At 45.6% G+C, this 115,199-nt stretch overlaps 11 protein-coding genes across 19 annotated transcripts in view; 8 read left to right on the top strand and 3 right to left on the bottom strand.

Moving 5' to 3' along the window:
- nkiras2 (NFKB inhibitor interacting Ras-like 2) overlaps window positions 1-1,904 on the bottom strand; it is a 3,726-nt gene extending 1,822 nt beyond the window's left edge. Inside the window, exons 1-3 of one of the 3 annotated variants that reach the window (XM_086176271.1) lie at window positions 1,874-1,904; window positions 1,284-1,394; window positions 382-623 (exon numbers count right to left, since the gene is read on the bottom strand). In XM_086176271.1, the coding sequence (XP_086032397.1) occupies window positions 382-623; window positions 1,284-1,377 (336 nt within the window). In that variant the 5' untranslated portion in view covers window positions 1,378-1,394; window positions 1,874-1,904. The other 2 variants (XM_086176273.1, XM_086176274.1) reach the window with 2 other exon arrangements.
- A 27-nt stretch (window positions 1,905-1,931) lies between these two features.
- Window positions 1,932-10,179, top strand: dnajc7 (DnaJ (Hsp40) homolog, subfamily C, member 7). Its single transcript, XM_086176275.1, has 14 exons — window positions 1,932-2,029; window positions 3,355-3,443; window positions 3,573-3,697; window positions 5,364-5,477; window positions 6,160-6,234; window positions 6,682-6,800; window positions 6,948-7,101; window positions 7,224-7,388; window positions 7,765-7,856; window positions 7,976-8,049; window positions 8,158-8,304; window positions 8,405-8,557; window positions 8,658-8,720; window positions 8,801-10,179. The coding sequence occupies exons 1-14, from the start codon at window positions 1,956-1,958 to the stop codon at window positions 8,836-8,838; spliced, it is 1,482 nt and encodes a 493-aa protein (XP_086032401.1). The 5' UTR covers window positions 1,932-1,955; the 3' UTR covers window positions 8,839-10,179.
- A 214-nt stretch (window positions 10,180-10,393) lies between these two features.
- odad4 (outer dynein arm docking complex subunit 4) lies at window positions 10,394-16,090 on the top strand. Its single transcript, XM_086176276.1, has 11 exons — window positions 10,394-10,679; window positions 11,865-11,996; window positions 12,112-12,262; window positions 12,364-12,425; window positions 12,781-12,931; window positions 13,061-13,285; window positions 14,052-14,259; window positions 14,336-14,422; window positions 14,503-14,699; window positions 15,530-15,630; window positions 15,707-16,090. The coding sequence occupies exons 1-11, from the start codon at window positions 10,554-10,556 to the stop codon at window positions 15,740-15,742; spliced, it is 1,476 nt and encodes a 491-aa protein (XP_086032402.1). The 5' UTR covers window positions 10,394-10,553; the 3' UTR covers window positions 15,743-16,090.
- Window positions 16,091-17,571: 1,481 nt separating this feature from the next.
- On the top strand, window positions 17,572-23,862 carry cnp (2'',3''-cyclic nucleotide 3'' phosphodiesterase). The gene is made up of 4 exons (XM_086175503.1): window positions 17,572-17,704; window positions 19,821-22,103; window positions 22,221-22,348; window positions 22,539-23,862. The coding sequence occupies exons 2-4, from the start codon at window positions 19,859-19,861 to the stop codon at window positions 22,992-22,994; spliced, it is 2,829 nt and encodes a 942-aa protein (XP_086031629.1). The 5' UTR covers window positions 17,572-17,704; window positions 19,821-19,858; the 3' UTR covers window positions 22,995-23,862.
- A 1,086-nt stretch (window positions 23,863-24,948) lies between these two features.
- aclya (ATP citrate lyase a) lies at window positions 24,949-43,657 on the top strand. The gene is made up of 28 exons (XM_086175673.1): window positions 24,949-25,056; window positions 27,454-27,634; window positions 28,823-28,945; window positions 30,138-30,200; window positions 30,326-30,516; window positions 32,935-33,014; window positions 33,543-33,673; window positions 34,341-34,459; window positions 34,930-35,066; window positions 35,140-35,201; window positions 35,288-35,405; window positions 36,194-36,348; window positions 36,896-36,989; window positions 37,472-37,613; window positions 37,736-37,904; window positions 37,994-38,098; window positions 38,185-38,381; window positions 38,450-38,531; window positions 38,615-38,725; window positions 38,816-38,943; window positions 39,064-39,157; window positions 39,937-40,091; window positions 40,190-40,340; window positions 40,424-40,567; window positions 41,310-41,423; window positions 41,518-41,600; window positions 41,942-42,018; window positions 42,100-43,657. The coding sequence occupies exons 2-28, from the start codon at window positions 27,476-27,478 to the stop codon at window positions 42,192-42,194; spliced, it is 3,279 nt and encodes a 1,092-aa protein (XP_086031799.1). The 5' UTR covers window positions 24,949-25,056; window positions 27,454-27,475; the 3' UTR covers window positions 42,195-43,657.
- A 2,293-nt stretch (window positions 43,658-45,950) lies between these two features.
- Window positions 45,951-49,709, top strand: LOC147217402 (kelch-like protein 11). The gene is made up of 2 exons (XM_086176290.1): window positions 45,951-46,519; window positions 46,664-49,709. Exons 1-2 carry the CDS (start codon window positions 46,044-46,046, stop codon window positions 48,246-48,248), a joined length of 2,061 nt encoding a protein of 686 aa, XP_086032416.1. The 5' UTR covers window positions 45,951-46,043; the 3' UTR covers window positions 48,249-49,709.
- A 401-nt stretch (window positions 49,710-50,110) lies between these two features.
- Window positions 50,111-55,529, top strand: LOC147217403 (cytosolic 5'-nucleotidase 3-like). 2 transcript variants are annotated; one of them, XM_086175941.1, is made up of 9 exons: window positions 50,111-50,269; window positions 50,717-50,815; window positions 50,897-50,966; window positions 51,060-51,106; window positions 51,556-51,641; window positions 52,703-52,792; window positions 52,878-53,040; window positions 53,121-53,321; window positions 54,749-55,529. In XM_086175941.1, exons 1-9 carry the CDS (start codon window positions 50,267-50,269, stop codon window positions 54,794-54,796), a joined length of 807 nt encoding a protein of 268 aa, XP_086032067.1. In that variant the 5' UTR covers window positions 50,111-50,266; the 3' UTR covers window positions 54,797-55,529. The 2 variants fall into 2 exon arrangements, with proteins under 2 accessions (XP_086032067.1, XP_086032066.1); XM_086175940.1 differs by having other exon boundaries at window positions 50,119-50,269; window positions 54,745-55,527.
- A 188-nt stretch (window positions 55,530-55,717) lies between these two features.
- On the bottom strand, window positions 55,718-62,151 carry LOC147217404 (peptidyl-prolyl cis-trans isomerase FKBP10-like). The gene is made up of 10 exons (XM_086175939.1): window positions 61,839-62,151; window positions 60,582-60,727; window positions 60,305-60,494; window positions 60,073-60,218; window positions 58,511-58,700; window positions 58,297-58,442; window positions 58,021-58,210; window positions 57,659-57,801; window positions 57,402-57,565; window positions 55,718-56,407 (listed from the first exon to the last, which is right to left on the bottom strand). Exons 1-10 carry the CDS (start codon window positions 62,021-62,023, stop codon window positions 56,219-56,221), a joined length of 1,689 nt encoding a protein of 562 aa, XP_086032065.1. The 5' UTR covers window positions 62,024-62,151; the 3' UTR covers window positions 55,718-56,218.
- Window positions 62,152-64,797: 2,646 nt separating this feature from the next.
- p3h4 (prolyl 3-hydroxylase family member 4 (inactive)) lies at window positions 64,798-70,245 on the top strand. Of its 3 annotated transcripts, none has more exons than XR_015108954.1 (7): window positions 64,798-65,500; window positions 66,615-66,764; window positions 66,838-67,009; window positions 67,094-67,222; window positions 67,297-67,563; window positions 67,815-67,898; window positions 69,661-69,704. XR_015108954.1 is itself a non-coding variant. In XM_086175947.1 (7 exons), the coding sequence occupies exons 1-7, from the start codon at window positions 65,036-65,038 to the stop codon at window positions 69,814-69,816; spliced, it is 1,302 nt and encodes a 433-aa protein (XP_086032073.1). In that variant the 5' UTR covers window positions 64,798-65,035; the 3' UTR covers window positions 69,817-70,245. The 3 variants fall into 3 exon arrangements, 2 of the variants coding, with proteins under 2 accessions (XP_086032073.1, XP_086032072.1); XM_086175947.1 differs by having other exon boundaries at window positions 67,297-67,442; window positions 69,661-70,245; XM_086175946.1 differs by having other exon boundaries at window positions 66,838-67,222; window positions 67,297-67,442; window positions 69,661-70,245.
- A 1,812-nt stretch (window positions 70,246-72,057) lies between these two features.
- LOC147217406 (disintegrin and metalloproteinase domain-containing protein 11-like) lies at window positions 72,058-92,099 on the bottom strand. Of its 4 annotated transcripts, none has more exons than XM_086175752.1 (26): window positions 91,740-92,099; window positions 90,988-91,166; window positions 87,526-87,602; window positions 87,227-87,293; window positions 84,416-84,498; window positions 84,243-84,306; window positions 84,090-84,150; window positions 83,325-83,479; window positions 81,539-81,610; window positions 81,207-81,373; window positions 81,031-81,115; window positions 80,476-80,566; window positions 79,993-80,044; window positions 79,366-79,465; window positions 78,922-78,993; window positions 78,729-78,821; window positions 77,584-77,664; window positions 77,439-77,489; window positions 76,582-76,645; window positions 76,393-76,498; window positions 76,163-76,282; window positions 75,886-76,054; window positions 75,438-75,549; window positions 74,433-74,523; window positions 72,638-72,655; window positions 72,058-72,507 (listed from the first exon to the last, which is right to left on the bottom strand). In XM_086175752.1, the coding sequence occupies exons 1-26, from the start codon at window positions 91,798-91,800 to the stop codon at window positions 72,492-72,494; spliced, it is 2,307 nt and encodes a 768-aa protein (XP_086031878.1). In that variant the 5' UTR covers window positions 91,801-92,099; the 3' UTR covers window positions 72,058-72,491. The 4 variants fall into 4 exon arrangements, 1 of the variants encoding a protein (XP_086031878.1); XR_015108942.1 differs by lacking the exon at window positions 74,433-74,523 and adding an exon at window positions 74,882-74,996 and having other exon boundaries at window positions 72,409-72,507; XR_015108944.1 differs by lacking the exon at window positions 72,058-72,507 and adding an exon at window positions 74,882-74,996 and having other exon boundaries at window positions 72,641-72,655.
- Window positions 92,100-96,832: 4,733 nt separating this feature from the next.
- 42sp43 (P43 5S RNA-binding protein) lies at window positions 96,833-99,314 on the top strand. The gene is made up of 9 exons (XM_086176442.1): window positions 96,833-96,967; window positions 97,044-97,144; window positions 97,220-97,316; window positions 97,428-97,516; window positions 97,684-97,757; window positions 98,411-98,491; window positions 98,572-98,801; window positions 98,890-98,943; window positions 99,075-99,314. Exons 1-9 carry the CDS (start codon window positions 96,833-96,835, stop codon window positions 99,312-99,314), a joined length of 1,101 nt encoding a protein of 366 aa, XP_086032568.1.
- Window positions 99,315-115,199: the final 15,885 nt, after the last annotated feature.

Consider the following 115,199-nt stretch of genomic DNA (forward strand, 5'->3'; position numbering starts at 1 on the left):
ATACTACTTTTGTTTGCAGCTGAGAGGAAACACTGTGCTTGGAAAAAAAATATTTATTATTTATTAAGGTGAGTCAGATTTGGAATCTACAAACTCCAACACGGTCGGAAAGGGTTTAAGTTATTAATTTATAAAATCCAGCCTTCTCCTTCAAAATGATGGCAACCTTGTTCGAAGGATATATTTGCATTACATTTGTAGCAGCATTGTAGTTTGATGCATGACATTCCCTTCTCTCTCTCTGTCTCTGTTTCTCTCTCTCTCTCTAGAGACAGAAACATAGACTCTAGAGAGAGAGAGAGAGAGAGATTTTTTTTCTTTCCTAAAAAAAGTGTGGGGACATGGTAATATGCAGGGAGCAGCTCAGGTTGAAACCCTCACCTCTTTCTTGTCTCTGTGACGATCAATGTCCTTCTTGAGGGCTTCCATTCGCTTAAATGACTCCTTATTGTCAATGCTGTAGACAAGCACAAAGCCGTCCGCAAAGCTGTAATAATGTCGAGGAAACTCCATCCCATCCCTGAGGCCACGGGTGTCGTAGAAGCGCACCTGCTCTCGTGTGCCACGGTCAGTTTCTATGGAGCCGATGTAGATATCCTCCAGGGTCTCCATGGGCTCTGAGCCTGGCAAGACACCAAAATCACACAAGACAGATGTGTGTATTAATTGGAAGGAATAATGCAAGTGATTCAATTTAATTGGGCAGAAGGAAACATGTAGCACCGGTAACAGTGCAGTTCCAGAACCAACCCAGTGGAGAGAAGCTGAACGCTTAATTAACAGTTAACTTAATCAAAATAGCAATGGCAAGCATAGGTAATATTGGCTTAAAGGGAAATGTGGTATTATTTTAAATTGAGACTTAACTACACTTTTGTCTTATATAGATCCCTGTAAAAATCACATCATGGTCAAATGTATAGTATCGGGAACCATCCAATTCGAGTACACATTTTAAAATATGACCAAAACGTCATATTATTCCCCTCATTCATGCCAAGAGTATACCCACAGAGAAGTTGGGAAAATAATTATAAACTCTTTTCCCCGAAAGTTTAAATGGATTACTACTACTTCGTAACTTTTCTGTTTACAATGAAAACTATGCCTACAGGCACATTTGAAAGGACAAAACAATCCAAAATATGAACCTTGAAAACTTTGAAAAATGTTGATGAGATGATTCATCTATTGATTCCATATAACATAGCTATAAAAAATGTTGGTCGCGTTAATAAACGTGTAATTTAATGAAGAAACTGTAAACATAGCAGTGGGAATACCTGCAACATGGTTGGCATACAGGAGCTGCTCCAGCACTGCCGTTTTACCGACTGCAGCCTGGCCGCAAACCACCACTTTACAGCTTTTCCCCATAACGATCTGTCACTGTCCTGTAAAAAAACAGAATTAAATGTATCTGTTTGTTGTAGAAGATGATGCGCACAGATTTAAAATGCATTTGTATAAGCAAGTATCGATTATCAATGCATTAGTCGACGCTGCCGGGGGGAGCACAAGCTAGCATCAGGTTAAGACACCGGACGTCTCTTACTTCCATTTCATATCGTGATTTGAATAAATTACACGACATATGACGTGAATTACGTTCTGCTATCAAAATGAAGACGGCTTTTCCAGCTAGTTCTCGCCGTACCTACGTTGAAACTGTGACATTAGCATTGGCATTAGCCTTTGCTGAGCTAAGTCATAATAAAACAGCAAAACTGCTCATGTCAGCTTAAAAAAGACAAATCCCGACATGACTTTGGTCTTCATAATAATACGCGGTGTCATAATTCATGATCCATCGCGTGGATTTGGACCTAGAATCTCCTAGGATCATACTTCCAGAAGCAAGCTGCTCACCCACCTTTCCACAGAAGACTACTTCCTGTTTACAGTGTACGTAACGACTGTAGTAGGTAGCCCCGCCCCTTCTCGTTTATGGCAAAATGGCGACGGACCACGGCGATGGTGTGAACATGGACCCTGACATGGAAATGCTCAGTGACGAAGAATTAGAAAGGTACGGGGAATCAGGGCCACGTTGTCAGCCCCGGGAACACGGCTGCAAGCCACTGTTCCACTATTGCGTCTCATTAATTGTCCCTGTCGCGCTCATTTTCTCGTCCCACGCATGAAGGCTAGCTAGCATGCTGCCGTGGTTTAGCTAAATTTGGACCCGGCCTTAACAGCGAAAGCTTGGTTGCCCTCCACTAGCTAGCTCATGTGCCGGTCTCTTTTATACTATCTAGGTACCTATTAAAAACATGTATATTTGTCTCAACTCGAAACCTTTGTGTTTTGTATGACAATAGATCTGGAGGAGCTGTGTGCTCCGTTCAGGCATTGAGTTGTGGTGTAATTTGCCATGAAATGAATTGTTGGCTTCCAAAAAAAGTCATGGCAGTTGCCCACAGCATGGTGTCATATATTCCTGGCTCGACTTTCCCCGGCTGCTTCACTAAAGAGCTATGTGTCTGATTGTTACAGACACTTTGCCCTGCTGTCTTTCGCTCAGTCTATGTTTAGCTAATGCTGGTCAGCAGGCTCTCCAATGCAAACTCATTCACAATTTTACACGATTGATTCAAACCTTCTTCCCCAGTGCTGTCGATGCGAATCATCTTCACGGTTTTGAGATTGTCATTTCACCCTTCAATTTGTGATGCAAGTCGACCATCAAATGTAGAGTTGTACCAAGGATAGATGGTTGAAGAAAATCCCTGTTTGTCGGGGGAGTGAAAACATTCAGTATCATTATAGTATTTGAATCGATACCTCATCTATAGTTTTAGCATAATGTATAACTTTGTTATGTAAAATCGTGCAGTGTGTGTTCTGCTAATCATACATGTATATATTTAACTTCACTGACATTTGAGCAATAGTCACACTCTGTCTCAGAGGTAAGTTGTACACGATCCTGCTGAATATTCTGGAACAACTGATCAGATATTGGAATTGCTTTCGGGACAGAGGATAGATTTTTTTTGTTGGCAGTGGACTGGAAGTCAAAAAGTAAAGTTTAATACTATCCTTGCATGAGTCTGTTATAAAACCAATTGTCAGCATTTGACTGACATTGAGCTCAGGTGACCAAATGTCACAGTCTCCATTTAAATAGCTGACTGCCTGCTGAGTGTCTGCTGAAAATGTGTTAATGAGAGCAAGATACGCATTATATGTTTTAACAAAGTGTTAGTTTTGCTTGTATACCTCAGCCAAAGTACATGTCAGTATTCCATATATCAGGGGAGTCTAAAGTTCCACGCCAACACTTTCTCCTTAAATTCCTCAAATCCTCTTCAAATTAAGAATTTCTGTTTCCTTCCTATTACTTTTCCTTAGGGAAGCAGAAGGCTTCAAAGAGCAAGGCAATGCCTTCTATATCAAGAAGGATTACGCTGAGGCATTCAACTATTATACAAAGGCCATCGGTGAGTACTTCCAGATACAGCTCATATCAGTTTATCTGTAAACTATGTTGATTTCCTATATGTGTACATAAGAAATAAAAGTTTGGTATCAACTGTGTTGTGATCTGAAAAAGTGTTTTCTTCATATAGACATGTGCCCCAAAAATGCAAGTTACTATGGAAACAGAGCAGCCACACTAATGATGTTGTGCCGATACAGAGAGGCTTTAGAGGATTCCCAGCAAGCAGTTCGACTAGACAACTCTTTCATGAAGGTATGTCGCTGGAAATGTGGCACTCCTTAATCCTAAAGCACGAATGTAACTTCTGTATGTTATCCCTTACATAAATGCACTGATTCTGGATCTGAGCATGAACTGGTACCCATGTTTAATATGACATATTAGCTAATCTTACCATAATAATTTATCAAAGCAAAAGATTGTTTGGCTTCAAATCGCCTTTGTGTCTGTGAAACCAGTTACTATTCATTAAAAGGCAATGTGACAATGTCAACTCTTACTGCTCCTTATCAGTCATAAACCATATAAAGTCACTCATCAGATAAGTCCTCTACCAATTGCATGGATTGCATATTATTTGCATGTCCGCTGTCAAAGATGATATATTGACTAGTACTGGAAATTGTTTTCTGTTTGACAATACTCACATTTACCTGTTAAGATTGAATATAAAACTTACATTTATTACCCTCTAGTTTACAAATACATTATGGACAAGCATGTTTTTGTGTGTGTTTTCCATTGACCAGCATAGTGACAAGTTAAGTTGTTTATTAATGTACTGGTGACTGCTAACATAGCCAAAAAAAAGAGCATTCATACTTTGTAAGCTTGTTTATGTGGCTTTCATTATGTCGCTGTCATAGCCCATACAGATCGCAGAAATAACGGGCCATTCCGCTACGTCGCAGAGATTTTGGACACAACTAGAGTTAATTCATTTTAACATAATCTAGTTAACTCCTTGAAATTGAGCCTCGAATCAGTTTTGAGCCACTGTGAGTGTAGTTGTTTACTATGCTGCAGAGCTATGCTGCGGTCCAATTAGTGGGAATGACTAGATTTATGTATGCACACATTGCTGCAATAGTAGTGCCTTGTTGCATAAGCCATAGCACCCTTATGTAATCGCAAGGGAGATAGTCAGTCATCATAGCAAGAGAACTCCCATTATGATTTAACACAAGGTGTCAACAGATGAATCACATCAGCCGGTGCATCAGGGTCAATCTTTGAACATCATCTCCAAGGTCCAAACGATGAAATGGATGTGGGTAAACAGTTGGGGTGAAAGAATCAAAAACAGAATCCGCGTATGGGCTTTTAAAAAAAAGAATATGTAGTTAAATTGCTGTCAATATTTCCACGTCTGCAAAGAGTGAAAGGGTTAGCATTACACAGCACACTTAGAAGAATCTTGGGAAAGTTCTGTATTAGTGATGGCACTTTAAACGGAACAACGTTCCTACATATACTTGTGAATGAACCCCCCCTAAAATGATATTGTGTAATGTCTGGGAAATATATTTAGAAATCACCACCATAATGTCAGAGGGTGCAGTGCCTTATTTTGGGTGGCCAGTTTAAAAATTATTTGACATCAAAAAGGCGAGTCATTTTGCCTTCAGTCCCAAATTTACCACATAACTCTCTGACCCGGTTATTTGTGGTTCTGAAAGCAGGTGCTTGATCAGACATGATTTTCTTCTTTTTTTTATCCTAAAAAGAAAGTGGAAAATGTGAAGATTACGAAAAATAACTCAGAAAAAACACACATAATTAACAAATTCTTGTGTTTTGGATGTAATCTGTTCATCTGTTTTTCTGACCCAAATAAACCAAAAATGACATTTGTGCAGTTCTGGGATGCAGCAGCATTACCACAGGAGTGTACTAACTGCAGGTCTTTCCCTCACAGGGTCATTTGCGAGAGGGCAAGTGCCACTTGTTGCTCGGCAATGCGATGGCAGCCAGTCGGTGTTTCCAGATGGTTCTTGAGCTGGAGCCAGACAACAGCCAGGCCCAGCAGGAGGTCAGTTTGTTCCGCCATCTGAAACTCTTGCGTGACTATCCAGCGACAGAACCCACTGTAGTACAGACAGCTCTGAAATCAGGTCACACCTGGAATGAAAGCACACCGTCACATGTGCGATAGTCACACTTCCTCACTTCCAATGTAAATAATCCCCCACTGAGATTAGATACACTGCTTACAGTTGGCAGGAAGCAGCTGTGTTTGACTTACCAAAACAACATAGGCTGGTTCTGTCATGTGTATGTTAAATAAACCCAATCATTTAATCCCAATAATGCATTTTCAAGAAATTTCTTACCAGATTAAATAATGCTGCTAAAATGATGCTACTGGTAAACAATGCTGAACATTCCGTCCAATTTGGCCACAGATGACGAACGTCTGGGCCATCCGTGGGGGTGGCCCAGGTTTACATCTGCCTCCACAGTGTGGAGGATCAGTAAGGAGCCATGTGTTCGGCTGAGGTTGCAAGAATAAAATGCAAAAGTCCTGAGTTTTAAGGGGATTTTAGTAGAGCTGCTGTGCTAATAGGCAAAAATCAGTCGGTGCATATAGGCGGCTGATTTAATTTTACAAGCGGTACGTGTGACAGACAGCAGGCCTATCGTGGAAGCCGTCGAGTTTTCCGACTACTGTGACTCTTTCACATTGTCACTGAGCGCCATTGATTGCTTTCCAGCTGAAGAATGCAGAATCCATCCTTGAATATGAGAGAATGGCAGAGATTGGATTTGAGAAGAGGGACTTTCGAATGGTAAGATACCCGAGTCCGTCTCACACATGACCAACACAGAAAACCAGAACATATCACTTATGTAGAGTATCCCGGGTGTTCCTCAGTAAGATGTTTCGTGTGTCTTCGTTGTACTTCCCTTGTAAAATGAAATTTTCAATAAGCTTGGTGATATTTCCCGTCACCCAATAAAAGACATTAAGACACAAACTCACCGTGAATCCTCTGGGCAAAGTGCAGTCATAGCGCAGCGAGCGATGGTAGCAGAGTTTACACCAAGGAGCTGGTTGTTTGAGGACTTTAATATCCAATTTAACCTACTCTACCATTTGCTCTCACCTTTTTTGGTTGAAACTAGGGGCTTTCAGTTTGGAAGTGCATGTTTGTAACAGGGGTTAAAGTGCTGCACTCTAATTCAGAGATGCATAGATCATCAGGGGCTGCATGTACTTCTTTGCTTTTCTCCAGGTTGTCTTCTGCATGGACCGAGCCTTGGAGTCGGCCGCAGCCTGTCACCGCTTCAAGATACTGAAGGCAGAGTGCTTAGCCCTGTTAGGCCGCTACCCAGAGGCTCAGTCTGTGGCCAGGTAGCGCAGAATTGGTCAAATACACTATGAGATAATTTAAACATTTCATGGCATTATTCAAGTCTTGGATGTAGATAATATCACAGTGTGACGCGTTTTTGGTTTTGTGTCTCATTTTCCTCATCATTAACCCCCTTTCCCATTCAGTGACATACTGCGAATGGACTCCACCAATGCGGATGCGCTGTACGTCCGCGGGCTTTGCCTATACTATGAGGACTGCATCGACAAGGCAGTCCAGTTCTTTGTCCAGGCGCTGCGTATGGCTCCTGACCACGACAAAGCTCGGCTTGCATGCAGAGTGAGTCTCGAGAAACTTTTTTTTTTTTCTTGTGAATCATAATAAATGTAGTGTATTATTAACTTGGTCTCTGATGTTACCCGGAGTGTCTCGTAACAGTTCATCTGTACGTTGTTTCCCAGAATGCTAAAGCACTAAAAGCCAAAAAGGAGGAGGGAAACAAGGCCTTCAAAGAGGGAAACTATGAGGCGGCCTATGAGCTCTACTCCGAGGCACTAACAATAGACCCCAACAACATCAAGACTAACGCCAAGCTGTACTGTAATAGGGCCACTGTTGGATCCAAGGTAAGCTGAATGCCACTGGTGCCACTGTTTGCTGAACATCTGGCTCGTTGTCAATGATTAACAGCAAAATAGACCCCAGCTCAAGCGCTGTGTTTCTGCTCCGGGAAGCTGGTGAAAAGGTTTGCCAAAAGAGGAGCAACTCTATATGTACATGGTTTTTTTTAGAAAAAACGCACCGTTAACTCCTGAATCCGTGCATGGCAGCATCACGGCACAAGACCAGCATAGGCTAATATTGGAAGGAATCAAAACTTTGAGGCAGCAGGTCCTCTTTCTGGACAGTCAGTGAGCACTGGAAAAAAAGATGTAGACGGGAGCCGACCCAGCTCACTCTGAATCTCTCCATGGCCTTGTTGCCTTTTTTCTTTTCTTTCAGCTGAAGAAACTAGAGCAGGCCATTGAAGACTGCACAAAGGCCATCAAACTGGATGAGACATACATAAAGGCCTATTTGAGGAGAGCGCAGTGGTACGTGAAGGATGTTGTTGGGGTTGTTTAACAGGACAGGTCATATCACAATCATGCCATCGAAATACTGTGCTGTCATTGTTCAGACGTGAACATTAAAGAATTTTTACCTCTTGCAGCTATATGGATACAGAGCAATATGAAGAAGCAGTTCGTGACTATGAGAAGGTTTACCAGACAGAGAAGACAAAAGGTGACAATCTTCAGCCCCAACAAGGCCCTTTGGTAGAGCCCTGCTAAAGAAAGTCCCCCCCTTTCCCTGGTTCCGACCCTGTTGTTAATTGACACTTTGGTCCCGCAGAACACAAACACCTCCTAAAAAATGCCCAGCTGGAGTTGAAAAAGAGCAAGCGAAAAGATTATTACAAAGTGCTCGGGGTGGATAAGAACGCCACAGAAGAAGAGATCAAGAAGGCTTATCGCAAGCGGGCCCTTTTACATCACCCAGGTGACCGGAGACGAGCACAGTGCATTTGTTTTCTAAAATGAGTCGTTATCCAAGGTCCAGATGACTAAAGTGCTCCGTATTTTCCTTCCTCTCCCTTCAGACCGTCACAGTAGCGCCAGTCCAGAGGTGCAGAAGGAAGAGGAGAAGAAGTTCAAGGAGGTGGGCGAGGCCTTCAGTGTGCTTTCGGACCCGAAGAAGAAATCTCGCTATGACAGCGGCCAGGATCTGGAGGATGATGGCATGAACATGGGAGGTAAGGCCGTTAGCGAGATTTATTTTTTGTTTTTGTTTCTCTTGGGTAATATAGCATGCAATCTGAAGTCCCCTCTGCTGATGCCTTTTGTCTTCGCCAGATTTCGATGCCAATAATATTTTCAAAGCGTTTTTCGGAGGCCCAGGAGGTTTTAGTTTTGAAGGTAACGTCTTAGTACTGCACATACAAACATCTAAAATAACCCAGACCCGCCTCAGTGACTCACTTCTGCTCCTCTTTCAGCATCTGGACCAGGAAATTTCTTCTTCCAGTTTGGCTAATTGGAGGACCCGTCTTCTGCAAACCTTAACAGTGTCAGGACTTTTCAACAATGTCTCACCCCCCTCAAACCACCATCCGTATCTGATGACTGACCGCTAGTCAGAATATTGTCTATGCCATTGACTGAATGTATGCAACCTAATGACCACATACAGCAAACAAGTTTTAAAGGCCTGTACAGCGAGGACGCCGGGTTGGCTCAGACCAAGTCGATAAAATAGCGATTCTAGCTTTTGGGGTTTTCCTCTCCCAAAATAAAAAAAAAAAAAAACAAAACTTGAAAGTCCGCAAATGGCTTGCGACACTGGTCCAAATATTCTCACCGTATTTGAGATGGGAGAGATTGCGCAGCTACCGTAGGCAGCTTTTAGGGATCCACGCAGGAAGCGACATCCTGGGTGGGAGCCCTCGAAGCTGTAAACCCTGCTCGTCTGCTGGAGGGGTACTCCCTGCATGACAGTTAGCAACTTGCTAAGTGATTTCTGGAGGAAATCGCTCAGCAAGCAACCCCACCACCACCTCGACACCAACCCCAGCCCTCAATTTTCATTTAAAGTTCTGTCACAGACAGTCGGCTGCTACAAATTCACACTGAAAACTGCCTCCTCGTCATGAGCCAGTGGATCACGCATAGCTTTTTTCCTTTTTTTTTTTTTTTTTTTTATAAATTCATGAGCTGGAGTATAGACCTGCAGAAGCACATTAGAGAGACTGCGATGGCGACCGCTGCGCTGGCTTTGTCACCAGCAACGTCCCCCCTCATCCTATTGTCGTCACAGGTTTTATGTTTGATGTTGCCATTCACAGGTTGCTGCATTGCACATTTTACTGGAATGTAAAGTGTTGATTTGTGATTTTTTTTTTTCTTTTCCATTTTCTTATGGTGATATATCTATTTATTGTAAATTTTGCTGTCTGGTAGAACCGACATAAATAAGATGAGGACGCACTTCTGACGTGTTTGAGAAAAAAAAAAAAAGACACCCCAGGAATTGACCATTTGCATCATAAATGCTTCTGCTTGGTCTGCATGAGTTACTGCGCAGATGATGCTCTTTATGTTTCCGGACTGCAATGCGAGCGGCCTTGCTAAAGCCCCAACCCGAGAGGCTCGGGGGATCTGGCTGTGACCGGGGGTCGGCCATCGGGCCAGAAAGTCAGGCCTCCTGGAGCGCACGAGGAAGGAATCCAGACTGTCCGTCTGCGTCTTCATTAGTTCTCTGGTGTGTTCTCGGTGAAGAAAGGGAAGGCGTCCTCACCTTTTGCTTTCAAAGTTTCGGTCCTTATGTTGAAACCTCCCCGCCTTTACCAGCCATGTCAATAAAGTTGACCTCCCCTGGGTTTTCCCCTCAATGCCTTTTTTTTTAAAAATAATTTAGTAACACACACACGATGCCTCCTAATGTTATCAACTGACAGATATCAGCTAGTATAACAGCATTTCCAGCTCTCTTAAGGAAAGAAAAGCTTATTGTTCAAAAGATATTTTTTTAAGTAGTAAAGTCTATTATTGTTTGTATAATATATAGTGTTGATATATATATATAAACACACACATCTCTTATTTCTTAATTGGACTGTTATTGAGCAGAAGGGGGCACTGATTCCCCACTTTTTCCTCCAGTTTTGTTGTCAGTTGCCTGGTTACCTGATGACCGGAAAGCAGCATTAAGTTTGGAGGAAACCAGGTCTGCCCAAAAGAAGAAGGAAAAAAATGTCAGATGCGGGGTCAGACCATGACAACCAAAAACCCAAGGGGGTTTTCTCCACGCTGACGGCCGACGGGGACTGGCTGTTTCTGAAGGGGGAGTATAAGAAGGCCATCGACCACTACACGAAGGTAAGCTTACCGTAAACACACACACACACCAGGTATTAAACTCAAGCTGGTCATGCTCAGTTGAGGAAATTACTCAGACTCTTCATTTAAAGCAGAGCAAGGAGTAAGACTAAAAGATCAAACACAGGAGGAGGAAGCCCTGCAAGAATAATAACCTGAGAGTTAATAAGAAAATACTAAAGAAACTTGTTTGGCTCCGCCTCTGATTGTTATGACATTTATTAAATTATCTATCCTGGGGCATCAGAGCAAGTTCATGCAAGTTGTTGTTCTTTGTTTCTTTTTTACATAAACTTTAAGCCATGGTCTAGGATTTATTAATGTTGTTATTTTTAATTACAGAAAAACCAACAAAAATGTTTTCGTTTTTTTTCTTAATTGAAAAGTTTTCCAGCATTCATGCCAAATTTAAAAAATTCAGGAGGAGGCAACATTTTAACAGTAGTTTTGGATAACAAAAAAGTAAAATAATCAAAATCTTACTTCTATGGGGTAACTCATTTAAAATAAATGCTCTTGAAATGCTGATCATACATAGCATTAAAAAAAAGCCTGAATGAAAGGAAAGGTGTACAAGACAGTGGTGAGACCAATGACCAATGCTGTATGGTCTAGAAACGGTAACAGTGACGCAAAGACAGGAGGCAGAGCTGGAGGTTGCAGAGATGAAGATGCTAAGGTTCTCTTTGGGAGTGACCAGGATGGATAGGATCAGGAATGAGTCTATCAGAGGAACAGCACATGTTAGACGTTTTGGAGAGAAGGTCATAGAAGCCACGCTGAGATGGTTCGGTCATGTACAGAGGAGGGATAGTGAATATATTGGTAGACGGATGCTGGAATTGGAGCTGCCATGCAGGAGGTCTCGAGGAAGACCGAAGAAAAGATTTATAGATGTAGTGAGAGAGGATATGAAGGTAGTTGGTGGAGAGAGGGATACAGAAAATAGGGTTAGATGGAAAGGGTTGATTCGCTGTGACGACCCCTGAAGGTAAAAGCATTAAAAAATCTTTCTCTCCACATTAAATATAATGATTATATAGATATATATAAATATATGTAAAGCTTCAACCAACTATCGTTTTTAGAGAGAATTTCCGCCTTATTGTTAGAAGAAACTGGATTTGAGAAACATTCACTAATTTCGTCGTGACATTCCAATTCATGTGGCTGCTGTTTGTTGAGGCTCTGGATCTCAAGCCCGATGACAAAAACTGCCTCGTGGGTCGATCCAAATGCTACCTGAGGATCGGCCAGACGGACGAAGCGCTGAGAGATGCCGAGGACTCGCTCAAAGGGGACAAGTCGTTTTGCGAGGTGAAAAGCAAGGCTTGCTGCTGGCGGCACTGAAATTGCGTTAAATTACAGGCTTGCAGTCAGAACACAAAATGAGAGGCTATTCTGATTCTGTTTTGTTTTGTTTTTTTTGAAGGGATTGCACCAGAAGGCAGAGGCTTTGTACTACAAGGGTGAATTTGAATTTGCTCTGGTGATGTACCACCGAGGACAGAAGCTGCGTCCTCAAATCCAGGAGTTCAGACTTGGTATCCAGAAGGCCCAGGAAGCCATCAGAAATGCTGTTGGTACTAAGGCACTCGCTGCGATCTTTAATATTTATTGTAAATTTAAGTCACAGTGCATCTGGTAAATCCCCAAATCAGACATATATGTTCTCCTTGTCGAGGCCCTTCCTCCGTAAAGCTGCAGGTCAAAGGAGACCTTTCGGTCCACCAGAAAGATGAGGAGGTGAGTATTCTCACGCGCGTTTCCAATATCTGATAAAAAAAAAAAACATCTGAAAAACAGACCTGCTTTCCAGATAAACCAACTGTAGTCCACTGAGCACTTCATCGCCTCAAAAATCCTACTTGATAAGATAGTTTCCAGGAAATGAAGCCCTATTGAAGGTTGGATCAGTTTTCAAATTAGACACTTGGATTTGACAGTTTCAAAACTACCTCCGGACGCTAACTATTATTATTATTATTATTACTATGAAACCGTTTCCTTCCTCTGCTGCTATTCTGGTCAGTCTTGTTTTTCCAGGTGAGTTTTTATTACCTGCATTATTATACACCACGTAACACATGTACTCGCACAGGGGCCCGTCCCGAGCACGTCTGTTGAGCACCCGATGACAGCTAAGAAGAACCCGACCCAGAAGAGTCCGAAGAGCGACCGAACGACCAAACACCTCCTGGGGGAGTTTTATCACGACAAGAAATACCTGGAAAAACTGCTCAAAGACCCAGGTAGTGTCTTGCTGGTTTAAAAAGTTCTGATTCATCGGGAGCGAAGACGTGAACTGCATCTTCTAGGTGAGGATATTCATTGCAAACCTTGTTCAGCTTTTGAATGTCTCGGTCTGTCACGATTCGCAGACCTGATCAAGGGTAAGACAAAGAGAGGGGAGCGAGTGCACGATGTCATCCAGGACGGCCTCAGGTACCTCGATACCTGCCACGAGTTCAGGAACCAGGAGAAGCCCATCTGCTCTCAGGAAGGAGACGCCAAAGTCAGGAGGAAGAAACTGAGCAAAACCCGCCACAGTGCTCCCGCTGACAGTGCTCGTTTTTTACTGAGAAGCCTCGAGGAGATAGATGACGGTAAGGCAGTTTCACCTGGAGCTTAGGAAGCTGCTCCACACTTTCCATGGAGAGAGGGTTCGGAGCACACTTTTTAAAACGATTTGACGACGTTTGATGACAGCAGTGAAGAAAAACGGCAGAAACTTTTGACAGATAAGAGCTCAATAAGGGCGTCCTTCTGTCTCGCCCGGTTTGGAGGGAAAGAGGCAGAGCGAGAGAAGGAAAGAGAGATAGAAGGCAAGAGTTTGATGGTGACAGGGGAACAGCTGATCTCTCACTAATATTAGCATTAATGGTTACATGGTTCTGGTAACATGATACACTAATGGCTTTAACATTCATAAAAGAAATAACGGCAGGACTGCTGCAGTAGATCAAGCAACTCCCCCTAGGAACCTGGGAAATAAGGAGCCCGGAGACCTGCATCCAGCAATGAAGGGACAGGAGTGGAAACAAGACAGGAAGAAGGGGAGGAATGAGAGGACAATGTGCAAAACTCACCCAAGGATTGGCTTTTCAGGAGTCACACACACACATACACACACACACACACACACACACAACAACTTGACTGAATGTTGTTTTGACCACCTGGTAAGGGCACGGTAGCCTTGTTGTCATCACAGTGTAAGCACAGGTTCGAATATGCACACACGCAATCCCTGTCAAGACTTGAGTGAAATTCCCAAAGCCCGCCACACTGTAGTGAACAGCAGCTTTGTTTGTGAACGCTATCTTTTTCTTGTTAGTGCCTAGTTAGTGCCTCCTGTCGTTGCGGTTCCAGAGCTAACCAACGGAAATGCCAAAGCTGGCCTGCAGAAGGCCAAAGAGGTGATGAAGACAGCTTGCGGTTGGTCGGAGAAAGAAGTGCCCAATAAAAAGGAGGTGCTGGGGACCCTGCACAGCTGCATCGGCAACGCTCTGATGGACCTGGGAGACATGGACAAAGCGCTGGATCACCACCAGAAAGACCTGGAGCTGGCAAAAGAGTGGTGAGAGCATGAAAGGCCTTTAGACCAGGAATCATTGTGGTGTTTTTAATGGTTTATTTATGTTTCTCATTTTCAGCAAAATCCCTGAAGCAATAGCTCGGTCCCTGGAAAATATCGGTCGGGTCTACGTCAGAACCGGAGAGTTCTCCAAGGCCATTGAGTTGTGAGTTAAAGGAACTTACCAGTGGAGAACTTCTCCAACGGCAGAGCAAACTCATTTCTTGTTCCTTTCAATGAACCCAGCTGGGAGCAGAAGATCCCCATGGTCCAGGATGGTGTGGAGAAAACCTGGTTGTTTCACGAGATCGGCTGGTGTTACCTGGAGCTGAGTTGCTACGGTGACGCCAGGGACTATGGCATCCGTTCAGTTGCTGCGGCGGATGAAAGCGGCGATGAGAAGTGGCAGATGAACGCCAATGTTTTGGCAGCACAGTCAGAACGTAATTTATGAGTGACCCCGCCCTTTCTTCTCAACTTTATTGATGTCTATGAAAATTTGCATGAATTTAAAACTCCCTGTTGTTTGTTTTTCATTGATTTATTAACCATGAGGACGACTGTGGCTCAGTTACCAAGGTCACCTGTTTGATCCTCCCTTCTGCATGCTTATGTGTCCTTGGGCAAGACACTGACCCCCCCCAGCTGCCCCAAATAGTCCGGTGAACACCTTGCGTGGCAGTTCTACCGCCATTGTTGAATGTAAACCAGTGTGAAGTGCTTTAAAACCACAAGGTGAAGAAGGAGATATATAATAAGGGACAATTTACCATATATCCGGCAATACGGGCTGACCTCATGTCAATCAGCCAGCTAACAAGGTCAAAATCTGATTTAAAACCTTCATTCATTATCAATATTGCTTATCCTGCACTGAGGGTTGCCCAACCCTGCTTTAATCGGGTCGCCAGTCGATCACAGGGCCGCATAAAGAGACATACAACCATTCACTCCCTCATTCTCACGTCTGGACAATAAGGCTCTCCATTGAACCCACCGCATGTTTTTCGGGTATGAGAGAAAACTGGAGAACCCAGAGGAAAGCCTCGCAGATAAGGGAAGGACATAATAACCCCTGTCAAAATGCAGCCAGGGACCCTCTTGCTGTGAGGCAGAGCTAACCACTGTGCCACCACGCCGCCCGATTTTGAACATTTTCAAGAATTCCACATCGAGCACATCCTTTTTTCCTGAATGTAATGTGCGTGAGACGGCAGTTGTGATGTAAACATTGTCTCGAGATTTAATATGCTACTTTCGATACTTGTTTCAGGGAAACTCGGAAACCCTGACGCAGCTGTCTCCTACTTTAAGAAGGCTCTCATTCTGGCCAAGCAGCAGGGGGACGACTGCATCATGGCCGCCATTCAGAAGGTTCCCCTCTCATCTTTCCACTTCTACACAGAAACACTCAGGAAACAGTGTTGACACCCATCTTTCTCCCCCCCAGGCTATTGATGAAACGGTGCCGAGCCAGTCACGGTGAGGATGTCGCCAGTCGAGGCCCGTGGCGCTTCGGGCTGCAAAACGAAGGAAATTAGAAAAGCGGTTCAACTTGAACATTTTCCCAGAGGTTTTCCTTGAAAGGCCCCTGGAATTTCCAGAAGCTTCAAAGAAACTTATTAACAGTACTCAGTATCTGCTTCGGTTACTTGCAGCTTTCTGAGGTACTCGATTGAAGATTAAATGACAATTCTGAGTATGAAACCAGTGACAGCGTCTGAACTGCGACGGCGGTTCCCAGCGAGACACAACTGTGACCATTCTACTGGGCTCTGTTGCATTATAAACAGAAAATGTCAATTTTTTAGCTAATAAAAATACTGTACATCCACTGATGCTACCAAGAGCTCAATTTATCGCCTGCCGCTATGCAAATCATGCGGCTAATCGAACCCACCAGGAATCTGTTTTCAAGGGTGTTTCATTTACCGTGGACATTGAATTTTACAGAGCTGCTTCTGGTGAATGAAGGCAATCAGAGCCGCTCATAGTTCTGGTAGGTTCCCCGATCTTTTTTGGTGAAGGTTCCAGTTTCACAAGTGTTAAGTAAAAAAAACCTGTCGCTTAATATATCAAACTGCATTCATCAAACTCTCGTACCATGAAACATCCGAACCTGAAGGGCCTTTTCTGATGGTAAACATCCATAAAAGCAGCCTGAGAGGCGTTCCAGAGACAAACCCGAGGAAAACTGAATAATATTCTTGAACTATTTTGACTACGCGGGTGATTCGGTTCACTTAATGAAAAAAGGAAAAGTAACAGGTGCATCTAGTCATTGAAGACTGAACAGTACAAATCTGGCCACGCAAACACACACAATGTGTGTGTGTGTGGGTTGTTTTACCATCTGAATATTTTCCAGATGCCGTCAGTCAGCTGGGTAATAGATGGTTCCCATTTGAGGGGAAAAAACATACAGCGGAAAACAAGACATTGATGGTCTTAAGTGAGGTGTCAATTATATCTGCTTTCTTTAAAAAATGACTTGAATGCATTAAGTCACAAGACCATGTCACTCACTAAGTCACACGCATGCTCACACACACAGACATACACACATAGGAGGTGCACGTGCATAAGCACACACCAAATCTGCAAAAAAATAAAAAATTAACATCACATGGGCTAAATGGAATTTTAAAAATAGGGAGTAAAATCACATCAAAGACACTGATTCGCCAAAAAAGTGTAATATAACCAAGCTCAAGATTTTTGGGTTCCATTTCAGTGGGAAATGGAAGGATTTCTAGGGGGCACCTCTGAGGTAACAAAGGTAATCACACTGTGCAGAGGGTGTTATGGACTCTTTAGGGGCGACGAGGTTGGAATCCAGCTTAAAATATGAGGTGATTAAAGATGCATCCCCTTTAAAAGTATGTGTCAGTAGCACGAATACAGACAAAACAGCAAAAGCAGAAGGAAACAGAAAAGGAACACACGGAAGACGAGCTGAACACTGAGTGCCTGTTCTTGTATCACTGGAAATACCTGGGCTCATTCAATGGTTGGAATCATTAAACCTACCTAAATGTGCTCCCTTTATGCCAAAAATTTTTTGTTTGAGTTTAATCCTTGAAATCTGTAAACAGTGTGGATAAATATGATTACAAAACAACAGATAATGATTTTGCAATTGCATTGATTATTTCTCTATTTTTTTAAAACAATTTATATCAATGCAAACGAACTCTCACAAGCCTCGATCTTCATACTCAATTTTCTGCTTGTCTTCCGGTCCGGTGTGTGTGTGTGTGTGTAGGGGGGGAGGCGTCGCCGCCCAGGCCGTGGCTCCGCCTCTTTGCGCGCTCCCGGAAACGTTCGGGGCTTTTTCTTGGTGCGGAGCGAAGCCGTGCGCCTGTCTGTGCCAAGGATTGCCTTGTCATTGTACCCAGAGAGAGACGCGTGGTCAGCGGCTCCGCTCAGCTCCTCCGCAGCCTCACTGGTAAGCCGGCGTCCCCCAGCGGACCCCCCCGCCTCCCCTTCACGCCTTTCTGTTTCCTCTTTTTTTTTTGTTAAAACAACAAAAAAACAACTAAAACCCGCTGGATAAGAGTAAATCTGTTTAAGTGAGGAGGGTTTTTTTTGTTTTTTGTTTTATTTTGGGGGGGGGGTGCTGGTTGTGGGTGTGTGAGTGTGTGGGGGGTCAACAAACCAAACGTGGCGCAGGAGATGGCACTGCCCACGCATGGTTACTGTTTTTGTGCTGGTGTGTGTGTGCGTGCGTGGAGGGGTGCGGGGCGCACGCCACTCCCCGCCTTGGCCACATCGTGCTGCTCCCTCAACAGCGGCCACCCTCCTGATGCTCAGTCAGCTTTATTTTTTTTTGTTTATTTCAATTGTGTGCAACCTTCAAGACCCCCCTCCCCCCCTGGGTCTGCGCTAAGTGTCACCAGCCGTTGCGCCTCCGCTGTTTGCGGTGCGGGAGAGAGACGTGCGTGGATTGAACCAGAACACCTCCCCTTCCCCCCGCCTCTCCACCCTTCCACGCACTTGTGCACCCCCTCTCCCCCTTCCGTTGTTTCTTAGTAGCCGTTGTTTGTGTGCGCACCTCGGGTTGTCGCTCCTTGAACCCCCCCCCTCCCGTGCACAAGACGTGGTTTCACGTCGTTTTAAAATCCAGCTGTCCACGCTGACCCACCCACGCCGATAGGGGGCGCTGTGCCCGGAACTGACCTCAACCTCCCCGCCCTCATTGTCTGTGTCGGTGTTTTTTTTTTTTCTTTTTCCTCCCCTGTCCCGAAAGATCCATCTGTGCTCTCGGGGTTTCCACAGTCTCTCCCTCGTCTTGCGTGACGGGAAACCATCTGACCGACCGCGACAGGAATGAGCGTGTCACGCGGATTTTTTTTTTTTAAAAGAAATCCGTGTGCGTGAGGACACGCGGTCTGGAGGAATCCTCTCTGACCGGTCTCCCCTTTTCAGACTAAACCAGGTTACACTCCAACCTTCCAGGATTTTTAACTCTTGAATTCCAGCAGTGGTTCATGCGTGTCAGTCAGCCATGATTTCTACCTGTGCAGGTGAAACACTTGTTGTCCGGCAAAGTTTTAAAAGAAAAAGAAAAAGTATTCAAATTCAAGTCATTTAGAAATAGTTGTTTTTATCCTCACCTATTTAATCGTGTCACTGTCTGCATCCAGACATCTCCTCCTCAGCAGTAGCAGTTTACAGTGGAGAGGACGAATCAACGGCGCTGTTTGTTTATACACACGCTGTGGCAAAATAATCGAAAACAGGCCGGGCCTTTGTTATGACGGATATCTCGAGTATTCAAGCAGCTGACGCCGAAGTGATGCAGCTGAATAAATGTTTTGGACAGGACAGATCTCTGTGTTTCGTGGGATCCCGGTTGAATCTTTGTGAATCGGTTATTCAATGTCAAGCACGAACTTTGAGGTTTTGTGGTGGACACAGTGTAGACCCTGAGAATCAACAGGTCAGAATTGAGAAATCCGTTATTAGCGTTTTGTCCCAGTGAGCACCTAGTTATTCCATCCACTTGTTATCTATATCTCTTATCCTGCCGTCAGGGTCGCGGGGGGGGGTTGCTGGAGTCTATCCCAGCTGTCCACAGGGCGAGAGGCAGGGTTCACTCTGAACCGGTCGCCAGTCAATCCCAGGGCTACAACCATTCCCTCTCTTTTATACATCTTGGCAGATTACGGCCTCAACTTGGCAGGCTGCATGTTTTTAGACTGTGGACGTAAAACCGGAGAACCCAGAGAAAACCCACGCAGGCATCTAGACCTCATACGGAAAGGTCTCTCGTGGGAGCTTTATTGTATTATCAATCTTAAAACACCTAAAATACAGCCAACAAAAGTCGGTTCCATGGTCAAGTGTCTCCAGGTTACACCTGCCGCTTCCGAAAGATGACAAGGTCTGTGTTTTGTTTAGTTTTTTTGGAAGATATCTTCAGTTGAAGCACTGAGAATGATATGAATTGCAATAATATAATAATATCTCATCATGATTTAGTGACTGGATGGCGATGCTTTCTCCAGAAGCTGTTGAATTTTGATCACTCATCTGAGTGCACCATTTCTTTGTTTCCAAAGGTACATGTTTGTGTGTAGAGTCGAACTAGAAGCAAGACATGGATACTGAAAAGAGCACCGAGTTTATAGAGGGGTCAGAGGTTCCACCGCAGGACGCTGTCCTGGAAAAAGAGGCTGTGTCCAAACTGGAGGCGCCAGAGGAATCCGCGGCCTCCGAGGAGCCGCCGGCCGCCATGAACGGCGTTGACACCAAACTAACAAAGTCGATCCAAACGGAGGAGCTGATGGTAAAAGAAGATGCAGCGCTGCCTGTCGAAAGCGCAAAACCAGAGGTGGAGGAAAGTTTGCCCAAAGAAGAATCTGACGTGGTGGCAGAGCAGGGTGAGTCATCTGGAAATGTCCCTGAGCCAGTAGAGGCAGTGGATTCAGAACCAGAGGTAAACCAGCCCGTTGCAGAGAACGTCCTGGAAGATTCGCCCGTGGAGATGCTTCAGGCGGAAGCTCCTGTACCCGAACTGGACGACTCGCCAAATTTCGTCCCAGAGGCGGAGCAGACGCCAGCCGACACGCAGGGTCCCGACCAAGAAGAGGCAGTGGAAGCCGTGGCAGAGCTGAAGGCCACAGGGGATGCTGAGGTAGAAGAGCTGCCTAAAGAGGAGCTGGCTGAGACGGAAGAAACTCTCCTCGAGGCTGCGGAAGCTGCGCCCACAGAGGCACAGGAGTCAAATGAGGATGCCGCTGAGGTGATGGAGGAGCCTGTGGTGGCTGCGGCAGAGGAAGCTGTGACAGAGCAGGCAGCGGTGGAAGAGGCCGTGGCAGAGGAGCCCATAGTGGCTGCTGTGGAGGAGGCCGTGGCAGAGGAGCCCATAGTGGCCGCAGTGATGGAGGAGGCTGCAGCAGAGGAGCCTGTGGTGGCCGTTGAGGAGGAGGCCGTTGTCGAGGAGCCTGTGGTGGCCGCAGAGGAGGAGGCCGTTGCCGAGGAGCCTGTGGTGGCCACGGAGGAGGAGGCCATTGCAGAGGAGCCTGTGGTGGCCACAGAGGAGGAGGCCATTGCAGAGGAGCCTGTGGTGGCCACAGAGGAGGAGGCCATTGCAGAGGAGCCTGTGGTGGCCGCAGAGGAGGAGGCCGTTGCAGAGGAGCCAGTGGTAGCCGCAGAGGAGGAGGCCGTTGCAGAGGAGCCTGTGGTAGCCGCAGAGGAGGAGGCCGTTGCAGGGGAGCCAGTGGTAGCCACAGAGGAGGAGGCTGTTGCAGAGGAGCCTGTGGTGGCTGCAGAGGAGGAGGAGGCCTTCGCAGAGGAGCCTGTGGTGGCCACAGAGGAGGAAGCCGTCGCAGAGGAGCCTGTGGTGGCCACAGAGGAACAGGTTTCATCTGAAGGGGCAGAGGTTGTGGCAGCAGTTGAGGTAGCAATGGAGGAGGCCATGGTGGCCGCGACGGAGGATGTGGTGATGGAGGAAGCTGTGGCTGCTGTGACGGAGGAGGCCATTGTGGCTACGACCGTAGAGGCTGTGATGGAGGAGGCCGTGGTTGCTGCGACGGAGGAGGCAGCTGTGGAGGAGGCTGTAGTGGTTGCAACAGAGGAGGCAGCAGCGGAGGAGACCGCTGTGACCGTCACAGAGGAGGCCACAGCGGAGGAGGCTGAAAAACCAGTTGTAACTGAAGAGGTGAAACCCACAGAGGAAGAGAAAGTGGCCCAACCAGCCGATGAAGGTGCGAATGATGCCGAACCCGCAAAGGAAGAGGACCCAGCTCCCGCCCCTGGCTCACTGTCCTTTGCCCTCCTGGAACAAGAGCAGACCAGAGATACCTTGCGAACATCTCGCACGCTTGTTGTCCTCCGAGGCCTTCCGGGAAGTGGTAAGAGCTTCTTAGCCCGCGCCATCGCAGAAGCCTACAAAGACCACTGCTCTGTCATCTGCGCTGATGACTATGAAATCAAACCCGAGAACACAGAGGCTTCCTCGGATGGATACAAGGCTCTGGATGAGGCCGTGGTGGCCTCCTGCAATACATCCACCGCACTGATAGTTGTGGACGACACCAACCACAGTCAGGACCGACTGGCCCGCTTGGGGGAGATCGCAGAGGAGCACCACCTTATTATGATCTTCTTGGAGCCACGCACAGAATGGTGCGGCGATGTGGCGCAGCTGAAAGAGAAGACCAAACGCGAGCTGGAAGAGGGCAAGTTGGAAGCCATGAAGACACAGTATGAAGAAATGTCCCTCCCTCTTTTCTTCGGTTGGTTCCTTCTTCCATCCGTCCAGGAGAAGGTCAGATGTTCGTCAATGGACTTCCTTAAAACACTGGACACCTTGGAGGCCTTTAAGAAACACACTAGTGACTGTGAGTGTATTTAACTTCATACGTTTCCCTGCATTTTGCATGTCTTGTACAACAGGCTTCAGACTGTCTCAAAACTTTGGCCCGACTACGAGGAAACCAATCTTGTGTTGTGTTCAGTTACAGGGAAAGCTGAAAAGGAAGTGGATCTGGAACAGTACTTTAAATCCAAAGGAAACCTCCATTGCACCACCAAGTTCTGCAACTACGGAAAGGCAGAGGGCGCCAAAGAGTATGCACAGAATCCAGTAAGTATCCAGCTGTCAAACAGCTATCTTGGGTAAAATTTTATTTTTGGAAAATCGCATGACCATAACTTTTGAGTTCCACCTAATTGTAAGGGCGGGGTATTTAATTAATTTTGAGTTTTGTCTCTTGCTGTGAAAATCTAATCTTGTGACATTTCCTCACTATTCCTCATTCCCCTCTGCTCTGTAGGCAGTCAATGAGTTCTATGGTTCCTCCTTTGAGCTGTCGCTGAGCGCTTTCTTTGTCACGCCACGCACCGTGGGTGCCAGAGTGTCTCTCACTGAGGAGCAGCTCGCCCTGTGGCCCGCGGATCCTGAGAAGGAGGCAGAGTCGTCCGCCCCCGCAGCTGTCTCCCCGCCTCTGGGAAGCCGTGCCCATGTTACTCTAGGCTGTGCGGAGGATGTAGAGCCGGTTCAAACAGGTCTGGATCTACTTGAAATCCTGGCTCTGCAGGAGGGAGGCCAGCAGGGGGAGCTGGCGGAGGAGATGGAGCTCGGCACACTGACCTATTATGGTGAAGGAAGGTGGCTGCTCAGTCTCAGGGAGCCCATCTGCGCTCCGGCCGTCTTCTCCAGCTTCTACAGCAGCAAACATGCCGGCAAGAAAGAGCCTGAGAAGAAAAAGAAAAAGTGTACCATATTGTAAACGGCACACCTGAGGATGTGTGGCTTGGGATGAGCGGCGAATGACGATGCGGTCTTATTCTGTGGAGGGTTTGTGTGTTTGTTCAGTATTTAGGGTTTCAGTAATAGCCACCCTAAATCCACAAGCTGTGTGCCTTTTTTCCAAAGTTGATTTGCACCACAACCCCAAATGCCTTCAGTCCCGTTACATCAGATGTCGGTGATCTTACACATCGGAGCCAGAGTTGCAGTATCTGGCTATCAGCTGAGCTGCAAGTAACCGTTTTAGATAATTGTAGTGTAGCCTCCTTCCCATACCTCCAGTTATCTATCTTAGATTCCATGTCCTTTTCAGTGTTTCTCTGCATTCAAATGTGAATGATCAAGTATGTATTTTCATTGCATGCATCTCAGGCTAATGGTTTCAATGCATTTGTCACCTGTCTCTGACAGAATTTTTATGGTTGGTGTGCAGGCTTATGTGTAAAAGATAAGCTGTCATTTCTGTGCAAGTGAAGTGTTTAAATGGCAGGAGGGCCAAATTTATCTATTTGATTTAAATGTATTCCATTGAATGTCATTTATAGAGATCTCTCTTTATAAATCTTTGCACAGTGCAAATGGATCACAGTTTAAGCATTTGTCTGAGCAGCTTGCACTTAGTACTTATCAAATGCTGTGAATCCAAATGTCCATGTTTGGCAATCTTTTCTACTGTGCAAGACTACCATTAATCCCTTTTAACAGCACTTCCCTGTATTGGATTTCAATTTGTATCCTTTGTGACTACTTTTTTGAAGGGCAACTCCTATTTTGTGTAGCTCTTATGGATCACTATTTTTGCACTTGTACACTTAATAATAAAAAAATAACCTGCTTTGCTTCAGTAATGCACTTTCCTGTCTGTTCAGTGCCGACGCCGGCGGCGTATGGTAGTTTTCCCACCGTTTGCGCTTGTAATCCAAATTATTTGCCAGCAGGAGGCGCTGGGTGCCTTAATACTGCTGCAGACAACTAATGGGGAAAATTGGATACCTCCGAAAACACCCAACACCGAATAACTCACGAAAGTTAAAAAAAAACAAAGTTTTTTCTGTTAATCCGTCTAATATGTTGTAAGGTTGATAGGTACATTTTATATCTGTTCAAATGTGACATCGAAGGAATTAGTGTTTTTTTTTCTACAGTATAAGTGACCTTGATATTTTGAGGGCAAGCGCTAATCACACTTGATGTTTGAAAAATTTTAGTGCTCCCAAATCCATGCAATAACTATTAGATTACATTTTTAAATGTTCACTTATTGCAGGAAACCTTAAAAGTTCAATGAGCAGCCAAACCAATAACCCTTCTGATGGTCGGAACAGCCCGAGGCGGCGGATTGGTTGCTTGCTCAATCGAGTGATTTGCTCATTGGCTGTTCTGCGGATAAAGAACTTTTTTTGACCAATCACAGAGCGTCTGACGATTGCTCCCGTTCTCCTCCGCGCAGATACAGACGATGCGTTCAAGTGCTACCCGCCACGCCCCCATTTCGCCCTGCATATCCGAGTATGTTAAACCCAACGTAACGTGGAACACTGAGATCGACGGAAGAAAACAGCGGGTGTTTTCAGTTTGAGGCGCCAAATAAATAGTATTCAAAGAGACAAAAAGGTTTATTACTGTTGCTGCTGTGAAAATGATACAATTCTAAAAAAAAACAAATGTTTAACATGACATCATAATCCATCACACCTATGAAATTATTCAGAATATCTAATTGTGTATTTTGAGGGTAGATAACACCAAAATACGGTGATGCGTTTTAATATGTATACATTTTTTGCACGATTTTTTTTCGTATATTTCGTACAACATTCCGTACGATCCCTGAAGGCAGCAAATACGGCACGTTCCGGGATCAGCCAATCAGAGAGCGGGAGGCATCAGCCAAGGCTGTGGGCCGATTGACCGCCGGGACAAAACCGCCTTCCGTCACCGGGGTTTCGCAGAGCTGAGAGAAGAACCGTCCCATCCAGGCACCGCCACACACTAGCACTCTTGTTTCTTGTTGGAAGATTCATCCCTCCCCCAGTCGCAAGGTAAGTACGTCTTGCTTCGGGATAATATTTAACATTTTCTTTAAGAAACTCAACTGAAATTTGAGTCTTATAAGGACCCTAATGTTGATTCAAACAATGAAAAGGTACACGTATGTTGAAGTTAGCCCGAACCACATGGCCGTTGGACCGGTTTGTGAATGAATAGTTGAGCAAGTGAGTAAATACATGAGTAAAAAAATGTGTGACTTAAACAATTGTATTTTTTTTCTCTGTAATTAAATGGGCAGAATGCCTTTCCTCCAGTAAACTTCGTGCACTTTTCTGCCACCCCGGCCAGTTCCTGTTTTTAAACGCTGTTGAGCATCACCTGCCTGGGCTGCAGCTGCGGAGCTCGATATTTTATGTAATATCGCTCAGCTATATTGAGGTTTGGATCAACAACAACAACCCCAGCTCTCGGATTAACTTGCTCTTGATAATTAATCATGAAAATGTTTTGACACCCCGCCCCCCTCAAAAATAAAAAAAATAAAAAAAAAAACAAAACGAAAAAAAAAAAATTGCAACCAGGGTTGCCGTAACAAGCAGGGACTCTTGTTAAGCAGAAACCAGAGCTTTCAGCCTAATGAGGCAGGGAAGGAGCTGGCAGAGGTGCTCCATCACGACCACGGTGGAAAAAAACAAAAGAAAAAAACAAATACGAATATGACTCCTTGTCAAAACTCCTTTGTGGAAACAAAAATGTCATGCAGCATTTTTTTTTTAAATCCAGATTGTCACATTGCAGTTTTTTCCCCCCAAGCATTTTCAATTGTCTTTTAAAAAAAAAACACAGTTTAATACTTTTATATCTTATCCGTTTCAAAGGAAAGGTCACCCTCAAATCAATAGACAATTTTCGCTCTCCTGTTGCATTAGTAATCTGTCCAGGTGATTTTTGGTGTGAGATGCTCAGAGTAGAAATAAATACCTGCATCTGTTGAAACTGGCATTTGTCTTCTCCTTGAAGCAGCCAGAAAAGCGGAAGACAAATTATTTGCGAAATAGAATGCCCAGACACAGAGGATAATCACTTGAGACAACAGACATGGTTTAACAATTCAGAGCTGGCAATCTAAATTATCAGTCAGGGTAACTCCCAAATTACCAGGTGTCTGTGTAATGTTTAATGAGGTGTGTGTGAGAGGCTGTTCCGTCGGGTCAGTTTATTATTGGTGAAATAAACTGACTTTGCATCCTCGGCGCAAAGAAGGCAGAAATAAAATGCTGTGCTTGGTCCTCCCCCTGGAGATGATCTCACTGGGTGGAGCTGGTGCTGAACAGTGCAAAGGTTATGACAACTCTTCTTGCCATAGTGGGTTTTATAGATGGTCCACTGTTTTATTGAATTAGCTGCTCTCCTCTGGTAACACTTTAAATGCAGGGAGGAGGAGAGGAGTGTGTGTCTGAGAACTAAGTTAAGAATCTCGTAGCTCTCTTTGTCTTAATGCTGTTTTTCAGAACCACTATTTGTGAGTTGCCAAAGTTGAACAGCGTAATTAGCCAAAGAACTCTGTTGCCTGCAGTTACTTTACCCAGCACACATGCCATTGCAGCCTCCGTCTAATTGTTTTAGTGACGAACAAGTACCAATCTCATCCATCCAGACTTTGCCTAATCATATGCATCTTACAGGATCTGGCAAGAAGAATGCAACAGCAGTTGTGCTTGTGCAAAGACACAGAAGCACCCAGTTTGCATCTTGTGTATAATCTAATTTTTCCTGCCATCTTTCTTGATTCTGTTTAGTAATAGGGAATTCCATCACGCAGTTTTTCTGTCTGCTCTGAATATAACCAATGATAAATACAAATGTGCAAGCCTGTCTTTAAATAGACTATTTTTCTGTGTCTATCTTTCTGTCTGTCCTTTTCCTTTCATACATACATACGTACATACATACATACACAATTTTCTAAAAAAATTTTCTTTCCTTAATTAAAAGTGAATTTTGAAGTAAGTAACTCTAATCTATTCTGTAATTGCAGCCTCAAGAAACATTACTATACATAAACAGTTTAATATTTCCATTTAGTCTAAAAGACAAGACTTCCTGATGGCACTGTTTAGAAAATTTATCTTGAAACATGACAGAAGCAAGTCAACCAAGTTTGATGTGTCACTTGGAGGTCCCACAAGTTTTGCTCACACCGTAGTTTTTAATATATCCATCTGGTCCAAGTTTTGTTATTTTGATATCCTGTCAATGTAACAGGAAGTCATTTTGTCATCTGGTTTTGTCAATGAAGTTCTTTTTTACAGTGTAATATTGGAAAAACAAAGCTGTCTTTGACCTCTGGTCGCCTGTCCTTACACCAGTGGTCACATGTTTTTTCTTACGTTTTTATTCATCTGGTGTTTTAATTTCTCCTTTCCATCGCTCTTCTCTCCACTCAGGTCAGTCCAGCCCTAAGCGGCCATGTCTGCCAAAGCCATCTCCGAGCAGACAGGGAAGGAGTTCCTTTACAAGTACATCTGTACATCAGCGGCAGTCCAGAACAGATTCTGCTATGCAAACGTGACACCGGAGACTGATTTCAGTCGTCTGGCGCAAGACCACCCATGGCTTCTCACAGAGGTGAGGCAGCAGGCCAGCTCTGAGAACTAACAATAAGTCCCCGTGAATCCTCTCCTTTGTGTGTTATTTTCCCCCAACTATGTTTGGTCGCCGACGTCAAGGATAGAACCTCTCATCCACTGTTGCATTCTTGGCAGAAGGTTTGGTAATGAAACCCAGATGAGGGGGAAAAATACTGATGCCGTCTATTTCTTAACAAGGACGAGTGACGTGTTCTTTTCGGAAAGGAGTCACAATATCGGTCCAGGTGTCTTCCTGTTCTTGTAATCCCGTTTTAGATCCGCCAGTGCTGCTCTTTGCAGCGTGCTGTTCTAAAGTAGACGGGCTGTGGCGGGAGTTGATTGAATTACTCCGCGACTCCTCTTGCAGGATAAAGCTTCATTCCTCCTGGCTGACGGGTTTTTATATGGAATGTATGAGGAGCAACCAGAGGGCAGATCCAGAGATACGTGATGCGGTAGAATTGATTAGTAAATTGCATTAACTTTCACCCTGTGCATGCTGGCAAGCACCCATATGCTAATGGCTCCACTGCCATAAGTCATTCGCATTGAAGTGAGGGGAGACGGGCTTTAAGGGTAGGTATCGAATGGGACTCTACAGTTGTGTCATCATCAAAAAACACATAAAAGGACGTTATCTATCGTTTTTGGTCACATCTCAGGGGACAAATATTTTTAACCGGTAATTTGCAGATGGGGCCCAGAATTCTCTGGGGGATGACTTCCACTTTTAACGCAGAGCTTTGAAATAGTTTTATGGTAGATGGCGTTTTCACGATTGACTTCATACTGTTCCGACAAATCAAATTCACGACTGCTCAGGAACCTGAGCGCCAGCAGTAATGAGTCCAAGTAGAATGTTAAAAATCAACTTTGGAAATTAACACCTTCTGTGGATTGTTATCAAGACCAAAATATTTAGTCATCCAATCACCCAGCTTTGTATTGGATATCTTTTCATTTAAAAGAAGATAATGAAAACATTGAAAATTGTTATTCTGACATTTGACTGGTACACTACGATACTTGGAAGCAACAATCTACTGGGCAGCGTTTAAGAATTCATGACTAGACAAAATGAAACAGTAAACCTTTCCAGCTGTAAACCTCACTAAATGGGCTAAAAGCCTGAATCTGTGTTCTCTGGATCCTTCTAATGCATAAGTGATTGGCGTTTTCTCTGCAGAGGCTCGTGGTCAAGCCGGACCAGCTGATTAAGAGGCGGGGGAAGCTTGGCCTGGTTGGTGTCAACCTGGACCTGAATGGCGTCAGAGAGTGGCTGAAACCCCGCCTCATGAAGGAGACAATGGTTTGTTTGTTTTTTTTTAATGCTGCACTTTACTGACGACCCCCCCCCCCCATCAGTCAGATTTTATTGTCATCCTCCAGTTTGTTTTTCTTCATCCTCCTCCCTCCCTCTGCCTGTCACACATCTGTGCTTTGCAAGCGTGATTGTGACTGATCGTCTGCGCACGCTGCAGCTGACACCCCCACGAATAAACAGACACTCAGTCTATCCAGTCAGCGCAACGCCCGGCACCAAAGATCCATCACAGCGACGCCGAGACACTGCTGCACCTCATAAACTGAAAATCGAGTTGCACAGAGGAGACTCGGGGCGATAAAGCACTAGAAAAGGGTGTCAGTGTGTGTTCTTGGAACGCTGCAACACAGTAGATCTATTTCCTTTCTGATGAGATGAAACTGTCTGCAGCTGCTTGGGGGTGTAAATCAAAGTAAAAGGATAAAGGGATGTGATATTCAAGGATATAGATTTACTCTTGTTCTCCCCTCATCTAAGCAGTGCACATTTTCTGATAGAACAAAGAACGAGTACTACTCAGTGTTTGACTCCTTACATAAGTCTAATGTAAATAGTAGTTTCATATACCACTTCAGACCGACTTGTGAGCATTCAGTACTTAAACAGGTCAAGGAATGAATAAAGTGTTTAGCCTCTTTTTATTTCACTCTCAACCACACAAATGTATTTTTTGTTTTTGAGGGTTTCACTCAGTCATCTGAACTGGCCTGAGTCCTTTGTATTTCTCTCTCTCAACTGCTATCAACCCTTTTTTCTCTCCTCCCTCCTCTCTTTTCTTCCCCCTCCCCTTCTCAGTGCGGCTGCCTGCTCGCAGCCGGTCTCTAATTATGATTTGCCTGTTGGCCTTTTTGTGCTGGAAAGGCGACTGCTTTACGAAATTGCTATGTTACTGTGGGGGAGGTTTGCCTGGAGTGCTACATAACAATAATTTTATCAATTCATTCATAGCAAATCAATGCCATTGAGTATTCTTAGATTTATTTTTTTTAAATCAGGAAGAGACGCTCTAGGCATTTCACTACCCTTCCTACTCTACCTGCGTTTTCCTCTTTTGTAATTAGGCATGCCCTGAAATGTTTTTTTTTTATAAATAACAGAAATTCACAAATACAAAAACACTTTTTTTCTAAGCTTTCAGCTGCTTGACATACATTTTATTTTCTTGTACAATTCTCAGGTGGGCAAAGCCAAAGGCGTTCTCAAGAACTTCCTCATTGAGCCTTTCGTTCCACATAAGCAGGTAAACAATTCAGTATTTCAAGGGGGAAAGAGTCAGTCAGTTTTGTGGGGAGTCTTAATTCATAGTCTGTTTTCCCCCCTTCGTTTTCCTTTTTGCTCTTTTCAAATCCCTCCTTCATCGCTCAGGAGGAAGAGTTCTACGTGTGCATTTATGCTACGCGGGAGGGGGATCACGTGCTATTTCACCACGAGGGTGGGGTGGACGTCGGTGATGTGGACGCCAAGGCACAGAAGCTGCTGATTGGCGTGGACGAAAAGATCAGTGAGGAGTCCGTGAAGACCGAGCTGCTCACTCACGTCCCGAGCGACAAGAAAGTGTGAGTCATCGCCGTCCATCAGGTTTCCGAGATGTGAGGGTGGGGGGGATGCTGAAAGAGAATGCCCAGCAGAATATCAACAAACAATAACTTGACATTCACTGTTTGAACTGGCCGTGAGGATGATTGTTTCAATGTGCTGTATTTTTAGTTCAGTATTGGGAGCGTCATTCAGGGTGGTGCAGAAACACCTCATTAGAATTGTTTAATCCTGCCAGCAAGGTTATGATAAAACTTGCTGGTAGAGTTGACCTTGAGAGATGGCTCCTACATCACCATCACAGTTTGTCTTTTTGACTGTTAGTTTTTCTGTTTTCAAGAACTAAAACCGACATGTCTGTAGTTGCCTCGCTCTTTTATCAGATTATAAAAATCTGTATATGGAATTCGGTCATGCACAGGTCACAAGGCTGGTTTTTTTTTTTTTTTCAACATTATAATTTTTAGTGTTTGAAAAAGTTCCTGGTGAAGGCTTTTAATTCTACTTCTCTACATACTGTGGATGTAAATACCCAGAGAATATTTAACTTGCAGAATGCAACAGTTTCTTATTGTTTGTTCTCCTCCTGAGGGTTGTTCCCGTGGATGTTTTCTCGCAACTGCCTGACTGGCAGTGATGCAGCCCTCTCCGTCACTGCGGCTTAACACTACAACCTGCAGGGACTATTTTGTTCATGTGCGACATAGCAGCTGGCTGTATCTTCAGGCTAACACTAGCTATATCACGGGGCCCGATGTCCCTGCAGTTGGTCACCACACATGCACACAAAGCTTTTTTAAACTCTCTTTTTTTATGTGACCCTCTTGGTCTTACTTTATTTGAAGTTTCCTCCTGCAGTACCTCCCTTCCCTTAAAATTCAAGAGTGAATTGCTTGCATATTTTAACAAGGTGCAATTTACTTTTTCATTCTTTTAAGTGATGTCGTAACCCCCTCACAGAAATAATGTGTTAGTCTGCAGCAATGACACTCAGTATCTGCTTCGACAGGAAGTGGCATTGCAGCAATTTCATAATGGACTATAATAGTGTCCTCCCTCAGCACTAAGCCAGCATTTTCTCCTATTGATCTTTTAGACCATAAATATGAAATGTTAGAAATTGCGCCCTGGGTTGTGAGCATACTGTGATTTTTAATGTACTATCAGTATTTCTATTAATATCTAAAATCTTTGTTAAGCCACTTGAAAGGATGAGTCGATTCATTACCCTTTCAGATGGTCATTGGTGACACTGCTCTTTTTAATCACTCATTGTGCTGAAAGTGACTATGCATTGGCAAACCAGACAAAACTGGACTGTTTCTTTATTAAACTGAGCACAGGGGAAGAGTGAAATAGCACAATGGGGGAGAGCGAGAGAAGACCTGGATGTTGTTGCAAAGGTTGGGGGGGGGGGGGGTCCATTAGACAAATGACAAACTCCCTCCTCTGCTTCGCCTTTCTTCGATCAGACTCCACCCCCCCCTGCTGCAGCTACATTCAAAGCACGTCCAGTAGCACTTTGGGTATGATACAGTGTCTCACCCCCTCCGACCTCTCCTATCCATCTTTCCTACAACGCTCCCTTGAACTGCTCCTTCCTGTCAGAACTCGCTGTCTTGGCTGACATTGAGTAAGTCTAACACCCCCCCGCCCCACTGCTGAAATTGCTCTGTCAGCCCCAGTTCAGCTCCTCGCCATGTGGAAATTACTCCTCATCCTCCCCGGCACTTGGCTAGTTTTTTTTCCCCTTACCGTTTATAAAAAAGAAAAAAAAGAAGAGAGAGAGAGAGAGAAAGTGTCAGCTGAGTCACTTAGGCAACAACAGGCCGACTCGGTTCCCTGAGCGCTGATGTGCCAGCACTACTGACAGGAGAGACGAGGAGAACAGACCATTGCCTTTCTCCTCGTACAGTGAAATTCGCACTCCGTCTCCACCACTGCCATTGCTTGTCGGTGCTCTTGTTTTGACACACAATGAGGGGGGGGGCATATTAGATTTTCATCCTCTGCAGCAAATACACAGGTGGAGTGGTTCTCTGCCTGCAAATAGTGCTTTATTGATTTTGTCAAGACAAACATCCAACAACCGCAAACACAGTCAAGAAATGTGTATTTGAATAGACAAATACAGTTACCTACACAAAGATATGAACCCATGCAAGAACATGCAGGTTTGCAGTAATGGTGTCATAATCAAATGAATATCCTTAAAAACCCCTTGTGATATTCAAGAAGTTCGTTCCTTCAGACACACAATGCTCCCCAGTTGCATTTTAAAGTGCAATATTAGGGCTGTTGTTGCCTCTGACTATCAAACCACTGTTCAGTTAATTTTGATCCGATATTTAGCTGTTTGATTTCATTTTTCATTTATTTCATGAAGTTTTATCCAGTTTTGGGAGAACTAATTTAAATTCCTTGACCTTCCCCTGCAGGATCCTCGCCAACTTCATTGTTGGACTCTTTAACCTGTACGAAGACCTTTTCTTCACATACCTGGAGATCAACCCGCTTGGTAAATACTTCTTTCTGAGATTCTAACCACAAGACACCACTGCTCTGAATGGGAAATTGTGATTGTTCATTAGCGTCACATTCATAAATACTTTATTTGATTATGAAATTGAGGAAAAAGAGGGGCATCAAAAGGAAATCGGGGAGGAAAAAACATTAATGCATTATAAACCATCGTCTTGGCAGCCAGAGGCAGGGCTTGAACCCGCCACATTTTTAACATCGAGGGAGGAAAAGAGTAAATAATTCATGCACTGGCTGTTTGATGATGGCAGCGCGTGTTTATAACGGAGTAATTGGGCGCCGGTAGACGCCCTCCGGCATCTGTTCCTGTAGATTTTGTCCAGGCTGATGAGGCAGGTTCTCCACTCTTTGAAGTCAGACTGAGCCAACTGTTATGGGTCTTCACACCCCCCACCCCCGCTGTCCACCTCCTGTACCAACAGTAGGGAGCTTGTTGGTCTCCTCAGCCTGAGCATGTCCCATCCCTACCGCCAATGTAGATAACTATGTCTTCCTCTCCTCCCAGTGGTCACAAAGGATGGCGTTTACGTGCTGGACATGGCAGCCAAGATTGACGCCACAGCCGACTATATCTGCAAGGCTAAGTGGGGAGATGTTGAGTTCCCCCCACCCTTTGGCAGGGAGGCCTATCCTGAGGTGAAGAGGGTTTTGGGCAATTTACACAAACATTGCAGTCATAGTTCATGCTAATAAAGGCACAGGTGATATTAGATAGCATGCAATTTAAACTGAAAACATCAATATCTTAACTATTTTCAAACAGGAAAATTCCTTAACATATTTTATTGTGTATATTAAAACAAGTTCAGTGGTATCATATTATCATCATTCAAACTGATTTTTTTTTTATTTTTATTCACCTACACAGAGCTCAATAGTAAACATTGGGTCAAAATAAAGAAATCAGCCTATTTGAAAGTTTTGTGTTGAGGATTTAAAGATTATTTCTCTTTTTGGCCAAAGCACGTAGAGCTTGTCTCAGACAGGATGTCAATGTACCAGACGCCAGCTCTAATTGGACTGATGTGCGTGCGTTGCGGTGACAGCAGGATCCTTTTGATTGGAAGTTTTTCACCCTTGGACACCAGCTGTAGCCCTGATTGTCAAAAACTAGAACAGTTGTTGATCACATCCACACAAAATCACACATATCCAATACGGCCATTCTGCTTCCTTGTAAAATTAGGACTGAATACATCTCTCGCTCTCTCTCACACACACACACACACACACGCTCCACCTCTGCCTCATCACTGTGAGAATATTGTTACCTTGTCACTGACCTATTCCGTGTCTCTTTTAGGAAGCTTATATCGCTGACCTGGATGCCAAGAGTGGAGCCAGCCTCAAACTGACCCTGCTCAACCCGCAGGGCAGGATCTGGACCATGGTGGCCGGAGGGGGTGCCTCGGTGGTGTACAGGTACTTCATCCCCTTGCCGAAATAGGAGAAACAAAATAGGCTTTAGAATAAGAATACTGAGGCATTGCTTTTGAAGTAACCAGCCTTTTATCTACTTATGGCCTAAATGTTCCTTCCCCCTCCTTATAATGATTGCTCTCCACACAATTGGGTTTAGTAGTGGGCGAGCACGCCGGTGATGCAGCAGCTCCAGCAGCTGCCGGCCTAATTGGATCCTTAGGTGTTGCCATTTTTAGCAAGGGGAAGAGGGAGCGGCGTCTCCCCATCTTTGCCGTCTGCTTGGGGACGCAAAGCGTGACGCGCCAGCTCATCAGCCTTGACTAATAACTCCCACCCTACCCCGTTTTGGTTCTGTCTGTTTAAAGTCAAGTATTAATTAATGTTTAAGACATCGCGTTGCTCAAAAGTCCGTGCGTCAGAGTGCACTTGACTCAAGATCCGTGTAAGTGACCTACGTGAATCTCTGGCAGTGACACCATCTGCGACCTGGGCGGGGTCAATGAGCTGGCCAATTACGGGGAGTATTCTGGTGCACCGAGTGAACAGCAGACCTACGACTATGCAAAGACCATCCTGTCTCTGATGACCAGAGAGAAGCACTCAGAGGGTATGAATAAAGCTACTGTCAAAATTAGGTGGTGTTTTTTTTTCCTCTCTAAAATATCTTCTCTGGTTTCCAGGAAAGGTGCTGATCATCGGCGGCAGCATTGCCAACTTCACAAATGTCGCAGCGACATTTAAGGTACCTGTGACTGCCCCGGTGATTTGAGAGGTTCACCATTTCTTACCAAATCTCAAGTTCACTAGATGTCTCCTTGAATTTGTTAGGGAATTGTCCGAGCCATCAGAGACTACCAGGTGCCCCTGAAGGAGCATGAAGTTTCCATTTTTGTGCGGCGCGGGGGCCCCAATTACCAAGAAGGTCTCAGGGTGATGGGAGAAGTTGGTAGGTTCCTCTTCATATCTGGATTATTGAGGCTTCACTGTTCTCTTAAGAGGTGTCTGTTTTTCCTCTTGATACTGAATCAGTTATAATTCAGTAGTTTGATGCAAAGGAAAAGCAGGAGAAAAACAAACACTGGCAACAAGGAACTGGTGCGGCATAATCTCAGGAGCTAATTGTCTCAGTCAAAGTCTGTCTAATAAAAGTGCTTTTTATAACTCCGGTTTATCAGTGTCTGATGACTTCTTGGAACTGATCCACTTTAAGATGTCAGATTACTGAAGCAATGCCGGTATTTCCTTTGTCTCATTACATATAGAATGTTTTGGATGAGACTGCTTTGTTAGTATTGTTTATTAAAATAGGAAGCAAACATTTTTCTTTTATTGAAATCCGGTTGATGTTGCCGCTGTTGTAACACACACATTCCTGTAATCTGCCATTAGTCTGTTGTGCCCAGGAAAGCAGCTCACGTGCCTGCACACACTCACTTCCTGCACACCCGCGAGAATTTATACTTGAGCCATTTCATCTACATGCCTGTATGCGTGAACAAGCAATGCCTGATTACGTTGTTATTTCATAGTCACCAGCCTCGCCATCCGGTTATTTATGTTTGGCTGTTATAATTTTGATCTGGATGAGTCACCTCAAATCTGAAAAAACAGTTGAGGAATTTCACAAGTCCTTTCGGGGTGAGGGTGTGTTTTGGGAGCTCCCTTTTGTGGGAGCACCTGCAGCTTTTCCAAACGCCACACTGATTTAACTGCAAAACTGTTTTCCCCCCTCAGGCAAGACCACTGGGATCCCCATTCACGTCTTTGGCACAGAAACCCACATGACTGCCATCGTCGGCATGGCCCTCGGCCATCGGCCAATCCCCAATCAGCCCCCCGTTGCTGCCCACACTGCCAACTTCCTCCTCAACTCCACCGGCAGCACATCGGTATGACACTCTGGCTCCGCAGAGAAAAATAGACTGTCATGATGTTGTGACCACTCCCCGTGCAAAGAAAGAGAATCTTAAGCAGAATATTTATGTGCTGCCGTCCCAGTTTCTATCTTTAGTTTTTTTTTTTGGTTTTGTTTTAAGCAAGAAAGGGGCGTCAGTTTAAAGTTACTAAGATCCCAGTGGCTTTTTTTGTACGAGAGTCTTTCAGGACATTGTTGACTGCCGTTACTGAAATATTTGTGAAACCAACCGTAATGAGGCATGCACTCTGAATACCCTGAAGCCTCCATTAAGAGTGTGCACGCGCATATTCAGTGCACAGGGATTCACTTACAGGACCGTGCACTTCAGATGTAGTGATACAATTACATTTTAAAGCTCAAAGGTTATCCATGCAGTGGTTATCAATGAAAAAGCTCCTTCTGGGCAACTGAAATCAGGCTTTGTGGTCATAAAATTTATGTAAACATTTAAAGGAATCATAAAATCTCAATTCAGCTTTTAAGATCTACTTGTTTTTTATTTTCCTCCTGTCATCCAGACTCCAGCCTCCAGCAGAACAGCCTCTTTCTCTGAGAACAGAGCAAGAGTCGAGGGCTCACCAGCCAAAAGGGCCAAAAGTGGTGCTCCAGTTGGTGAGAGAGGACACACACACACACACACACACACACACACAGATCTAAGGGGAAATCTATGTACCGGTACTTTGAATCTTTTGAAAGGTTTCCATACATCGGCCCAAAGCTCGGTTCCATGGTTTTTAGATAGAAGCTGCTCTTGTTTGAATTGTTCGGTATTATGGCTCCCTCCTCAGACAGGAAGTTAATCATGCAAATCCAATACACAAATCCTTACACCCATTCATTTTGAAATTAATATGTAACTCAACACGACAACAACCTCTGAATTGATCGCTTTGAAAGTCAACCTGTTGATTCTTTTCAACATTCATGAAAAAGACCTTTTCCCCCCCACAACGTCATGAAGAGTTGCTCCATCTGATTGAAGGAAAAGTATTTTTCTGTCCACTTTTTGCTAAACTTTGAACATATGAATGGAAAAATACAAACCTGAGTAACTTCTATCAATGCTTTCTATCCCTAACTAATCCCTGCAGCCAAGGCAACCACCCTTTTCACCAAACACACCAAGGCCATAGTTTGGGGTATGCAGACTAGGGCTGTGCAGGGGATGCTGGACTTTGACTATGTCTGCTCCAGAGAAGAGCCATCGGTAGCAGCCATGGTCTACCCCTTCACGTGAGCACGCCACCTCTACCGTGCATAATAACTTTTCTCAACTGTCACCGAATCCATATTTAATGTTACAAGAACATCAACGCCGTCCTTTAACTGTGTCTAAATAACGTGCTGTCTTCCAGCGGGGACCACAAACAAAAATTCTACTGGGGGCATAAAGAAATCCTCCTCCCTGTGTACAAGAACATGGCTGATGCCATGAAGAAGCACCCAGATGTGGACGTGCTTATCAGTTTTGCCTCCCTGCGCTCCGCCTTCGACAGCACTATGGAAACCATGCAGTATCCGCAGGTAGAATGCCCCCCCTCCCCCCACACCATCTGGAAGCTGTTCAATGAATGAAGCCCTGAAGTTTAGCCTTTCTGTTCAACTGCTTTCAGATTCACACCATTGCCATAATCGCTGAAGGAATTCCAGAGGCCTACACGAGGAAGATCATCAAGGCGGCGGACGAAAAGGGCGTCACAGTCATTGGGCCAGCAACTGTCAGTCTCTACCTGGTTTCTGCACATTTCTTGGCCATCTTTCGCCTACTCCATCCAGTAATTCTAGGTGTTTGTGTTCTGTCCAGGTCGGAGGTATCAAACCTGGCTGCTTCAAGATTGGGAACACAGGGGGCATGCTGGATAACATCCTTGCTTCTAAGCTGTACCGCCCAGGCAGCGTGGCCTATGTGTCCCGCTCAGGTGGCATGTCCAATGAACTCAATAACATTATCTCACGCACCACTGATGGCGTTTTTGAGGGTGTGGCCATTGGTGGAGACAGGTGTGTGGCGGTCATGATTGCATCATGTGCATGCATGAATTGTCGTGTGACTTTGGATTCTTCAACAGATACCCAGGCTCGGTGTTCACTGACCACGTGCTGCGCTACCAGGACACGCCTGACGTAAAAATGATCGTGGTGCTGGGGGAGGTAAGGAATAAATCCAGTCCTGCCTGTTGCCTGCAGCTCCAGACACTTTTATGTCTTGTGTTATCATAATCCTGTCACTGCAGATTGGAGGCACAGAGGAATACAAGATCTGCCAAGCCATTCAACAGCGCAGGATCACCAAGCCAGTGGTCTGCTGGTGCATCGGTACCTGTGCTACCATGTTCTCCTCTGAGGTCAGAAGGCACTCTGACAATGCTTCCAAATTAGATGAAGGCTAATTAGACAATATCAGTAAGGTTTTCGGACTTATCTGTAAACGCCAGGTCCAGTTTGGCCACGCGGGAGCCTGCGCTAACCAGGCCTCTGAGACCGCCGTGGCTAAGAACAAGGCTCTGAAGGAGGCCGGCGCCTTTGTACCCAAGAGCTTCGACGAGCTGGGAGAGATCATCAAGTGAACACACCGTCATTTCCGCTTCTTTACTGCACGCTAAAAATATAGAACAATCAGTTTTTTTAACCGTGATGGCCTTCAGTTGATCATCGGTCTCATCTTTGTTTCCTTTTTACGCAGAAATGTATATGACGATCTCATTGCCAAAGGAGTCATCCAACCGGCCAAAGAGCTCCCCCCTCCCACTGTGCCCATGGATTATTCCTGGGCAAGAGTGAGTATTCTAAAACGCCCTTTAAATTTTGTACCCATATTTAATATGAACACTCTGTTCTAAGTGCCACTGAATCATTTATAACTCACTGATTTTAGACATAAGGGCACCGACTGTTTATTGATGTTAAATGACTGCCTTTCTAAGATTTTATATTTACAGCTTTGTTTGACCGTAATTGTGTTCATGTATCAGCAGCCAGTTTTGGCCGCTGATACATAAAGCATCATAAATCACAATAGAATGATATACATATTTACTCTAACTTGGCCATTATCATCCGGGTGATAATTATCATCTGTTTTTACACCAGGTTATTAGCAGTTCATAGATCAATTTTTGTTGATGCATGTTGATAACAGATATGCAATTCCTTTGATCCATAGTTTTATTTCATGTATGAAAATATCATTTTAAATCTGTGTTTTTTTCTTATTTTGAATAATTGGCTAATCACTAAGACGTGTTAAAATGCTCCTCTTACACTTGTAAACTGAGTAAGACATGTTTTTTTTCATGTTAATTCATCTTTAGTAATCTTGATGTAATCCCAAGGGCCTAAAAGGGAGCAGTGTTTTTGTCTGTGCTGGCCTGTAAATTATGCACATTGATCAGTAGGCAAATCACATCTACACTTTTTATGTGTGTGTGTGTGTAAGAAAGAAAATGATATACCAGTATAGAACCAGAAAATCCTGTTTCAGTATAATTGATACTCATTTGCAAATGTTATAAAGCAGTACATAAATGTTACCCTTTGGATTTAAATTGTCGCGCAGGAGCTGGGTCTGATCCGCAAACCGGCCTCCTTCATGACCAGTATCTGTGACGAGAGAGGACAGGAACTCATCTACGCAGGCATGCCCATCACTGAGGTTTTCAAGTCTGAAATAGGCCTTGGAGGAACTCTGGGGCTACTTTGGTTCCAGAGGAGGTCGGTCTCAAAAACCCGACCGTGTTTCAGGTCAAACGTATTTTTGGATTAAACCTGGAGCCCCATAATCCTCGCATATTGTTTCCCGCTCTCTGCAGGTTACCAAGATATGCCTGCCAGTTCATTGAGATGTGCCTCATGGTGACCGCTGATCACGGTCCTGCTGTTTCTGGCGCCCACAACACAATTGTGTGTGCCCGCGCCGGTAAAGATCTTATCTCCAGCCTGACCTCCGGCCTCCTGACCATTGTAAGACCTCAGAATTAATATAGACTCTGCGCATAGGGGAAAAAAAAAAAGAAAATCAAAATCTCTTGTGCGTTCTGTCATAGGGTGACCGCTTCGGGGGCGCACTGGATGCTGCAGCAAAGCAGTTTAGCAAGGCGTTTGACAGTGGCATGCTGCCAATGGAGTTTGTAAACAAGATGAAAAAGGATGGCAAGCTCATCATGGGTATTGGACACAGAGTGAAGTCGGTGAGAATCACTGGTCCGCACGGTCTGACCTGAGCTCCTCTCTGAGCACCTGATGTTGGAAGACTTAACATTTAAAACCTGCCAGTATAATGCTGCAAAGGGTCGCTTTTGGAATGTGGTGCAATGCTGCCCCCTTGTGAACTGTGGTCAGTCATTCACTAGAGTCTCAGACATGTCTTGATTGGTTGGATGGCAGCAGGAAATTTCAACCTCTCCTCAGCAAGTCACATAGCCAGTCTCGTGCTCACAAGGATGCATTCGAGCATGAAACACCCCCTGTCATGAGAGATTTTCCACTTCCGGATACGGTTTCGCGTGCTGTGTCTGCGTGTGGTACTGCTGATCTTATCATGGTGACAGTTGAACTGCGGCTGATAAATGTACTTGAGCCCTCAAACAGTGACGGTGCTCCTGCAGCTGGGATCCATAGACTACAGGCTGCACTCAGCTACACAATAGAAATTTAGATTATTTTTATAGTAAAAGAAAATAAATGACTTTTGAAAAAGCAATTTGTTGGTGTAATTCAAACAAATAGAGCCCAAATAATCAGTGTTACTTATGACATCCTTTCTAATCCCTGAATCTCAATGTCACTGATACTTCAGAATGCTAAAAATGTAGGTAGTCGATTACACTACACTTGAAAAATGGATGCAGTCGCAACTCATGAAATGGAGAAAGTTACTAATAGTGGATAATGAATCTTTATTAAAGAGGGTTCATTTTTGTACTTCCTCAGATCAACAACCCAGACATGAGAGTCCAGATCCTGAAGGACTTTGTGAAGCAGCACTTCCCCTCTACCCAGCTGCTAGACTACGCTCTAGATGTGGAGAAGATCACCACATCCAAAGTGAGACTTCACTCCCCATTTTCTCTGGCACACAAAAAAGTTGCCCGCTTGCTTGGTTCAAATGGCCTGATCCTGTTTCCTGTCTCCAATCCAGAAACCCAACTTGATCCTGAATGTGGATGGTTTCATTGGAGTGGCCTTTGTGGACCTGCTCAGGACTTGTGGTGGATTTACAAGGTTTACTACTTTTACTACATTTTCCACTGTAAATTTATTTTTATTATGTCATTTGTCCTTTGATTTTTATTGTATCTAAAGATATGTCTTTTTCCAATTCAAACATTTGAACTTGTAAAGAGATTGAACTTTTAGGACTTCAGCCCCTTTTACTTTGCTATTTTTGAACACCTAGTTTTACCTCTCCTCTAATTGGTCTTCTGTTCGCATTATTCTTGTGTATGTATTACCGTAATTGACCTCTTATAAATCTCTAAACCACACCTTGAATTTACTTCTGAAATGTACTATGAAATAGAACCACTTTCATTGAGGTTTGGTATTTTTCCACTCGTTCCTAGGGATGAAGCTGATGAGTTTGTGGAAATCGGAGCTCTGAATGGTATCTTTGTGCTGGGGCGCAGCATGGGATTCATAGGTGAGTTTTACAAAAACGTGGCTTTCTGCAAGCATTTCATCCTCTCACACACATCACCGCCTGCATGCCGTGTCTTCCCAGGTCACTACTTGGACCAGAAGAGGCTGAGGCAGGGTCTGTACCGCCACCCCTGGGACGACATCTCCTATGTGCTCCCAGAACACATGTCCATGTAAGCGGCAGGAAAAACCCAGGGAGGCCTGTCCCGGGTGTGAGCTGGCCCCACAAAGCGTTAGCGTATTGTAGAGGTTAGTGTAGGATAGCTGTAAATGCTTCTAGTTTTGGAAACTTGTTGGTGCCGCCATTCTGTGAAAAGTGGCATTGTGCCAGTGTCAATGGATCCTGCCAGGGAATGTGGGGATTTGATGGGATGTGTTGATGGGCTCAGATTAAAGGGTCTGGTGAGTTAACACAACTATGGTCCAGGAGTTGAATGCTGGTATATATTCCAGATTATTGTTGTCGCTGTATTAACCGTGTGTGTGTGTGTGTGTGTGTGTGTGTGTGTGTGTGTGTGTGTGTGTGTGTGTGTGTGTGTGTGTGTGTGTGTGTGTGTGTGTGTGTGTGTGTGTGTGTGTGTGTGTGTGTGTGTGTGTGTGTGTGTGTGTGTGTGTGTGTGTGTGTGTGTGTGTGTGTGTGTGTGTGTGTGTCACTGACTTTGGTGTCTTTGTGCAGCTCTCCTCACTGTGCCAATTGGGAATCAATAACTCGTTTAACAGGGTGATGATGTAGTGCAATATTGGCTGTAGTATGAAAACCCACTGTAGAAAACAGCATTATTTATGTATAATGGTACTAATTATGTGAACTAAACTGTAAGAGAATGTTCTAGTTTTGGATTTATGTAATATTTTTGAAACAGTCTGCTTTCTGTTGCAAAAAGGGAACATTTTACTAGTCATTCCAGACGTCAGATGCATTTCACTGTTCTTGGAAATCCTTTCTTTCTCTTGGTGGGAAAATGTTATAGGCAATTTAAGTTTTGGTGTGAACTAATCAAATGTTGGGTTTTTGTTTTAATCCTTACCCAATTATTTAACTAAATGCAGATCCCTTCCCAGACCTGGGAATATATATGTATGTATAATACAGCACTTTCCTTTGTTCTGTCAAGAGGTCTTGTGCCTTTTTATATTGAAACCAAAATCCTCTGAAAACTACAAGAAATAACTTAATTTTAATGTATGTCAAAAGATTTATTATTGGTGTTTTACGGTCATTCCGTGACCAGTCTTTTAACCCAATGACCATCGGGCAGTCTATTCCTCACAAAATGTTCAAACCAGTTAATGAAATATCAACTCTTCTTGGAGAACACACAGTCAAGATGACATGATAAACCTGAATTTTACTTGTCTATTTGCAAATAATTAGACCGTGCAGGACAAAATATCCACTTCTGAAATTTCCGATGAAGTCACACGGTTATTTCTTCCCATGAGGGATTGGTCACGGAGGATCATTTAAAAAAAAAAAAAAAAAGAGGCATTACCAGTATAATCAGCAGCTGTTGTGAAACTGTAAACTCATATTGGGAACAACAAAGGACCTCACCAGTGTTTGTGTTTCTGTGTGAATTCACTGAGTCTAAGTCATCATGTGTAGATCGCCGGGTTACTGAATAAAATGTGATCAATGTCATTGTGTTGGTGTCGTGTTGTAATGTGAGAAGGGATCTCGTAAATAAAATATTATTTATATCATTAAACTGTCAAACTAAAAACATGAAGAAAAACCCAAATTAATTTGGGTTTTCTACCTGACCATAGTCAATGCCTAATATTTCACAGATGTGTATGCAATACATGTCAGTTCACCTTCAATTCATACAGTGATTTGTATCTGCAAATGTTAACCTTGTTTGATAGTTTTACTAAATTGTATGGGTGAAGTGACATACACGTGAGGATTTAGACCTATACATAGACTGCTCAAAAAATAAAGGGAGTGTAGTGTGTTTTTCCACTTTAGTTTGAGTGTGATTCCAAGTCCAGACTTCCATGGGTTAATACATTTGATTTCCATTGATAATATGTGTGATTTTGTGTGAACTATGTGAACAAGGTATTGAGTAAGAATATTTCTTTCATTCAGATCTGGGATTTTTTATTTTAGTATTCCCTTTATTTTTTTGAGCAGTGTATATTAGAAAACTCCGGGTCGACAAATGTTTACACACTCCTCAAAGCTCAAGGCACATGTACTGTACTTCATTATTTAAATCCAGCTTGTTCTATTGCAAATATGAGCAAATCTCTCTCTATGTGCATACATGTATTTGTGTTAATTTCAATGCGTTTGATAATTTCATGGGGCGGGGGAGAGGGGGGGGTATTAGGCTTCGGCAACTACGCCTTTCAATAATATTAAATAAATAAAATGGATGAAACACTGAATCACTTGTTGGCACAAGTTCGCCTCAGAGTGCAGGGCCGCCTCGGAGCCATGGAGGCAGTGGCGACCCCGGAAACATGTTGTCGACGTCAGACGCTGTGACTCCTTTCGCCTACTGCGCATGTTCCTGAGTATTTCGTCTGAAGTTGGTTCCGCACTGTAATGTGCGCGCGTCTCTGGCCCCCATAATTCGAGAAAAATGCATAACAATTTAAAATAAGTTATCTCTAAACCCCAAGGGGAATAACACGATGGAGAAATTTGAGATTGTTTTCAAAATCATTTCTGATTTCTGGATGACATAAATGGAAATGTGACGCCATCCGATGTTTTTGAAAAAAATAGACATCTAAAGATAATTGATAACTCGATTTACTTTTGTTGATGACATTTCAGCAGTGTGAAATGCGCTGTTTGTAACCAGTAAATAATGCTTTCAATTTTTTTTTAAATCCCCAACTTCTTCATTCTTTCCTCCTCTGCACTCTCACTTTAATCATATATCAAATCTCAGCACCGCATGTGCAAAAAATGAATAAGATATATAAACAAAAAAAAAAAAATAGGCAGGATGTGGGAGGGCTGGGACAAACAAGGATAAGAGAGACAGCAGATTTAGGACATGATGTGAATGGTTGAGGTAGTGAACGGGGAAGGGTAGTGAGATTGTGGAATTGTGGAAGCAGCACAGGTGCACTCAGGCCGATCGGAGTTGTGTGCCGTCCAGGCTGCTGTTGTACAGTCTGATGGCCGTGGGCACAAATGAGCGTCTGAAGCGTTCGGTCCTGCGCCAGTGATGAACCGTTGGCTGAAGGAGCTGCACATCAGCCAAAGCCCGTAAACAAAAGGACACAATTAGGCCACTGAAAATAATCTTCAAAACTTGATGCTCTGAGACCAGTCCTTTGGTATTCAAAAATTTAAGCCGCCTTAATACAAGTGGAAAAGGGTGAGCTATACAATAGTTGTATATGATACATACCTGCAGTATGTATGCACTGATGCATACATTCTTCTTCATTTCTCGGCCAGGCAGTTCCAACCTTAGCAGCCATCTACCCTCCTCAGTGCATGACCAAACCATCCTAGTCTGGCCTCTCTGACCTTATCTCCAAAGCATCCAACATGTGCTGTCCCTCTGATGGAGTTCATTCCTGATTCTGCACATCTTTGTCACTCCTAAAGAGAATCTTAACACAATCATCTCTGCTACCTCTAGACGCATGCATACATGTATATACATATATCCATCCATCCATTATCAACAGCTTTTCCTGTATTTGGGGCCACAGGGATACCTATCCAAGCCTTCACTGGGTCGGTCACCAGTTGATTGCAAGGCCACATATAGAGATAAACAACCATTCACACATCTGGGTTGTTTTTTCCACTGTATTCCAATCAACCTCCTGCATGTTTTTTGGACTGTGGGAGGAACCGGTGTGGCGACGTTCAGCGGGCAGTTGCGGTACTGCATGTGTGGGCTTCCCGGACGAAAACGAAACGTACTTCACCTCCGAGCTCTGTTTTGACTCCATGTAACGTAGGGGCGGCTGCGTATGTCGCCTCCTTTCCTCGACTAGTTTACTTCCTTCGCCTCCACTTTGCTCAGCGTCAGCGCCGGCAGCGGAATGGCAACGGCGGCCCCCAACCCGGAGGACTCCGCCAGGAGCTGCGGCGGCGGTAGCGGCGGCGGCGGCGGCGGCGCACCGGGCGCCCTCGCCGGAGACGGGGAGGCGGAGGAGGCCGAGGACTTCACCTCGTCCTCCCACTGCTCGGAGCTGTCTCGGCGGCAGAACGAGCAGAGGAAGCAGGGCTTGTTCTGCGACGTGACGCTCGCCTTCAGCAGCGGCGCGGCCGCCGGGAGCGTCCAGACATGCGAGTTCTCAGCCCACAGGTCCGTCCTGGCCGCCGCCACCGATTATTTCACCCCCTTGCTGGGGGGACAGTTCTCCGAGTCCCTGTCCGGACGGGTAGACATGAAGGAATGGAGCTCGGAGACGGGGCCAGATCCGGAGACGGTGGAGAGCGTCATCCAGTACATGTACACCGGAGAAATACGAGTTAGCACCTGCAATGTGCATGAAGTACTGGAGCTAGCCGATAGGTACGACTGCTTTACTATCCGAATACTGTGTGTATGGCATGGTGATGGTAATACATGTGATTTTGAGGCCTCCTGTGTGTCACATCTGCAGACACTCGGCCCCACATGAGTACTGCTTATGTTCTCCCCCTGGCTCTTTGACAGGTTCCTCCTGCTTCAGCTGAAGGATTTTTGTGGGGAGTTCCTGAAGAAGAAGTTGAGCCTGACCAACTGCGTGGCAGTGCACAGTCTTGCACACATGTACACCCTGGACCAGCTGGCTCTGCGGGCGGCCGACATGATCCGCCGCAACTTCTACAAGGTGATCCAGGATGAGGAGTTCTACATGCTGCCCTTTCACCTGGTCCGCGACTGGCTGTCGGACGCAGAGATCACGGTGGATTCGGAGGAGGTGTTGTTCGAGGCCGTGGTGAAGTGGGTACAGAGGAACCCGGAGGAGCGAAGCCGCTACTTTGAGGAGCTCTTCCGCCTTCTCAGGCTCCCCCAGATAAAGCCCACGTACCTGACGCGAGTCGTAAAGAACGAGCGCTTGGTCGCCGCCAACGAGGCCTGTCTCCGGCTGGTTTCCGAGGCCGTTGAAGGCCACGCTATTCGGTTCGAAAACCTCAAGTCGGCAGATATGGAGTTCTGGTCTTCGCACATGGCCTCTTTTCAGCCGCGCTTTGGCCAGAACATGGACGTCATAATGGTGGTCGGTGGGGTGTCGGAGGGCGGGGACTACTTGAGCGAGTGCGTGGGTTACTTCATCTACGAGGACCGTTGGGTGAACCTGCCGCACATCCACAACCACCTGGACGGCCACGCCATCGCAGCCACGGAGTCCCACGTCTATGTCGCCGGTTCCATGGAGCCAGGCTTCGCCAAGACCGTGGAACGTTACAACCCGAATCGCAACACCTGGGAGCAGGTGAGCAACTTGACCACACGCAAGCACTCCTTTGGTCTCACCTGCATCAAGGATATCTTGTACAGCATTGGCGGCCATGGAAATTTCAGTCCAGGCTTCAAAGATGTCAGTGTTTACGAGCCGGAGCAGGACAAGTGGCACAATCTAGAATCTGCCCCCAAAATCCTGCGGGACGTGAAGGCGGTGAGCGTTGAGGACCGCTACGTGTACGTCACGGCACGAACACCTGTCGACACGGACAATGAAGACGGACTGAAGACGGTGACCACCCGATACGACACTGAGAGCCACCAGTGGCAGGACGTGGACTCCCTGCCTCTTATCGACAACTACTGCATCTTCCAGATGGCCGTGGCCTCCACAAACTTCTACCACACGGCCTCCTGCTGCCCGAAGAGCTACACGGTACGGGACGAGGTTGCCAGACAAAAAATCAGCGTGCGTATCTCTGATGAGATCCTCGAAAGTCTGCCACCGGAGGTGACCAGTATCGAGGGCGCTGCCATCTGCCACTTTGACGAGGATGTCTTCATCATCGGCGGCTGGAAGAACAGTGACGATGTGGACAAGCAGTATCGCAAGGAAGCGTACCGCTACTGTGCTGAGAGGAAGCGCTGGATGCTTTTGCCGCCTATGCCTCAGCCTCGCTGCAGGGCCACCGCCTGTCATGTCCGCATTCCCTACCGCTTTCTGTACGGCTGCCAGCGCTACCCCATGCCCCAGAACCTGGCGCGCCAGCGCGATCGTATGCAGCAAATGCAGCAGCTTCACCGTCGCACCCTCACCCTGCGCCGGCAGCTCCAGTCCCAGATCGAGTGCTGAGGAAGGCCGACGCGGGCCTCGTCTCAGAACCACACGGCCGCCGTTCCGCCATACTCATCGACTCTCATGCTGCAGTGGGTCACGTGTCGCTGTCATACCTGATACCGTTCAGCTGCGCCAATGACCCCCATCTGTGTCTCGTTCATGACTGACTCGTCGAAAGCCATGCGGTGTGTGGGCAGGTGTGCACGAAAAGGGATGCGCCGAACGTAAACGTGAAAAAGAGTGTTATTTGTGGCCAACAATTGAATATCCCAGGTCAAGTATGCTGACATAGGTGCTGTTTATCTGTTTGTACATAAATAGTCAAAATATGTATATGTATACGTTTATATGGATATTTTACATTCCTTTATTGTACGGCAGCACTTGGAGGGCAACTAATAACCGCGTTTAGGCATTGGACCCCACCTGCTTAATGATGCTCCATTCCATTGTAACACTGTGACAATCTCTCCATTCAAGTATGTTCCCGACCAAGATCTTCAAACTCGTCATTTGATTCTCGCTCCATCGGAACTGTACTGCTCGACATCCTGCAGCCCTCAAAAATAAATACCGACGATTACAGAGAAGCTGTTTATCTTAACCCCCCCCTAGACTAGTTTGCTTGTAGATTCCCTCTGGCAGATGTGAGTGTTTCAGTCATTATAGAGGCTCCTGTAATACAACTTTCTGAAATGGCGAGGACATATAATTAAAATCAAAAGTCTTACGTATCCTTACATTTGAACATTGTGCCCCCCCCCCCAACCCCACACTGGCAATGGCTCAATCATTCCTCTCTCTTGCACTTTGGCAGTCGATTGCTCAGTGTATTCCGTACACTAAAGAAAGATGTTTAGTAATTGTCTACTTATGTGTGTGTGACAGCAGGAGTGTGGCTATCAGCAAAGAATGGAGATATCTGCACTTTTTGACATGTGAAGTCTTAAAGAGGCATAGGATTATATTTGCCACAGCACTTTGACTTATCTTTTTGCGTTTGTTTTTTTTTTACATCGGAAACTGTGATTGTATTTTGGAAAGGCTTTGATTAATTTATCTGAATCCAGTGCATTTAGAGTGTCATTGATAAGAAAGAAAAAAACAAGTTATGATTTGCTATCAAATGTCTTGTAAAACCATGTACTCATTCACCCCACTTCGATGTAAGACGTCTACTTCTGTGTTCACATTTCCTCTCTCCATTGTGACTTGAAAATACAAGGAGAATCAAAGTCATAGACAGAATCATGGTATGAATGTGTTCTGATCCACACCCTTCGATTTGAAAATGTCACTGTTCTGGCAAATGGGTTTGTTCAAAATCTATTTCTGCTTTATGACCAATCCATATCGCAACGGAAACATCAAGTGGAATAAGCTATGTAATTTGCTTTGCATGTGATGGTCTGACATTGTGCTCTTACAGTGGATGTAATGTCATCACTTGCAATTAAAGTTGTTTTGTAAGACAAATACTGCCACAGTGTTATTGCTGAGCCGCAATTCAAGTCTCATTTCGTGTAACCCAATGTTACATGTTCTAACCTCTTGCTGGCCTCGCTTCAGGTTAATTTTCACAAGATATGGAATTGAATTTCTTGACATAAAATTAAGTGGGTTTCCCCTGGAGAATCATTTCTCGAGCTGGGGGCGTTTCGAGGAGCCGGGATGCCTTCAGGGGATCGTCGGAGTTTCGTAATTGCGCATTCGCCATGAGTCTGATCGCTCATTTGTTCGTCTACTTTTACCCGTAAAATACAAATATGTCAACCATATGCTCAATCGCGCTAAAAAACACATCGCAGTCTCTGTGATATCAACCGCGGGCTCCTTTCTTCAAAAGAAGAGATATTTGAATTGGCGTCCTCATGGTTCCTACACTTCCCTCAGCCAGAGAAGGCAGCAGAGTTACTCAAATCATTGTCGTCCTGTATGCTGGACTCAACTCTCCCGAACTGGCGGAGACGGACAGTAGATGACTCACACCTTGTTAGGACAACCTGCGCGGAACGGCAACACATCTCAAGAAAATGGTAATATGTCTATATGTATTATGCACCTGCTGTGTGTGACTAATTGTCATTTGAATAAATATAGAACGCAATAAACGGAACCTGTTTATTAGCTTGCTACGCGCATAGAAACATAGCTAGCCGGTGCTTCGGGGCTAACGCAGAGCTAGCTAGTACATTATGTACTTTTACTGCATTTTTACCTTTTGACAAAACCGTAACAATACGACAGTATACTCCAAGAGAGCGCAGATTATCGACGCTTTCTTTTACATTGGTGAATATTCCGTGTAGGCGACATTAAGGTCGATGGGTTGTCATAACTTGGGGTTAGCGCCTATCTCGTTAGCTAACTATCTATGTAAAGATTGACTCCTGCTTGACTCCTCGTAAGGCTGTTAGATTTGTCAATCAGACATTTGGTGCAACCAGACCACCTTCCCCCTTTCTTACTTTGTCTCTGCTCAGCTTCCAGAGCTGTCAAACCCCTCGGTGTGGATGAGGGACCCTCAGAGGGTTCAGGACATCCTTCAGTCCATGTTAAAAGCAGGCTCCAACACTTTACAGGTATGTCCAGTGTATACCTAGCAGAGATCTGCAGGAAAGGTGAAAGGACTGAGGATGTGTTTGTGTCCTTTCTTATTACAGGTCATCTCTGATTTTGATATGACTTTAACACGATTTGCACACAATGGGAAAAGATGCCCAACTTGTCATAGTAAGTACACAGAAGAGTACTGTGCTTTTTTCATGGTGATGACTTGATATTTTGACAGCATTGACCTTTTTGCTACTATGTCTACTCTTGCAGACATTCTTGACAACAGCAAACTTATCTCTGATGAGTGCAAAGAAAAGGTAGGAATGTGTTGCAGGTTTTCTTTCGGTGAGATTATACACAAGATTGAGTTGTAACTAATGAGAACATCCCGGTAATACTGATACTGTTCTTTTAGTCATGTAATAGAGGTGTAGTTATATAGTGATATAGTGTTACAGGAGGAAAAAGACTGACTGTTGTCAGCACATAGCCCCATTTATATTTCCCATAACCACATTTTAGTGGAAAATTTTGATTTTTATTCATTTTTGCCCCAAAATTGATACTATGAACTGTCACTTGCTTTATAAATTATCTAACTACACAGTTATGTAATCTATACTACAAGGCTTTGACAGCAGCGACGCATGTCACAGAATGACGTTAACCATAGATAAAATGAAGTGGTCTCACCTGATCAAATAATCCAAATTATTTAGCCTAAGGGTTTTCTGCAAAAACCCTGTTTTTTTCTATGTCCCTCTAGTTGAAGGAGCTCCTCAACACATACTACCCTATAGAGATTGACTCCTCGCGATCAATAGATGAGAAGCTGCCCCTTATGGTGGAATGGTGAGTATCCAATACAGATAATGAACTCTGATTTTCATAATAGCTGTCTGTCAGGGATCTGGAAGTTTCAGAGTTTGTTATAGTGTTACTTATTTGTGGCTAATACGCCTAATCTCTCATTATCTCAAGGAGTCAAGGCATTTTCGTCTTGAAAAGTACTAGAGATAGAAAATGATAATAAACTCATCAGCAAGTTTCTTTGGTCTAGGGCAGATGACCTTCGGAAAGCGTAAGGGACACCCCGTGACTGCAAGGAACAGATTAGCCGACAACTAGGGAAAGAAAAAAGAGAGGTCAGAGAGAAAGCTGAAGAAGATTGGGTGACACCATCTACATCTTCGGAGCAGGAATATATCACGTACCACTCACGCACTCGCTTCTGTCTGCTGTTTGCCATGAGGCTGCAATGCCAGTTAGTGCCTGCCTGACATGATGGCTGAGTGGGGCAGCTGTAGCGTCATAGTAACGTTGTGACAACACAGCTACGAGTTTTGCAACAGGATTCAGCAGACCTGCTGGTGATAGGAGGCAGAATATCAGCGAGCCTGTCTGGACCTACACACCTCCAGGGCAGTGACACAGTCATGTAAGAAAGATTAACTCAGAGGCGTCTTTTTGCAGTAATACAAAGTATACTACCATGTCAAAAGAAATAGCTCCATTTTCAAGTTGTCTAATTTTTCACAGAACAGTTGGTCTTTTTTTTTTTGATAAATAATTATTTGACAGTCACACTTTTTGTTCATATATCTATTTCTGGCAATGTAATGCATGCCTTAACGATAGATATATTGTCTGTTTTTTTAACATCCATGAAATATCAGTTTCATATCAACCTGCTTTTTTTTGTCCTGGCTGAGGTGTTAGTCACGAATAGCAAAGGGAGAGTTGAAAATCCGGCAACCCGTTGCATTTTACAGCCTCTGGTCATAAGGAGCATTGCTGGTCATTGTTATGTGTCTGTTCCTGTCTGACCATGTTTTCCTGGCTTCAGCACGTTTTGGGGCTCAACATGAGACAGTCAATGTGCATGATTAAAATATCAGTTTCTGTGTCAAAAGGTGGACAAAAGCTCATGAGCTTCTGGTAGAGCAGAAGATCAGGGAAGATCTGCTGTCTGTGGTGGTGCGGGAATCCGATGCCATGTTGAGGTAAGAAAACCTACTTCCCTTTGACATCAAACATCAATTAGCAAATACTTTCACACTATGATGATGATGAATGTTGTTGTGACAGGGAGGGCTACCAGCTCTTCTTCGACCACCTTTATGAGCACAGTATACCTCTACTCATCTTCTCCGCTGGGATAGGAGACATCTTGGAAGAAGTGATTCGCCAGGCTGGGGTCTTCCACCCCAATGTCAAAGTCTTCTCCAACTACATGGACTTTGATGAGTCTGTGAGTTAGCTTGAAGCAACCGTGTTTTCGGCCCCGGAGTGCAGGCTTAAACTCACATGATTCTCCGTTTGCGTCCCCAGGGGGTGTTGAGGGCTTTCAAGGGGGAGCTGATCCACATCTACAACAAAAGGGAAGGTGCCCTGCTCAACACAGGTCACTTCCATGAGCTTCGGACACGGCCCAATGTGCTGCTCCTGGGGGACTCCCTGGGAGATCTGACCATGGCTGACGGAGTGCAGGACCTAGAGAACGTCCTTAAGATTGGTTTCCTCAATGACAAGGTATCTGCTTCTCGAGCGTGGGCAGTAAGACCAGACACAACGTTGCTGTGCAGATGTCAAGGGGCAGTCACCCTGGACGTTAAGAAAGACACCCAGGCAGCTCAACGAGGCCCGTGTATCGTTTTTTCCACACCATAAGGCGCCCTGGATTATAAGGCGCACCTTCAAAGAATGGCCTCTTTTTTTTTTTTTAATTCATATATAAGGTGCACCACATTATGAGGCGCAGTATTATAGAAGCTACAGTAGTGCCTGGGGTTGTGTTATGCATCCACTAAATGGAGCTGAAACAGTCAGATAGGTCAGTCAAACTTTATTAATAGGATATAAAAAAAACAGTGTTCTGACAACTCCGTTCACTCCAAAACAAGTTAGTACATTCACAATACAGTACCGTACATACCGGTAGCTCTTAACCGGTATTTGCGCTGCCTTCGTTTGTCACAGTTCAAAGTGTTTCATAAAACGAAAGCACCAAGAAGGATCGCCTCTAAATTCATTGATGTTCATGTCACTAAGCTAGCACCGTTGCCTTCATTTGAATAGTCTACTTGCTGCCCTCTGTTCAACAACCCACTGTTTAAGTTTGTCCTCATAACTATTGCCATCTCGCTTTGTTTCCTCGGACACGCTGTTTAGTCTTCTTTACTTGCCGCAGGTCATCTTGTCACTTCCTCCACTTCCGCACCATTGATTCGTTAAAGTTGAATTCTCTCGCTGCTGCTCTATTCCCGTGTTCTACTGCGTGACTGGTTGCCTTGAGTTTAAACTCTGCGTCTTAACCGTGTCTATTGAAAGGTGCCGTTTTGGGGTCTTGATACACACACACACACAAGTGGTTTGTGACTGGAATTCCCCTTTGCCGGTTTTACCGCTGTTACTTTGGTGACGCGCGTGTGCGCACACACACACACACACAAATGGAAATGAAAATGCACACTTCAAGCAGTCATATATCCCAACATACACTGCGCGATACTTCTTCTACGGGAGAAAATGGAGTCGGCGGCCGCTTCCCGTAGTTTCAAGACCTCTTGCGTCTCAATATTGATCCAAATATAAAGCGCACCGGGTTATAAGGCGCACTGTCGGTTTTTGAGAGGATTAAAGGCTTTTAGGTGCACCTTATAGTGCGGAAAATACGGTACTTTTCTTAGATTGAGGTTCAAATGAGAAAGACGATGCGTTTTATATCAGAATCACAAGCTTGTCTGCCATCAGAATGAAACAGAAATACCATACAATGGTTTTGTAATGTTGTCTGCCACATAAAGGAAAAGAAAGCTCTTTCATGAAGAGTTTGAAATTTAACAGTCCTTAAAGTAAAAAGCATCAGTTGCAGATTTTATTGAGTGATGTAAGAGCTTCTTTTTTTTTCTCCCCCAGTGACTAACTGGTAATCATTGTTCTGTCCTGGGCTCAGGTAGAAGAGAGGAAGCAGTCGTACTTGGACTCATACGACATCGTACTTGTAAAGGATGAGACCCTGGAAGTCCCAAACGCCATCCTCCTCTACCTCACCGGCAACAAGTGACGTCACGTTACTGTTTCAGCTACTGGCTCTGGACTCTTCGGCGCCGTCAGATGAGGAGGCCTCTGCTAAGAATGTGTCAGTTGGAAGTTCAGTCATATGTTCATTTCAATTTTTAATTTCACTCAAAGCTGTGCGCCATGTAGATGGGGCATTGTTCCTCCTGTCCTGCTGACACCCCTATCACCCTCTTTCATCTTTGTCCACTGGGCTTCTTCTCAGACAGCGGGTCACCTGCTTCAGGACTGTACTGTATACAAAGGAGAGCCACATTTGCACTGACAGCTCAAGATGCAGAAAGTTGTCTCTCCGTGGTTGTTCGTGTTTTTATTTGTCAGATAGTCGGTTTAAGTCAGGCAGTCCTCGCAGTCGTCACTCACTAAAACTATTTTAAGAACATTAACGATACTGTATATGTAAAAATACACGATTAGTTTTTCATTTTGTACTCATTGTTAGCCTCTTTGCAAGAAAATGCCATAAAGCGTCAACCTCAAACCTCACATTCTGAACATTTTTTCCAGACACACTGCTGACTTTCAGGGCAGAATAAATGGCTTAAGACAAGTGGAAATGCTTCAGTATTTTTGTAAGTTGGATAAAGAAGTGATCTTGTGGCAAGAACAAACTGCTACCTCAGAAGTGGTGTAAGTAAAGACAATAAAACATGATCTTCAGAAATTTCGAATTTTTACACTCCATGGGTTGTGTGCCATGTGTTTGGGAGAGTGAATGTGCCTCTCAACCTCCATCCCTGCCTCTGCCCGCAGGCGTCACCTCTGCATATGTTCAGACACGTCCGCATGTGGGGACAATTTTCTCCTGTCTGAAGAGGAGCGCTTAGATGAAATGAAGTTGTCTTGAATTTATTTAAAAAAAAAAGTTTATTTTCACAAATAAGATAAAGCTTTCCATGGCCATCGTACAGAAGAAAATTAAATCTATCCTCTGGCTCTGGAGCAGCAGGGCCTGCGGACCCTTCCAGAATGCCTTGTAATGTTTTTTTTTCACCACTGCAAATAATCTTTGTTGTAAAAACTTACTGTATTATTAGTGGTTTTTCTTTCTTTTAAGAAATGGAAGGAGCTTACGCAGAGAAGAATATGGGCAACAGACAGATCCCTGCCCAAGTTCCATCCAAGGTAGTTCAAGGTAACTGGTTTGACAGGACACACTTCTGTCACATTTCCACACACCCTTCTTATGAATGATGTGTACTTGAGTGTCCTTCGGTCGTGGCACTGATGCGTGTGACAGGGATCCACCCTCTGGATGAGACTCAGCACCATTTCAATGTCTCAGACACTTCAGAAAGACAACCGCAGTAACTGCAAAATATGAAACTCTTTATGGAAATCTGTGCCCTCTATAACTCGTCCCGGCTTGCCGGTTCAGGCTCCCTGTCTGTGTCGGCGTCGAGTTCTGCCTCTGTGATTTTGCCGTCCTTGTTCCAGTCCTGGTTATCGAACATGTTCTTGATAATGCTGTGCGTTTCCACGCCAGGTCGCAGGCGTCCTTTTCCCTCTTTCACTTGGAGCATGATGAAGGCTGCAAACTGTGGGAAAAAAAAAAGTGATACACGTGACCTTTCTGGGCATGAAAGAACATGATGACAACGCTGATGAAGATGAGCAGAGCTTCTCTTTTCATGCATAGCTGGCACAGTGACACTGGAACAGCAGCTAAAATCTGAACTTTCAGTGGGAGCAACCCCCCTCCATCCACACAGATTACTGCGGCTTCTGTTTTGGTGAAGATCCTTTGTCACATGTGGCAAAAAGAAAAATAAAGCGAGTGACAAAGTGACAAAAGTCCCAACTGCAGACAAGACAAGACATGAAACACAAAACAAACCGAAACTACTTAACAGAGAGTGCATTTAGTTCTCCCTGCTGAGTTCACTGCCCGGCCACTCAACAGAATGATGGCTGCTTCACTGACCCACCCATGAACTTGTCAGCGACACCCACACAGCGTAGAGGGGGTCCAGTGCCGTGGGCACATGTCAAAGCCATTTGAGGGAATTAAAGTTCTTCCCAGCAACATTTACTCTGCCTGTCAAAACCCGGAGAGCAAAAATGACAAATCAGATGTCTTTCAAGGGGGATCTCTGGAGAGAGGCAGGAAACTGATTTTCAGTCTACGGGCTGTAGAATTTTCTGTTCCGCAGCGGTAAGTGCTTCCGCCTCATGGCAAGAAGGTCCCTAGTTAAATTCTAACAGGGCCATTCTGTGAGCATTTTCTCTCATTGTCTGCATGGGTTTCCTCCATGTTCTCAGGTTTCCACCTACAGTCCAAAAACATGCAGCAGGTTCATTGGAAAACCTGAATTGCCCAGATGTGAATAGGCAATTTGAGAGAGTATCTGTCTATATGATGTGTGGATGAGAGGGTGAATGGTTGTTTGTCTCTATATGTGGCCCTGCGATCTACCGGGACCACCACAGGACCCTGAGTGCAGGATAAGTGGTATAGATAATGAATGAATGAATGAATGAATAAATGAATGAACAAACAAATCACATTCTCATGGGAGTGTGTCTGCTCACCTCCTCCAGGGGGACCTCTTTGTCACCATTGAGGTCCATAGCAGGAAAGAGGTGGTCGGGGCCATCGCCCACCCACACAAACATGTAGCCCTTGGGAAGGCCCTTCTGCAGCTCCACCAGCTCCAGCTCGAAGAAGAGCACTGCGCTCCTGGGAACGCTGCCGGCTGGACACACACACGCAAGGGAGGAAAAAACGTTAAATAAAGCCATTTGTAAAGACCGTGCATCGTGGTTGTCGGGGAGTTTCAACAACTTGCCTCCATTTTCTCCGTGACCCCAGTGGGGGGGGACCACCACCTGTCTCTTCTCGCCCAGACACATGCCACTCAAACCTTTCTCCAGACCCGGGATCACCTGGCTGGTGCCGAGGGTCGTCACAGAAGGCGAATGGAGCTGTTCCCTAGCGAAGGCAACCATATTTCAGAATTAAAGGAGGCAGTAAAACACTGTTGGCGTCAAGTACCTAAAAATCTCAGGACTATGTATGTGATTATAGATAGTTACGATTTCTCCAGTTCATGCCTACTGAAATCTGTCAGTAAGGGAGCCAGAGGATGATTACATGCAGGAAGCAGGAGGAGGTTGCAGTGCAGCAGATTGAACAGCAGAGGAAGCTCACGAGGAGTACAGCAGGGTGCCATCCATCAGGGAGCAGTTGTAACGATACTGAATGAAATCGTCAGCTTCGCTGATGCCGTTGCATTCCCGAGGCTTGTGGGTCACGGTTATCTCCACCGGGTCCTCGGGGTTGTGGAAGTCGATCACATGGATGTCGAAGACCAGCACGGCTGAACCGGGGATGAGGTTCTCTGCAGCGGGATGGCGGGAAATTCAAAGCAAGAGCGTCACAAACACAACGTCGGTCATCATGGTTTGTCTTGAATGCCGCACTCACCGACTCCATCTTCACCGTACGCCAGGTGAGGCGGGACGATAACCCTCCTCTTCTCCCCCATGCACAGCCCCCGCAGGGCTCGGTCCATTCCTTTTATCACATATCCTGTGCCGATGTAAGTGTTATAGGTGCTGTTTCGCTGGTAGCTGTCGAAAGGAGGAAGTCAGAATCAAACTCGCAGTGGCGGGAGGGGGTCAAATGTAACAGGGTTCACCTAGAGTCGAAGACGGTGCCGTCCTGGAAGGTGCCATTGTAGTGGTAGCGGATGTAATCTCCAGCCGCTGTCTTGCGGGCACAGTCCTTTGGTACCTCCTTCACCTCGACTACCAGGTCATCCTTGGGGTTGAAGAAGTCAACCAGAAGAACCTCAAATACCAGTGAGGCCTGGGGGGGGACTCGTGTACCTGGGCGAGCAAAGTATAAAACAATTACAGACTTCATGTATGAAATGTGCTCTATATATAACCCTGCGTCGTACTTACTCAACTGTCGTACACGCTGAGTCGCTGCTATACGCCATCGAACTACAAATTTTCTGCCTTATAATTTGGATTAAATTGCAGGAAACAAACTCTTCAGAAAAAAAAATGGAAGAAAACAAAATCTGGTCTTTTCATCCCGAGGTCATCACACTGGATATTTTCTACCTCGTTCTCGTTTTAGAATCTTGTCACCGGAAACACACATTGAGACGTTTAAACCCAGAAGGGTTTTGCTTAGTTGACTTAATTCAAGACAACACGAGCGACAAGAAGAATAAACACAAGACACTGTTTGTGAAAAGCATTAGAACAAGGGGAAGCAATGCAAATTTTTCTTTTTCTTTTAATTCTTGTTTTCTTAAATTTGATTTAGGCTTTAAAGAAGTGGACAGGTGGAAAGTAGAGACAGACATTTCTGGCTTTATCCCGAGTCTTCAGTTGCTAATGTCATTTACTGATACTTAGTAAGGTGTTTCATATCTAGAAGTGTTCATGTTCGACTTGTTGGCGGCAGGATAATCATATGACAGATGATTTAATGATACAGCAACAAAACTGTCACATTTTTGACGAGAATCTATCAAATAGACCTATTTCTTCAAATATTTAGGACAACTTCCTGCCGAATAGTACGCCCTTTTAGTACCATAATCATTAATCAGGTAATTTTGCAAGTAACTTGGTTTTGGAGCGCAGATGGCCAGGAGTGGAAAGTTCTTGTTGGAGGTGGAGGCTGACAGGGACATTTTGATTGGCAGCTGAGTCAACGATGTCTGTTGGCCAGAAGTATTTTTTATTTTATGAAAAAAAAAAAACACTTTTCTAGAAATGGTGTTCACAGATTTGAAACGACCGCTGCTGCTCCGCCAAGACTCCCACAGATGGCAAAATTCATAACACGGCTGTGCGGTTGTTTACAGAAAACCACAGTCCTGCCCTTGACTCCACTGATTGACAGCTGATTGAATGGCTAAATGCAAATAAACCTGGAGGTTAACAATGGATGACTGGGATAACTGGAACTGGGCGACCGGCCGGGTGTTTTTAACAAGCTGGGAACTATACTCAGCATTCCTGCAAGACAACAGGGATCTACATATAATGTTTTATAATGTTTATAATGTTTCACTTAATTATAACTTAAGAAAACACCAGATGATGTCACTTGTGATGCGAGGTTTCCATCCCAGGTTGACGGCCTCTCTGGCCAATCAGAGTGCCGAGCCATGAGGAAACAAATTCCGGAATAAATTATCCTTTTGCGGTTCATAAAAGAAGGAGATGAGGTCAGTACCGTGCCCGGTCTCTCCGTACGCCAGGAATGGCGGGACAATGATGACCCGCCTCTCTCCGACGCACATGCCGAGAAGACCCTCGTCCATGCCCTTGATGAGGTCGCCTTGGCCCAGGTAGGTGTCGTAGGTTGTGTTCCGGGAATAGCTAAACCAGACACAGTGCACGGTTATTGAAAAGAAACTCTCCTCGATTATCGGGAGGAGGCGGCAGTCCGTGTGACGCTACCTCACCTGGAGTCAAAGGCTTCCCCAGTGAGCAGGGTGCCGTTGTAGTGGTAGCGGACATAATCTGATGAGGTGGTGGTGCGACTGCATTGCTCAGGTTTGCTGAGAATGCGGATCTGGACTTCATCTTTGGCGTTCCAGATGTCCAGCAGGAGCACATCGTATACCAGCACAGCATCCGGAGGAATAATACCTCCTGTCAGATAAACAGCATAAAAAAAACAACAACACAACATGATGTATTGTCACAGGAAGGCAGCTGCTACCATCAGGTTATCCGTACCTGTTCCGACACTTCCATACGCCAGGTGAGGCGGGACTGTGATCCGCCGCCGCTCATTGACACACATCCCCTGGAGGCCGCGGTCCATGCCCGCGATGAGCCTCCCCAGGCCGACCTGGCTGACGTACACTTTGCTCCGATTGTGACTGCGGACGGCAGAAGAGAGGAATAGTTAACGTGGTGCTCCGAGGATAGGAAACAACAAAATCAGCATGTTTTGGAAAACTTTGAAAAACTGATGAACATTAACTATATAGCCTACATGATCCCTTTATCATATTATTTCCAATCAGATATTCAGCTGAATGTACTTTGACACCAGTTGATCAAAACTGAACATCAAAACTTTTAATCCCCAAGATCAACACAACAATGAATATTAATACTGTCAGTTACTGCACAATGAGTTCATGTCCTGGTGCTCTGAGCAGATTCTTTAGACTATACTTTAATTTCATACACAACGAGTATCGACTGAGTAATCAAAATAACAAATAGTCTACGAAACATCAACCTCATCCTCTGGATTCTACTTAGATGATAGAGAAGTCACATATACAACTGAGACTCAAACAAAATTGCAGAAACAAAGATACAAAGAAAATAATTTTGCAAAAATGAAAAGTGTTGATCTTTTGCATGGATTTCTTTTTTTTTTTTATCGATATAAAGTATATCTGGTAAAAATTCAGACTGTTTTCCACCAGTCAGCAGCGCAGAGCCTCCACTTCAACTCCCGCTGTGAAAACTTCATGAAAATAAACACATGTTGCCAAGAACACTGTGTGACTGGAGGGAGCGTCACATGTTGCATCCAGATCTGTGTCATAAACTACCGGTATTTCATTATTATATTCTATGAATTAAACAAAACAAAAACATTTAATGCGGTTGCACTTGCATTATATTTTACGGTTTTATTATTTACTTTTCTTGTAATATCTCGAAACAACACATGAGAAGACGAGAAAAACGAGCGAAAAATCTGGGCTTATTATGTCAGCTGATTACTGTGGCCATAATTCTAGCCAAAAAAATGTAAAAAATCTATGTATACAAAAAATTTGCATTTGCTTTACTGTTACTTATTCTGTGCTAGTAAACAAATAAAAAACAAAGCGAACATGAAAGCGGATAACGACAGAACCAATCCATGCTAACATTTCCGGGTGCCGCGCTGTGTTTGGTTCCGGCCACCGCTGTTGTCCGAATCCGAATTGAATTAAAATAAAATAAAATGTAATAATTCCACTTAACCTGGAGTCGAAAGTCTTCCCGTCAGTGTGGAAGGTACCGTTGAAGTGATAACGGATGAAGTCTTCGTTCTCGACCTCCCGGGGGCAACGCTTCGGTAGGTCGTACCGGTCCACGACGACGTCCGTCAGCGACCCGAGACTGCAGCCCACGGCGGCGACGTGGAGGAGGAGGAACACCGGGAGCATCGTGGAGAGGCGCGGGGGACCAGCGTCGCGAAGCCCGGGTGTTCCAAGGCGCCGCCGGAGAGACGGGGCGGATGAAGCACCGGAGCCGATTCACTCACTCGCCATGATTGGTCAATACCTGTGGAGAGCTGGCGGAGTGTTTCCGGTTACTTTTCAAAATAAAAGCATCTGGCGGGATCAGGTGGTCAAGTTACCCGTTAAAACGTATTTTTTATTGAAAGCAGGACCTTCGCGAGCTGGATTAGCTGATAATTCTGTCAGTGTTTTAAACTGTGTTTCTCATAATAAGCAGCCACTATGCAAATTAATAGGCATTCTCTCTTACTGTTTTTTAAGTCTGTCTTAAAACCTCATCTTTTTTTTCTGGTTTTAAAAAGTGTTTAGATTTTACTTAGGTGTTTCTTTTCTAGAGCCTTTTTTAATGACTGGGATTCTTATAAAGTGTATTTTGACATCACTGTACAATACTGTTGTCAGGTTTGTTTTTAAATGTGCTTAATAAATAAAAGTAAATTTGACTGTATTTGTTTTATTGTTGTGCTTGTCTTGATTTGTGTTATGGTTTCATTATTTACTTCTATGGGTATCAATAAGATCATAACATGTCATCCCACTATCCATCTGGCTGTATTTGGCCCTGGTAACCTGTTTATCTCAAAGCCTGACACATCTCATCTTATATTTTTTTTTAACTTTTTTTTTTTTTTTACTGTTTAAACACTTTTCTACTATTATTTATTATTGTTATGTTTTTCTTGTAATTCTGGACTCAAGTGGACTCAAGTAGACTGGACTCAAGACTCAAGTGTCATGTAACAATTTCCTTTGGGAAAAATAAAGTTGTTCTTATTCTTATTCATATTCTTATTCTTATTCTTATTGATTTGTTTCTGTTCATTTCATCTTATTTTTGTAATTTTGATTTCTTTCGATATGGAGCATCCAGGAAGACATAGTTTCCTCTGAGATCAAGGAAGCATTTCTGATTCTGATTGGAAATGACTGGGGTTCCAAGCTGGACTTTTTCATTCCCATTATGTTGCTCTAAACAAAGGATAAATTTGGTATCTGTCTCTCAGCGCTCAGGTTTCAGGGCCCGATGTGGCCCAAATTCACCTGGTCAGGATTTCCACAGGTTTGTCACTTACACTGTGGAATAATGCATCCCTGTTTTCAATGTCGTACATTTGGAGGCTGAGTTGCTACAAAATTCTTAACAGAAGTCAGGACAGTATATAAACCTGAGATAACTCGTATTGCTGATATCAGTGCATTTGTATTGTAGCGTTTTAGTCAGGGAAACACCCGGGTGACGGTAAAACGTCTGTTTTTTTTGAGCAATAGCTGTTGTTGGCCAGAGCCACGTCACACAAGCCTACAATACAACTAAATGTTCCCGCTCAATTCCAGGTGAAAAACAAAAAAAAAAACAAAAAAACAGAATTCATTGAACCCCAAACTGCACCCACAAAATTCCCAGCAACCCCAAAGTCACACAGAAAACAAGCAACAACATTAACCACAATATTTTGGACAATATTTTGTGGCCCCCTGCCTGAAAGCAAATCAGATCAAATTCAACAAAATGCACGGAGAACTGAGAAGACAGAACTGAGGCATAGTGTTGTTGAAATTGCACCTACTTTTCTTCATGAATCTCAGGTTGTTCGTCGGGTATTTCTTAAAGGAACAGTTCATTACATATAAAAAGTTTTTTTTATAATTCCCTGTTCTCCTTTACACAGAAACAAAGGAACATTTTGGATTTAGTGTTACTTCTAGGTAATTACGCTATGATTTTACTGGTCCGCCCCCCTTGACATCAAATTAGGCCGGTTGTGGCCCCCGGACCAAAGTGAGTTTGACACCCTGCGTACCACTATTATTTTTCGGCGTGGTTTTACTTTGTATTAAATCAACTAAACTTCCGTCTTTGTTGCGTCTCCCTTTGTCTGACTTGAACCTTCCAGCGGGTCTCGGCCTCCAGAGGCGAGCAGCAGGGTGGGAGAGGCCCCGGGGCCCCCGCCCACTTTTTAAATGGAATTCTGCAAACGTGTAATGCTTGGCTCAGAGGACTGCCCTCCTGACTTTACTCACGTAGGAGATGAACAGGGAAACACGGGGCGTCCTCTTTCTCCAAAACGTTTCCCTCGGCGTTGCGCTGTGGAAGTGTCATAGTAACAATGTTAGTTATTTAATCTACTATTTCTTTGCTTTCTGTCCACGCATTCTTGCACTACTACATTGATAACATACATCTCGGTGCTGCTCGTAAACCTATTAAATAAAAACAGTTTTGTCTCATACTTTGGCGGGGAATCGATGAATATCACACAGAAACAACTTTATCATACAAGTTACAACTTCTTTTCTCAATACTTTACTTTGACTTTTGATGAATTGCTGTGACTTTTTTACCGTTAATCTCTGCCAGGTTTGGTTCTGGTTACAATCTACCTTCTCATGGTCCGAAGGCAATTTTTCACGACTCTGTCAAGCTCTCCAGATTTAGAAACATGTACCGGAAGTATAGTATTCTTTCTCCAAAGTAATTGTCTACGGTATTCTATCAGGCTCTTGAAAAGTTAAAGTGAGGGATTTATTTTCAATCATTTCTGTTTTGACGGAACCACAGAAGAAAACGGTGACATCTCCTAATATATTGATTATAAAATTTCCCCCAAGTATTAGTTTAAAAGTACTGACATGGAAATATAAAGTACAAATTTTCGTTCAGTGGTGTTTCAAAGAAGTAGAAGTAGTTTATTGCCATATGTACAGTACTTTGAAACAAGAGTGTTCGAGGAAAATTGTGGATCATGAGTTTTTTTTTCACTTATTGCCTTAATTTGCGTTCACCACCGACCCCGGGACTTTACTTTGAAAGTCCTAACCGGATGTCGTCGTAATCCTCTCACGAACTTTCCGCAGCCTCCCTGCAGGCGGACAGCTGAAACTTTCCCCCCTCTTCTTCATCCTCAAGCGGGGAGAAAGTTCAGCCCGAAGCCCACCATGCTGCCGCCGCAGCCCTTCCCGCTTCTCCTGGCCGCCCTCCTCTTCCTCCTGGCGGGCCCGGCCCGGACCCGGGCCCAGTACGAGAAGTACAGCTTCAGGAGCTTCCCGGAGAAGGACATCATGCCGCTGGAGTCGGCGTACGGCTACGCGCTGGAGCTGTACGGGGCGCAGAACTGGGCGGAGAGCGTCCGTTACCTGGAGCTCAGCCTGCGGCTCCACCGCTTGCTGCGGGACAGCGAGGCTTTCTGCGGCCGCAACTGCAGCTCGGCGGGCCGGGACGGCGACGCGCCACCCGCCGACGGCAGCCTCCGCGTCGTGCGCCACATCTTGCTGCGGGCCGCCTGCCTCAAGAAGTGCAAGGCGGGCTTTCCGGTGTTCCGGATGGCGCACCCGAAGCCGGAGCTGCTGGAGACGTTCGAGAAGCGGACGCCGTACCGGTACATTCAGTACGCCTACTTCCAGGTGAGGGGGCCCGGCGAGGGGCCCGGGACCGGCGGGGGCCCTCCGTGGGCCGGGATAGATCATGGAGGGGGCGGGGGGGCTAAACACCCAGCTCAGAGTCACCGTTAACGGAACCGTCGTAACAGCGCGCAGTGACGTCATAATGACTTTACGGAACACACAGACACACACACACACACGGCTTCTATGCTGCCGGGCTCTTGAGTGTGTGCCACGTCTCTTGCAGTGTGTGTGTGTGTGTGTGTGTGTGTGTGTGTGTGTGTGTGTGTGTGTGTGTGTGTGTGTGTGTGTGTGTGTGTGTGTGTCCTCCTCCCACCTCTTCCTGCAACAATCCCCTCACTCTCCTGTCTGGCTGATGTGGCACCAGGTGGAGGCGCTTCCCTAAACAAAAGACTATTGATCTGATTATAGATCTTTTCTACACAAAAAGAAACACACACGCACACACACACACACACACACACACACACACACACACACACACACACACACACACACACACTTACTTATACTTTGGTCCAGTTCAGAACAACTGTGTTTCAGTCAGACAATCAGTTCTAAAGCAACTGCACTGTGTGTGTGTGTGTGTGTATGTGTGTGTGTGAGTGTGAGTGTCTGAGTGAGATGCAGGATGTGAAGACGAAGAGAAATCAAATGAGAGGGCAGGCTTTCTCCTTGACAATGTCAGTAGGAGTTGAATGAATGAATGAATGAATGAATGGCACTGCCTGCAAAAACAACATCAGAGCTCAGCCACTGGCTTTTCATCGAAGTATCTAATGACTAATGCACAAACACTGAAACCATTTAATTTTATTATTTATCTATCCTCTGATATAACGCTTTTAATCACCTTGTGGCGATTCCAAAGCACTGGTTCACATTCACCCATCCACGCACCGTTGGCCGCAGAGCCGCCATGCAAAGCGCTAGCCAGGCCTTTGGGAGCAATTGGGGTGGTTTAGTTTCTTGCCCAAGAAGGGTGGGCAACAATCGGGGATTGAACCTGCAACCTCCCGAAATGAGGGACATCGGCTTTAAAAAAAAGTGTATTTATCAAAAGTCAGTGAAGCGGACGCCGGCAGCAGTGACATAGTGACGTGTGTCTCCACAGCTCAACAATCTGGAGAAGGCGGTGGCGGCGGCCCACACCTTCCTGAAGAAGAACCCCAAGGACAGCTACCTGAACAAGAACATGAACTACTACAAAACCCTGTTTGACGTGGAGGAGTATCTGATCGACCATGAGGAGCAGCCTTACGAGGTTTGTAGGCCAGCGTGTCCTCGCCCCCCGACCGCCCACCCGCCGTCTGACCGCGTCCCCCTTGTCGCGCCAGAGTGTGTTCCTGAAGAGCGTAGTACTCTACAATAACGGAGACTTCAGCGGCAGCGCGAGGAACATGGAGCAGGCCATCACGCTGTACTTGGACATCTACGAGCTGTGCCTGGCGGGCTGCGAGGGCTCCTACGAGATCCTGGAATACAAAGATTTCTACCCGACCCTGGCAGGTGAGCGGAGGTTCGTCGCTGCAGCACACAAGATAGAAAGCAGAAATCAGGGAGGGAGTAAAAAATGTTCTCCCTTGTCCTCAGACCTCTACACAGACGTGCTGAAGTGCAAGGTGAAATGCGAGGAGCACCTAACGCCCAGTGTCGGGGGGTTCTTCGTAGAAAAGTTCGTCGCAACTATGTACCACTACCTCCAGTTCTCTTATTACAAACGTAAGCACGGCAGCGACCTCTCTGTCTCCGAACTCCTGAACAAAACCATGAATGTAATACCCGTTCCCTTGCAGTGAATGACGCTAAGAGCGCGGCGCCATGTGCGGCCAGCTATCTGCTGTTCGACCCCAAGGACCAGGTGATGCTGCAAAACGTGGATTACTACCGCTTCTACCAGGAGCAGTGGGGACTCACGGAGCTCTCCTTCCAGCCCCGGCCCGTGAGTGACTCTCGGCCCGACGGCCAGGAAATCAACGTAGCGATGGAGTGATACATGCAGATAGCGCGGGATTTATAGCGCTAAGTGGCCGCGGCGCCAACTTTACCGCCATCTCCGGATGGTAATTACACAGTTTAAGATGATGCGCCCCCCCCTCCCAATTTCCCCATCTCCCCCAGCCAGAGGTCTGTGTGAAGGCCCGTAAAACCCTCTTTAACTACTGAAGCCTGTTTATTTGAAGGCTTCCTTACTGAGAGCCGCTAAATAAGAAGACTTTGTTGCTCGGCACCCTGTTGCTGTAAAAAAAAAAAAAAAAACGCGAGAAGTGTGTCTCTGGCCTGTGACGAGCCGCTGCCACGTTCCCTCTTTCAGGAGGCCATGAGGTATTTCAACCAGACGACCAAGCAGAGAGAGATGCTGGAGTTTGCGCTGAACTACCTCCAGACAGATGACGAGGTAGGTCCTTTTCACTTTTGTCATATCTAACCAGGGCGGCATGGCGGCGCAGTGGTTAGCACTTCCGCCTCGCAGCAAGAAGGTCCCTGGTTCTACAGTTTCCTCCTCCAGTTCAAAAATATGCAGAAGGTCCATCTGATGACCTTAGATGTGAAGTTTTGTATGCCTCTATATGGCGTGTGAATGCGCAAATAAGTGATTGCATGTCTCTTTATGTGGCCCTGTGATTGACAGGCGGTTGGCCCGGGGTGAACCCCACCTCTCGCACAGTGACATCTGGGATGTGCAGAATATGTGGTATAGAATGTATAAATTATTAAAATGTATGAATGATTAATACTGCTCGAATACAGCAACAGGTACGAACATGGTGGGACATTAGAAAACTAGGTATGTAAAATAAACTGCAAATACTTGGATACTTCTGGAACAGCGCTGTGCCAGAGGACACTTTCTGCAAATGTCTTTTCAGTCTGTCTGATGGGAAGAACGACGGAAACCGAGTCGAAGCCAGCAGACCAAAAAAAAAATTCAGGAAGTGTTTTTTGGGATTTTATAACCTTATTCAAAACATAACTTTGTAATAAAATACTTTGCATTTAAAAGGTCAAAGTTATGAATGAACGCTCTTAGATTTTTGTTTTCAGTGGATAAATAGAAGGCGATGAGGTTCACTCGCCGATTCTTGTATGATTTTGTTGACTTATGAAGTAGTATTCTTCTGGTACTTCTGGTACTCCTCTCTCCACTTGTATTGTCATTTCCAAAAGAGACATAAGACAAATTAAAGTCTTAAATAGATGAATGAGGTTAAAATCATTCTCATAATTATTGCAATTTTTAAATATACATTATAGCAATAATCACACAATTATGGAAGTCTTAACAGTGACATACTGAGAGTTGGCTCGTATTGTTACCTATCCTATGACCCAGATTGAGCAAGTTCGGTTTCGTTTCTTAGTAACTAGTTTAGAATGGTGGTAAAAGGTCTGTACTTATGTAACCCTTTCACACCTTGCAGTTTCAAAGTGTTTTATACTAGAGAGCACTCACCTGTTCACACACTGCTGGCGGGGGGAACCGGGAATCAAACTGCCAGCCTGCTCTACCAGCTGAGCCATGGCTGCTCACGCACTCCTTTCCCCCATTTCGAATTATTCTGGAGTCGTCACGATGGCGGTCCTGCTCTGGAGGGCAAAGCTTGAAGCAAGAGGAGAGTTGGCTGAAATAGTGTCTGCCATGAGAATATTTCACCTTGACCTCACAAAGGCGCACAAATACAGACGTTAAATCCTGGACAATTAGAAGTCTAATTTAGCTAAATTCCAAAAAATTGTATATAGGCCATTATATTTTCTGAGGTTGTTAGAGATCGAGCCCCCGACTCCACCCGGCCCCCACGCGTCCCCACCAGATCAGAAAGTTTAGTCAAGCTAAATGCTAGTATAGCGAAGAGTGTCTGCTTTGGAATAAAAAAAAAAACCCTGAAAGCATGAAAAAGGAGCAAAAGTGGAGCAAAAAAGTCAGTGCGGATGTGTATTCTGGATGTGTGTGTGTGTGTGTAGGGGGGGTCCACCAGCAGTGTGTGGTATGTATCTTGGTGGTGTTGGCCACTGAGGCCGTCCCACATCCAAAAAAGCGAAGGTGAGGGGGAGGGTGGGGGGATTCAAGCTGGAGTACAAGAAGCTGAAGCGGCGAGAAATAGAAACGCCGAACGAGGCGAGCCAGCCCGTCGGCTAAACCACTGTGTCGTCTCCAGGATGAGGTCAGCCCGGAGGCCGAGGCGGCGGCAGCGTCCCGCTCAGAGCACCCGGACGCCGAGTTCGAGGGGATGGGAGACTACGAGGAGTCCTTCCTGGCCGAGTGGTGGCAGGAGCCCAAAACCAAGTGGGACACCGGGGAGACGGTGGATTGATGCCTCGTTCTTCGGCTCCTCCAGAGAACAAACTCTTCCTCGCCCGGCTCCGTTCCTCATCTCACAACAACCTACCAAAGGACGTACAGACCCAGCAGTGTTTAGAGGAAAAACAAAAGAACCCCCAGGCTGAAGAGTTAAAGGACTCTTGAAATGTCAGTGGTGGTCACAGGTGGACGTGCTGTCTGGGCCGATACCGGCCTCTTAACTGAGTTCCTCCTGTGGGCCGTCGTCCTGTAGTTTTACTGCCGATGACAATGTCTCTTTGCTTGTATTTTATTATTTTATTTTTTTCATTATTTAAAGATGCCCTCGATGCCCTTGGAATCATCAGGCATTGGGGGATTTGTCAGCCACCGCCTGGGTGGAGGTGGTTGCTGTTGTTGTTATTATCTGCTGCAGATTACATTTCTAAAAATTAAAAGTATTTTAATATTTTGCAGGCTCCTGTTCATTTCGGTAAGTCTGTAGCTTGACATCTACACAGTTAAAAAAGGTACTTAAAGGGGAATGTTATTTTAATATACCTTCAATGACTTGAGGAAAGTGCACTTTTCAGCCCATCCACGATGCAAGCACAGGAGAGACGTTAAATGTTTTCAGGGTTTTATTTCCATCTCATCTGCAAGCCATAGTTCATTTGCTTTTGTCTCATTTCAAAAAAGATAAGTGTCTAAAAATAAGGGGTGGGATGCTTCTCTTTTTTTTTTTTCTTTTCACTAAACTTCAAAATTTTCAAACAGATTGTATTTGATACCAGCGCTGTACATATTGTAATTATAACATAGTGCATCTGCCATAGTGCAAAACTCAAACAAACCTAACCGGCCTCACCAGGAGGAGTCGCCGTGTCGGACCCCAGGCCGGACCAATTAAATCTCATCTACAGGGCGGGCGCTCACAAAGTCTCTGGGCCGCGGCGCTCGGCCAGGCGCTATCGTCACATGTACAAAATACCCAAGACAATTCTGTGATTGCTGGAATGGCTCACGTTCAAAAATGCGGGGGACAACCTCGACGGTGGATTAGCCGGCGCACGTCACGTCTGGAATCTGATTGCGCCGGACAAATAAAACTCAATATTTCAAGATCAGCAATTTTCCCCACACAGTGCATTCAACATTCAGCATATCTTGCACGTATTTACAAATGGGTGTGCGTACAGTCGGGCGAGTGCTCGTGTTCCGTGAGTAGGCGGTCAAAACCTTTTTCACCGATGTGCTGCCTTTAAGTTGCCATGGCAGCAGGGGATGTAGAAAGGGGGGTGATACTCTAACCTGGCTATCCCGTGAGGAGAAGGATGCTTCAGGTGTGCTTGGACACAAAGCTGAGGGAGAGTTCGATCAGAAAACCAACCTTTGCTGGGTTCCCGGAGAAGGGCCCTTGCTGTCAGTCTCGCCAGCTTCATTCTCCTTCTGGGTCTAGTCAATCCATCATTTTACATCCAGCTATCGGAAGGTCCTCGGACACACCGCGCTCCACATTTTCTTGTTTCATCACCATCAAGTACGGATCGTGAAGGCGTCTAAACTAACTGAGAGCTCTCCTGATTGAACTGCCCCTACAATGGAAGCAAACACACATACATTCTATCTTTTTTTTTTTTTTTTTTTAAATATCTCATATTCATTTGTCCCTGAACAAACACTCAGATAAAACCTGCTAAAGTGTAAAAACCCTGGGCATGGAGGTGGCAAACGCACACACACACACACACACACACACACAGATTTTGTGGAATGTTTGGTTTGTGAGGGCGCTTCGTCACGGCCTCTGCTGCTTTCGGAGCTTGTTGTTTTTAAAAAGGATCCAGAAATCTGCACCATCGCTACTCCGCCGCTTTACCTGAAAACTTTTGGCCGGGCAGGTAGGAAGCCTTAAGTTTGGAGAATCGGTAATGAAGTCTGGGCTCTGGGTGAGCGTGGAGCCGCGATGTCAATCTGATCCGTGGTCCCTCCTCAGCTTCTCTTTGGGAAACATGCCACCAGAAGTTCAATGATAGACTGTTTTTACATTTTTTTTCCCCAAGATTTTGTTTTGAGATGCACCTAGTCTGGTCCTTGTTGGCTCGAAGCCTCAGGTCCTTTGTCTTTAAGCAAAAGAAAGAAAAGAAAAAAGAAACTAGATAGTTCTCGTTACACACAAACATGGTGACAGTCCTGGACTGTGTGTTTGCCCAGCATCCGAATGCGGACTGTTGGCGGCCCGACGATTCGGCAGGCAGGCGGGCATGGAAAGATGTTTTTCTCAGAAAAAAGGTTGGTCCACCGTTGATATGTTCCTTTTCAGACTTGATGTGAAGGAAGGTTGTATGGACACACCAGAATACAGTCTCAGAGCCACCGGGCTGGAGGGAAAGACGGTGTATCTTTCTCCAGGCGCCAGCCTCGGCGACCCAGTTTGGCAGCAGCCTCGCATTATGGTATGGCTGGCAAGGGTGGGGCGGGGGGTCCACCGGCCCCCCGAACGGCAGGACAACAAGAGACTGGACAGAAGGTTATTAGCGGAGGTTCGGAACAGGAGTGGAAGACTGCTTTTTTTTTTAGCTTTTTTTTTTTTTTATGTCTTTTGTTGTTGGTGTTCCTCTCTTCTCCGACGTGGAATTGACACAGTGCGAGGAAGAAGAACAAGACAGGAGTAGACAGGACAAAAAGACAAAGAGACAAGCAGATGTCTTATCCTCCCCCGGATCTGAAAGAGAAGTGAAAACAGATTTAGGTTTCAATCAAATGCACTCACCGCTGGCGGACGGAAATTCAAGCGGAGATTGTTTCGGTGCGATGAGGGTTCCGCATGTCATAAAGGGCCAGCAGTATCCTACCTTCCTCTTCGAATGTTTCTGCATCCCATGAGCACACCAGAGAGAGAGAGAGCGAGAGAGAGAGAGAGAGTGGGAAATGTCAAGACTTTTAAAATGACTGTTGGAAAAAGATACATCGACGATTTTGGGCTGAAATTTGCCAAAATCAAAAGGGAGAGTGAGTTTAACTGAGGCGTTAAACCTCAGCATTCACAGGCTTTTGGATTAAACCTGGATCAACACTCGAATGATTCCTCCTTGATTTTGGTTGAGATCCAACCGCAGATCCTCTGAGCCACAAACACTGAACGCTCATGCAGCCACAGGCCAGGCGTCTCTGAGGTCGCTAGTTCACGGCCACGACGTCACATGCAACAGGGGTTGTGAGGGTTTCTGTAACCCCCTCCCCCCCGAGAACCATGAGAGGAACTACGAGACCCACACGTGCATAGACGCACACACACATACATACACACGCCGCTGATCCTAAAATGGCAGTTTGCATTTCGCCACCGGGGGAATAGAATGTGCTGTTCGAGACAAACAGACCTCCGATCAGCAGAGCCTAAGCCCGCGACGTCAGTGGCCCAAGAAAAGTGACCTCAATAAGACTACCATTGTGTAAAAATACTTCATTTGAATCCAATCATGTCGAGTGAGTGGAAGCAAAAGTGTCATCCTGGTGAGAACAGAGCAGCTTTGGTCCCGCAGAAAGAATTCAATCATTAATCCCGAGGCATTAGTCGGTAAACATTTTATCATTATTACATCCGCTACAGTTATATTTCTGGGGGCAAAACATCGACCCCAAATGTCACTGAGACGAATAATGCGACATTTTTATTCTTCCCAAGGCTGATTTTGCCAGGGTATGAACATTTGTCCAAATTAAACCACAAAAGCGATTTGGAGGATAAGACTTAAACACGGTCAAGCTGATGTTGTTCATAAATGTGAAATTTTAATCAGAATGTAGAGGGTGTTGGGTTGTTTTTTTAAGCAATTAGAAAAAGCTGGGAGGTAAAAAAAAATATTGGTATTTTCCTCATACTAAATTAACTATAGCTTTAAGAGATAAAAAAAATGAACTAAGCAGCTTTTTCTTAAAAAATGTTACTGGTCATATTTCTCTTTTTTTATTGGTCTTGTAGTCTTGTAGAGGCAGACGCGACTCATTTTTTGGTTGACGGATTGGAAAATCAGAAGAGGCTGCGCCTCAATACCCATTAAGTTCATGGCTCGCAGTAGAACACACTCCAGACCGATGAAGATGAAGGTCATTTTAGGTCATTTTAGGTCAGGGCAGAGACAGCAGGGGGCAAGAAGCATGCACAGGTGCAACAGTGCATGCAGAGAGGATGCACTACAGGGAGGGTGTTTGGGTTGGGGTGGTGCTGCCTGGGAAAGGAGCAGGATCAGGAAGACACGGGCGCTCCCTTAATCCTCTTGAGAATTCTGACGACGGAGACCGATGTATGATGGGGTTTTTGTCTCGGGGTGAAAAGCTAGAAATCGGAGAACTTCCATAGTGAAACTTGCTGAGGTCGACACCAGTGGACCTGACAGAAGAGCTTCAGAGCCCCACCCTCCCCCACGCCTCAGAAGACTCATAGCACACTCATGTTCTATCGTGGATGTGGGGGGTGGGGGGTGCAGGATGGAGCGCCATGATCTCAACAATCAGTGTTAAGCACTAAAAGCAATTCGGACTCCCTAATTCCCCTCTCCTGTGTTGCAATCTTTTTGGCAGGGGCGGTTGGTGGGGGGTCCTTTGGGGAAAGCAGACAGGTACACATAGGCATGCCAGAACTCTTACTTAAATCCCCATCCTGTTCCCCCTAGGACTATAGCTGCCAGAAGAATAGCACCTGCGATGGACCCTATTATGATATTGGTGCCACTGGGACCTGCGCAGAGGAAGGAGGGGAAGGGTTGGGGGTGCGGAGGAGGAAGAGGAGGAGGAGGAGGAAGGGCAGAAACAAAACAACACCACTAAAATAATAAAAACCACACATCAGAGGACAGCATCAACACTGTACGTCAACAACATCCACCAGAGAGAGAGAGGCAGATACCTGTAGACAGAGAGGGAGAGAGAGAGAGAGAGAGAGAGAGAGAGAGAGAGAGAGAGATGGAGGGAAAGAGAAGGAGAGCAGCACGTGGGGAGGAGGTGGGAGAATGGGCGGGTGAGCGAGGCAGGGCAGGGAGACAACAGTAACAAAAAGAAATAAAAATAGAAAAGCAAAGGAGAGAGTGTTTTATTACTTTGTCCTCATCCCCTCTCCTGCTCTCTCAGCTGGACCCCCTCTTGCTCAGGGGAGCTGGGCGGGGTTTTGGCCCTATGAGAGCAGTTGCTCAATTGCTGTGTGTCATTGGCAAACTGCAAGAAAATAAAGGAGACACTTGAGGATGGCCGTGTCTGCAAGACATCACAGTGCACCACACACACACACACACACACACACACACACACACACACACACACACACACACACAGATATAAAACAAAACGTACTGACACATGCATGTATGCTCTTACGGATAAACGTGACACACACACATACACACACACACACACGCACACACGCACGCACACAATGAAACCATGACGTGTCAAAAAAACAATCAAAGAAAAAAAAACTGTTTGATGCCAACTTGTCTCACAAACATCAGGCGGACTCTTCCCTCGCTTTGAGGGCTTCGATGCACGGAGAAGCAACAATGACTATGAGAAAAGACGATGTAGGGGGAGGAGAGGGATGGGGGTGTGAGGGGGCAGACAGAGAGAGAGACGCGGCGAGTTTAAGGAAAGGCTACGAACCTTTCTTCTCCGGGCCTGTGGGGACCGTGGGTTCCGGGATGGGATCGAAGACGCTGCAGTCCTTCCCCGTGTAGTCCCGGTCACAGATGCACTTCACTTCATTGCTGCATGTCTGTGGGAGAGAGAGAGAGAGAGAGAGAGAGGGAGAGATCAACATCACAAAAACACATTTGTGCCTCATACCATTATGATTAATATTACCGCGAAACTCAATGGTACATTTTTGAGACGCTACCGTCAAAACGTCACGCATCAAAAAGTGCAAACAAAACATCTCACACCACCTTCATCTTTTACAAGGAAAGAAAAATGTGGCGGCGAAGCTGTTAGTCATGACCTGGGAAATCAATGCATCTGAATTTATGGCTAAGGATATGTTTTGGAGGGGTGATTGCAGAGTATGTGAGATTCAGACTTGCTGACATTTCGTACGCTCAAGATATTTTACCCCGTGGTCGGAGCAGATGCGGCCCAAGGTGTATCCTGCGCAGGTGCTGAGGTTGAAGGCTGCCACCGGGAGACAGCGTCGCTCCAAACACATCATGTTTGGACCGCAGGGGGTGCCGTCCTCCACGTAGCCCAGGTCTGAGCCATCCTCCAGCAGAGCGTGGCCTCCTCTGGCCCAAAGTGCACAGACACGTCAGGAAGTTGGAGGGGGTGGAGGTAGACACGAAATCTTAAGCCGTCATTCTTGTCCACACACTTCTCTCGGGCATCTCACTCACCGGCAGTCAAGGTACTTGTTCTGGTGGTAGAGGGTGAAGCTGGTCACCTCCCCCTGTAGGTCCCCGAACTTTGGCTTCATCGACATGTTGGCGCAAAACAGGAAGCCGCATAAAACATCCCTAAACATGACATTGGCCGTGAAGGGGTGCGACATCAAGTGCAAGTTTTGGTCGTTCAATGACACATTTGGGAAATTAAATGGTATAAAAGAGAGATCAGGAAAACTTACGGCTTGTTGCACTGCAGCCAACCCCGGCCGTCCGGTCCTGGACCGCAGTTACCTTTCTCCGTCCCCTCCGCGTTCAGCTTATCATAGCAGAAGCGGTCAGCTGAATCTGGGTGGAAGAATGCACGAGGTGTTGCACACGCCGCGGAGGGAAAGCCAAGGGAAAGTAGAGGATACCGGTGAAATACGTACTGTATCCCCACAGAGCCCTGCACTGTCCATCACGAGTCCTGCATCGACCGCCGTAACACCGGCCCTGAAGAGCCAGGGAAATAAAACACACCGCAAACGGCCTCAGAGCAGAATGTTATTCAGTCTACAGTAAAATTGAACTTTGACACAGATCATAAATGAAAAAAAAAACGGCTTTTTTTCAAAAGAAAATACCATTTCAGTAACATTTAAATGTCTCCTTTAGAGTGGACCTTTAAAAAACATGCAAATCCGACGAGTTGCTGAATTCACACTATTAAAAGCCTCAATTAGCCCTCGCCTGTAGCACCACTTACATGTGGGCTTGTTTTTTTCTCGTCCTCCACCTTTTTTCTCATAAACGTGGCTTAAATGCCAGAGTATTTTCTGACAGCACTCGTTCTTTTTTTTTAATTATTATTAATCTGGCTGACAGAAGTGGTAGCAGCTGCGTTTATGAGGCCGACGCTGGTGTGAATGGCACCGCAACAAAAAGACCCAGAGGGAGGAAGTGCTGATGTTGTGTGTTTGTGTGTACACATGTGTGAGGATTTCCTCTCTGTCAGGAGAATTTTGCCTGTGCTGCTGGTTTTCAGCATATATATATATATATATATATATATATATATATATATATATATATATATATATATATATATATGTATGTTTCTTTTTTTTTTGTTGTATCCAAAATTCACACACACACACACACACACACACACACACACACACACACACACACACACACACACACACACACACACACACACACACACACACACACACACACACACACACACACACATTCGGTCAGAAATTCCAGAATTACGGTAGAAGTCCTACAAAGCTGCCCTTACCTGATTACTCTCACACATGTAGCCATCCAGCTTTTGAACATTATGTGGACACTGCGAAAAGAGTAAATATGCATAATTAGATGATGTGGCTGCTTTGCTCTGTGTAGCCCCTTTATTTGTGCTGTGCTGTGAAAAGGTTGGCTACCTGGCTGGAATCTCCGGTGCACGTCTCCGGGATGTCGCAGTCATTCACAGCCTCTCGACACACCACACCTCTCCGTTCATACTGGAGCAAAGCCATGAAAGGAAATAAAGATTATTACTATTTTTTTTCCCGATCATAGACCATTACTAATGTATTTTTTCCTATTTGATAAATATTTTAGACAAACACTGACAAACACTGCAGGAACTGGACTCTAGCTCTGGATGGCTGCCTACAAGGACTCATTAACAAAATGAAATCAGCACCTCCCAAACAGAATTGCTGAAAAGTGAAGTCTGTGAAGGGAAGAGTTATTGTGGACCCATTAAACATCCCCCACTCTGCGAGCTGAAAAACCCACCTCCAGGACAATATCCCCATATTGTGCAACCACAATCATTTTATAGAATTCACAGCGGGCTACGTCATGCCCGGTGCCATGGTGGAGCAACAGAGAGCCAATGAAATGACTTATAAATCATCCAGCTCTGCAGGTTTCTGCAGTTTTTCCTTATCTCCTGCAGGTGGCAATGTAGTGACGCATAGGCAAGATGGGACAACTTTCCTATTTAACCTTTTTCTTGACTTTCTGCATCATGGCTGAAGTGATCAACAGCTACTATCAAAGCAGACTGACAAGTCACTGCTACAATGGTGGGATAGACTCAGATAATTGGGAGGGAAGTAAAAGGTAAATTACAACTGACGCACACAGAGCCGAGGCCACCCTCAAACCTTACGCAAGGAAGGAGATCAAGGAAGATGCAGTATCACAAAACAAGGGAATGATTCAAAACCTCCTAGGCATTTATGTCTTAGTGAAAAAGTCATTTGACAGGGTCTTATTTCTTCCTCTCTATTTGCAATCATCTGGATTGCTCTTTTGGAAAGACCTAGTTAGGAGCAGAACCCAGGAGAGAGAGGGGTTTAGGCCTGGAGGGGTCAGTTGCTAATCATAGTACCGTTTAGAGACACCCAACTATTCACCCTCTTATTCACACTTTTGAACAATTTAGAGTCATCAGTGAACCTGCTGGCTTTTCTTGGACAGTGGGAGGAAGACGAGGAACCAGCAAATTTGAACCTTTTACCTCCTATTTTGTACCGATATAGTAAAGCCCTATAACTCCCGGTCAGAGACTCACCTTGCAGCTGCTGCAGCAGAGACCGTTACTGCACATGGCATCGTGGGTAAGCGTGCACTTTTTACAGCAGGACCCTCCACTGCGCGCACACTCCTGCGGACACGAAAACAACCCTGCAGCTCTGTTCCGGTAAACACCAACAAGGGCCCACACGAGGACCGGATGGTTGCGGCGATATAAACAAGACACCCACCACCTGCGATCCGCAGTCGCACTCTTCTCCCGGCTCCACAAAGCCGTTCCCACATTCCGGAGGGTCCAGCAGCTGAGGGGGGACGAAAATACATCAGTCTTTTTATAAACGGGGCTGATGAGAGATGAGTCAGCCGTACAGGAGACTGATGGTGTGGATTAAAATGAGATCAAGGGAGGAATATTGGACATTTCTAAATGTATCCGTGGAGTCCCCCACCCCCAATTAAGGTCTGGCCAGACAAACCATGGGGTGCAAGTTTGATTTTGGCTTTTTGCACGGCCCTGCGTTTGCAGAGCTCTTTGTAAACGAGCCAGTGTGTAAAGACAGAAATAGCCATTCAACAAAAAAGGAGTCTAATAGGTGTTACAATGAAAATGAGTCAATACATCTTCATCCTCACGGCTGGCTTCTCTTCACATCCCTCATCCCCGCATCCCTCACCTTACTGGGCTTGTTGAAGAGGCAACTGCCGCCACCCTGGAGCAGGAACTGGACGTACTCATCAACACTGCAGCGAGAGAACTTTCTGGGCAGATAGTATCTGTATGAACAGGCGCACAGACAGGCCGGGACTGAGACCAGGACATGCCAAAACAATAAAACACACACAAAAAAAGCAGCGTCATACTTTTCTGCCAGTGAGGTATGCCAGACCCACCGTGGGTGTTTGTGCCATCCTTGCTGCAATCTGACAGTAATGTAACCATCTGTAGTAAGATACTACTCAGATGAATAATTGAAATCTGTATTCTCCCATCTGGTACCACAAGTCAGATTTCAAATCACTCGTCTTGTAAATGCGCTTAATTCAATATGCGTAATTCTGCCTTTGTGGTCGGCGGGCTAATCGGCTGTTTGGCTCACTGACTGAAGTCGGAGCTCCCCTCTGTTACAGGTGTTTAATTGTCTAATCGAGGGAAATGAACGGAACAAATCGCGGCTGAGAGGAAAACAGCCCTGCTGTTAAATCATGTCAACAAAACACAGAGTAGAGGCGTTCCGCCGGTGTGTTATGTTTTTTTTTTTTTTTTTTATTGCCCGTGTCACTATGCTTTGACGGATGTTTACCCCGTGTCTTCCATGATGCAGCCCAGCCAGGTATCAGGGCACTTGCAGTCTCCTGGGAAGAGAACCAGAAGGGAGAGCATTGTGGATGAGGCGTCGGGGGCATAAATCACGTTATAAAATACACGGTGATTGGCATTTACTACCCAGCGTGCTGATATATGGGAGGAAAAGGCTCTCCCAGTGATGCCTCCCCTCCATATTAGCAGTAAAAGTATGAGTCCTAAACAACAGGCTGAGGGTTCTGGCGTTGACAAATGGACCTAATGGCTTTTCAACATTAATCACAGAGTCCATTGTTCGGTGAAAGCGATTCTCTAACAGCCGCCCCCTCCCTTTTTGAGATGCAGGTGACTAATCATCTAATGGAGAGGTTTAATTTCAGAAGAGAACCGCTGGACAGATACCAGTGCTGATGCGCTCCTTGCACCCCCTCCAAACACAAACACACAAGTCTATACAAACCACCCCGTTATTTATTTTTACCTGCAGAATTGCGTGCGTTGTTCCACCTCATCCCGATGTTCTGGCCGAGGCTCTGGCACAAAGTTATTGCCATCGCGCCCACATTTCCGAACTGAAAAACAGACATATATGAAATACACAAAGTGCCAATCGCTTGATAGAACACCAATAGATGATCTATACAAAATCATTAATCTAATTTTCTTTCCTTTAAATGGATAAATATCGCCACTGATGTCGATTGAAAGATACCTTAAAGGTTTAATGACTATAAAAAGGTCAATTGTGACGCGGTCTTGGTTAAATTCCAATCTGTGGGTCTTGATCTTGCGGACTGATATTACTCTGACAAGTCTGATGGATTGTAGGGTGGTGGTGTGTTCTATCAATAACACACAGAGAATAAGTAACAAGCCGCTTTCAGGTCAAATATATCTATTTATTATAAATCACATAATGTATTATTTTGAAAAGTCTGCAGCTCAGGGCTTGTTTGAGCAGTGTAAGAGTACCTGTCGCTTTTTAAACCTTATTTAAATGGAAAATCACAACGTTACAAGGGCACATGTTGCCCACCTCGTTGATGCCCCCTCCCCTTGTTAGGGAGCAAACTCCTCCTGTGTAGGCAGTCCCACTGCGGCTGCTCTGAAACGTGCGCCCTCTGAGAAAGCACGGAAAAGAAAAAACGATGAAAAAAAAAGGTTAAAAAATAATAATTGCAATGAAAGGCTTTTCAAGGCGTTTTCTCTCACGAGAAAAGATGTACAACATCGCTCTGCTCCTTGATGTTGTCCTTCCTGTACTTCATGAAGTTCTGCAGTGTTATCAGTGGGTCGTCCATGACTGGCATCATATTTTTAGAGGTCCAGGTCTCCATGGCGATGAGCACGATCCTCGTGTTCAGCTGCTCCTTGTAGATCTAGGAATCAAGTGAAAAAAGAGCACCAATTCAGTTTACGGGAGTGGTAAACTAGCACTGTTATTTCATTTCCCAGTAAGGATGTGCGTATGTGTGTCTGTGTGTGGTTTGTCTATGTGCACTTTAGATGTGGGTGGACTTTTATTGGAGAATCAGATCTCATACCGCGTCTGCCATGTTGACCACCGCTTTGGCAAAGTTCTTTGTTTGGCTGCCGGAGCGACGCAGCTGTACAATCTGTGGACAGACAAAGATCCACATCCTTGTGTTAGAGTCTGATTGTGTTCACACACACGCACACACACGCACACGCGCGCACACACACACACACACACACACACACACTGAGAGCTAAATTGCCAAAATGCTGGCCTTTAAAGAGAGAGATTTGTTGCTGGTCTGGTATCAACGGACCTTCCTTGATTTTATTTCCAGGTATTATTCTGTATCCATTTGTATGGGTACCGTAAATATTGTTTACTAGCGGTACACAGAATTATTTACTCCCCGGGCGACGTTCTTCTTAACGGCCTTACGTGATGAAAGGCCTTACCATGTTGCCTTTACCAAATACATTTTTAATGAATCACGCATCTCCCTCTTCCCCAGTAAAAATGTCTAACGTCGATTAAAATGTGCATCCATCATTTTAACATGGTCCATACAGTGGGGAAAAGGGTTGTTTTTTGTTGGACCTCTTGAACAGCATCTTGTACATGACTATCATCATGGTCAGCTGAGTGCTGTTGCCTGATCACCGCCCCCGTCAATGAACATTTCCCACTTCTTTTTTGTTAAATATCGGATTACATCACCAGGGACGGCGTGGGTCAGTTAGTAAGCGTGGCTGTCTTAGAACACAAGGTTCTTCTCTAGTCTCCTTCCAGCCTGTCAAAGTGTTGCTGAACACTGAACCCCTGACTGCTTGTTGGCGGCTGCACACTGCTCATGGTTCTTCCATGATTGGTTGCTTGCAGTGGTCAAATTCCTTGGATGCTGCCCTGAATGCACAACTAAATATGACAATGAAAGGTCTTTTTTTTTCTTAGTAGTATATTAATCCCAAACGGGTACCAAGTCAAACCATTGCCCTTTGTAGAGATAAATTAAAAAAAAAGTCAGAACATCATCAACAATCTGACAAAGGGTCAGGAAACAGCAGTTGTTTTTATTCACCTGTTTTGTTATTAATTGGTTTTTGGCCCAGGAATGGAACAGAGATCACCCATACCTTCCATTTTTTTGGTCATTTTCCACATTTTTATCCAAATTGACAACTAGGGTTGGCTTGCTTGTCAAAAAATTTTCACTGGATTACATATTGAAATTAGCTCTAATGTAACACCATTAGTTTCAGCTCAAAAGTCAATGCATTGCAACGATAATACATGGAAAGGGGTATTTTGCATAAGAACGATTCTTGCAGTATATATTAATGACCTACCACAGGCTGTTTGATTGAGCCACCTGCTGGTTTGTGGGCTCACATCTTAAAATCCTGCTATATCATCGGGGGCCAGCGTTTGGGAAATTAACTTGATGCTTGAAAAAAGAACTGACACTACTGTTTTGAAATTGTAGTCATGAGGGGAAAAGGAGACATTAATCTTGCACCAAGCAGACCCCGGGGCAGAAGGCTTTTCCACACGGGCTTCTCTCTGGGAGGTGCAGAACTCGCTGCTGAGCCGACCCGCTCACATTACCAGGATCTTCCCCCTTTTAATTCCCAGGTCGACTCCCGTCAGTATAGTGAGAAAGAATGTCTGCCGAGAGCTTTGAACTAGTCTGTTTTTAAAAGGGAAAATCATACTTTGCCACTAGTTATTCCAGAATTATTTGTCGTCCCAATGTGTTTTATTTACATTTTTGTCGATGCTGATGATGCTATCTTTAAGTCATTACAAATGTTAGCAAAGCTCTTGTCACTTACGGGGTTTCACGTCACACCTACCATGTCGTTGTCATTGACGACCATCAGCTCAATATATTTGGTCTCAGTCTGGACAGAGGGCCTGCGGACAAACCGCTTGGATCGCCTCAGCCCCGCAGACACCCATCTCTCCCCCGTCGGATTCGCTCTTTCTTCATCGCTGTCCTCAGTACAGTCTGGACACACAGAGAGGCAGAGCTTCAGGTACCCTGGAGGATCAGGTTGTGTCAAAGACCCTGACAGGTGAGACTATAAGCCTGAGTCACTGCAATGCAGGCTTTTTTTTCCCAGGATCCTGTTTAACTGAGCCTGTCAGTCTGCCTTTACTTTGTGACATGTTTGATTTCCCATTCCTTCCTTTTTCTATTTTTATATAATCGTGTTGTATGAGATTGTTTTTCAGTCACAGTGCCCTCTGCTGGCATCGGCTGGTAGAACACAGAACAGTGGTGCATTCAAATCTGTGAAGTAACCATTTTGCCAGGCGTCATGATTTGTGAATATAATTTGAAGGGAAACAGTCGATGAGGTCAGTTGTTTCAGTTGGAATAGCCATTAAGGCAAACAACACATTTCCATGGGGCCGAAGACCCTTCGGCTTAAACGTAACCAAAGTTTATCATTTGTTCACTGTGCGAGGAATCTAACTTATCCATCCATCCATCCATCTTCTGCCGCTTATCCTGCACTGAGGGTCGCGGGGAATGCTGGAGCCTATCCCAGCTGTCATTGGCGAGAGGCGGGGTACATCCAGAAAACAGCAATCAAATAATTCAAGTGACATACCTGGACAGCGTGGGGAAAGTCTGATGTCAGCCATCCTGCGGATGAGGTGAGCGTCTTTATCCTACAACAGGAATACAGCCAGATGGTATTTAAACCTGTCAACGTCAGCGTCTTGAACGGTGACCGGCTGGCCTCAGGGACGGTCCACTTTACCTGATCGCTCCCATTGTGAACTGGCTCGATCCCATACGAGTGAATGCCGTCAGAGAACATGCCGCTGTGCGAAATAAATTAATAAATGATGACAAGCCAGCGCAAGATGAATTACAGCGTTTCATTGGCCATCAGGTGGTAGCCTGAATAAAGCGCTCTCGTGTGGCGCTCACCTCAGGCCGTGACAGGTGGAGAGGGCCGCCCAGGACTCTGGCAGACCTCTTAACCTTCCCTGGTAGTAGCAGTGTTCCCCTCCCTGCACACACAGCATTGTTTGGTGAAAAGACCACAAGCGGCACATTTCAGCCTCACAGACGCTTCTACAGCCCCCTGGTTGCCAAAACCCTCTCATGTCCTCAGTGTTTGCGCCCCCCTGCCTCACGCACGGCCTTTACAGCACAATTTGTGACCTACTTGCGTCCGGCACTCTTCTCTACTCTGCTGACAATCGAGGAGGAAGTAGAGTCGGCATAAGGATCTCTTCAACATATCAACACTTGCGTTGCCCACACGATTTGATCGGAGAATTTAACGTGGATTAACCGTGCATTTAGCCGACTGCCTGTGAGCGCTGACATGGAGTGAGAGGCGGGATTTAACCGGAATGGGTCGCCTGTCAATCACCGGGCTACATACAGAGACATCCAACCATTCACTCTTTCAGTCACACCTACAGACAATTTAGAGTCCTCATGAACTCTGCTGGTTGTTTTTGGACTGTGGCAGGAAGACGGAGAACCTGGAGGGAACATGCTGATGAAGTGGGAGGACATGTAACCTCTACAGAAAGAACCCAGGTCTTTCTTTCTGCAGTACACGATGGCTAACCATGACACCACCCTGCTTACAGATTCAAATGTATCCAATATTTTTGAAACATAAAAAGATTTTACTTTGTTAAAATGATGCTAGAGCGGACAGTTCATAATGAGTTTTAACATTTCTACAAAATCTATTTGTCACTGCCTCTTTTGAAACCCCAGGTTTAATGAATGTTGGAAGTTGGACATTAGAAACGATGTTATAATGGGTTTCAAACAACATATTCCCAGTTCCACTTCATGTTCGGTGTTTTAGGTCCTCTAGGCACCAAACGATCACACCGACCCTGATAAGCAGTTCATCATGGGATCTTGTGCTTTAAAGACTGTTTTCAGGGGAATATCAAGTAAATATTGATATACTGATATGTATGAGTTGAAAATATTGGATGGGATCTGAAAGCTTCTGACACATCGTGCCTGAAACGCGGCGTATGAATCTGTGACTACTACGATCAGGAGTGGGTGCGCTGGTTGCATCACAATAGATGAATCACTAGGAAGCATAAGAGGCACAGTTTCACCTGGCGTCGTGGGAGGTCGGAGCCTCGCCGCCGGCCGCTCAGATGTATCCCACTTCACTGCTTTGAATGAAAACAAGCCTTTTTACTACAGGGATCAGTCTGGGGATGCGGCATCCGGAATGCCTCAGGCCTCATCACGTGGGGCCCCTGTCCAGTGGAGAGACAATCTGGCCTGGAAAGATTTCAGGCCTGCCACACTGGGCAATAACACCTTGTTTATCAACACACACACGGACGCTACACAAAAACCCAAATTGCTCCCACTGCCAAAGACCACGGTGAGTTTGTATTAACAGGAATTTTACTCCCGTTCTTCTCCTCTCTTCCTCTCTGGCCAGCTTCGCTCTCAACTCCCTCTCAGCCTTCTTTCATTCTCCTCGCTGCCAAGAACTTAATGGCACCGCTGCGCTAAGTAGTTGCTATGGAAACAGGCTCACGATTGGCCGGGAAGACCGAGGGAGAGTTTGGAACGACTAGTGGATGCTGGGCTGGAGGGTGGGGGCAAGGGAGTAGATATCTGTACAGAAAAAAATATATTAGCGGGATGACATTCCTCTAGTAGGTCTGAATGTCCAAGCATTTGCCCTTCATTTATTCAAATCAGCGCCAACTGCTGCCCCTTCAGTCTCCACTGTGTAAGAAAGGCCACAGCAGAGATACGTGCACTTCCACCAGGCTGAACCCACGTACTTCCAGAGCTGCATCACACACAGAGTCACGGCAGTTGCGTGGCAGCCTGACTCTGGAGCTGCACACACACACACACACACACACACACACACACACACACACACACACACACAGACACGGTGCATTCTAAAAATAGATTAAACAGGGGGGCGAGATCAAACTGTGGCAACTTTAATAATACATCAAAAACACTTTCAATAAATCTGTTTTAAGGATGCAAACAAACGGAATTCTAAAATGAGAATTTAAATCTGCAGATCAGCATTAGGTGATCGTGACACGGTGGAACGAGCGGCGGGGAGAGTATTCTAAGAACCTCCGTTTGTGACAAACAGGTTTCACATCAGCCCGTTTTGTTCTGTTGAGTTCCCCCCACCCAGCCCCACTCCACTCCACACCACACACACACAAAGTTTGTTCTGAAAGGCAGTGGAAGAGGCAAGACAGAGCTGAGCCTTTCTGCGGTTTGTTTTCCGAGCTAAAACCTTCTTGGGACTTTTGGACAGACGGTGGGGGGATGGAGGAGGCAGAATGTGGTCAGGCTTTAGACAATGAGATATGGAAGAGTAGCTGTCATAGACTGTGCACGTGGGACCGAATATTTGAATGCACTTTGGTTTGAGGCAGAAATCGAAATCCAGCTTGAGAAAGCTGGAAAAATGCATTAAAACGCAGGTATACTATTTTAGAGCGACGTAATTAAGCTATTCTTTGATTTTTCAGTCAAATAGGAAAGTTAAAGGCCTGAATTAATAACGTGGCTGGATTACATGCATACCAGGTTTAAATACAATACAAAACCTGAATATCAGGTGTTAGCCCAAAAGCTGAGAAAATGAGCGGCTTTACAATTTATTTCAGTTTCCCTCTGCCACTCATGATTACAGTGTGTGTGAGCTAAAATCTCACTTTCTCTCTCACATGTACACTCTGCACATTTAAGTCTTACCACAGACTCGCTGGGTCTTCCATCGGCGTTAAAGTGCCTTTCCACGTATTCTGAAGACAGGAGGTGGCTGGAAAGAGAACAGAGTCAGCGTGGATACCTTGGATACCATCATCCTGGAATGAAAGTCCCCCCCCATCGACCCTTGGACTTTGAGTCCACATGTACTTGGTATTCCCCGTCTCGTCAAATAGTGCGATAAGTGTGTCGAGCGTTAACGTGAAATCCTAATGTGAGCGGCCGCCGTGATGGAGCCTCTACAAACAAGTGGATCCCGGAAGACGCTGGACGGTGATACTGACTGGTTCAGCTCCAGCTCCAGAGTGAAGGTCAGTCCAAAGGCTTCCAGCTGGAAGGAGCTCTGGGCCAAGTGGACAGGCTGGGGAAAAACAAACAAACAAAAGAGAGACACCCATTGGGTTGCTGATCGATGAAAGTGTAAGAAAACAATTCTAGTTAAGCGTGCCACTGCATAGAGGGACTTTGAGCCATGAATAATTCAACAGAATCGATAACGTGGACACTCTAAAAGCAACACGGCTGCAACAATATTATGATTGATAAAGTCTTTATTGACTGTCAGGCTTCGACTGCCTGGTAAAAGCTAGACTGGAGTTTTGCGGCGGAGATGGATGAAGAAGGGGTCTACAGAAGGCGGGGAGGAGATGGAGAGAACTCGGTACAGACTATATTTGGCAGTGCCAATGTCCCCCTCGTGGACGGCTGCCAGAGCCGCGGAGGTGAGGAGACAGCAGGGCCCGGAGAGGGAGAAGTGTTCTGCAGACCAAACAGTGTGTCCCTTCAGCTGCCGACTGTGCCGCCAATGTCTCGAGCTCAGTCTGGTGGAGCCGGGTTGCGGTGACTCGCTGGGTTTTTACGACCGAGTCCGTGAATATTCAGGAATTATCATTCCGCCGGCTTCTAAACGTAGACATCCATCAGCTACACAACTACTGCTTCATGATGTTAATATAACAGTCATGCACGAGTGACAACACAAATACAGTGCACACTATAATATCACGTAGAGAATTATAGATGTTGGATATTTTTTGCGTAATGAAGTTTCAATTATTTCAATTATCATCTATCTTAAAGCTGTCGTGGCATTGCACTCCAAATGTTACTTCAAATCTTGCACAAAATAAATAGCATTTATAACTCAGTGTACTGAAATTATATATCAAACACAATGAAGTTCTGTGAAATACTTTATGTTCTAATCTGGACTGAAATCTCAGAATTAAACTTTATGTTAATCTCTTTCTCAGACATAGAGATAAATTGGCGACAGACCACAGGGGTACAAGTTTGCCCTGAAGGCATGCTGCCAGAGAAGCCTTTACGATGATCTTTAGAGGGCGCATTTAACATTACAGCTTCCTAAACGTAACCTTCTGGTTGCCGTAACTGGGGTATTTTGTTGCTTGGATTGAAGTAAGTATCGAGCCAACTTGAATTATACATCCGCAATGAAAACAATCAATAAAAACTGAAGGCCCGATGCAGAGTGCGTGTCTCAGTCTCCTGGATGAAATGTATGCGTACCATCCATTCAACCGAGCTACTGGATCAATATTGAATTTTGTTGCTATTTATACTCCATCAGCTGACTTCCTCAGGGACGGAAATATGTTTTCCTGTCCCAGAGCATCTCTTATAGAAAGCATTCGGGGCAAATCGGTCCCTTGTTGAGCCCCTTGCTTTGGACAACGGAGATCGTACAGAGCCAAGTACAAGGGGTGGGACTGCACTTCACTTGCTGTAGATCAGATCACTTGATCATAATAATTGCAGGAACTTCTGCTGTGTTTTTTCCCCCTACATATGCATAAATTCAAGCCAACAATAATGAACTACTTAGAGAAGATGAGACACATCGATTTGGATTATTGTCTGGAAATGTGTGACGCAGGAGCATTATTTCTTTTGCAAGTATTTTCCCCTGTGTCCCCGGCTGCGAGGTCGGCTTAGCCAAAACCTGCACAGTTAACATGGGAGTTGTCGTAGAGATAGTAGTTGTTAATGTAGTTCAAGCCACAAATATTCCAGAGAACCCTTTGACGGCAACTCTGGAAAGGTTCGACTGCACCACATCATTCCTTTCCTTTCTGAGAGAGCCTACATGACGCCTAACCAACTTCTGAATGTGAATAGGTTATTCAAAGTAAATGCACATTACATGTCATAGCTTAAACTCAATTCTATTGAAAACATTGGAGGCTTTACAGGAAAAGGAATTATTGCAATTTTGCGCCTGCAGAGCAGCAACTTCATTTTTATGATTGTGTTACACATCAGAAGTTTTGTCTGCATGACTTACATGGCGGGCAGATTAAAAATACAACAGAGAGGAAAAAAAAAAAGGCCGCCTCATCTCCTTTCAACATGGCACCATGTGAATGAGCTAGGAGAAAAGAAAACAACCCATGCTGCTTCTAAATATATCATACCCCCACCCCTTTGCACACTCCTTAAATATTTTAGAAAACAAAACACGGCAGGTTTGGACAAGCAGGGCACAGATTTAAGAAACTTTCTGCTTTAACGCGTTTGCAGACGCTTCTAGGACGGAAAGTGGACGGTTCTAATTTGAGGTGGTTCCTCCTCCAGGGACAACGGTATTCATTCAACATTAGTACTCCGACATGTAACCCAGGGTGGGGGTGGGCGTGTGCGGAGCCTGATGAGTCTTCTCATGGCAGCTATATGAACAACATCATATCGGTGTGACAGGGAGGGAGAGGAACAGGAAGTGGACCACGTAGCACTTCTCACACAGGCCTGTTTAACAATTAATGGGGACGTACTTCGACAAACCACTGAATAATGAAGAGGTCGGGTGCTTCGGCACAGCAGCCTGGTGATTGGAGCGAATAGCTTCAATTGAGGCGAGCTTCGTCATGTGGCAGCGAAGGACCGCCGAGAACGAAGCTCGCGGACGTTTAAGCTTTTCTTCCACAAAAGAGCATGACACGCTCTGCTCGGCACACTTGTTGTCGGGTGTTTCCGCAGGGGACGCCTGATCCGAGGCGGGAACACGGAGTCGGTTGTTGACCCGTCCAGAGGCGTCACGGTGGAGATCATCCAGAGGGGCTTTGCCGGGGGGGGAGAAACTAGGTCAAAATGGCAAGGAGCGGTGAGAACGCTTGGGTGATGCCGTCCTGCACTGTCATACCGGTGCAACCCGGGCAGCGTGAGCGGCGGGGAGCCGAGCGCCGCGCTGCCTTACAGCTACAGGCCCCCCGTCACAGGCGATGACATCCCGTCTTGGCACTGTCACACCCCTATATGTCACAGCTTCGTGAGAGACTATAAATATGGAGCCAAGAACAGAAAATAGGCTAATGTTTTTACATATTGATAAAAGCACATGCTTTTGTTGAATGCGGCGCGGGTGCACTCAGGGCAATTTTAGCGATTTCTGTCTCGCCCGGACAATAATGATCTGCAACACCCATCGAGCGCCGGGTGAGCCAGTACTGTCGAACCTGCGAAAAGGCCAACTTATCGATCTAACATGCCCAACTTTGGTGCGACAGAATACAAGATTGTGAGTTTAGTGGAAACATCAGGGGCAGCAGAGACAGAAAATTCAGGAAGTCATAGTGGCAGGATCTAGATCCCTCACATTTGACCGTCTTAATGACATTGTCCCAAACTGGTATTTCACCCTTTGCATCCTGGAGGAGGTTTCCCCATTGAAAGTTGACTCGGTCGGTGGTGGCAACGGAGGACGCCAGGGGTTCCGGGTCACGACTTACCGAGGCGTCGGAGGTTGCGTTCTTCACCCTGGTATCCAAGTGGTCACGAGCCATTTCCTCCTCTGACTCAGTCTGCTGCACGAGCCGCCTGGGATGGGTGACCTCGGTCGCTGCGGGCCCGCCGTCTGGGGCGAACCAGTGCCAGATGCCTCCATCCTGCACTGGGACGGTGTCCACACCTGGCATGGATAATAGCATTCTTAGTTCAGACTGAAACTGGGCGGGGGAAGGAGGGGGGCGACTTGGCAAGGCGGGGACACACCTGAGCCAGAGTTCACCTGAGGTGATTTTGTACACTATTAAGACAATGTTGTCTAACAAACAAGCCACGCTGAGTAACCGGGAGCCGGCTCTTTCGTTATATACCTGGAACTCTTGAGGATTTCGGTCAGTATTTAATGGTTTGATTAAAAAACAACCAAGGCTGTTTGTCATGATGCCAAAGCTGTCTCAGCTAAACCTAGAAAATAAAGGTCGGTTTGGAGGGGTGACGTTTGCTGGACGCAGTTCCACGGGTCCTCGGGGCTGCAGTGGGAATGTGTTGATGCAGCAAATCTACCGCATCGGAGGGCGCTTTCAGGCCATTAGGCTGCTTGGCACCCACCCCTCCACCCCTCCACCCCCCACTCCCACTTCACGATCACACAGCTGCACGAAACAAAAGTGCTGGAGCAAGGGGATTTTTTTTTTTTTTTGCTAAGAAAACGAAAAAAAGAATGCACCCCCACCCTTCCACCACCTCCTCCTCTTACCTGAGACCGCAAGCCCCTCGCCCACTGCAGCAAAGACCATGAAGCACCACACCGACCGCATGATCGTCACATATTCCCCCGGATTACAGCGTCGAGGGCCGCGAAGGTGTCGCCGGCGGCGGGGAGGGACCGGACCCGGAGGAGCGCACGGCAAGAACGATGGCGCGGATCCAACGGGAATCTGCTACACATCTGACGGCGACGCGCGTCCGCTCATCTCCTCTCCTCCTCTCTGCACCGGCCGACGCCGCTACGGAATTTCGGGGATTTGCATATTAGAACGGTGATGGTGTGGAGGGCGGAAGGCGGGGGGTGGGAATTACAGAAGAAAAAAAAAAAAAAAGAAAAAAAAAAAACTGATTCAGATAATCGATAGATGCCGATGCCGGGGGATCGATCTGTGAGGAGACGGCGAGGAGCGGGAGAGTGCGCGCCACAGATGCATAGCTCCGCAGGGCTGCGTATGAGTGTGTGGATGAGGCTATGAGCGGGCGTGTGCGCGTATGTATGTGTGTGTGTGTGTGTGTGTGTGTGTGTGTGTGTGCGTATGCGGAAACGGAGGAAAGCGCGCAGAGAAGCGGCGGGTCTGCGGTGAGGACACGTGGGACCGCGGTAGCCGCCCCAGTCTCCACCTCCCGTTGCCATGCAGCTCCGCGCAGGGAGAGGAGAGGATGCGACAGCGCGGCTGCCGAGGCTCCCGGCCGGGAAATCCACGCGGACGGGAGGCAAACTAATGCATTTTTCATCCTCCTTCCCTCAACGTAACCCTCACTTCTTCTGTCGGCGATGGTGTATTCCCGCTCTCTATAAATAACCTTAAAATGAAAACTTCATTGCATCTCCTGTCATGAAAAATAACACATCATAAATATGAACTCCAACGATGTTCCTTACCCTTTGACCAGAGATAACTGGCCTCAATATTATTATCATTCTTTTTATTACTTGTATGGTCTTGTAGGGTGTTAAAGAAAAAAAAAAAAACCTGATGGGTTTTTCTGACTGCGTAATGACTCATAACAGCATCTCTATATTCGTGGTTGGAGTCATTAAAGACACACACATTGCAGCCTGCATCCCTGACAACCATGACAACACCAATCTATAGCTGCACTAGGAGTCACCATCGTGTGACAGGTGACATACAACAACTGCACCATCGTCTCCACACGTCCCTCCTTATAAATGCATTTGCACAGATCGTCCGCATCACCGACGACCGTGTCCGACGCTTTGCGTGACGATACATCGAGGAGAAAACGTGTGAGGCTGAAGGCTAGCGGTTATCCATTTTCCTTTCTTGCTCAGCTCCACCCATTGCACCAAACACCTGGGTTAAAGCGAGCACGCAGACTACAAAAAACTCAAGTGGGTCACTGTTTTCGTGACTTGTTCCTTCTGCTCAAGCGGAGGTGGGGTACATGCAGTGGGCGGTTTTCGACTTGATCCGTACGACGGCGTGGACAACTTTCCTCCTTTGCTTCACTGGAGGGTTGGATAAAAAACAGCAGCACCTTCCTTCTTCAGGAACCAACACTCATCTCGCCCAAACAAATCTCAAGACTGACCTCATTCTTTTTCCTTACGTATGAAAACATGTTCACATTCTAGGCCAGCTCCTACTTTGTGTGGCCAAATTACTTCCTGTTTGGTTACTGCAGCTTCCAGACCGGTGACACATTGGGGTCATAAGGAAGAAGGAAAACCGACCGCGTAGTTGTGGGATCCACCGGTGGCAGTGGGGGCCCAAAGCAGAGAGACACAGGCTTGAAACCAGACATTTTAACGCTCAATCCCTGGACCAGCTGGTAATCTTGGGTTGGCATTTATGCACTTTTTACCCACTCTCTCCGGATGGCCTTACAGAGGTGCTCTCAACCCTCGGTTGTCCAGGGTGGGCGGAGGCTTTGGTTATATGCTCTTTCTTCTAATGAGAAGAAAGAATCCAGTTATGCTCAATATGAATATTTTCAATGAGTAACTGACAGTAAATGTAATCAGTGGCTCAATTTGTTAGTCTATATATTTATCTATTATCGACCACAGCTTTCATAAACCCAGCAACAAACACGCTTTGTTGAAAGGAAAGTGAAAGGAAAGTGAAAGGAAAATACAAGCACAGAATTTACAGTCAAACCAATAAACTCTCAAATTCCTACATCACTTTGAAGCCAATACATACCTTCAACTGTGTCACACAAAGGATGATGAACATACAAGAAAAAAAATTATCTGTGAAATTCCAAATAGTAAGAAGCCTCTTTCAACTCCCTGTGAGAGATAAATTCTATATTTTCAAGTAACAGCCTTGTTATTACAGTGTTACTATGAATCTCCAGTTGTCTACCCCCCCCCCCGCTTATTTGGTGCTATTTTTAAGCACAAAACTATAATCCTCTATATTCCTGGGGGGAAACCTGGAGCAGGACGCTTAGAAATCAAAGTGGCAGCACAGCAGCAGATGCTGAGCTGTTTACCATCGTTCCCTCTGCTGAATTCATTACTGCACTTTTACAGGCGGATGCTAATGTTAGCTAATGTTCAACTCCACTCTGGTACACCCGCGTCCCTCAAGCTGAAATCGCAGCACAACAGTTTTGCCAGACTATGCCTTTTTATAGTGCTGTGTTTCTTCAGAGTTTTCTGCAGGTGAGAAACTTTTACCGCGCGCAGCCTGCCACACACACTCTGCTAAACACAGCTCAGCTCCCCCAGGAAACGATGAAACTATGAAGCATAAGACCAAACTTCTTCCGTGAACTAGTGAAGATAGAAGAATAGTTAAAATTAAACCCCAAAATGGCAGTGCAGTGTGCTCTGACTCACCTAGAGCCTCCGGGGCTCATATCAAGTTTAACCAAATCTGCTCTTAAATTGGAAATGTGGCATGTGCATTTCTTCTTAAAGCAAATAATTTCAAACATGTATAAGATTTTTCAGAAAAACCCAACATTTGTCTCTGAATAGTTTTTGGGGGGTTCAGGTTTGACCCTTAGGCTTGAACTACATGACGGAAGGCCCCCAAGGAAGATCGACAGATCTTCAAGTTGTTGTTAAAGAGTGCATGAAGTGTGAGAAAAGAGGATGCAGAAAAGAGTGTTTGATGGAGGCCGATGACTGGCTGTGGCGACCCCTGAAGGGAATTGCCGAAAGAAACGGAAGAGGAGGCTAAACCCTGAGGAGTCAGTCTTTGATTGAGATATTTAAGGTAAATTCATAATTTTCCTTAAAGATAGACTATTTTTTAAACAACAGAGGCTTGTTGCTGTTTAAAATTGCAGTATATCTTCTTCTTCTCCTTTCGGCTTTTCCCGTCAGGGGTCGCCACAGCGAGTCAACTTTCTCCATCTAACCCTATTCTCTGTATCTTCCTCTCTCACACCAACTACCTTCATATCCTCTCTCACATTTTAAAACCGGAACATCAAGCAGTTTCTGTGTGAAGCCCTGCAGATGCACAACGCCATCTGGGTTAAGGTTTCCCTTAAATCTACAGAACCTGAATTGGATGTTTAAGGACAACTCAACCTATTTTCTATTATCTGGTATTCACTGCAGATAGCAAAGGAAGAATTTCACTGCACAGGGAAAGACGTTTTCTTACTGTGCACACCAGGAGAGAAGCTTTGAATCCTTGAATCCATAACACTTTCACTCACCGAGGCCGGGGGTGCTGGCGTTGCCGGGGACGCAGCACTCTCTGCTGGTAACATGACTGCATCACAGGTTTGGTGAGTGTTTTTTCAGGTTACATATATGGAAAGACCTGAGCCCACTGACGGAGTGGAGCTGGCTAGGTTGGCTGGCTTCAGTTAAAATTTGATTAATTGTCTTATTTTCCTTATGGGCTACTCCCTTCAGAGGTCGCCCCAAGACAGTGAATGAAACTGAAACATGAAAATCTGACGTACGCTTTCCAAAATGAACCGAGCTTTGGTTGCCTCCCTTAAATCCGAAGCGCCCGTCCACAGGCTGATGTTTTGTGTCGAGGTTCTTTGAGCCATAGCCATAACCAACATATACAGAGAACATTCTGAGCCTTGGTTTGACAGGACACTGTTTGTTTTGTCCATTTGATGATTGAATGCCCCAGGTTGCTGCCACTGTTTAGTTTCTTGAGGGTTTTGTTTCTTGGTCTTAGGGTTGCTTATACTTTCCATCCATCGTCTGCTGCTTATCCTGCACTGAGGGTCGCGGGGGATGCTGGAGCCTATCCCAAATGTCATCGGGCAAGCGGCGGGGTGCACCCTGGTCAATTGCAGGACACATTTACGGACAAACAACCACTCATTCGAGGCAATTTCTCCCAATTTTTCCAATTAACCTGCTGCATGGTTTTGGACCGTGGGAGGAAACCCACACAGACACAGGGAGAACATGCAAACTCCACATAGAAGTACAACCAGGGTCCTTTGTGCCATGAGGCCAAGGCGCTAACCACTGCGCCATTGTGCTGCCCGCTTTTACTTTCCATTTATTTATTTTTGGTTCAAAGTATTCAAAAGACAACAAGCGCGTATCAGTTATGCTAAACTTTTTGTCGGGCTCTACCAAATTAGCCACGGGCCAAAAGCAAGGTGACCAAGGGAACGACAGTCCAGTGTCTTAAAAGCCGAATTTGATTTCCTTTTTAAACCAACAACTTGGGGGATCTTATTTCTACTTCGGCGATGGGCGTTTTGTGTTCAGTAAACAATCATGGCGAGTTGATGTTTTCATTCTGAGTCAATCCCCTGCCACTGAGCTATGAGTTGCTATCGTTACATGTTGAGTGTATACCTGTTAGATCCCAGCATTTGAATAAAGGGAATTTTTAAACTCTCCTCCTCCTCCTTCTTCCTCCTCTTCTTCTTCTTTTTTCCTCTGGTATCCTGGTGACCACATGCAGGGTTTCGCTGCACATTTCCTTTGTGCACAGCTGAGAACAAGTGACTTAATTAGGTTAATTAACTCCAGCTTGACGTCAATCAAGGTTGGAAGGCAATTAGCCAATGAACGTCTTCGGAGAGGCTATAAAAAGGATCTGTTGAAAAGCAGCAGGTCTTTTTTTCTTTTTTTTTTAAATAGGGGAGTCACTCGGATACCCTGGAGAAATGAACAGCCTTCCAGGCTGGAAAGCAGATGGAGGTCCCGGGATTCAGCTCTTAAATTGCCCCCATGCCGACTGCGCTGCGGCCTTTACCCGGCAGTGGAGGCTGCAGGAGCATGAGACGGTTCACACCGGGGCGGTACGGAACACGGTGCAAATATTTAAAACAACATTTAAAAAGGTTGAGACATTCACCCAGTGAACCCCTCTCTTAGCGGCCCTGTGAGTGCGTCGTGGAGGGCTGTGGCCGCCGCTTCACCCGGAGAGCCCATCTGAAGCGCCACAAGCTCCAGCACAGCGGAGTCAAGAAGTACAGGTGGGGTCGCCGTGCCACCACCTTTTAACCCACCCGTCTTTTAAAAGTTTAAAAAAAAAAAAAAAATACGCAAAGGTGCGATCTTGCAAACTGCGCCAAAAGTTTCTCCAACCCGGCCAGGCTGAAAAGACACGTGCTCTTCGCCCACGGCCAGAAAGAGAAGCCCTTTCAGGTATTTCTGCAATGTGTAAATTTGACCACTAGATGGCGCCAAATCGCCGTTCAACCACTTAAAATATGCTCATGTATAAAATGGATCGTTTGTGACCTTACTTCTCCACAGTGTGATCACCCGAACTGCTCCTCGACCTTTTCGAAGCGCAAACATTTCAAGTTACACCAGCAGGAACATGGCGTGATGGCGAGGTTCAAGTATGTGTTAAAGCCAGACATGCAAACCTGCATGTAAAGTGACAGCGGCTGCCACACGTTTATCTAGTTACAGCTTTAAGATGTGTAGTCTTTCCTAGACACGGGTCTAGGATCAGTGGTTGTCCATTTTACTTGTGCTCACCTCTGTTCTGGATGGACCGACTCAGGTGTTCGAAGGAGGGCTGCTCTCTGGCCTTTGACTCTCCCGGTGCACGGAAAGCCCATGAGAAGAAGCATGCAGGTTGGTCCAAACCACTCCACCAGTCTCTGCATGCCTTGATGATTTAATGATGGGGGGGGAAAAATATTAAAGGTGCAGAGACGTATCTTATTAAAGATAGCGCAGTTAGTATTTAAGTAGTGAATCCTGGAGACAAAATATCACTACAATTTAGTAGTGAGAGACTTTTCATTTATAGATAACCCAGTAAAGAGGAAAAAAGGATGGTGGAAACCAAGTGATGCAGAAAAATTGTAAACTGGTTTAGCCTGCAGGTGTAGGCAGTAACTTTCCCTCCAAGCAGAGTCAAGAGCAGGCAGCGTAATCCTGAGTGTTTGATAAGACCCAGCATTAAACGGCGCAAATGAACTGCCAGCCGGTGCTAAAGCTGCGAGGGCGCCGGAAATCTGTCACACCTTCGACACCGAGGGCTGGCCGACTACAGCATGTAGCTCAAAGCAGTGACAGGACTGCCAGTTACTGTGGACATCGATAAACAGGAGCAGAAGCGTGGCATTTTTTTTTTTAAGTTTCTCAGGTGAAGTCTTCGGCTTTGACCCCCGTGCAAATTCCCTCCCTTTAAAACCGAGCGGCATCTTCACTCAAAGCAGCCTGGTAGCGTACAGATCCAGCTGCTGGTCTCCTCGACTCAAGCCGGCATTTGGTCTCTGAAGGTTACCGCTGCCGGAATGCTGACTGCCAGGTAGTTGAATACACCTGGGGGAAACTTGTGAAGCATATGGCCAAACACCCAGGTAAAAATTTGGGTCATTTTAGTTTTTGTTTTTCAAGACTTGTCGTATGGAAACGTAGTCTTTGCTAATTCTTTATTTAGCCACATTCCCGTGCCCGCTCTGCAAGAAGACCTTTAAGAAGGCGGATTATCTGCGGCGGCACAAACGTGTCCACGCCTCGCACAAGCCGGTGCTGTTGTGTCCCCGAGACGATTGCCAGGCCTACTTCTCCACGACCTTCAACCTGCAGCACCACATCCGCAAGGTGCACCTCAAGCTCTTCAAATACAAATGCTCCTTCCCCAACTGCCCGCGTGTGTTCGCCATGCGGGTAGGTAACTTCAGTTGCTTTGACGGTCAAAGGATCTGCTCATGACGTCCTGAGGATTTGTCACATAACTATTCTTAACGTCCTCCAGGAGAGTCTAAACAGACACCTGACTCGCCACGACCCGAGCGTTCGCATTGTGAAGGTAGATTATCGTCGAGACAATTTTTTAATCTGAAAATCTTAAATGCAGAGCTGTTCAAGCAGATTAGACTGTACAGTATATCCAACATTTAGATCCTTTAACTTTTTGACCCTTTCTTGGACCAACTGCAGAAACGCCAGCGACCCAAAAAGTCCTGGCAGAAGCGCCTGGATGGCCGCCACCTGCCTCTTGTGGAGGGGAACCTGGATCGGCTGTTCGCCCTGCGCATGCGGCTTTCGCGACGCGCCAAGTTGGAGACCAACCTGGCCCGCCTCTTCAACGAACGAAAGATCCCTCATTTCGTGGACCCGGAGGTGAACCTGCATGGCCTGTTCAGCATCAAAAAGCCTGTGTGTGCAGGGCAAGCCTGAAGGTTTGAACCCAAACCTGCTTTTGTCAGAAATTGTTTAAAATAAGCCTTATGTTGGGATGCTCTCGCCAAACATGAAATTGGGTCTTATTTTTTCCACCCCAAATGTAGCTGATGTACATTAATTTTCCTTTTAAATAGACACTTGATTGTTGATGTGTTTTAGATGTCAATTGTCAAACATCAGTGATTTCATTCTTGATGAAATGTCAAATGTTCTGTTTCTAAAATGACACTGACCCAATAAATTGAGTTATTTTACTAAATGTGGTGCTTGAATTCAGATTTGCTCGTTGAAGCGGTGCTGGATGTCATCCCATCAGGAGCAGCTGCCAGAGTGGAAGCTGCTCAAGGACCCGATTTGGTTTTTGTTTCACTGACTGAAATGCAGCGGGAGTCTATCACTGGCACACGGCTGCATGGATCCGCTCCTCTGGCTCCAGCCAATCATTTTCACTGACATTTGCAGAGCGTGTTGGAGCTCACTTATGAACAAAGGGCCCTGAACATGAGTAAGCACTGAGTCAGTGTCACTTTGGGGGGAGGATGAGATGCTCATTGTGTCTCTGCTGCCTGATCTGAGGCTACTGCGGTATTTCTGACAGAACAATTAGTCAGTTTGCAGAAAATGCTTTTCTTTGGTCTTAAAATCCAAACTACTCTAAGGTTTTGGATAAAGGCTAGAATGTAACCAAACCCTGAATTCTCTGCTAACTGATGCTGCACTGGCTGCTGGGGTTAAATTTGTCTTTTCCAGAGTGAGTGAAATGTGCACTGCGGAGGTTTCCTTTGTAATAACTTGTCAAACAATACGAGGGGGCCGACTCAGGTTTTTAATTTCTTGGCCCAACACAGCAGAATCACTTTCACGTGGCCTCCTTGCCACTCAGCTTTTATTAAAGGATTTAACCACTGGAAAGATGGTCTCATTAAAGGAGCGGCCTCTGCATGGGAGGTGTAAATATTTTGTGAGAGACCAGGAAAATACAGTTGCACTTCGCTCAAAAGGCAGAAAGCCAATTTCAAAAGGCAGTCAGACTGAAATCAAGCTTCCACATTTGATCCTTAATCTTTTCCATTTTCAGATGGATTTGTTTTGCAAATATGGCAGCGTGGGAAGCGGCCCGGTGATCGCAAGACCGTAGGGTTAAGTTATTTTACACTTGTGCTGCAGGTCCTCCGCCTGCCCCGTGGCGAGGGCAGGGCTTTGGACTAAATACCGGCAGCATCACCATCAAACCGAATACTGCACACAGACTCACCAGCGTCCTTCTTTGGGAAAAGGCCACGCCAATTATCCCCGTACTGAGAATGACCTTTGGTGTAACACGCTGAGCTCCGATTCTGCAACATCACATAGCAGAGCTGGTAGAGGCGGACCCTCAGATACCATTTCTAATTAATTTTAATTGGTTTTGGTAGTTGGGGACGGTCCGGACGGCTGAGGGGTCATCCGATCCAGCCTCGCCTGCTGGTGGACATGATTGAGGCTGGGCTTTTTACAGTTTTCCTCTAAAGACTGACCACCTTGACTCCAGTTCCCGCCTTAAGGGTGATAAGTGAACGTCACAAAGGGCCATAAAAACAATTTTCAGACAAATCTGTCAGGGTCACTACTTTGGAGGGAGTCACGTCTGTTTAAATTTGACGCATTTCTCTTCCAAATCTGCTTATGAATGTCCTCCGCATCGCATTCTGCACAAAAAGTGAATTTTAAAACTATTTACCATCTGCTTGTTGTACATAACTTTCGAAAGAAATTCAAATGTCCATTTTTTCATGTTTTTTTCATCTTGAGGCAGTTGCGAAGCACGTCCCTCCGCTCCCTCCTCGCATCTATTTGTTTAATGGTCCAATAAAGCCGTCAGCTTTGTGGTGCTACTTTATTAAAGAGCGTAAATATGCAGGTTCTGTCAGTTTGGGGATTTGGTTGCTGATGTGTTCGAAGATGAAGCAGAGACCATTGGTGAAACAAACCACTTCTAAGTAATACCTCTTGAATTACAACCTGAATGCTGGTTTATACGAGACCATCAAAATTCAAACGCTTCTTACCCCTATTTTACACCCAGACAGTACATGTTACCACACTCAGGGGCTGGAAAGGCTGCAATAAAAGAGTTTAATCACCTCAAACATCATCTCCAGTAGTTTCAATCCCCGTGACAACGTCCGGGTGAAACTTCCTCACTCTGAGAATTCAATCTGACGGGCAGCAACTTCGACGAAGGTCTCGCATCGACCAAAGCCTTCCTGCACAAACCATTTTTTGCAAGACTCACGGGAGGCCGCGTACGGCTCGCCGTCCTGCGATACAATCAAATCCTAGATTCATTTTTCCAAAGCCATCCGACAGACGCTTTGATTCAGGAAGAGACACATCCAAACTCCCAGATTACATTTAACAAGATGCCGTGAAAACACCCCCCATTATCCCTCAGACTGTCTAACACCGAGGCTGTTCAATCTCCTGTCATGAAATGTTTATGAGCATCTGCAGCTTATTTCACCCCTTAAAAAATTTAGTTTGGTTCTTTGTTCCAGACCAGATATTTCTGATTGTCAGTTTTGTCTGCGTCGTCGCTCCACAGGAAAAGAGGGAGGAAAGGAGAGAGAAAGAGAGAGAGAGAGAGGGGGAAGCTGCAGGTAATCCAGAATCAAGGAGACCAATTGAAGTAGGTTAACCAAACAAGGACCATGGCCGGAATTAGCCTGCTTCCTCCAGAATAGATGACCCCGAAACTTCTCCCCCAGCTCTCCCTCCCACCTCCGCCCTGTTTGGAGGGGGGCTTATTGTAGCCCCTGAACATTGCCCTCCTGGAAATTTTTGCAGTACCAGTGTTGTTTTTTTTTTTTAATGTTTACAGTAGAAAGTCGTCAGGGAAGGACAACAAAGGACGATCGAGGTGGGCGTGAAATTAGGTTTGGTACAATAATGGATTTTAAATGCTCCAGCTAACCAGTCGGCACCCGGGGCGAACCACAGCATGTGTAATGTTTAACAGTGTTTTGCATCATTACCTCGCTGCATCCTCAGGTCCGTGTCTCTGTGGAGCAGTGGTGGCCATGCTGTTATTGCTTTTGCTAGAAAATGTGATGGCTCCCCCACTTAGAGCTTCTCCTAGGAACATCAGCTCACACTAACAGACCATTTCTCAGACTACAGGGGGTTCTGCTCGGAAGTTCTGCCAATGAAATGATGGCGGCCATTCTCTGTCTGAATTGTGATTTTCGATTTTGTCCTCATCCTTTTGTCCTATTTTCCTGTGAAAAAGATGCAAATAAACCTGGCATGGTTCGTTCTCCCCACCTCCCCCTGTTACTTTGTTGTTAATTAGACTCCACACAAACTCATTTTAAAGGTCAAAAAGGTCAAAATCGGCAACGTTAAAAAAACATAACATTAATAACGATAATATTCAGCATGTACAAGTAAAAGTTGAATGGCCCCCTGCAGCGCCTCTTCATGTGTCCCTTAAAATCCATTTCTATACAGTCTATACTGACCTCAGCCCACTTCCAGTTACATTATTATTCCATAAACCCTTCCTCCTTAGGGCGCCAGGGAATCTGGGCATTGGGAAACCTTCAAGCGTATCAGCCTATTGCGAGTGTGAAGGTGACATAGTAGATGTCCGGATGGCATTCCAAGTATCAAGCTATGTGTAAGTCCTTTTGAGCCCCTTGTGCATCATGTGACCTGAGCTGACCACGGGTAAAATGTGTATCTGCATTTATAACATACCCAAGGTGCCGTGCCTGCACACTCTGGAAAGTACATCACTGACCTTTCTGCAAATTGCTGAAGCCTTCACGTCAAAAGTGTCAATGTGTGTGTGTGTGTGTGTGTGTGCATCACTACACAACAGGAGGCCCTGTGCTGACCCAGAGCGTAACTCAGTGCAACTTAATTCATAATGGAGAAATGCTGTTTTAGAGGTTCATCTGCCGCTACAAAATTGTCAAAGTGGGGGGTCCTGGTAGCAAAGAAATGCAGCGGTTGCTAGCGGTGGCCAGGAAAGTTAATAATTAATGGAGCTGCAGGACAACATGTTTTTTTTAAAGCATTAAAGTGCAGCATTTTAAGCTGGGAATGCTAGCGTGACCCGAGTTCAGTTTTAACATTGACATAAACAAAGACAGTGCACAAAACTAGCTCTGGTTATAGAAGCAGCTCTGAAGGATAAATCAAAGATGCTGACCTGCTGTTTGTGACCCTCCTGTATGAAGAGCAGTGGCTCTGTTGGTAAAGCGGCCGACCCCCCGAATCTGAGGGTTGGTGGTTCAAATCCTGGCTGCATGTTGAAGTCTTGGCAAGACAACAAACCTCAAGTTTTTACCAAGGGTCTGTTTAGCACCTTGCATGGCAGCTCTGCTGCCCTCCACGGGTGAATGAAATCCTGCGTAAAGCACAATGAAACCACAAGGTGTGAACGTACTGGGCAAGTGGAGACTCTTTGCCATTTACTAACTGTTAGGAAGTGTATTAGCATGAGAACTTTGGCCAAAAACCTCACAATGCTGCATTCAGTACTGCATTCAAAACCACTGTGTCAGATTGGATACACATGCTAGGAAACAGTTGCAACAGGCAGTGAAGCAGGATCTGTTACATGAAACATGAAAATATATATAAAAAAGTCACTGTGTGAAGGGGGATAGAGTTAAGCAATCAAACCTCCCGACTGATTGACACTGGTTTGGTTCTCTTGTTGCCACGAGGTCATTTTAGCATGTTACCAGACGCTGCAGCTGACAAACAGGCGTTTGGGGATTGTACATATTTTCTGTGAATTACACTTGGTCTCCAGGCGTGACGGTAGATTTCATGCAAGTCCCATACTTTTATTAAAAATGTCCCTAAGTCAGAGGAAGGCTGTTTATCGTCATCTCTCGGCCATTAAACTGTACCTCACATCAAAGCTTCTCCCGCTTTGGCTTTTTCTTTTCTATTCATCCTTCCCGGCGCCTTTGTCGTCAGCCGGGGTCATTTCGCTGCAAAAATATTCAGACACAAATTTGGTAGTCCTTTCCTTTGTCCTCATCTGAAATTTGCAGTCCTCGCATGTTTACCCCTTCCGGGCCAACGGAAAATCGCATTAATCCATAAAAGAAAAGAGGGGGCAAATAACATGAGCGTATTTGTCTGTCTGAAGCAGAGGCAGTGAGTTCTTTATCTTTTTATTGCGACCAATCGCGTCATGTTCCAGATTATTATTTAGTGCACTAGAGACCGGATTAAGGCCTGGCTGCCGAATGATAAATCTCAATACCTCAGGCTGACAAAAAAAAGAAATATTATGTTGCTGGTTATTAAAAAAAAAACAACCCAGTATCTTCCCTCATTTTGACAGTCTGCAGTAACGCGGTCATCAAATCCAGACAGGTGCCTCAAAAACAAGACGCTAACTTGATCTACTTCGGCTCAATATCGGCTATTCTGATCAGATTACAGGTGATTTTTCTCAGCCGCCGATTGGCCGCCCGAGATGGAACCTGATTAACCGACAATCTAGGGCTGATTGCGCTTCCTTTTACGACATCATATTCGCCATTCGCCGCTTCATCAATCAAAGCCCGGCTTCCCGCAAGTCCCTCCCGCTCCAGTCAGGTCGGTAATTAAAAGCACTCCCAGCATCTGATCTGGAAATGTGACGGCTGCTTTGTTTTACCCCGACTGACAACAATTCATCAAGGCGGTCACAACAACGGCAAACCGATTAACACCGACCTTCGTCTCTGGATTCTATCATTTCGTCTGGTTTCGGGGGGTTTTGCCCGCCTACAGATCCGCGTGTGATCCGCGCTTGGCGGCTGTTATTTAAACCTCGGAGATTGGCCCTCCCGGGATCAACAACACGAGAAGAAGAAACTTTAAAAAGCCGGGTATGTATGACAGACGTCTTTTTCATATGCACTTATGCATATTCCCCTGCGGAGGGAAATTGAGTTTTTTTTGTCACAGTGAAAGTACTTCAGCGGGGATCAAACAAAAAGGAAGGTAAGCAGTAAGCCAACTGAAAATAGAAGACGATAATGAAGTTCTGATGTACAAAGTATTTTCTCAGGTTTTATTAACCTTGGGCTGACGAGTCCATTTGTATTCCTCAGCCATCAAATTGGAGATTCTCTGTCGTCACGGGAATCCCGGTATGTTATCATTTTTTCCCTTTCTCAAAGAGCCAGGGCGCGTGAATGGGATTGCCATTATAGTTTTCCAACTAAATAGATATTAGGCAAAAAATGGCCTTGTGAAGAATGTGACCAGGGTGCCGCTAACGAATAAATCTCATTGACTGACATCATAACTGATCCTCTGGTGAAATCCAGAGGAGGCCGGGAAGCTGAATATGGACAAGAATATAATGCAGAGAAGGACAAAGATGCAAACCCTGGCCGCTCATGAATTATCTGTGTTGCCATGTCATGCCTGTCATGCCAACATCCTGTTCCTTTCACGTGAATATCGGCTGTTATACCATCCACACTTAACTCCCTGTCGCCGAGATAACCGCCATATATTAACCTTGACTTTGTGGTTGATTTCGCCTTCACATTGATTCATGGACAAAATGGAGCGCTGGCCTGTACCTGCGGGGCCGTGACCCGGCGACGACAGGTTTAATGAAATTATTTGTCCGTCAGGCGATGGCCATAGTCCCACTGCGAGCCACAATCCTCTAAAGTCATAAATCAAGTGTAATATGTTTTTACCTGTACTTTGTACCTTGACTTTTGACTGTAAACGCACGCTCCCTTAAGTAATTTTCTCTCACGAAACAAAAAAATTTCTTGCTAATGAGCCATATCACAGATTAATTATTATTATTATTATATTCTACAACTACAACTAGGCAACTGTGTATCCATTCATATCTATGAATGAATACACTTGTTAGCCTCATCAGATTTTGTATGATGGGGTCACATTTCAACCACCTGTGAAAAAAACTAATTTGCATGAGGCCATGACATATAAATTAAAAGAAAAAAAATTCAAATACTACTAAATGAGGGGTCAGCTTCACACACACACAACATCGTCCTGTCCACGGCCTGAGGCTGACAGAGCGAGAAAAGAAGATATCTTTGAATGAGGTGATGAATGGCGTGAATAAATCACAAAGGGTAAAGATGAGGTCACATCGTTTTGACCTATTGCTCTTAAGAAGAATGAAACAGATAAACGAACTTGACAGCACCTCAAAAATGCCTGCCGGCCTTCTTACCGTGAAATACAAAAAATGAGAATTAAAGGTGGACAGATGGGTCTACAACACAAACCAAACTGAAAAAAACAAACAAATCTGTCATCATTAAGCTGCATAAGTCATTCTTTGCAATATCCTTGAGAAAAAGGATATTGACCTCCCACAGAAAAGAAAAATAAAATCCTGTCGTCAGCTGTCTTGGATGATGAGGTGCCACGTGAAGAGTTTCATCTTACATCTGCTCCTCCTCGGGCAGATGCAGAAGGAGACAGAGAGAATTAGTGAGTTATGTAATGTGTTTATTTCTGAGTGACGTCACATCAGTTATTAAAGAAAGTCCCATCTTACTCAGTGTGTACTGTATAAAGGTCACCAGTGTGGCCACCCACTTCTATCCCAGCAGTGAAGAGGCAGTGCTGCAGTCTTACACACACACACACACACATTCACAGAAACGCAAACACACACGCACTATGAGGTCATTCAGTGTTGTCACCCCCCACCCCCAAAAACTACAATAGGGAAAAATATCAAGAACTTCAGGTGAACTGAAGACTCCCAGGCATATCAATGAGACAGTGAACAGTTGTATGGATCTATATGTGTATATATGACCCTGGAATACAGGGTTCAGAGAATGGATGACCAACACTTGAAATTTCATCAAAGGGTAGGTGCCACATGAGCAACGGGTAGGGGTGGGTTTCTCGGTTTCTAGGCAAGTGCGAGTTACTGCAGTTTTGGTTTAAATGTGATGGTAGAGTTCTCAGAGAACCTCCTTAGAGACAAAAAACACTGCCCGTGAGAAGTGACAGCACGCAAGAATGAGTCACCATTTTCCCAGGCGTCCCAGAGAGACACGTCCCACTGCAAACCCTGAATCTTCTGATCAGAACGAAACCCAGGTCTGCCACCGGTGAATGACGCACGTCCACGTCTCACTTTGACTGAGTGGTAAAATTTACCTCTGCAGAGACGAGAGATGAAATGAAAACTTTTGCGTTTTATCTCTTCCCCTGAATCTACACACAGGGCCCTTGAGTTGTGAGGGAATGCCAAAACTTCTGTTCTGCAGGTGGTCTGAAAATTTGAATCTCAAGATAAAACTTTTCTGAAAGTCTAAAATCCCATCCGAGCACGGTTGTGCTTCTGCTTCCTGACCAGCAGGCGCTCGCAATGTCCTTAAATAAGAGTGCGGGCTGAAGTAAAAGGTCGGCGGCATGGAGGGTGGGATGACACCACGGGCGCCACTGGTGATGCGTACGGCTGCATAACCATGAGAGAGCAAGGGAGGGAACGCTTAGAAGAGCAAGTGAGGCTAATGCATTATTAATAACACATCGCGATGTGTATGTGTGATTATAAGGAGGGATGCAGGGTCACAGTTGACATTAATTAGTGGAAGAATGTGTTAAACAAATGTAGGTCAATCAGCGACTCACCGGGCAATGGCGTCCATGTTGGCCTAATCATTGTTGATCAGGGCTGGGAAAGAGAGGATGAGCTGCACTAATTGCATGAAACACCGAGAAAGAGTGATGCATTTGCAGCTGGCCAGGAGTTGTGGTTGCATTACAGAGCCAAATATTGAATACTATTTTGTGAAATGGTGGTTAATAATGCAGCCACAGGGGAGGCACAGGCCAGTGTCTCCCTGAGCCGGTCCCAAGCCCTGATAAATGCAGAGGGTTGCGGCAGGAAGGGAATCCGGCATAAAACCTGTGCCAAATCCAAATATGCGAATCGAACCGAAGAATCTCATACTGGATCGGTCGAGGCCCAGGCTAACAACAACAGCCGTTGATATCGATAACCTACGCGGTACCAGTGGAAACTGGGCCACTGTAGGTCAAAGAAAGAGAGGAGAAAGGCGTGTTTGGAAGCAGGGAGAGAAGAGGAAAAACAAGAGTCTGGGACTAAGAGTAGGGATTTTGAATATTGGGACGATGACAGCAAAAGGTAGAGAGTTTTGGTCGACATGATGCAGAGAAGTAAGGTGGCTATACCGTGTGTCCAGGTGGAAAGGAAGCAAGGCTAGAAGCTTGGGAGCAGGTTTTACGTTGGACTATCGTGGTACTGACAGGAAGAGAAATGGAGTAGGAGTTATCTTGAAGGAGGGGTTTGTGATGAATGTTCTGGAAGTGAAATAAATGTCAGACTTATGAGTCTGAAATTGGAAAATGAATGTTGTTTGTGGTTATGCCCCACAGGTGGGATGTGAGTTAGAAGTTGTGGAATGAGCGAGATGAATTGATGCAGAACATCCCCAGAAATGAGTCGTGGTAATTGGTGCAGACTTCAGTTGACATGTTGGTGCAGGCAATAGAGGGGATGAAGAAGTGATGGGCTGTAAGTGTAACAGAGAAGTTGAAGGTGGGACTTAATCAGGAGTCACCTCTGAGCCCCTTATTGTTCGTAGCGGTGATGGATGGGCTGACAGATGAGGTTAGACGGGAATCTCCATGGACCATGATGTTTGCAGACGACATTGTGATCTGTAGCGAGAGCAGGGAACAGGCTGAGGAACATCTTGAGTTGGGTGTATGCACTGGAAAGGAGAGGAAGAAAATTAGTCGAAGCAAGACAGAATATACGTGTGTGAATGGGAGGAACCCAGGTGGAACGGTGAGGCTACAGGGAATAAAGTTGGAGGATTTCAAGTACTTTGAGTCAACAATCCAGAGCAACAGAGAGTGAAAAGAGGTAAAGAAACAGGTTCAAGCAGGTTGGAATGGGTGGAGAAAAGCACCAGGGGTACTATGTGATAGAAGACTATCGGCCAGAATGAAAGGAGGGGTGTACAAGACACCGGTGAGACCAGTGACGCTGAATGGTTTAGAAACAGTGTTGCGGGTGGTTCAAAGACCCCGGTGCGGAGCAACAAGTCACGAGCAGGACTCAGATTAGTAATAAATATTTAATGATTGCCAAAATACAAACAGAAATGGAGCCAAACAAGAACTGAATAAGGGACAAAGGACGACTAGCAACATTAGTGAACAGGTCAACTAAGGGCGACTAGAAAATCTAGTGAACAGGCTAACAAACTGAAGGCGACTAGCTTTAACGCTAGTGAACAGACCTAAGTGGCGATACAAACGTTATCAAGTATCGAACGGGTTACGAACAAACAGGCGAACAAACGAACTAGCAAATCTAGTAATGCAGGGATTCCTAATCTAAACAAACCTACGGTACTCAACTGGTGGGAAAGCAGTGAGTCAGACAGGGGGTTCCAGGCAGGCAGAGCACGGTGTGTGGCGGTGGAGTTGGATGACGGTGTAGCAGACCGGTGGAATGATCCAGGGGTTCTGACGGACAGAAGCTGGGCTGGCGAGGGGGAACTAACAACTCTTGTTGGTGAACAGCCCAGGTGGGTGCATGTGTGACCGGCGATTAGACATCCGGTGTGTGCGGCTTTTAAGCTGCACAAGAAGGGTGTGGCCAATCAGCTGCGCCTTGTTTGCTGATTGTCAGTTGCTTCCACCTGTCTGCCTCACCGCCACACAACGTCACATGCCCACCTGGAATCAGAGAAGGGAGAGAGAGGAACAGGGAGAACACAACAGACATTGCTTCTAGCGAACATTCCTAGTGGACGTAACAAACAGTGACACTGATGAAAAGATGGGAGGCAGAGCTGGAGGTCGCAGAGATGAAGACGTTGACGTTCTCTTTGGGAGTGACGAGGATGGATAGCATCAGCAATGAGTGAATGAAACTCCGAAGACCTTTGGGTCCCGGGTGGTGCCATGAGATAGTGAATATATCGGTAGACGGATGCTTGAATTGGAGCTGCCTGACAGGAGGTCTGAAGGAAGACCAAAGAGAACATTTATTGATGTAGTGTGAGAGGATATGAAGGTAGTTGGTGTGAGAGAGCAGGATACAGAAAATAGGCTTCGATGTAGAGGGTTGATTTGCTGCGGCGACCCCTGAGGGGAAAAGCCAAAAGGAAAAAGAAGAAGATCTTTTATCTTTAAATCTTTCACATATGCCATCACCCTTTCCTGGTTTGCTTCTCTGTATCCTCCCCTCAAGGGAACTGAATCTCCATCAATTTGACGTGATATGACTGAACATCTCTCTTTGGTTTTATTTTGAACATTCCTTGAAAAATATCCTGACATCTGGGACAAATGACGTGTTACGTGTTTAGATTTTTATTTTATGAAATCTCGATGTTCAAAATTCTACTGTTGGTAGCCCTGTGGATTTTTGTATCTGTCGGTGAGCCTTCAGGGCCACCGCTCGATTCCCCCGGGTAAAAGCGAGGGGGTCAAAATAAATCCTCAACGTCCACGTGGGTGTGGAGTGAAGCACATTCAGATGTTGTATTTCAAATCACGTTTTCCAGCTTTTTAGATTCTTCCAGTGTGATGCATTTCAGCATTCACAGCATTGTCCGCCAGAGCCGATGATCCGCCGGACACATGAATGATGATGTTTATCTTTCATTTCACTCTTAAAAGCAAACTTGAACGGTGGTCCAATGCCTTCCCGTGAAAACCATATTTAACCTGTAAGCCTGATTAACCGAGTCCCCGATTTGCATGCATGTGGCGGGGAAAGCGTGAGCCGCCGCGTCTTCGCCAATCTTTGTTTTCAAGCGCAGAGATCAAAAGAGTCTGCGGAGGCGGCCTCCTTTTTTTCCCCCCGCGCGACACTGATGATTCCTAATGATAGACAGTGTCTGATTTACTGCGAGGCTGGTTTTCCGAAATAACTCCCATAGACGTTTCATTTATTTCGTTTATCAAGTACAAAATATGCAGACTGTATTATCAGGAAAGGCAGAACAGGAACACCACCCTGGTTACTCTAAACCGCACGTGTCCGCACTTCCCTTGCGACGCTGTGATAAAGCGGTTTTTGTGTCGTTTCTCCCGCTGCTGGCTCGTAGTACTTATCTACTCACACACGTGGCATCCACTGCTGAGGATTGTTTCCTCCCGCATATGTACAAAATTAGACATATCAGTGTTGATTCTGCTGCTGAAGGCAATACTTGTCAATACGCTTCTGTCCGCCTGTGTGCGTGTTATTAACTGCCATTCTTTCATGACTATTCATGCATTCATACCTATTTTTTTTCCTGAGTAGACTGTCGTCTTGGGTATAATGTTTTTCGATGATGATTTGAGGCAACGTACAAATTTCCCCAAAACAACAAATTCCAAAATTGCCATTGCTTAGAAATTCAAAGTTGCCAGAATTTTGAATTTCAGAATTTGGCCTTGACCAGGAAGGCATGATGTTGTGAGACTCTCGAATACTCGGACGGAAGGGTTATTTCCTGTTTCGAAAAGGAAACGGTGGAAGGAGCTCAAGCACGGCTGAGCCCATGGAGGTACGCTTCTGAAGCCCGGCTCCTTCATCCCCGTCTCTGCTCCGGTGAAATAGCGGAAAGCAAGCAAGCGCTAATTACGGCGTCCCTTTGGTGTTCGGTCTTGAAAAGAAGGTTTGGGGCGGAAAAGGCTCCTTTCCTGTGTGTTTGCAATTAGGAAGACCTTTAGATGTTTCAAAGTAAGGCCACGGGATTAAGTACTGGCTGTACTGACTCTCTGTCTGTGTGTGTGTGTGTGTGTGTGTGTGCGTGTCTACCATGACCAGCCATCCATTGGCTGATATTCTCTACAGATGCATTAACTGACAGCCGTCAGTCCAAAGTGGTGCTCGTTCTCTCCTCGCGCCGGGATGCCGAGCTCTACGTTCAGACCTGTCAATCAAGCAACTGCCCACGTTTTTTTTTTAGAGAACCAATCAGCTGAGAAACATGAGGAGGCTCTTTCTGCTCTCTTTCCCTCTTTATTTTCGGTCCGTCTCTGTTAAAGTGGCTCGGGTTCACTCTAATCGAGTCACAAAAGCACAAAGGTCAATTCTGACATTCGCTCAGAGGTGTCCCTGCAAGTCATGACATGTTAGAGTAGCGGGTAGGGGCGGGGTTCTGGAAAACGACAGCCAGCATTTATTTCAAAGGAGTACGAGTGAATCCCGCGGCGACGGCGCAGGTTTTTTGACAACGCACCCAATTCCAGTCGCTGCGATGGTCAAAGCGAGCACGAGCCGCCGGCAGGAATCCTGATTAACTTTATTTTACTTCAGCCGCTTCACCCACCTCCTCGTCCTCATCTGGATCATCCGTTTAGGTGAGAAGGGGTTTAGCTTGACTCTTGTCACGGCGACTTCAATCTCAGGGAGTGTCAGAATGAAAGGGAAAGTGAAGAGGGGTGCGACTTCTAAAGCGAGCGACTCGGGAGAAGGTGCAGGAAAAAAAGTGAAGAGAAAATGGAGACAGGAGATCAGGAGAGGCCTCTTCACTGTCAGCACACCGATGATATCAGTGACAGGGAAGATGAGAGCAGGTTAAACCAAAAAGGAAAAAGAAATGGGATGACTGGAGACGAGTTGAGTGTTAATGGAGGTCTGAAACCATTTCTGAAACCCCGAAGACCTTTGGGTCCCGGGTGGTGCCATGCACTTCAAATTTCTCTCAGATATCTGATATTACGGACTTTGGTATTCTCTTACCGGCTCAGGCTGAGCGGCTTCCGTGTCGAGGACAGAACTCTGAAACAGGACGCCGCTCCCGCCCCGGCTAATTCCATTATCGCAGCCTCGCGTTGCAGACAGGAAATCGATTATCCCTCAGTCTTGAAGCCGATACGGGAAGTTGCCCCGCGGGCCGGCGAAGAGGAGTTTGGTGTCCTCTCGGCAGCACCGTGCAAATGTGCGGATCAATAGTTTGTACATTTAGTCGTCACGTTTCTGTTATGATGGGCGGTACAGTGGCTCGAGCGTTAGGTCGGAACGGTGACTGTGAGGTTTCCACCTTTCCATGTGGAGTTTCCACATTCTACCTGTGTCTGCGTGGGTTTCCCCCGGGTTCAGCGGTTCTCAAGGTCCAAAAACATGCAGTAGATTCATTAGAGACCAATATCGCAGATGTGTTACTGAGAGACTGAATGAGTTTATGTGTCTATATGGCCCTGTGATTGACAGGTGACCCTTCCAGGATGAACCCCCCGACCCCCCCACTCCCACCTCTAGCACCTGCAGCCCTGGCTGCACAATGAGCCGTGTAGATAATGAATTAATGAATTTATAAACTCACTTTTGTAGCCCCTGTAGATGAAACCGGAATGATCCGAGGATTGTTGGGCCGAGCCAAACGTTCCTCCTCCACCTGGAAGAAACTCCTGGTTTGATGGAATTGACTCATTTCCTGTTCGAGGTTTAAGTTTGTGTTAGTGGGGGTAAAATCAGGACACAGGGATTTTTTCCATGTGACGTGAGTCCATCGCCATGAACCCGAACCCCGAGCAGAGGGAGAGAGGCGGATTATAAATCGCGGTGCGAAGGGGTTTAATCAGTCTTTGCAAATCGAGAAGAGCGGAGTGCCCGTTGATAAATAGGCTGAGGGAAGAAAGAGGTGAATCTGGAGGCCGCAAGCGAACGAGGCTTGGTTTATCAGGGACCGGAGGGGACGCCATCGAAGAAGGGGGGGATTAAAAAAAAGAGAGAAAGACTGAAGTCACGATGAGTAGACACAGACCTGGTGGATGGTAGACTGACAGAGTCGGTGTGTGATCTGACAGGGCGGATTATTTGAAGGGGAAGTTGTTACTGAACACAGAGCAGCTCTTGGGGCCCTGCTTTGGCTCATTACACCTGTCTTGACACACACACACACACACACACACACACACACACACACACACACACACACAAACGGCGGGGATCTTAGCAGCGGGTTATCGAGAGCAAGACAGAAAGTGGCGAGGGTGTGGCAGAGAAAACCAGAGGTGATGTAACAGCTCGGAAACTTAAAATGGTGATGTCATCACGAGCAAACTAACCTTCAGACAAGAGGAGACAAGTCAATAAATAAAATCTAAATTCTCCTCATTTAAATCGAATTCACCTCCCAGAGATTAACGGGGCCCGTTTTGAGAAAAGATACTCAACTTTCCTTTTTCCTAGTTCCACAAGCAGAATTTATCAAAGTAAGATTCAGCAACGGGTGAATGTCAGTTAACATTAACTCCGAAATCTGCATTCAGTGAAGCGGTTTCTCCACATGCTGTGAGACGTGGAGGATCACACCGCAGAGCTCCCTCACAACACGGGGCGTGGATTTCTGAGACGTGTTTGCGTGACTCATAAACGCACCTGTTCAAAACGCCCCGATCGGCGAGCACGCAGCAGCCTCTGGCCTCCTCAAGGGCTTTTCGGGACATCCTCTGTAAAAGCAGTCTGCTGGTTCCCACCTTCCAACCTGGCGGAAGTGGAGAAGAGCAGTGAACACTGCATGGACTGAAGAAGTGCTCACGCTGCGGGTGGAGCCACCAGGAGCGAAGCCACGAGGAGCGAGAGGAGGCCATTGAGGAGGGCGGCTTGTGGGACAAAGACATGATTTTACCTTCATCCCAATTACCTGTAAAAGTGCAACGGCCTGAAAAGCATATTTGTGGTGATAAGCAGCCTGTGACATCTGGCCATTGTTTGGTTAAAGGATGTATACATACAAGCAGTAAACGCCGGCAGCTCACTAATTATCTACCAATAATGAAAAGTTTTTGAGTAAATTGGAAACAAATCGATATGTTAGCAGAGGCCCTGTTTGTTTACCCGGCCTGTTCTTCATACCCCTGTCCAGATCCAATAAAACATTT

The sequence above is a fragment of the Fistularia commersonii genome, chromosome 28 (assembly GCF_037954325.1).
Source record: "Fistularia commersonii isolate RoL2024-O1a breed Wild chromosome 28, RoL_Fcom_v1.0, whole genome shotgun sequence".
Taxonomy (NCBI): domain Eukaryota; kingdom Metazoa; phylum Chordata; class Actinopteri; order Syngnathiformes; family Fistulariidae; genus Fistularia; species Fistularia commersonii.

What these genes read in the sequence shown, in the direction of transcription:
- dnajc7 (XM_086176275.1), top strand. Translation starts at nt 1,956, where the DNA reads ATGGCGACGGACCACGGCGATGGTGTGAACATGGACCCTGACATGGAA. An exon ending in TATTTGAGGAGAGCGCAGTG is followed by an intron (nt 7,857 to 7,975) that starts GTACGTGAAGGA and finishes TACCTCTTGCAG; the next exon opens with CTATATGGATACAGAGCAAT. An exon ending in TGATGGCATGAACATGGGAG is followed by an intron (nt 8,558 to 8,657) that starts GTAAGGCCGTTA and finishes TGTCTTCGCCAG; the next exon opens with ATTTCGATGCCAATAATATT.
- odad4 (XM_086176276.1), top strand. Translation starts at nt 10,554, where the DNA reads ATGTCAGATGCGGGGTCAGACCATGACAACCAAAAACCCAAGGGGGTT. An exon ending in AAAACTGCTCAAAGACCCAG is followed by an intron (nt 12,932 to 13,060) that starts GTAGTGTCTTGC and finishes CACGATTCGCAG; the next exon opens with ACCTGATCAAGGGTAAGACA. An exon ending in CCTCGAGGAGATAGATGACG is followed by an intron (nt 13,286 to 14,051) that starts GTAAGGCAGTTT and finishes TTGCGGTTCCAG; the next exon opens with AGCTAACCAACGGAAATGCC.
- cnp (XM_086175503.1), top strand. Translation starts at nt 19,859, where the DNA reads ATGGATACTGAAAAGAGCACCGAGTTTATAGAGGGGTCAGAGGTTCCA. An exon ending in TAAGAAACACACTAGTGACT is followed by an intron (nt 22,104 to 22,220) that starts GTGAGTGTATTT and finishes TGTTGTGTTCAG; the next exon opens with TTACAGGGAAAGCTGAAAAG. An exon ending in AAGAGTATGCACAGAATCCA is followed by an intron (nt 22,349 to 22,538) that starts GTAAGTATCCAG and finishes TCTGCTCTGTAG; the next exon opens with GCAGTCAATGAGTTCTATGG.
- aclya (XM_086175673.1), top strand. Translation starts at nt 27,476, where the DNA reads ATGTCTGCCAAAGCCATCTCCGAGCAGACAGGGAAGGAGTTCCTTTAC. An exon ending in GTGGCCATTGGTGGAGACAG is followed by an intron (nt 38,382 to 38,449) that starts GTGTGTGGCGGT and finishes ATTCTTCAACAG; the next exon opens with ATACCCAGGCTCGGTGTTCA. An exon ending in TGGATTATTCCTGGGCAAGA is followed by an intron (nt 39,158 to 39,936) that starts GTGAGTATTCTA and finishes ATTGTCGCGCAG; the next exon opens with GAGCTGGGTCTGATCCGCAA.
- LOC147217402 (XM_086176290.1), top strand. Translation starts at nt 46,044, where the DNA reads ATGGCAACGGCGGCCCCCAACCCGGAGGACTCCGCCAGGAGCTGCGGC. An exon ending in GTACTGGAGCTAGCCGATAG is followed by an intron (nt 46,520 to 46,663) that starts GTACGACTGCTT and finishes GCTCTTTGACAG; the next exon opens with GTTCCTCCTGCTTCAGCTGA.
- LOC147217403 (XM_086175940.1), top strand. An exon ending in CAGGCTCCAACACTTTACAG is followed by an intron (nt 50,816 to 50,896) that starts GTATGTCCAGTG and finishes TTCTTATTACAG; the next exon opens with GTCATCTCTGATTTTGATAT. An exon ending in AAGATGCCCAACTTGTCATA is followed by an intron (nt 50,967 to 51,059) that starts GTAAGTACACAG and finishes CTACTCTTGCAG; the next exon opens with ACATTCTTGACAACAGCAAA.
- LOC147217404 (XM_086175939.1), bottom strand. Translation starts at nt 62,023, where the DNA reads ATGCTCCCGGTGTTCCTCCTCCTCCACGTCGCCGCCGTGGGCTGCAGT. An exon ending in GTACGGAGAGACCGGGCACG is followed by an intron (nt 58,701 to 60,072) that starts GTACTGACCTCA and finishes TTGCTCGCCCAG; the next exon opens with GTACACGAGTCCCCCCCCAG. An exon ending in GTACGGTGAAGATGGAGTCG is followed by an intron (nt 58,211 to 58,296) that starts GTGAGTGCGGCA and finishes ATCCCGCTGCAG; the next exon opens with AGAACCTCATCCCCGGTTCA.
- p3h4 (XM_086175946.1), top strand. Translation starts at nt 65,036, where the DNA reads ATGCTGCCGCCGCAGCCCTTCCCGCTTCTCCTGGCCGCCCTCCTCTTC. An exon ending in TTCAGTACGCCTACTTCCAG is followed by an intron (nt 65,501 to 66,614) that starts GTGAGGGGGCCC and finishes GTGTCTCCACAG; the next exon opens with CTCAACAATCTGGAGAAGGC. An exon ending in ATGAGGAGCAGCCTTACGAG is followed by an intron (nt 66,765 to 66,837) that starts GTTTGTAGGCCA and finishes TTGTCGCGCCAG; the next exon opens with AGTGTGTTCCTGAAGAGCGT.
- LOC147217406 (XM_086175752.1), bottom strand. Translation starts at nt 91,800, where the DNA reads ATGCGGTCGGTGTGGTGCTTCATGGTCTTTGCTGCAGTGGGCGAGGGG. An exon ending in ACGCAACCTCCGACGCCTCG is followed by an intron (nt 87,603 to 90,987) that starts GTAAGTCGTGAC and finishes GTTTTTCCCCAG; the next exon opens with CCTGTCCACTTGGCCCAGAG. An exon ending in TCGTCAATGACAACGACATG is followed by an intron (nt 81,611 to 83,324) that starts GTAGGTGTGACG and finishes GTCTGTCCACAG; the next exon opens with ATTGTACAGCTGCGTCGCTC.
- 42sp43 (XM_086176442.1), top strand. Translation starts at nt 96,833, where the DNA reads ATGAACAGCCTTCCAGGCTGGAAAGCAGATGGAGGTCCCGGGATTCAG. An exon ending in AGAAAGAGAAGCCCTTTCAG is followed by an intron (nt 97,317 to 97,427) that starts GTATTTCTGCAA and finishes ACTTCTCCACAG; the next exon opens with TGTGATCACCCGAACTGCTC. An exon ending in GCATATGGCCAAACACCCAG is followed by an intron (nt 98,492 to 98,571) that starts GTAAAAATTTGG and finishes TTCTTTATTTAG; the next exon opens with CCACATTCCCGTGCCCGCTC.